The sequence below is a fragment of the Varanus komodoensis genome, unplaced genomic scaffold (genome assembly GCF_004798865.1).
Source record: "Varanus komodoensis strain SLA01 unplaced genomic scaffold, ASM479886v1 scaffold25, whole genome shotgun sequence".
Lineage (NCBI taxonomy): Eukaryota > Metazoa > Chordata > Lepidosauria > Squamata > Varanidae > Varanus > Varanus komodoensis.
The window spans coordinates 13,056,281-13,200,459 of record NW_025335661.1 but is presented as its reverse complement, the minus strand read 5'-3'; the positions used below and the strand labels follow the sequence as shown (position 1 = coordinate 13,200,459).

The following is a 144,179-nucleotide window of genomic DNA, read 5'->3' as shown; positions in this document are numbered from 1 at the left end:
GAAGTTGCCCTGGCCAGATCATATATTAGAATTATGTTCCAAGCTGAATCATTCTTATTTCCATTTTACAGTTGAATACTTGAGGCTGGGAGAAAGTGAATGCCTGAACTGAAAAGCTCTCAGCGAGTTCAAGGCTAAAGTGCAGCTAAAGTGAGTTCTAATTAAACAATTCACTCATTAGAACACATCAGTGCCCTTCCATTTGTTTCCTCAATCTTTGACTTCTCTGCATTTTTATATACTATCTGTATTTGTCTGTCTGTCTAAGAAAAGCTAACATTAGGAAACGCAGAGGAAGAGCAAGTTAATCACTCAGATTTGGTCCACCTGTTCCCATCAAGTGGTGAGAAATCCCTGCACATCAGCTCTCCTTACAAAAATGACAAAGGGAAACTTTGCAGCAGAATTGCCTGAATATACAGCCTTCAATGTTACTGTTGGTCTTGATGAATCACGAGCCAAGTCTCCTGGGTTTGAGTGAATGACAGAAAATATCCAAGCCTAATTAATCATGGCAAAGACATGCTGCTTTCTAGACAGCATCTGCTTATTTGTTCCTACTATGTGATTTGTTACTAGTAAGTAATAATAAACCAGTGGTTAGAAGTATCTATTGATAAGCATAGCGAGTGGACCAAATCCTAAGACTAGCTCCAAAGATTAAACAGGGAGACATATTTACGCTATACTCATTCAGGTTCCAACACTTGGAACTAAGCTGGCTGCTTTGGAGTCGCCAAAAAAACAGGACATGTGTCACCAGAAAAGAAGGCTAAACTGGAGAGCAATTTCCATATAATTTGCATATGCCAATTGTTAGGAAATGATCCAGATTTTGAAATTATAATTTAAATAGAAATACAGAACATCTCACTATAGTGTGTAAGCATTTGGCCAAGTGATCGGTGTGCCTCCTAAGTCCAGGAAGATAAGCATCGTCAGGGTCAATTCTGCCCTCCGATGGTTGTATATCTTTGTATTGGACTTGACCTAGAAAGGCCTTCAAACAGAGGATCTTGTCAACACAGAGGACAGTCCTCTGGCAGCCTCTCAAACAAGATCTGTAAAAGAGGACACATGGCCACCCACCCTTGGAACTATTATTGAGTTAAATAGGCTTTGAACCAGCAGAGGGCGATAGTGACCCAATTCATAATCAGGCAAACTGGTCACGAGTGTTAAAAGAGAAAACAACTGGCATTAGCTTTTCAGACTCCAAAAGTTTATTTCCTAACAGTTACAATACTTGGCCCACAGTGGTATTCAGCTTATATCTGACCTTGGCAAAACACCCTCCAATAGTAGTGTTGTGAGCAAGAAATTATGTTTTTTAAGATGATTTGGAAACCTCGGCTCAGATTTGGTGTAGAACCTGGCTTCTTGAATCCTTCTTGCACCTTAGACAGCTGGACTGCATTACACCATTTCTGACCCAGCTGCCCAAGTTGGCAGTGCATTTCTGGGCCCATTTCAGAGTTCTGGTTTAGACCTTTAAATTCAGAAATTGTTTCAACCTGGGATATTTAAAGGAACAAGTATATACTTAGGGGCCTGTCTATATGTTCAGATTATCATTGGCCCATGGACTGGACTGCCATTAAGATCGGTAAGGGTGGCAGGTACTTGAGACTTCCCCTTCTTAGTGGTGGCCCCTGCCTATGGGATTCCATCCCAAGAGCTATTTCCCTGGTTCCATATGTTCTCACTTTTAACAAGGTTTTAAAATATTTATTCATTTTCTCTGCCTTTGAACTTAAAGTCTTTATTATATATCCTTTTTGTTAAGTAAACTTTGGATATGGCATGTTTTAAATGGTTGGTTCTTTAATTTGTTTATAACTGATCTATAGTTTATGAACATAAATATGGAATTGTATGTTTTGTACTGTAAGCCAAATTGGTAAGACTGCTACCTTGAAAGCTGGTTAGTAAGTATATTAAACACATGAATAAATACAATAATTATACCTTTGCTACAAGGTCTGCTATAGCTGAGTTAGATTTTATCTATGACTTCCTGCTGATACTCTAGATCTATTTTTATAAACTGTAAATGACTTCAGGTTATACACTTGCACAACTGGAAGAGATAATTCACAGCAAAGGAGACACCCTGTTATGGCACATGATTTATTCATTTGAACCTACCTGAACACCTTGCTCATCATTAAAGGTTCTTCTCCCAGTGCCTTCTCCAGCAATGGATAGGCCTTCTTGGTGGTGGCCCACAATGGACTCTCCTGCAAGGGGAATTCATTGGAGTTCATCAGCCACCAACATTATTTTTACCACACCCAGTCAAGATTTTAAGCTTTTAATCAGTTCATGAACATATATATATGTATATAGGTGTTTGCTGCCCATTTGTATGTTTTTAGCTAAGCTATTTTTATATCATGCTCAATTTTGTAAAAGGTTTTTAATCGTTGTAAACCATCCAGGGAGCATTGGTTAATGGCCTGTATAGAAATATAATAAATAAATGAATTTATTTATTTAACCTTGTCAGAGACTATGGAAAGGCTGCTCTGGGTGGGGAGCAACAGATGCAAAATGCTGGGGAAACGAGGATTGCCATCAGAACAGTCTTCCAAATTTGTTGGACTGTTGCTCCCATCATAGGCAGCTGGTGGAAGCTGGATCAGAGAGGGTAAATCAGGAATTCATCTTACCTCTTGACCTCTGAAAGTCAATCCCAGACTCTACTGGCTGGTTTCAGTTTCTCTCTCTCTCTCTCCTTCCTTCAAGAACAAGGACTAGAAGCTTGGATCAAACTCAGAGTTGCTTGTGTGATTATAAGGTGCCAATCACAAGTACAAAAGGCAGGTAAACCAATTAAAAGAAGATGGCTTTCAGTCTCCCAAGAAGAGCATCCAGGTGAGGTGATGGTGGGCCTGGCCCCATCCATCAGCTAGGGAAGAAGCAGCTGTAGGAATTTTGCTTTCCCTTTCTGCCCCTGCTTCAGAAATGCTGAGCTCCAACTCTCACTTGCTTTGGGAGTGCAGACCTGAGCAAAAACACACTGGGGAATCATCCACCAGGTAGGAGTCTGCAGGCTTGGGTCAGTTCCAAGGTGCAGTCAGGTGAATGTAGGCTATGGACTTCGTGACCTTAGAGGGATCCCTTTAACACACTGGTCTGCAGTACTGCAGCTGTGAAACAACCAACCCTTTTCTACTTCCTGATATGCTGAAATATCAACAGCATATCAAATTGTCCACCAACCCTAAAGTTAAACAAACAAACAAACAAACAAAAAAGGACACTGTGCAGGTTTACATTGTAAACTCACTTAAATCACAAAGCCATTAGGGATAAAATGGGGTTTCCTTCTGCTGCTTGCATCCTCTACAGCTCTCTGGCTGGTGATCGGTGGTCCCTATGGGCAGCAGACCCTGAGCGTTGGTCTGTCTGGAAGCCTCAGTGGCAGCCGCAACAAGGATAACCAGGTTCAGTCAGGAAAGACCCCTTTCTCCTTGAACCTCAGCAGTTTTATTGAAAGATCACCCAGGACCCCTGCAGTGACTTAGGACAGCAGGCTACCCAGTAGTGGTTCTCACCGCCAACTACAAAACTGCCGCCCATCTACAGACACTTTTATAACCTGTTAGTCACATACACCAATACAGAGTGTTAAGTTTCCAGATATTTTAGTACAATAGCATCCTGATGTCTTTAGGCATGACATAATATTCTAAACCGATCAGAAATACTGGCAACAATAGTACGGAAAACATTACTGGTTGCTTCATTGACCTGTCAATTGAGTAAAACTCTTTGCAGTTTGGATCCTGCTTAAACATGCAAATGTGTCTGATTGAGGAACCATTCAGGAAATCTGGTTTGACAACTACACTGTGTAGGAGCTCGCCTCTGTGGGACTAGATGCTTAAGTGGGTGCATTCAGAAACAAATGGACACCATTGTTTCAGGTTTTTCTGCAGCTGATGAGAACACAGGTATTTCCTCACTAATAGTGTTAGCCTACAGCAGCTTCTCTGTCCAGTTAAGAATTCCATCTTCTTAAAGTAACAGTAGCACTGGACTGGCTTGGAAGTCTGGTGCCTTCTGAGAAAGAGGTGCAGGTTTGATTTTATAACACAAAGGCACATAAAAACCCTTTTCTGCCAGGATTTATGTGAATTTTCTCAACAGGTCCCAAGGTGCAGTCCTCCTCTGTGGATTTGGGCAGTATTTGTTTAGATGATTTAGGCTACTTGGAAGGTCTAAACAGTGGCCTAAAAATTCCTCTACAAGTAAATAAATTTAGGGCACAGCTCTCAGATGTCTGTGCAATTGCATGCATTATAGGCATCTGTTGCAAGCCATGCAGAGGATCATTCGGGCAAAAGGCAGAATATATACCATTTCTGTTGAATAGATAAGAGCCATTCACATATGTATTCAGAATCAGAAAGAGATTTGCATTTGATTTGTTGTATGTGGGTGTCTATGCTGTTGAGATCAGAGATTGGTCTGTCTTGCCCCGGATCCAAAGCTGGGTGGGGCAGAGTACTTAGGTGAGGGTCTTGGGTTTGGGTGGTACCTGCCAGACTTTCTATGCAACTCTCCACTCCTCAGTTGAAACAAAGAGTGCAGTCAGTTGACCTTCACCATAGAACAACAACCCTGAGTTAATGTTATTGTTGCTGCGATGATGATGATGATGATGATGATGATGATGATGATGATTACATGAATCAGTTCCCATTTCAAACAACACTGTTGGTGACTGAGATTTGATCTACATGTGCAAATTTGCATACTATATGAAGGTAAAATTTGGGCATGCATGGGAGGTGGTGGGTGGCCCATTAGTGAGGGTGTTCAAGGAAAGATTGGACAACCACATGTTATGTATTACATGAATGGAGCTTACCAGAGCAGAGGGTCAGACTAGATGGCCCAGGAGATCCCTTCTTACTTGCTATGTTTGTTTTTTCTGTACATCAACATTGTTGAATGGGCCATACATGCAATTAAAAATGATACTCAAAATGTAAAGAAACAGGAGGAGCATCAAAGCTATCCCTTGTTGGGGGCAGCATTTTCAGCCAATTAGCTAGTCATTTAATGACTAGCAGCTACATCCTTTAAAAAATGTTCTAGATTAGGTACAACAATTCAGGGAAAGATGGGCCGGTGGTCTGCTTCAGCATCAGACGGCTTCTAAAGTCCCTACAAAAGTTCATAGCTCACTAAGATCAGTGCGAGCACCAACCACAAACTGTGGCCTGCCTGATGAGATCACCCATTTGCACCCAACTTTTCACCATCCTGGGGGGTAGAAAGCTGAAGTGTGGTCGTGCATCGAGTTGGCAGCCATACATGGGCTGTGTTTGGCGCCAGCCACAGAGTATTGTGAATGAACTGATTATGCAAAGATGACGTCAGCTTTGATTTCTGGTGCAACGGTTTCACTCCATTTCCAGCATTCATCTGTCACTGCCAGTGCCTACGCGGCCAAGTCAGTGCCAAACACCTGCACACCGTCAGCACTCTGCCCTGCAACATTTTGTGAAGGTTCTGCTTGTACCTACATAGATTCCTAGGTCCTCCTGCTGTTTATACTTCTAAGCCACTGCAGCACAGTGGTAGATTATGGGCTTTGTGCAGAGAAAGTCTCCAGTTCCACCACCTGCTTTTTCAGGTAAGGTTAGGAATGGATCCCACCTGAAGCCCTGGACAGTGGCTGCCAATCAGTGTTGACCATACTGAACTAGAGAGACCAATGGTCTGACTCCATACAGAGCAGTTTCTGATGTTCCCTTTATTTTTAGATAATCATAGCTAGTCAGCAGTATCAATTCCTAAGTACCATTTCAGCTTGTGGCCCAGCTGAGTTAATTTTTGCAAGGAAATTCTGCAGCTCAAATGGTTTGAAATGACAACTGTCTTCTTATTAAGTGCTACCTTGGCAAACTGGTCTCCAGCTCCATAGAAGCCATGGAGTAATGGAAGCCAACACAACTTCGGCCAATTAGGAAAGATGTGCTTGTCCAAACGCCTTGCTAGACATCTGAAGGGTGTTATTCATCTGCATTATTGCCCAAGGCTTTCACTTCTAATAGCTTCAGTAAATTAGAACAGCTCAGACAATCTGCATCCAACAAAGTGGGTTGTAGCAGGGCAACCATTGCTAGCGCAGTGCGGGGAGAAATAGAAAGTAATTTAGCATCAGAGATTGTGTCTATCTAATTCATTAAGGATCAATTTTCATAAAATTAAGTGCTTCACTAGCACAAGACAATTGGGAAGCATAACATGGCTAATTAATATAATATAAATTCACAGGGGGTGGACCCAGTTCCTTGTTCCTGACACATGTGGAAAGGGCTATTGGGAAAGCGTCTTACCACTTCAGTTTCCCATCAATATATGGAGAGGCATGGCAAGTTTCAAAGATATGCTGTGATTTTTCTTTCAACCTAGCAATGAGTGGTAGGGCTGGGTAACAGAGGATGCATACCAATTCATGTTTAAACATGAAAAAGTCCTACAACTTCCAATTCCCATGTTGGCTGGGGAATGCTGGGAGCTGTAGGACTTTTTTTGTCTAAACATGCGTAGGACTGCACCCTGGGCTGAAGGCTGTTCTCAAGTATTTATGTACAATATTTGTATACTGCTCTGTATCAAAGCATATTCTGGCATAAACAGTACACATATTTAAACAAGGCAACTTTAATATTCCCTCAACAACAATGCTTTCAGCTGGCACGAAAGACAGCACAATGAGAGTGTTCTCCACCCCTCCAGAGGCGGGGAGCCCCATAGAAAGGGGGCTGCACACTGAAGGCACTTCTCGTGGTCCACTCCAGCTAGGCCATGGGTCCATCTGAAACCACCAGGAGAACATCTTCCAATGACCTCATCTGGTAAAGGTTAAGGTGCCCTCTCAGGTGTCCTGGTCCCAAGTTGATCAGGCTTTGTACTCTAATACTGAAACATTAAATACACCCCAGTAGCAAACAGTCAGCCAGTGCAGTCCCTTTAGTAATGGAGCTGCACCTCTGGACAATAAATAACCAAGCTTCTGCATCCTGTGCGTGCTCCACCTTCCAGACCTTGAGGGCAGCCCCACACAGAGCGCATCGCAGTAATCCAGTAGAGAGGTTACTAGTGCCTGTACCACTGCCAGCAGTTTATCCCTGTCCAGGAGAGGCCATAAGTGGCAACGGCAGCCCTAGCCACCATCGTCACTTGGTCCTCCAGTCACGTCAATGGGTCTGGGAACGCGAATCAGACCTTTCAAAGGGAGTGAAAGCCCATCCCGAACAGGAAATGAACTTGTCTCCTGGACTCAGGTACCGCTCACCTGTCAGGCTTCCACTTGCCCAGATGCAGCTTCAGTTTATTGGACTTCACTAACTTCCGACACTGATCCAGGACTTGCACGGCCTCTCCTGATTCAGTTGTCGCAGAGAAGTGTTATCAGCATGCTGATGGCTCTTGGTTCCAGATTCCCTAAGGACTGCTTCTAGCAGCATCCTTCATATGTTAAGCAACACTGGTGGCACCATCATACTCCATAACTCAGTTGGTAGGGGTTCAAGGAATATTCACAAAATGTTAATTAGGTATCCCCACCGATATACACAAAGCCCAGGAACCACTGCGCATAAATTAATTCTAGCTCAGAGTCCTTGTAATCCAAATACAAGGAATTTTACTTATTCACTTACTTAGGGGACAATCCAATGGGGATGCCCATAAGTAGGGATGTGCAAGGGGTGGGAATTCATTGGATTCTCTGTGCTTGGCTCTTTGGCAGAAGGTTTGAGTCCAAGTTCCTGGCAACTGCACCTGGCTCACCAGGAATCAAGCCACACACCCAACGGCAAAGAGGGCTGGTCATGAGGGGTTCCCCAGGAAAGGAGCCCCACACAACCATTAGCAGCATCTCTCTCTTGCACCAAGCTCAGCCACCATTTGGGTGGGTGGGTGTACCTGATGCTGAGAAGATTGCCAGTTTGAGGACTTTCTCTCAGCTGGACTTGCTTTGGAAGACTGGGCTAAGCACAAGTGGGGGGGGGGGGCAGGAATGCTTGGAGGGAGGGATTCCAATAGGGTCCATCCCATCCTTGGGGTGGAGAGAACAGGAGGCGGGAGCACCAGCAGGATGCATGTAACCTCTTCCCCCGCTTCCTCCTCCCCTCCTTCCTCACAGAAACTCTCCTGCACCCTTTCTCTGAGGGTATCCTCATGATCTTGGTACACAGACAGCATGGTGCTTTCCATGGAGGCTACAAGGAGGAGAGCGGATTTGTACAGGACTCCCCAGCTCCAAGACCAGACCTTTTTTCCGACCTTAAACCTGCGGATCCCAATGAATCTTTGGCTGTCCGGATGCTGTTTAGGGGCCACTGGATCCCTCGCTTGCATGCATGTGATGCACACATGTGCACACACACTTACACTTTCTTATTTCCCACATTTCTATATTGCCCTGTAGCCAAAGTTTTCTGGGTAGTTCACAGCAGTTTTTAAAAAATGTTAAAGCAAAACTTAGCAGAATAAAAAAGAGCACAAGCTAGTGGCAAACTATTTTAGAAATATAACAACACATTTGAAAAGAAAACCGAAGGACTTAAAAAGCCTGGAAAATAAAAAGGCCATCACCTCGCTCTGGGCTTTGTAGGACACAACATGGGCAGCCATTCATGCTTGAATGAAACCTGGTGCTCAGACAGGCAGAGAAAACCAGAAAAGGACATGTGAAGGATTATAGTCTTAATTTTTTAAAAAACCAAGCGCAGGTTAGTGCCAGCTGGCATGGGGCATGGAAGGGATCAGGAAATTTTCCATTGAGAGCCAGCAAAGGAAAAACATGCCCTGAATGCACAGCAGAACAATATTCGAAGAACTACCAATGTAGCAAGGGAGTGAGGGATCAAAGGATGCCAAATTTGCTGCAGTGAGTAGGTCAGAAGATGAGGTTTGAAACAAACCATGACAAACTACAGGGAGGCTGATCATCTGTCGGACCAAAGGGATATTGTAAAGTTGAAAAAAATTGCAGACAAGGACAAGTGAAATTGTTAAAAGGCTGGAGCAACCTATGAGGAACAAGAAGATCTGGAACTATTTAGCTTAGAAGCAAGGAGACATGATAGAGGTGTACAAAATTATGCACAGGGAGGAGAAAATATGGAGGGAGAAATTTTACTCCTTTTCTTATAATACTGAATCCTGGGGTCCTCCTTTGACATTGCTTGGTGAAAGATTCAGAACAGATAAAAGGAAGTACAGTTAATGCTGGAATTTGCTTTTACAACATGTAGTATTTGGATGGCTTTAAAAGGTGATTGGACTAATTCATGGAGAACACTATCAGTGGCTGTTAGACCTGACGACACCAGCCTGAAAGGGCTGTGGAGCCCTTTCATCAACAGAAGGCAGATCTTAAATCCATCCTCGAACTTTCTTCAATATAAAGTCTAGTTTTCCCAAAGCCACCAGTACTGGAAGCTGGAGCAAATCGGAAACCTGGCAACCTGAAAGGCTGGGACACTCTGTCACAGGCAGAAGCTTTTGTTAAATTAAGTATTGACACTGTTAATACTACAGTATATAATTTAGGATTCAATGATCTCATCTTTCTAAGTATTTCATCCTGTATCTTGGCCTGCAGAATACCTAAGATATGATTTGGCAGTACAGGGCTTAGAAAGCTTTTATAATTAAAGTTTAGAAAGCACCTACCCAAGAGCTTGGAAATGAAGTGGAGGGAAGATTTATACTAGTTCTAGTTGAAAAGCTAGAAGGATAAATATCCATTTCCATCTTGCCCAAGCACTGCTTCTGATTTTTCTTTTTCTTTATTTTTAAGATTCCCTAATAGAAAAGCTACCTTTCATTACATTCTTCCAACCTAGAATATGTCACACCCTTTTGCCAAATCAGTGGGTTGCTCTGAATGAGGGTTTTAATCAGCTGCTTCACAGAGGTTTCTTCTTCTTTTTCCAATTTATGTCAACCCTATGAATGAATGCCTTCCAAAATGTCCTGTCCTTGACCCTTGTTAACTTAAGGCTGTGGTTTCCTTTATGGAATCCATCCACCACATGTGCATGGACTTCCTCTCTTTCTGCCTTCAACTATCCTTTGTCACTGTCCTCTCCGGTGAGCCTTGTCTTATCAGGATGTGCCAAAAGTATCCAGGACTCGCATGTTCATCTTTCATTCAGCCTAGGGTATCTGTAAAGCTTTCCTCCAGCACCATGTTTCAAATGAATCCATTTACCTCCTGGTAGATGTCTTCCCTTTTCAGCTTCCACACCTGTACAATAATATTAATGAGCCTGACCTTGGTCTCCACTGATAAGTCCTTACACTTGATTATTTTTTCTACATTCTTCATTGCTGTCCTTCCAAGTCTCAGTCTTGGAATTAATTTTTTGGCTACAGACTCCATTTGTATTGATGACTGAGCCAAGGTATGAAAAATATTTTGCAATTTCAATTTCTTCATTGTTGACATTTAAGTATTTATTTATTTATTTATTTAAACAACTTATATGCCGCCCCATTGCATGAGCCTCAGGGTGGCTTACAATCATTAAAATCCCATATAAAATACAAAAAATTCATCAAATAAATAAAATACAAAAAAATAAAATAAAATAAAATAAAATAGTGGATCCAGCCTGGTTAATTTAAACAAACAAATAAACCATTAACAGTTAAAATAGCATTTAAATAAAAAGGTCTTTGCCTGGCACCGAAAAACAAATAATTCTGTTGTTATAATTTTTGTTTTCTTAATATTCAGTTGCAATCCTGTTTTTGAAATTCCTTCTTTCACAATAATCAGAAATTGTTTTAATTCATTGCTGTTCTCTGTTTCTAATATGGTTTCATCTGCATATCTTACTTTATTGATGAGCCTTCCAACAATTTTCAGCCCTCCTCCTTTATTGCAGGGGGAAAAATACATCTCTTACAAGAAATTTTCTCCTGGGGTTAGGCTAGTATTTCTCCTCCTGTCTATATATTCTATTAACTAAGCACAAGATGGCTCTGAGGTATAAATGAAAGCAAGCAGATTTGGGTCTTTTCATGAAGTTTTTGTTCCAGATTGTTGCGATTTGAATTTTAACAGCTGCCTTTCCTTGCTCTGAAAATAATCCGTGAAAAGCATGGAAGAGGCCCTGGAGGATGTGTCAAAGTCCCACAGCCCTCCATGAGTGAGGCTCATGAACACACAATTAATACCCCACATAGAAAAGCCCAAAGTATTCCATAGGTCTTGTACTGCAAGAAAGTGAGTTCAAAGCATTGTCAGCAGAATTGTAAATGTACCTCTCCAGAAGTCAGCCCCATTGTGGTTAGTGGTGCTTACTCTCAGGTAGACAGACATGCAGAGATTGCAGCCTAAGAAGCACTACACAGGAGCTAGCAGTGTAATTGTGTAAGTGGTAACAAAGATACCAGAGACAACATCAGGAATAAACACATGGCCAGAAGTGTAATAGATCCAGGGCTCTCAGGCTTAAAGCTCAGGGGTTTTGGTGATAGCAGGAATGACGATGGAGGCTCTCAGAACAGTTGCCTGCACTTCAAAATTTACCATTGCATATGACCTAAGGATTATTTTGGTGGATCAGCAAAAACCCCATCCAATACCGCACTTGTCTTCATTTGCACATGACTAGCTTACATGTAGGATGTGGTAGTAAAAACCCCTTCCTGATTTTTTACCTGTACCTTGAAATCAGAAGCAAGATGTTTCAGAACATGGAATTTCCTGTCCTAGTCATTGACAAGGAAGGCATACAACAAAAAAACTGCAATGACTCTTAGTGACTGACTCTTAGTCACTGCATTCGTATCTTCCACTTTCCCATTCTTTATTCAGCTGTTTTAGAATTTTCCCTCACCTTAGGACTATATTTTTAATGTACATCTGGAGGTCTTGAAGGTCCCCCAGACCTGCTGATAACTCCCTCCTCTGTTGGTAGCCTTGTCTTCAAGGTCATATCTGTGTTCACCCCAATGCAAGAGAGAGCACCTTCTTACAAGGCAGTCTGCTAAACAATCAGGCAGCTTAAACTGTCAGGAAGTCCCCTGTAATGACCCATCAAAATACCCTTTGTTGTGATTGGAATCAGCTGCTTTTCATAGAACAGTGAGCAACCAGGTGGATTTCCATAGCTGTCCTTAAGATGTGCAAAGAAGGGAACTGGGAAACCTCTGATGGAAACTCATTTCAGAGGTGTAGAACCATTACCAAAAGGCCCTCTTTCTTGTATTCTCCAGTCTAACCTTCTTGAAGGGCCTCTGTTCATGACTTCAGAGGGCAGGCAGTCCTTTAAGTAACTTGGTCCAGAATCATTGAAGGTAAAAAAAGAAATGTAACTGAATATTCCTTTGGAAAAGTTGATGGTGCCAGTTTAAAGGGACAACACCTCCACTCCAGCCTTTAATTAGTAAAATCTTTCCCTGAAACCTTAAAAACAAGGCAAGGGAAGTGGGTAGGAGAGATAATAAGCATTGGTTCTGTAGTTCTTGTGGTATGCCATTGAGCGTAACAGTACAGATGATTTTTTTTCTTTGAAAGTACAAACCCAAAGAGGGAGGCAACTGAAGGGGGATGAGTCATGGTTGATTCAACAGCAATATTGCTACCCTAAAGCTAGAAGTTATAATAGAGCAGAAAAGGGCCATGCCCAGGGAAGGTCAGGGGCAGCTGCCTAAGTACAAACAAATACATAAGGTAGGTTACAATCTACTGTCTGATAGATGACTGGGTGATTTGCAGTAGATTAGCAAGGACCTTTAACTTCCAACTATTTAACAAAAGGAACATCTAGAAGTCTTCTGGTTTTTCTGTCTCCAGTTGCTTGAAGTCAGAAAAATAATGGAAGATGCATCAGTTATATGCATGATGGGAGAGACCAACAGGAGTTTCTGTGCATGTGTGGGGGGCTGAAAGCTCAGTCGTGCCCTTGAAAGCACTTTCCTGGGCTGAGCACATGCTCAGAGGTATCCTTTTGCTTTCAAACTTGTATGTCTGCCCTACTGAGCCATGATGCCAACACTTGGCTCAAGTTGGAAGAGTTCAGGAAACTAGAAAGAAAACTAAATAGATCCCACAAGCCTGTGTTGGGAAAATTTGGATAAATCCTGTCTGAAAAGCATTACTCCTGTGTGCCTTTGCATTGTGGGATCAAATCCTGTCTTCCTTCTCAAAACCAAGCTGTCACTGTTTAAAATGGCATTCCCCGCTCCTTTCTCTCACCTTTAGCTGTAAGCTACAGTAGACAGGACATTTTAGCCCAAATATACATTGTAAATAGTCATTGTTGGAATTCAGTTTACAATAATCATTTGATAGCCCAGAGGGCTTCATGTGGCCTGATCATGCAGAAAGTTTAGAGTCTAGATAAGGGTCTGAGCTTATCATGAATAGTTTCTAGTAGCTTGAATTTGCATGTCTGAGCAGACCCGGAGATGGGTTCAAGTTATTCAACTAAAGTGTCAATACAGGCAATTAGAAATATTGTAATCTCATTGTTACAGTGTGATTGACTGACATTTCTTTACCTGTTCTGTATGTGATGACCTCAGAATCTTATTGTAATCTCTGCATTCTGTCATCAATTGCCCTGTACCTGTGTACCTATAAATGCCCTGTAATGGTATTGAAGCTTTGCAGCAGAGTTCATCTCTGCCTGCATTACCGTGAGTGTACCGCGGGAACCTTGGGGTAAATACAATAAAGCCTCAGATGGTCTGGCCGCTTGGTCTTTCCCACGAAGAGTTTTATTCCCTCTTCTCAAATTGAGATTCCGGGATTCTGACACCTGAAATCTGCCCAATCCCCTCCCCTGCTCAGTAAAAGAAACCTAGAGCTAGTGCTTCTTCAGCAGACTGCAGCCCAGCTTCTTCTTGAGGACCTCCCACAAGTAACCTCCTCTAGATAATGGTAGTGCAGAGTCTGGGGGTGATTCTGGATCCAGAGTTGTCCCTGGAGTTCCAGGCAGCATCTGTGACCAGGAGCACCTTTCAACAAGTTCAGTTGATCTACCAATTCCACCCTTATCTGGACAGGCATAACCTAGCAATGGTAATGCACACTCTGGTAACCTCCTGTCTAGACTATTGTAAGACAGTACAATAGTCTACATGGGGCTGCCCTTGAAAACGGTCTGGAAAATTCTGCTGGTACAAAACAGGGCAGCCTGTCTGGTGACAGGGATGGGCAGGTACGAACATATCAGTCCTGTGCTCTGTCGGCTACATTGTCTACCCACTGAAGTCTTGGCCTGCGTCAAGGTGCTCACACTGATGTATAAAGCCCTAAATGGTTTAGAGCTTGGACATCTAAAGGAAAAGAACATCTCCTCCTGTATACACCTACACAGACCCCAAGATCATCTACAGAGGTCTTTTTCCAAGAGCCACCTTTGAAAGAAGTAAAGAAGGTGGCCACAAGGAGAAGGGCCTGCTCAGCCCCCTAGGGATATACAGTTGCTGCCACCAACTTTATATATGTTTCACCACCAGATTAAAATATTTTTATTTTCTCACCGTTTTAATTGTTGATGATCGTCTGGTTTTATATTGACTTTTATTACATTGATATTGGTACTTGTAGATTGTTTATTGTTGGTATTGTTTTGTTTTTTGATATTGTTTACATTGATTGTATTTCATTGATCATACAGATGCTTTATGGCTGGTATTATGGATTTTAAATTGATTGTTATACCATTTTATGAAGTTTTGATTACAGACCAGGTCTAAGAGTCCTGGGCTATTGAACAGGATATTAACAAAACTTAAATAATAAATAAATAGGTTCCATTTCAGAAGTGACAAAAAATTCAATCCTCATTTGTTTAATCTAATAGGCAAAAGGTTATCACCAAAGGCTCATTTAGACCATTCCAATGTGAGAATTTAAATAATTCCACTATTGATAGCATAGTTGGGTAAACTTGAAATGCAATGATGGATGCATGATTTATTCCTGAAAGAGCTGAATGAGTCATGCTTTCTCCTTGGTACAGAAAAGGTGATGCTGTTTTAAGTGTCAGGACAAACTGAGCAAAAGCTCTGCCATAATATGGCTGCTAAAAGTCTGACACTGTAAGAATGGTTTTAGACTTAAGATGAGATTCCTGATTCTGATTGGGAATCCATGTTACAAGTTTTGCTCCCCACACACCTTAGAAATGCTAATGTCCCTGACTGGAAAAGTTTGTCCTGCTCAGGTACACTCTTAGATATACAAATAGTTTACCTGCCCTGAAGGTTCTTCCAGTATTGTGTTGTCCTAACCCCATTCAACCCTTTTGTTTTATTCTCACGTGCCTTTAGCAAACTGCCTAAGCAAGCAATCCCCCACCCTTCCTCCAAACTGTGTCTGTAACTGTTAGGTTATAAAAGCTACTTGTACAGATTCCATCTTGTTCAGAGGCTGCCTACATGCCGCATGTATTTCCTGTATGTCTGAATAAACTGTAAATATTCTTTTGATTGTACACCCCCAGTGGACTCTCGAAAGGTGTTCTCTTTTTCCAGTCCTGTCATAGGCAAAGTTACAACATGTTTTCTGACTTGGTGCACCTCAGTAAATTATTTACATGCTCTAGGATGTGGTTAATACTATAGGATGAGACAGTTCACACAGAATATGAGTAATGATCACAAGCCACAAAGATACTGAGTTTTGGGATGCGGGGGGGGGGGGGAGGCTAGAAAATCCCCAGCTTTCTTCATTAAGATGATGAGGTGGGGGAAGCAGATTCTCATCTACACCATATAGAGAAAAGTTACATACCTTAGTGATAGACGTTTGGGAGAAATGGACATGCTCAGGTAATTAGATTTTATTTCCTATTTGTGCCCTGGTTGCTTCGGTTCCTTCGGACCAACGCAATTACTGGGAAATAAGCATGCAGACCAGGACCTGCTAGTTACATTGTTAATCGTTTCCATTTGACATCCCCAAGGAAATGGTTAAAAACAAACAAAATAGAAATAGGCCTCCCTCCTGGCACTCCAACATTTATTAGAACCAATTTAAAATGAATAAAGACGCTCCAGAATTCTTGACGCTTGAATGCTTCAGGGTCTGTTGAAGCGATGATTCAGCCTTTTTTAGTTCTGTTTAACTGTGTGTGTGAGAGCTGAGAAACGTGTTTGAAAAGTCTGAACTATAGTTGCCTCCACCCAGACAAAGAAGAAAGCTTTTCTCCTTGCCTTCCAAGTCCCTACTTGAAGGATCTTTTCTGAGCTGACGACAATGGTTCTTTTAGCCCAGTATTCTGCCTTCAGCAAAAGCTTGCCAATTTCTTGATGCAAGGGGAGCTTCTTTTTTCTGCTCCAGAACCGTGTGGGTGGGGAGAAACTTCAGTGCATGTTGCTCTGTGCAGTGGGCACTCTTTAAATCCATTAGAGAAGCAGCTCCCAGTGTAAAAGAACAGGGAGCTCAGTTCTCCATTGAAAAGAATGGAGAAACTCCTGCATTTATATGAACACTTAAGCTTCTCTGCCTGAAAAATTCTTCTGGATTCATATCTTCAGTATGAAGAAAGTTGGAAGCAGGTGTTTCCAGTCTTGCTTTTGCCACTGCAAATTATTTGCTGTTGTCAACAAACCTGGCAACTACTCACTCCTAGCTAGATCATCTATGAAGAAGTTAAAAAGTCCTGTTTCCAATACAGAGCCTTGGGGGAACCAATTTCTTACAGTCTTCCCTTGTGAAAACTATCCATTCATGTCTACTCTCAGCTTCCTGTTCTTTAACCACCTGCTGATCTATAAAAGGACCTGTCTACCTTGAGCATATCAATGTAATTTGGAGTGTGAATATTTTAAATAAAGCATTTTATTTTAAACAAACAAAGTATTTTACCACTGTAAAAGATACAGTGGTATGATAGAGAAATGGATTAGCATGATGGAAATTTATGTTGCTCCAAAAAAGGGCACCAATTTACTTGCACACAATTTACATTTACTTTAGGAATAATCAGTAAAACTGAAATAGAAATATGGTACATCTCAGCATCACATGGAAGACTGGGACAAGATAACCTATGTGCCTTTCTCAGGCTACTATCCAGGTGCAGCTTCAAAGCCCAGCATTCAGATGGTTCTCTACAATTATACCGGACCTGGACTGGAGATGTACAAATTGACGATGCCTTCAAAATAGGACACAGTCTTACGTATGGCATCCCTGCAAACAGAGGACTACCTTTTCTAAAAGAGAATCAACAGAACTTTTCTACATGAAGTATTTATTGTGCATTCATAATTTCTTTCTCAGAGTTGTTTACAGGTTCTTTACACAACACTGAGATCCTCCGGTTTCTTTTATATTTTTTCAGAGTACTTCCCCAGTGACTTTTAGAATGGGAAACCATGGGGTGTTCTGTTTGGACAGGGAAACCAGTGCTGTTTCTCTTTGTATTTGAGCTATTCTGCTATAGCACAGTGTTCCCTAGATGCTATGGAACAGGAAAGGAACAGCTTTGTGTAAGAGCTCAAATCTCATTGCTGTGACAAACCTGAAAGCAGATGCTGCCATTAACTGCCCCTTATAGAAAAGCCCATGGGCACCCTTAATGGGCATGACAGTTGGATGAATGTGGACACTCACTGGCAATAATGCCTTTCAATAGTGCTTCTTTCTCCTCTCTGGAAAGAAAAGTCTCCAAACCCAAATGGCCCTCTTCACAAGTTAACCTCCCCACAGGTGTACATTTAGCAGTCATCTGCCGAAGGGTGTCTGCAACTGTTTGCACGTAAGTGCTCTTTGCAGTTGGAAATGAGCATAGAACTGTGCACAACTGTTGGAGACTTATAGGTATGCGAGGGGGTGTCATGTGAAGGTGGGTAGAGACCTGTTTTCCCCTGCAGAGGAGGGCAGGACACATTCCAGTGGAGCAAAGCTCAGGGAACCAAGGTTCAATTTGGATGTCAGGAAGTAGTTCCTGACAGTTAGGACCCCAAGGGAATGGAATGGGCTTCCACGGGAGGTGGTTGAAGCCCCATCGCTGAGGGTGTTCAAGGATAGGTTGGACATGCACATGGTAGGCATGTCATGAGCAGAGCCGGCTGGAGCCAGGGGTCAGACTTGATGGCCTGGGAGACCCTTTCTGACTCACTCTGTTTCTGTTTCTATACCCATTTGCAGTAATGTTATTTAATGCTCAGGTAAGCAGCCCAGTCTCAGGGCTTGGACAACAGGTGTAACACACCCTCCATATACATATGGAGGATAAACAGTGAAGATGACTTTGGATTCCAAGGTTCAGGAGCTACTATACCCATACATATGCTGACCTCTCATAACTGGAATTCTTTGACTCTTCCTAGAGAGCACACCCTCTTCCAAGTCAGGAATAGAAACTCAAAAGCCCTCAATTCCTGTTTTCTTCTGTAATCCATTCTACAATTTATATGTCACGATTTTAAGAAGCAACAGTGAACGGTTGCTCCTAACAAAGTGAACCTGCCACTAATTTCTTTCACTTCAAGTTTAGACTGTTTTAGCTCAATTAACCTCAGTAGGGTTCCCCTTGACTTGTACTGGAGTAGGAGGAAAAATCAACCACAGCGTGAGGCTTGCCAGAGAACCAAATAAGTAGTGTTCAAACAGGGTTGAAACAAAGGGAAGAAAGGGTCCAAAAAGAAAATATTCCCCTCAGATAGAAGCAACATCTCTTCTCAAGCAATGAACCATTTTAAATAATAAGTATCCTAGTGTTATTTGAATCAAGAGAAAGTTCTACCTATTAAGCAAAAGAGCTCAGAATCTATTCTCTATAATTTTCTTTTTTACTAAGGAACAAAAGGTTTGGACAGAGTCCATTTCAGACTAAACTTTACAAGAGCATTTGTATAGCGTGTTCACTGGGAAGATCAGCAGCAAAGCCAGAAAAACTCTACAAAGCATAATAAAAGACAATTACAAACAAGAAAAAAACACTCCACCTTGGTATCTCTGATATATGAGAATGAGAGTGTGTTTCCAAGTTGTTAGAATTAAAGTTCAACAGGTATAGCTTTTCTTGCATTGATAGCTACATATTTACTTATTGAATTTCCACTTATGGTGAAGCAGTTAAGAACATGGGAGCTGAGGAAGGAGAAAACATGAAAGAAATTGGCTAAGATGCCAACTTGTTTTTTTCGGGATATCTATCAGACTATCTCTATCATGTGTTGGCAACATGGTGCCTTCCAGACATTCTGGACTCCAACCCCTATCAAAACCATCTAGCATGTCCAATGGGTTATGGGAGTTGTGATCCAAAATTAATGTAAGGTACAATGTTACCTGTCCCTGTCCTATATCACTGTTGGGCTTTTGGCAGGATTTCCTTTCTTAAGATTCTATTCTTCAAATCCTTAAACATTTTACATTCACCCACATGACCTTCCAGCTGCAGCATGTTGGTCCTTCTGCTCTCTTTACATTACTGAGAAAAACGTAACTGTTCGTGGACAGGAAAGAACATGTTCACAGCAGGTTGGGAGGAGAAGGAAAGAGTATGACTTTCCACTAGTGAATCCTTTATGCTTTTAAAAAACTTGGCTCCCTGCTTAAGAATCATGGCAGTTAGGAGGAGGGAAGAGATATCCTAAATAAGTTTGATGAAAGCAATCTCAGTTGATGACCCTATGGCTTTTAAGGTATAGTCCTACACTGCCTGAGAATGTTCCAGGGACCATGAGATTTTGCTAATCTCTCTCTCCATGTGCAGAGAGGGGGTTTCTCCATTTACCTGGGAGTCAGCTCTATTGAACTTAACTGGCATGCTTCTGAACAGAAATGTATGGTACTGTATTACACTGTATGTCAATTAACTGAATAATTTATTGAGTGAATGAGCATACATTTGCATAGGAGAAAAAAGCTTTCTAAAAGGGAGAGGGACATACTTTTCTTTGACTTGGATCTTCTAAACTAAGTCATACTTTCATTTCATGAAATCAATGGGATCAAAATTAGTCATGTATGAACAACACATGAGCTGGTAGTGACATATTGGGAAATGGACTAGGAGTTCTGGTAAAGAGCATGATGCAAATGTCAACCCAATGTGCATTTCATGTGAAAAAGGCCAATTCCACTTGAGGGATTGTTAGGAAAAGAATTAAATGAAACTTGCACTATCACATACTTTCCTACAGATGCAACCACACTATGAACATTGTGTGCAGTTCTGACCCACAAGTTTCAGAAGGAATTCGGAGATGTGGAAAAGGGAACCAAAATGATTAAGGGGATGAAGCAACTCCCATCTGAAGAAAGTTTACAAACTTTGGGGCTTTTTAGTGTACAAAAAAGGCAAACACCTCAGCTATGACTGAGGTACTTAAGAGTATGCATGGGGTGGGAAAAAAAGAATGGAGTTTTCCTCCCTCTGTCATAATATTAGAATCCAGGGTTAGACTTTTCCATATAGTGCATAGTCAATGGAATGAGCTACTAAACCTGCAAATTTCTGGAGGATAAATGGCTACTAGTCATACTGACAATATATTACCTCTAATATTAGAGACAACATGCCTCTTACTTCCAGTTGCTGGGGGACATGAATGGGAAGGCACTATTACTCTCCTGCCCTGGTTATTGGGTGGCCTTTATGGGAACAGAATGCTGACATGGGCAGGCCCCTGGTGTGATCATGTTCAGCTATTCTTCTGTTCTTATGTTAGGTCCTTTTAGGTTCTTTTCCTTTCAGAATGCAAGCAACATTTATTTGTTTATTTAAAAGGAGGAGGAAAAAAATACTGGGTTGAATCCATATTGAGAGTGCAATCCTCTGTGTGTTAAGATGGTGGTGGGGAGCGGGGAGTCCTGCAATTGCTAGCCAGCATGCATAGGCTTGCATCCTGGCACTGTGTAGAGCCACAGAGAACATGTACACATTCAACAGAACTACAAATATTTTCTGGAAGTGCTTACCGGCTTTCTTAAAGGACAAGGCCTTTGTCCTTTCTGTGGCCCTTGGGCAGCAGAACAGGAGACGATATGGGAAAGCCAGGAAAACCAGCCTGGCTGGTTTCGGTTTGTTTGGGTCAGGTTGCATTGGATACCCTAGTGTTTTTCTCTGAACATAATTATTTGATCTAGAGTGCTATTGTATGAAAACAGCCAATCAAGCTACTGTCTTTAGGTTTTCCAGGTAATAATGAGTTAAGTAATATACTGCTGAAAAACTGGGGTCAGCAGGCATGAAAAGCTCCTTTGGTCAGCTAATGAATTGGCATGGATGCAAACTTGAGATTACTTCATAATCAAGATTACCACAAAAATGCAACTCAGTAAAAGGAATGTTTAATATCTATCACAAGTGCCCAGTCTACGTTTCAAAGACATATAAAAGACTTGGTCCATTTGCTAACCGTTTGTTTATTCTAGGTAGTTCAATTTAAAGACTAGGAGAACTGCTAAAGTTTGTGCTGACAGTAGAGCAGACATGGAGCATTTGTCCTAAAAACCTTTCTCAACGCAGACGCAGAATGGGGTTCTGAAAGGATTCCGTGTCCTTGTATGTATTGTTAGTTCATACCAGCCTTCTCCAACCTGGTGCCTTCCAGTTGTTTAGGACAGCATCCAGGATTCCTGACCATACCAACTAGAGCTGATAAGTTTTGAAATCCTAAACATGTGTAGGGAACCAGTTTGGGAGAGGCTGGTTTTTATCCTGCATGACCAGCCCCAACTGGTTCTTAAAAGCTGCACAACACTGAACTAAATGATCTCCAGGGTTTAGTCTCCTCTGATGCATTTGTTCTTCCCTTGATGGTTCTTTGTTCCAAATAGGTTTAGGAAATAAACAAGCCACTAATGCAATAGCTGAAATATAAATCCAATGCCCTTTCACCTCTCAGCCCACTCTTTCACAGTTAATAATAGGTTCACTGGAATGAAAAAACCAAATGCTCACACTTAAAAGTAAGAAAGCAAGGTGAGATGTTTAGTCACGTTTCTTTGTATCTGTGTTGCCATCATTACTTCTAGTTTGAACATGTGGCCAGACAAGCACCCCGGCCCCATTCAACTGTCCTGGGAATAATCTTGATGCTTTTTAAATGCATACTTCAGCCTTCTATCCCATCTAGGTATTGTGGGTCATTTTCCCTCTTACAGTATCTATGATGCTGGAATACTTTTCTTAGCCCAACCAAATTATCATCTCCCCAAAAAAACTTTGTAAGCTTTCAAGACCATATTTCTTCTTCAGACAGGATGTTATAAAAGGCAGGAGAATGAGAAGGGGAAAGTGAGTACATGGTCAAGTCACAAGTCCATACTCTGGATTGGGAAAAAAATAAATGAGTTAATAAATGGAACAGGGCTTGTTCACCATAAAAGTGTTTTTCTAATGAGGACTGAGAAAAAGTATGACCAGAAAGAGGGACATCATTACATGTTTCTCCAGAATGTCTGCATTGTAGCAAGTGTCTCTTTAATAAGCATACTCGCTTGAAAGCAAGAACTAATGAAGTCAGTAGGACATGTTTTGATGCAATTATGTTTGACTTCAGGCTATAAAAGACCGTTCAGATTTCACCAGCGATAAATGCAATAACCATCACTCAGGCTTTGCAGAAATATCAGTATATCAGAAGGTTGTCCACCATTGGGCAGTGGATATAGCTCTGGGTTTAACAAAACTAGCAGAAACCATCTGTCCCCTATAAGGAATGATCTCTTTGATTTTTCTTCTTGCAAGCTATACCAGGCAGTATTCACAGCTTGTGCTGTATCTTCTGATTGGAACTGAATTCTGGACCATGTTGCTCAGCCTTTTTAGACCTGTGGAACATTTGGAAATTTGAGGAACTGTTCAGGGCACCACCACAAAACAGCTCCTAAGGCGGATGTGGCTAGTCCCATAATGGGGGCCTGGCTAGTTAATACTAAGCTAAACAGGGGTATATGTGTGAGAGAGTGAGGCTAGGGATTATCGGAGCAGGAGAAGCAAGACAGAGGTGTAGAGGGGAGAGAAAGATTAAGGCTAGAGACTGGGAGGTGGGTAGAAATAGCAAGCTAAAGAGATGGGGAAAGCTGCAGGCAGGCAGGCAGGCTGACTGGCTGGAAGAAGGGACTCAGCAAGGCAAAGGGGCAGGGAAAAAACAATGGCAGCTTAAGAGACTGGGGAAAAATAGGATAACAGCTGGGAGGGAGGGTATAAGAGCATGGAAAAAGGATGGAGGGGAGACAAAGAGCAAGACAAGATGCCAGAAAGGGTGAGAAAGACTACCATCCTAACATTTTCCAAGAATCTTTTAAAAGTTGCAGGGAGCAGGGCTAGGATCGCCTGGTATCCTTGTCCTGGGACTCTTGAGTCCACTGGAATTGCTGAAGGTATTGCATAATTGTTATATTATTTATGTATGTTTTATGTATTCTTTGTGAGCCGCCCCGAGGCTTTGTTGCGATGGGGGTGGCATAGAAATGTTTTAAATAAATAAAATAAATAATAAGAGTTTTATGTGGTACGAATATTTTTGCATCTCCTTGCACTTCAGCAACCCCTTGATCAAACACATGAACTGTCTGAACTGACCTGCATATAAAATATTAGCACTTGGCAAATTGGTTAAAAGGCACTCGGCTGATTGTGGAGATATCTGGCAATAACTGTAATTTGTATATATGCTAATTCTCTTATAAAACTCAGGAGCAGTTTCTAATCTGCAATAAAATAACTGCACAAGAAGTGTATAGCAAAATATAATAATTTAGTAGATCAAGGGGGAACTGCAACAGAGCAGCACATCCTCACCTACAAATAGGAGTGCTCCTATTCAGGATTGTACCCAACCATGCCCTCCTCCAGGTACCACATGACTCTCAAGCAGAATATTCCACTTTCCCCACTTCTAGTTTTCTGTTTTCCCCTCTCAACTAACAGTCAATATTTTTATGGCTACTGAACAAGGACAGCCCTCAATGGGCTATGAAGAGGGGTTTTTTTGCGGGGGGGGGCATGATGGAGGAATGCCCTCCAGGCTTTTAAATATTTTCTGTACTTCTGCAAGCATTGGGGTTCCCCCACTCATGCTAATGCTCCCCTCTTCTCAGTGGTCGTTTTGGCTAAAATCTTGCTGGCGCTTGCTACTTGAGTGTGTTTTGAGAAGATTTAACAGTATGCTTTTTTAAAAAGTCCACCATCATTTTTCATTTACCTGTAGATAAGGCAGGAATAAATATTAGGTCTAGGGCTAGACCTAAAATATTTACTGTGACTCATTTTATGGCACCAGGCATGTTTTTAAAACTACCTGTGCCTCTGACCATAAACTCTTATCATTCATTGTAAAAGTAACTTTATTGACTTCAAGGTGATTGAAGCTAACTGGTTTGAGGGCTAGGGCCTTAGAATTCTCATTTCTCAAAAAGGAAAGCCAGCTGTGATGTTCTAAATGCAAAAGAAAAAAAACACTACCTCAGGACTTTCTACAAAAACATTTCATTTTGTACTGCTACTGATGCATCTTTATCTGCAAATCTACTGGAAGCTTGAGTAGACACAGATGGCATTCAGACATGATTGGAGAGAATTGAAACCAACAAAATGTATAAAATACTGAAATCTCAGGCCAAGTTCTCATTGACCAGTCAATTAATTCACAGGGTTTTCAAAATGGAGAGTACAACTCTGAGAGTGCTGAAAAGTGGGAAATACCATAGTCCAAGACAACACGTTCCCATGACCCTGGAAATGGGGCATTTCTCTCTCACACACCTGGAACATCCCTGGATTCTAGCATACAATAAGCTAGAACTACGCCCCTTCTTTTCATCATGGACTGATCAAGAAGGGATATGTAGTACAGTTCTCAAACTGGTCATAGCTGTGGCTACAACTACACCATACTCGTGGTGGTCATTTTTGGAACCATGCTCCTCAAATACAAGTATCCCTGAATCTAATACCAGCTGATGAGGCCCTTCAGGTAGTATCCTATGTAGATGTCAGATTAGTGGCAACAAGACACAATATATTTTTGGTTGTAGCTCTGCAAGTTTGGTTCCTCTACTGGTGTCTTTCCTCAGGCAAGTGATGATACACGTCATTCTGCCATACTTTGGGATACATATTCCTGTTCTTTGATAGTTGTTGGAGTTCTTGTGGCTGCAGTTACTATTACTGGATCTGAGATTTTAACACTTTTTAAGATGTTGTTTTATGCATAATTTTTGACTGACCTATATGCTTGTCTTTGGAACCATGGCTGAAAATATTTCATAAATAAAGTAAAACAAATAAATATAACTGAATCTAGAAAATGTGTAGGGAAGTAAGGGACAACCAAATGTGCATCCCAGGGTGCATTATATGCTGCTGGCTACACACATTTAGTAGCCTGGGCCTAGTAACAGTGATGAAAATAGCAAGGAGGTTGGTGGCGACACTTGCAGGGCAGACTCTGGGGATAAGAGCAGGGTTAAGCAAAATCTTTTGCCTGTTTGTTCTGTCCTGCAAGTACTCCACCCACTATCAGTCTGATGACTGAAACACTGAATTTCCTTCATCATTCTTTCTCAGGTTCGAAATTCAGGCTCTGCACTCTAATCCTTATGGAGCCAAAAAGGCACTACAGATATGCAAAGAGGAGGATTCTGCAGGCATTGGCGGGGGGAGGGGGAGTACAAAAGATCTTTACAAAACTTTACAGAGAAACCCCCCTTTGAAAAATAGTGCAATCATAACTGAGCATGCTCAGTGCCCACAGAATATAGACTAACTTAGAGGGGCCCACTTGTTGCAGGCCCCACTTGGACCAGCTAGTTCCACCACGCCAAAGATGATGCTTTTGTTGTTTAACTCTCTTCCTTATTGCTCAGTCCTCTATCTTGCTAAACCAGCACGTATGCATAAGATGTGATAACCCAGAGCTATGCTCATGAAACAAGGTGGTATACTGTGGTCACAGGGATGATATGGTGGTGTCATAGGCAGATGCAGTGGCACGAAGCATAACCAATGAAAGAGTCACTTGAACTTCAATGAGTTTATTAGTCTAACAGGTGAGGAAATCAAGCCAGCTTTAAACTGAATGCGATTAAGCCTTTTCTTTATGAGTAAGATTTCTTGCAACAAAAGAAATATATCTAATGAATATGTGGATCATTTGTCAAATGCGTCTTGAATCTTTTCTTCCTCTACCAGGTTCTCAGTAAGAGGAAATTCTAAAAAAACAAAAAGCAAAAACAAAGGAGATTATATTATTTAATGGAACACATCAACATTTTCATCAAGTTTGCAAGACTATCAAAAAGGGGGTTGGGGGTGTAAATAAGCACATAGAAGATCTGGCTTCACATACATTAACTTACTTTTGAATAGACATGCAAAAGGAAGAAACAATGTATCCTAAATTATGAAAACACATTTAAGTAAGGTCACCACCATATTATAAAGAAATATTAACACAATCGGCAAAACACATACACATCATGATTAATGTCACAAACATGCTATAGACAAACAACTGCCATACTAAACTTACAGAAATTACAAAATCTAACGCTGAGAAATATTAAATCAAGCCACTGCTTGTCAGTTCCTACCACACAACTTAGCACTGAGCATTTTATATATATTGCTAATTTGTAAAGGGATGATCTCCTTACAACAATGAATACTTCTGAAGTATGCTTACCATTTAAAATTTCCCTAACTTCATCCACAACATGATATGACAAAAGAACTATAGAACTTCATATCACATAAGGCAATAAAGATGATCCAAATCGGAGTTTATCGACTATGCTGTACTGATTTATTGGGCTGACAACAGATGTTTGATATTAACTGCAACATACAGATATTTCTGAACAACTTCAGTCAGTTGAAAATGTAGAGTTTTTGTGCCTACTTTTCGTGCCTCTCTGTAATTTATTGAGTGGAACCATCCCATAACTTTTGCAATGAGATGCACAGCACTCCCCGCATGGGATTCACAATCAGGGGCTGAGGTGGAAAAAAGGAAATTTAAAGTGAAGTGCAGACAACAGGAAGCAACGCTCTTCTTTATACCAGTCTTTGATAACAAGCCAGATTATTTTTTGCAGATCTGAAACTTGGCATCTTGCCATTCAGCTTATTGATTTTCAACTCAAAATGGCTCAGCGTTATATCACAAGGCAGCATCTTCCACTGAAGGCAGTAAAAAGTGTGAACAGATTGCAATGCCCTATACCAAGTCATATGACTGATTCATACAGTCCATCAATATCAACTTTGAATAATAGTGACTGTACAGAGCCCCTGATGGAGTTTTCTCCATCTCCTACCACTGAACCTGGAAAATTCTACAAGCAAGGCTGAGCTATGACCTGTTCTGGAGCCAGACTGAGGACCATAACTGGGTGACAGCCGCCCATACTGCACACACACAGCACAAATGATCCACATACAGTACCATGGTGATCTACCAATAGAATTCCCACTAATTTTTTAACAGTGTGAATTGAGTGTAGGAATATTGTCATGTGCAAGAGTACACGAGAGGAATTAAGTGTGGGGAAGAAAAAGGAGTACAAGAGGAACTCTATCTCTGACGCTGATTTTGTCAAGGTGAACATTACAAAAACATGACCTGCTGTTCCCATAGGGCCTCTGTATCCCAGAGAGCATGGCTACTTATGCTTTAAGATATGGTGCCAAGAACAAAGAACTTTTTCAAAAACTGTGAGTGTGAAATATGTCTGCAGGAAAAATGGAAGTAGCCTTATACCAATTCAATCCATTGAAACATTTCTGTCAAGACTAACTGGCAGCTGTTCTCCAGGGTTCCAGACAGGATTTTCCTGAGTCCAACTTGGAGGTGCCAACAATTGCATTTGAAATCATCTGCATGCAAAACATGCCTACCGCCACTGAGCCAAAGCCCTCATGTTTTCCTAGGTGTATAAATAGCAAATTAAGATGTATCTTCCAGGACAAGCCACCACAGAAGAACTATTTGCTGGTACTAATTTAAATACAACCTGTGTTCTCCAGGATAAGGACAGAAGTGGCATCTCTAAAGGGACTGGTTATGGCACAGGGGTGAGCAGCTTGTGACACTGCAGTACCGTGGCCTAAAAATCCCATCAGCCTTAAGCAGTATAGCCAGTGATGAAGGACAAAGTGAGTGGCAAGCCAAAACATCTGAAAGGGCACAAGTTGCCCTTCCCGTTACAGATGAACAGAAATTAAAAACTATGCTGCCTTAAAAATACAAACAATGTCTTATCACCTATGTGATCAGGGTGGTGGTGGGATTACACTTATATTTTGCCTTTGTCCCTTCTTACAAGAACCCAAGGCAGCTTTCATGGTCTTCTTCCTCTTAATGCTATTGTCACAACAACCCTGTTAGGTAGGCTAGATCAAAAGCTTCTGGATCAGGTGGAGACTAGAAGCCAGATCTCCCCAGTTCCAGGCCACTACACTAGCTTTAGTGGCTTCTTCTACCTCCCCACCAAAACCAAAGTCTACCAAGAACAGGGTCAGTGGCAGAGTATTTTCCTGGCCACTTTCAAGTGTCATATTTATCTTTAACTGTTAATTTTTTAAAACCTTTCTAAACAAAGACATATCAAAGAGTTCATGTATGAGAGAATAAAGTTAACCAAAATGACCTGGAAGAGACCACACAGCAAATAGATGGAAATAAAATGGCTACTGGTTTGCAATGTGGGTTGGGGGGCAGGCCTTCCTAACAAATGGGAGACAAGGAACTAAATTCTCAAAGCATGATTTGCACAGAACCTTTCTTATAGTCAAAAGTGGAGATGCAGCCCTTATTCCAGTCACCATCTGAAGCAGTGCTGTGCGGGTATCTTCAGTCTGTGTTTAATTCATGCTTCAAACAACAAAGGAATACTTCCTCTTGCAAACACTTTTTGCTTCCTGGATTCTTTGGCTGGATCACATACTTAATTAGAATTTTCTCTGAAAGGTTCAAACATTTGCCATCTTTAAATACAAGGGACTCACAAAACACAGGCTAGTTACTCAGAAGAAACCTTATTATATTCAATGGGCATATTATTAAGTATGCATAGGATTCAGCCAAACTTGGGAATTTTACCCCACTGAACTTCCAAACAAACATGCACAGGATTGGTTTTAATATTGGTTATAAGAAGATAATGAATTCAGTAAGAACTGAAATAGTAACAGCAGAAAAGACCATGGGGATGTAAGGCAGGCTCTTCATTGTATTAAGTGTTTTATTCTGGCTGCATAAGAATATGCCTTGTGGTTTCTTCCAATTATGGATTTACTTACAGGCTAGATTTTTAACAATTTAATAAAGTGGAAAAGCAACAAGGAAGAAACAGAGCACCTTAGTAAGCAAAGCATTCAATTCCCCAGTGATTTGAACCATGACTACAGCTGGGCTAGCATTTCATCACTTGAAATAATGTGCAACAATATACCTCTGCTCACTTTACTAGCCTTTTCCACCTCTGCTGCATAAGACAGTCACTGATTGTGCATTACTCATCATCTGATTAGCCATAAAAATGTATAACTTCTGTTGTTCTTTAAGTTCAGTGGGAGTTGGAAATGTTGACTGACTGATTAGGAATGAATTGTTGGTTTCAGCAAGGCTGAGCAGAATTGCATTAGCTGGTAGATAAGCAGTAAAGCCAACTCTTATTTTGCGGGAGGGACACCTCAGTCTGAACTGCAAGCAGAATTCTGATTGGAATCTGACATTATCTTTGTTCAATAAAACTTAATTATATAGCCAAGGAAGAGCTCACAGTGTTTTTCATTCATTTAATATACAGCACACATCACTCAGGAGGAGACAAAACAGGGAGAGATACAAAGCTAAGAGTATGACAATAAGCCAAGTTAGTATAGCAAGGAAGGTACCCAGAAGTGGTTTAATTTCATAGTTATACCTATTGCTGGCAAAACCTAGCCAGCTGTGCAATAAAAAGTAAGGTGCCCCATTCACTTAGTTGCCCACATACTGCAAGCAAATATAAGATACTTCAAGCAACTCTGAACTGATGGTCATACTCGGGGTAGTAGCCAATCTTAGTTCTACTTACAATTACAAACTGAAGCACCATCAATTCAATGGGTCTATTCTAAGTACTACCTTAGGAACCCCCTGCTCATCCCCGTATAGAAAACATTTGATATCAGTGAAGATTGCATACTTCTACCCTTCCTCCATATAAACCCTCATCCCTTGACTCATAGTAAAGCATACTCCAGCCTATCCTAAACCTGATACAATTCCTCTCATCCTGAGACAGTGCAGCATGAGTCATAGGAAGACAGATCACTAGTACATCTAGCTCGGTATTCATCTATACTGAATAGCAGTGGCCCTCCAAGGTTTTAGAGAGGGGACTTTTCCAGCCCAAACTGGAGACACAGACAAGCTTTTGCATGGAAACAGAATTCTCTCATGTTGTCCCTGAGTATCTTGGGTATCTCTAGAACTAGCCCTATGCTTTATAGCCTTTAGTTCTTTTCTTTATTGGCTTCACAAAATAATGAGATTTACAAGTATAAACATAAAGGCTATTTATGACTTTTCTGGCCTACTGGTAATATATAGTATTCTGTGTATCTCAAGTAATAATGAGGCCTAAAAGCATATTTTTCTTTTAGAAAAGTAAGAGAGAGAAGGTGCAAGTGAGAATGTAGTTTTCTAGCAAAAAGTCCTCAGATCACAATAAAGTGTTTAGGGCAAAAGGAGAGCAACAGCACATGACCCATCACTTAATAAGGTGTTCTGAGTTATTGTGGCTCCTAAAAAAAGGATTGTTCAAGTAAACAGGAGAACTCCACTACTAATGTCTGTATAATAGTATTGTGAAATGAATGTTGACAAAGTCTTATTTGCAATACTTCTGCAGCTTTGATGACTCCAACAAGGTTGCTGGGAGAGAAACAAAAACAGAATATGACGCTAAGAAAACAGCTTCACTTGGATATCCACATTATCCAATTCAAGCGCCTCGCATTTAAACAGCATGCTATCAAAAATCTGTAAAGATTATTTATATGCCTGTTTTCTTCTTCCCAATCAAAGATCTTTAGCTCTACAATCACAAATGAAACATTTTGCAATTAAAATTGACTTTTTAATTAAACAGCTTTTACCATATGAAGTGTATGACACATATATCTTGCCGACAATAGCTAGTATGTATGTTAATGCATGTGCTCTGCTCAGTACCTTAATGGCATTCATAGTAAAGTATTTTTCTGAAATCTCACTATAGTATATTTCCAGTCATGGGTCAGTCCTGACCCTCTGGGATTCCTGAAAAGGCTCCACCCATTTCTTCTGACTCCTTTCCTTACCACTAATTGTTTGGTTGCTTCCCAGCTTTCTGTGTAATTTCTTTTTTGCCCATTACAAAAAAAAATCAGTGTGTCTCTGCTAAGGTTTAGTTCCTGGCAATAAGAGCTTTAAATATGTTGATACCTTGGGAGTTGCTTTTGGCCCTGTCCGCCACTGCAATACTACACCCAAGAGCTTATCTGAAATGAGATTTGTCCTTTGGATACAAAAAAGTTCTGCACCACTGCTATATACGCTTATTGCCAGCAACTGCCTGTACCAAATGGTGAACTGGCCCTCACCAATTAGCAACAAAAGCCAGATCTTTGGCGACACTATTGCCTTCATATACAGGGCTCATAACATAGTACAGTACCTGATTAAGTGTACTTGATAACTAGATTAATGTTGGCATTAACTTTCCTTTCAGTAGGAATTAAGCATTAATGAATATATGCAACATTTAATAAGTGACGTGCTTCAGTTGTGTTATTTTTTTCACCACCATGTGTACACATTGTTTGGGAGAGCAACTGGCAATCTACACCAACTATGACAAAATCTCCCAAGAAATTATAGTGAAACTTGGTCTGCACATTTCTAACAATTTGAAGACAGAATACATCCCAACAAGTTTTCAAGAAAACATTCCAAATACATTGGATTGTATATCGAGTCTAAATAAAGCAAAGCCTCCTGAACAGTGTAATTTAATATCTTTGCACTGAATAAAGTTTAGTCCAAGTCAGATAATTTCTTCTCCTAAGTTTCTCTTCCAGCCTTAATGTAACAGCCCTTTATTATATAATTAGACACACAGAATCATCTTCAAAGGCATTAAAGTACGGTACCATTCTTGCATAAGATTTCCAACTACTGTAAAGCAAAATCACTACAGCGAAAGTACCAACTTAAACAGTTGTTTAAATCTGCTTCAAATGTCACATTTTGAAAACCGCTTGTGGCAAATCATACATAGGAAACAGGAAACACAATGTGGTCTAGAAAGGAGTATCAAAAGCAATACCACAAACTAATAGGGGAAATAATGAAGGAAAACTGAAAGTATGTTGGCGTGAAGGCAGGGGTAGGAAACCTCAAGACCATGGGCCTCATCAGGTTTACCAAATGCCATGTGACCACTTCAATTATTCCTTTTTTAAATATTCCCACGCCATCGGTTGTATTCTAACCTATTTCTATGGGGAAAGTAATTCAAGGGTATAAGTTAAGAGGCAGGACCAAAAAACAGAATGTCAATTCATCAAAAAAAACCTGAGCTCACTTCTGGTGCAGGTTTATCACAATTCTTAAACTCTTCTGTTCTTTTACCCATTCAATTACTCTTCCTGTTAACTCTTTATACTGGTTCAGATGCAGTTCACAAACATGTTAGTGTCAATGTCTTATAATTGCAGTGTAATGCATAGAAAATGAATACAATGATAAATATTTAATGAAAGAAAATAGTTTCATTCCTTCCAACATGCTAGTTGGTGCACTGATACCACAATTTACAGAACAAGGTTTGATTTTTTTCCTGCCCTCTCAACAGGCAAATACAATCAAATACATTTTTATACTGATTTCCTTTACAGTAATTGGAAACACAATTTTAGCTTACTTTAGAGGTTGCTTTATCTCCCAGCACTAGACAACAGTGAGTATAAATATGATTAAATATTAACCATTATTAGAAAGTCATTAAATGTCTAAGAAGCTAAGAAAAGGAGCTGGAACATTAACAACTCTACCAACACAATGCCAACTTTTTAAGGAGACATCTCCCTAAAAGCACAGGAACAGCAACTGACTAGGAAAATCTGTGGGAAATAGGGATATAGTTGGAACATATAACACCATGGCAAATACCACACCTAGGAATAGAAGAACTTGTGTGGTATTCTATAAATGTTGACTTTTTGGTAGTAATAAATTCCTAATAAATCCCTTCCTACATCAAAGTGAAAATTTTGGATTTAAAAGTCAAAACTCTCAGCCCTTAGGAACAACCAACATCCACAGATACCTTCTTGCCTGGCTGCTTCCTATGATCTTTTTATCCAGCCAGGACTCCTATCACACCAGTGAATATGGTTAAGGATGAGGGATGCTGGGAATCATTAGGTTCAATACATCTGGGGGACATAAGGAAGAGATTTTGCATGAATTACTTAGAGCACTTATATTGAATTGGTTACCAATTCTTGTGTTTATGGGGTTTGCTTTCAGTTTAGCTTCAGTGTAGCTAAGGCACCCGAGCATCTCTGACACCCCCCTCCCCGAAATCAGTTTCTTGATTCTCACATTTATCAGTCTGGCTACAGAAGGTGAGCCAAGCGCTGCAGGGACACTCAGAAACTTCAAGGACTGGCTCTGTTTTCAGAATTAATTCCTCTAGTCCTCACATTATTACTCAGTGACTAATGGTGGAACCCTATGCATGTTTACACAGAGAAAAATCCAATTACTCCCAGCATTCCCCAGCAAGCCAGGTTGGAAACTGTTTTTTGTTTAAACATACAATGATTGTGTCCTAAATGCCATAGGATTTGTGCTGAGATTCCCTACTTCACGTGCATAATCGAGAAGGGATTTGTAGAACTTACCTGGGATAAGATTCCACTACAGATCAGTAACAAGGGAATAAGAAATGCAACTCATTTATGCTTCTGCAAGCTCCACAACTAAGAAAAGTGCAAAGTGGCTATAAGTCCTGAAGACATTTCAAGCAAAGCTGTCAAAAGGGAAAAGCTGCTACTGGCAATTAGGAAGGAAGGGAATGGCCCCGGCTTTTGCTTAACCAAAGTAGTGCTAGCAGAACGATTTTTAAACCATTATCTTGGGTATATTCTCATGGTGCAGAGTGGATATGCATGTGTGCATGGGAAAAGACTGTGGGGAAGCACTGAAACAAATATGTATATAGCCATTCTTGCGTATGTATACATGTGTGGAAAGAAGATAATATCTATGTATGTGTGAAACTGAGCAGAGATGTTTCTTCTTTTTGTAAAACTGATTAGCCAATTCAAAACTGGCCACAAACTCAAGTTTAAAATAGTTTCCCTACCCTAGGCTTAAAGGATTCATATCATTAAATGAAAAGCAGAAACCAAAACAATACTACAAGTGTAGAATTTCCTGAATTCCTTTGTGTTAATGTTTCTGATCAAAATGCTGGAATCAGTGATTCTCATTTAAATTTAAGCCTTAATGTTGGAAAAAAGAAAAAAAAAAGCGAGGTCAGCTTGAAAAACATGCCACAGCACCCTTTTAGACCCATATTTACAGGAAGCATAGCATATGTGAAATTCAAGTTAACAGAAAGGTGCATTGCCTGTGATTCAAGCTTGCTTTTAAACACTGGTGACATTTTCTAAATAGCCAATTGCACTATACTGTGTGCTTGCAATTATACGTCTTTTTTCATTCACTGAGTTTTGGCATCACTCCCAACTACTGCTTTCAGAGGAAGTGCTCATTTATGTATCTCTCTGGGTCTGCAGGCACTGACTTTGTTGCCCTCTCTTCCAGGCCATGCTTTCTTTCTCATGGAATTAGGTTACTTGAACAGCATCCCTTGTAAAAGCATGCTTTTCTAAAAGGCACCATGAATACTTTTTAAAGGCTTACATATATTGAACATGGTCAGGAATAAACAGAACACATCCAAAAGGAGTTTATTTGGCTTTTTAAAATGTATAATGCACAGCAAGTGTAGCTATACCTAACAGAAGTGTGGAATAACCTCAGATTTAAAAGCCTGCTCTTGAAGCATACATCTTCAAAGGCATAACTGAAATTATTCTGTCAAATTAGAAATAAGTCCAGAGAAACCAATTTTGTCTATCCCACAACTTTCTGCAGGTTGGGCTTGCACACTATCTTTTTTGTTGATGATCCCATTCTATTCCTTTTTTAACATCCCAAATCAAAACCTTTCTCCCTTCCATGGCTTCTTTTGCTTTCTCCTTTCCTGCAATTCTTGTCATTGAAAAGCAAGTGCCTTGCTGGGTAGGATTTTACATAAACTCATTCACATTTCTGTGTGTAATTCTGCGTCTCCTCTAATTCTGTTTCTAGGCAGATGTTCTGACAGTTCTGCAGGGAATAAGACTTTCTGCAATTTCTATGCCCCCCTCCAACAGGAAATGTGGTTGGCAGAAATGTTACTCAGTTACTCTACTCTGAAGAGAGAGAGAAAGCCCACTTCCAACTGGTCTGTTTTAACACATTTGAAATTTGATTTGATAAACATCTTAAATTTTATTGAAAAGAAAGGCAGGATTATAAACAAACAAGAGTTGAATCCAGTTGTCTGCACATACAGAGCCAAGAATTCCACAGTGTTCAATAGGAACAGTGGAACCTGTCTTATACCTCGTCGAATGATCAGTCCTTCTAGCTCACTACAGTTTAGCGGTGACACCCCTCCAAGCTTTCAGGCAGGTTTCTTGAACCTGGGGTCAGAAGGTTTGTTTCTAATGTTCCTCCATGCAGCAATGCCAGTGTACAGAAAAGAGTGGGAATGATCCAGCCCTCTGCTTATGTGCTGGACAAGTTACTCATAAACCCAGTTTGCGTGATCTGCAGCCTAAACCACAGTGGGTTGCACTCTGTGTCAGCAGCTATTTAAAATAGTTTGAGTATTCAAACTGCAGTGGGTGAAGCTTAGCTTTCCAACCACAGTACTGAAATAGCCCATGGTGAACTAACATGGTAAGCCATGGCAACCACCTGACACAGCCTGAATATTCAAAGTGGACATCCGGGTACATCACAACCCATCATGGTTGGCTGCAGCAATTGTGTGATCTAGTACTTAGCAGCAAGAGCAACTTGCATGGAACACTGCGGGAAGGCTATGGGGATAGAAGAGGGACTCAAGGGCTTTTAATATCTCATAATGCTCCTTTGCACTGCCTCTGTGCACAGTAGTGCAGTGGGACAGATCCCTCCCAAAGAAATATTAATTTACATTAAAGCATACAAGGTCCCAGCCTAAATTCCCAGCATCTCCAGGCAGGACTGAAAAACTGTTGAAGCTCTGTGAACTACCAGTTAGTCTCAACAACATTTGACTAGATGGACTAATAGTCTGACTCAGTGGGCTTCCCAGCATAGTTGCTGCAGCCCATCATGGCTTATTTAAGCCATCCTCACTGGATTCACATGTCATGAAAAGCCATGGTGACTGACAGTCAATGCTTAAATATTCAAAATGTTGCTGGAATATACCCCAGCCCACTGTGGTTAAAATAAACCATGGCAGGTTGTAGTGATCATATGAAACTGGTCATTATACAGCAACTTCTCATCTTCCTCCCTTCCTTCCTTCCAGTTTTGCTGTAGCAAACTCCATTACACAGGGGGCAAGGTGCTTTTAAACTGATTAACAGCTTGTCATTTTGGAAGAGGTAACAGCCAGAGAATAAAAACTACAAGCAAAACTCCAGCGATGTGGTTGTTTCTTGCATACTGATGTCCCCTTTTTTGTATTTGAGCCTTAAACCACAAATTAGAGAGGCCAGCATACCTGTACCAATTGGCTTAATCCCAGTGACTTCTTCTTGGAAATATATTAATTTGGCTACATTTATACTTGCTTGCCTCAGAGACACTCTGAGGCATTTCTAATATTTTCCTATCCTTCCTTATCATTGCCATTTACACGTAACCATGCTGCAACAGTACTAGCTTGAAGATGCAACTGAATGAAGTCCTTTAAACATTTTATGCAGATGAGCAGTCTTCTAAATACTAGTTACATGCATCTAGTTGGCCACTGTAGGAACATGATACTGGAACTTTTGGGATGATTCAGTGGCCCTCTTTATTCTCAAATAAGGCAATCATTAGCTGGCAGAGCACATCATGGGATTTCTGTCTCCTTTGTGCTTTTGCCCACCCACTTCGTTGTCTACCAGTTCCAGTTCAACAGGCTAGAATTGTTAAATCTTAAGAGATGAGCTGAAAGCTTTGACACAGTGAAAAGTTCTAACTAGTAATATTCTCACTGCTATGGAATTCTCAAAAGAACTCTGAGGTTCTGGAAACAACCACCAACATTGCAGCAAGTCCTTATATGACAGTATATTGGTTTAAATGGCTTATGGATCTCATTGTATGTATCACTTTGATAAAGATCTGAGGCTTGGAAATAAATCCTATTAATTTTAATGGAAATTACTGCTAAGTAATTACCAAAGCATTAAAACCACAGTTTGTTCCATCTGAAATAGTCTACCCAAGTATTACTGAAGGCTATGGCCTTCTCTTGGAATGACTGCTCTACAGCAGGGACACTGAACTTCTGGCTGGAAAAAAGTTTTGCATCTGGCACACTGAGTTTCTTTCAAGCCCCACTCCCTAGAAAAATCCTCATTGTTTAAAAAAAAAGGAAAAAAAAAAGAATCCTCATTGTTATGCTGAACATTTACATTAATTGTTTGTAGTGTTGCTCTAAGGAAAAGCAGCTGAGAAAGTGAGGACAATCTTTGGGGCAATTCAACTCAACAGATGCTCTTCTCCAAATGTGCGCCCAAAACACAATATACAATTTCAAGGTTCATAACATTGAGAATTCTGTGCTGGTTCTTACTCAGACTAGAAAGCTTGAGCTACAGCAAAACTAATAAAACTTTCCCTACCAAGTCAAGGCTGTACTTCCATCCAGGAGGTTTTATGAAGGAAACGTTCCACAAGTAAGCAAGCCTCATAACTCTTTGGAGCATGCTATATCTTCTTCTTTTGCTTCAAAGTTATAGAACACTCAAATAATCATCTGGAAATCCATGCCAAGAAGATGATAGAAGTTTCTATTTACAAACAACTTACTCTTGCAAGTCTCCTTGAAGACTCTCAGAAATGACTTCAGATTGTGTCTTAAGCAGCATCCCTACATGTTCTTACTTAGAAGGAAATTGTACTGAAATGAATTCTACTGAGTAAATATGTTCAGGACTTGACGTGAATGACAAAGATCCTGACCTAAAGCTCAACTTGCCATTAAAATTAGTTACTTCCAAGTCAACATCTTGTCGACAGAATCAGCCTGTCTTGCAAGCAACTCGTCTAAGGTTTGTTTCCCAATGCACACATATAGCAAAGCTAGGAAGAAGCATCTTCCAAACACAGCCCGATCCTCAGTAAGTGCTGTAGAGATTAAAAAACAAAAACAAAAACCGCTTATTCCTGCCTGCCATATGCTAAGCATAACTGTTATCAGGACTGTTAGCACGCCTTTTCCCACAGCTGTCGGGCAAACCTCATCTGCTTTAACAGCTGCACGACAGGCAGTAAAACCAACAGGTGAGGCGTCCTCCATCACTTGCATATCGCCCCACGGGGGAAAGCCGCTAGTCGCGCTGACTTTTGCCTTGCCGCGCAGCTGTGAAGGGACAGGGAAGCGCTTCCAAAACAACGCAAACAGAAGCAACGAGGAGGCAGGGCTTTCCATCACCATCGCAATCACAATAATGGCGGGGGTGGAAGTAGAAAATTATTTCGGAAAAGGTGGGAAGCCAGGTAAAGACTCACAGACTTGGGGAAAGGAGCCCTCCAATGTTCTCTCTCCCCATCTTCCACCGCAGGCACATACCCTTACTCAAGCAGCTGCCACGAGTCCTCACCCGCCCGAGCCCGCAAGCGCATCCACCGCGAAGAAGGCGCCAGCTGGTGTCCAGCAGTCCCCCTAAGCGCAGCAGCGGCAGCACCAGCACGTCCCCCTCCTCCCCTCGCGCCTGGCAGCTACACTGCGCGGACGCAACGTATCACTCCGCCCGGCGCCAGTAGCCGGTGGCGGAGGGATTCTTCTCAAAGAAGCCTCCGCGGCAAAGCGGAGAGCGAGGCGAACCGTGGAGGCGGTCCGCACTCTTTGCCTGCCCTCGTCCCCACCGCCTCTCCCCCTCCCCCTGCGGCTCGCGCGCGTTCTCTCCTCACGTTGCTCGCCGCTGCGGGGTCGGTTGGGCGCTGCCTAGCGGCCTCTACTCTGCCTGCGGGAAGCTGCTGTTAAAAAGCGGGCGGGCGGCCATCGCGGCAGTCGCCGCCGCAAGCGCCTCAGGTGGACCCACCCCCTCGGTCCCCTCCCCCGCCTGCCTGCCTGCCTGCCTGCCTTTTCGCTCGCTCCCTTCTTCGCTTCCTTTACGTCCGTCCGTGAGACAGAGAATCCGCTTGCCGCGGGGCTGTTCCCTCCTGCCTGCTCCTTCCCTTCCTCTCACCTCCTTCCCTTCCTTTCCTCTCTCTCCTGTCCTGCCTGCCCGGCCGCCCGCCCGGCCGCCTTGCCGTGCCCTGCCTGTCGAGTCCCGGCTTCCTCCCCTGTCCCCTCCAACCCACCAGGCGCAAGCCGAAGATGGCAGGCTGGCAAAGCTACGTGGATAACCTGATGTGCGATGGCTGCTGCCAGGAGGCCGCCATTGTCGGCTACTGTGACGCCAAGTACGTCTGGGCAGCGACGGCCGCGGGCATCTTTCAGAACATTACGGTAAGGGAAGGCGAGCGGGGCCCGGGAAGAAGAGGGAGGGGGTCGAGTGGGGGAGCCATTGGATTCCTAAGAGGAGGAGGGGATGAAGAATAGCTGCTGGCTTAAAGGGAGGGGGAGAACTGGGTGGGCGCATTATCTCCCTGGAAGAGAAGGCGGGCGGACTGGGCTTGAGATTTTGGGACGAAGGGGGTACTGGAGCTTCAGCTGTAGCAGAGCGGAGTTGCAGAGAGGCTCCTAATGCCATGAGGGATTGCAAGGGCAGCCCTTTCTCTCTCGCATGCACGCACCGTAGGTGGAGGGCGCTTCCCTCCCGCGGTAGGAGTTCAAAGGGCTGCCGCTGTCCTGTGCCCGCATTGCTCAGTCTCCCTCCTTCATCTCCATATCCGCACCCCCCCCTTAAAATAAATGCTTGAAAGACGGGTGGCAAGGCAAGAAATACCGGGAGGGGGCGGGGCGGGGCGGGGGCCGCTTACTGCCTGCGCTCTCCTTCCCCAACGACACGCGTTTGGCCGCGGCCATTGGCTCCGCCGAGCCGCTTTCGCGCACCCCACGAAAAGGGGGCGAGAAAAGGAAACGGCAGGGGAGGCCCAGCTGAGCGAAGGTGTGAACGGCAACGGGTGCTTCTCGCTGCTGTGGCTTCTCCGCTTTCTCCCCATCCACCCACCACCCTCCCGAACCAAGCGTGTGACGGCCGTAAAAGCGCTTTTAATGGGAAGGGGCCTCTGAACAGAAAGCCTGCGCTAATTAGGCCTGGGCTCCTCTGCAGGGTGGCTTCCCTCTCCTTATCCAGGGCTGCTTTTCCAAGTAACGATAGAGATAGAATGATGAAAAGCCCTTGATCTGGAAAGCTGAGAGAGGCAGAAGGAGAAAGGGAAGGCTCGGGTTTTAGTTTATTACTGCAGGACTTCCTTGGGGTTCCCTCCCCATCTTCATGTGCATACACGGATGTAGGACCAGGGAAGGATGGGAATATCCCAAGACTAAGGCAAGGCTTCCCGGAGAACTACTTTGTATGCTAGGCTACGGGACTGCTTAACTGCAGGCGTTGGGCTAAGCAATAGCTGGCAATACGGCGGAGGGAGGAGGAGGGAAAAGGCCGGGCACGGGGAAAAGGGGGGGGGGCATGGTTCTTGAAGAGGCTTTGCGTAGGATTCCCTCAACTATGGTCCGCGCTGCTGGGGAGGGATTTGCGAATCTAGCGTAGGAGGTTTTGTGAATCGCCACTGGCTATGTTTTTTCACTTCCAAGATGGCGCACTGCCGCTATTTTTTTAACCTCTCTTTTTCTTTCCACTCCCGAGATATTAATCACCCCCATTTCTGCACTGCAGTCTTCTCTTCTTTTTTTTCCTCCCATCCTTCTCCCCCACACCACCCTCCATATTTAGCCTTGTCATAAACTGTTACGGTAAATCGCAGATCTTATAAAAATGGATGAGGAAAAATCCCTGTAAAACGCTTCCATATTGTGTATTCCCTTGCTTGACCCAGCTATATAATATCTGCAGGCAAGAGTACTGAAATGTACATTGGAATTGCATAAGTGCTTACAAGGCCTCCCCCTTTCCTTGTCAGTGCATTTGGTATGCAATTTGGGCTTGCATTTTAGTTGGGGTGGTGACTGGCTGGACCATCTCTCCCCCCTCCCCGAAATACCTTTCTGGCTCTCTGACTGTTTGTCCATGCTGGTAAACCATATTGAAAAGCAAGCTCACTCCAACTGCAAAAGCACTCTTCTCCCCTTGTCTGCACTCCTTCAGAATGATTCAGAAGGTTATGCTGTGGGTACCACCAGTGTTAAAGCATGGCTTAGCAGTGACCTGTCTCCTAAATTGGCATAGGAGTGGGTTAAAAAGCAGTGCCCTTGGTAGCTACTGAGCTAGTCTCTCTCTGATTTTCAGATGTTGGGGGGTAGACTCCTGGCTTGGAGCCTGCTATGCTGGGGCCTGCTATGACTCTGCAATTCTATTGGAAGGAGATGCCACTTCCATCACACTCTGTTGTGGAACATGTTACCTTGTCAGGCTGTCTTTTCCCATTCCCAGTCCCTATATTATATGAACAAATAGGAACTCAGAGATGAGGGACTGATACATAGCTAAACTGCTTCCTGTGTCACCAAATGCCTCTACATGGTGAACTGTTTAATTTCCCCCATGTTTCTGTAGCATTGCACTTCCATACTGAGTTCCTGAGTTTCAGCAAAACTTCTGTATTTTCTGTGTGAATGGCCTCAGCCTTGAGATGTAAGCTTTATAATTTGCTTGGGAAAAAACCAGAAAAATGCATAGCAGTGTGAACAATAATCTTCAGTATGCTTTAACTATAGCTTACTGGTATTGCTGAAGCCTCCAGATACCCCTGTAGATAGAAGTAGAGATCTGTAGAGATGATTCTGCATTGTGTGTCCATGTGGCATATAAATCATAAGCCAGCTGTGCCTTCTGCCTTAAAGTTGTAGTTATGTGGAACTTAATAGGAAGTGTCCTATAGACATTATGAAGCCTTAGTATAACTTCATTAATCTTCTCTCCTTCAGTGCATGTCCAAAATTGTTCATTCAAAGTTGATGCCTGCCCATGTTTTTCATACTTAATAAAAACCTATTTGGTGCTGACTCTTCAGGATTGTTTTAACTTGTCACTCAGTTATTTCCTTAATCTTATCCAGCAGCAGACTTCCAAGGATGATTCCTTGGATCCTGTTCAGTTCTTTATACTAGATTACCGTCCCTGTGTTTAAGCATTGTATATAGTTTCCTCAAAAACCAGATATGAGAGCTTGATTTAAAACTTTCTGGACTTTTCTTTTTGACAGCCTACAGAAATAGATATGATTGTAGGAAAAGACCGTGAGGGTTTCTTCACCAGCGGTCTAACTCTTGGTGCAAAGAAGTGCTCTGTGATCAGAGATAGCCTCTATGTGGATGGTGACTGTACAATGGACATCAGGACAAAGAGCCAAGGTGGCGAGCCAACGTATAATGTTGCTGTAGGCAGAGCCGCTCGAGGTAAGCTTGAACTTCTAATACTTGATGTGGTGTTTTTGTTATTTAAATAGTATCAAATATGCAGGCTTTAAATTACGTTGTTTGTGCTGCCCTATAATGTCTATGAAATTATCTAGTTTTAACTTTATGCAGAGTTGGTCTACATCAGCCTTGCCCAACCTTGTGCCTTTCAGACATGTTTGGACTACAATACCCAGAATTCCCAGTCAGTGACCCTGCTGGATGGGAATTCTGGAATTGCAGTCCAAATGCTTCTGAAGGACACCAGGTTGGAGAAGGCTGGTCTACAGGATGCAAAAGACCTAGCATTTGAAATGAATTCTTGCAAGTAAAATAAAATGCAAACAAGATCTTCTAATCCTGGAGCACATAGCAAACTTATGTGGAATTGGAGAAATATATACAGTTCAGCTGAATGGATTGTAGTTAACTTCTTCTCAGTTCTGCTAACTTCTATTGTTCTAATAACAACACAGGTCAGCTTCTAAAGAAGCAATGTTGCCTTTCAGACCCATACTTCAGGGTGGCAGTTAATGCGTGTGTTTTAAAAAGAGCTTCTTTGACAGCCATATCCTATACAGTTTTTGGAGGAACAGCCAATTGTTTCCAAGTTATGAGTTAATTCATAATTTTTTTCTTTGAACTATCCATTATCTTTGGCTTCAATTTTTAGATGAAAGGTTTGCCTTTTGGATTGGGTTAACTTTAATTACAAGTTGCTTTGAGGCAAATCTATTTTTAGGATTCAGCTCATAGAGAAGAGGTAGATGTATCTATAAATGGATACTAATATACTCTGAGAATATAAGATTGTCTTGAGTGCAGAATTAGTATATATTTCAGTGACACCTGCTGGCAAGCAACTGTATATGCAGGTGAATATATTGTGAAAGATCTTCTGGACTTTGCCATTTGGGATTTTTTTGTACTGAGAACAACCCTAAGTCTTGACTGACAGAGTATTGGACAGAGCGAAGATGATGTAATAAGTTCATTCATTCTACTTACTCTCAACTATAAATTGTATCATAACATGCTTTCATCTGTATTGTTGCCTTGCAGGAAGACATAGGCAGATGTTTCTGGCCCAAAACATGTTACATGATTCTTATTAGAAAGGAAGGATGTTCCTCTGTACTGCTTGTCTTGTCAAACATTTTTTCATACAATACTTTCTATTCTGAAAAAATATAATGTTCAATACAAGATGGTAATGCTAGGTAGATAACTGTTTTAATATGCAGTATTTGAATATGTTGAGCTGCTTTATTAAAATTTGGAATAATTCTTTTGCTAACACACTGCTTTGTAAAACTTTTCTTTTCTCTTTCAGTCTTGGTGTTTGTAATGGGCAAAGAAGGGGTCCATGGAGGCGGATTGAATAAGAAGGCATACTCAATGGCAAAATACTTGAGAGACTCTGGGTTCTAGTTGCTAGGCAGACTGTTAAGTATTAGGGAAAATTGCTATTAAACTTTCCTGGCAGAAAGCTACATTGTGGAAACTTTATTAGCAATGCAGGGTGATGGGGTATGAACCTGTGTCTCCTTTGTATCCCTCTGTTGGTGGGGAAAGGTGTTATTCTTTCTTTAATTCTGTTCATCCTTGTTTCCTTGTGTACTCCAGCATTGGTTATGGTCATGGGAATGGAAAGGTGTCCATGGAGGGACACTAAACAAGAAAGCTAATGAACTGGCTTTATACCTGAGGAGGTCTGATATCTAAGCAGCCTCTCCCCATCCACATAGCAACTGTCTTCTACATAACCCTCTTGTGTTCAGAGTACTACCAGCCTATAGATGGCGATTTATTTACACATCTTTTCCCATATGTCATGGCTCCAGTTACCCTTTTCGTTTGTATGTTAATCACTGTTGTACCCATTTTCTGTATCTGGCACCATCAATGGCAACACAAAGATGATATGCATGATACATTGAAGCCTTGAGAGGAGAATCATGCCACGTCCAGGCTTTGCTTTGTCTTAGCAATTATTGTGACATGAGAATTAAACAAATTTAAATTAAACAAAATAAGGTGCCGATTGTACAATCCAGATTGATCAATGCCTCTTCAGCACTTTGAGCATTTACACAGCTCATTAGTCTTCCTTTTGTAGAGCATGGTTGGGAGGGAAAAAGCGCATGCATATCTCTACTTTCCTCCCCCTTGTCCTCATCTTTCATTCACTCTTTTTTAAAGCTTCCATCTTCTATCTATATATACATTTTTTAAAATACAGTGCCTGGTTTGTTTAACCAATTTGCCGCTTGAAAGCTGTTACAAGTGTTGCTCTAGTTTTGTTGTTGCTCTTCTGTGTAGACTTGCAAAACTCTTCATGGTGTCTGAAGCACATCCTGCTTTTAAAAGGGTAACTGCAAAACTATGAAAAGGTGCCGATGCACTTCTCCCTTCACCTTACCATCACCATCTTGAATGAATCCCCAGGGACATTCCATCACCGCAATAGCTCAGGCACGTATATATTTTTTTGCCAGCTCCTGTTCTGTAGTTGAACTATAAAAAGGCTGCCATCATGGACTTTAGCTATCCCAGTGTAACCATCTGGAGTGTGTCCAGTTTCATTTTTTCATAGGACCAATTTTGATTTGCAGCTTGGGTTTTATATTAAACTGCAGTATCGCTGTCAGTAAATTACCACTTTCATCTATACAGGTAACATAGACTGGCATTGGTTTGTTAGATCATTAATTGGAAAATAAGACGTGTTGCTCTGATACCGGTGTATGTTTTGAAGGTTGGTAGTTATAAGATAAAGCAGTTCAAACAAATACCATTTTAAATCTAATCTTCATTTGGCCTGTCATGCCCTTGCTGCAGAAATTGTGGAGTAAACTGCCTTGTGCACTAGTCATCTGAAACATAATGTAACCAAATTGTCAGTTTGAGCACGGTACTAACTTGTATGTCCATTTAAAAGAGAGCTGCAGAACTCTGTATACAAAAGAGAAAATGGGAGAAGGTCTTGGTTGGAATAACTGAGTTGGCTGTCTTGTGATAAATTTTTAATATGTATTCTGTGCCATACTAATGTTTTAAAAAATGCAACTGTTGCTATTGTGAGATGGATTTTAACTGGCAAGAATGACTTCTTCTGAATGGCACTACTTTAGGGACACTCTAGTATTTTGCTTCTATTGTTCGGGCCTTGTGGATAATGTACAGACTTAAAACAAATTCTTGTTGCTGATTTGTCCATTTATTTCCCTGCACTTTGTTACATCTGGGATACAGTCTAACTCATCTGATTTAATATGCATTTCAAAAAATGCCATAACTATTAAACACCTTGTTTACAGACAGATGAAATAAATTTATTCCAACCAAATAAAGTATGAGTTAGTGTATTATGTGGTTCTGATTTTTTTTCTCCTTTCTGAAGATTTGTCCTATTATAGCATCTTGTGCTGACTTGACTTTGGTGGGTATGGGTATAACGCTATCCTACATTTTCCTGACTACATCATGCATTGTTTTAGAACAGCTCTTTGATTGTAATGGTGCAACTCTGGCATACAATTTTTAGTGTAGTTCTTTATAGGTTCAGGGCAATAAAGCTTATTATTTGGGCTATGTTACTACTTCATTTGCTTTCAGTAAACTTGAAACTTATACCAATATAGACTTAAGATCGACATATCAATGGGTGTACTCTGAAGCAAAATGAACACATCAGCTAACATATCTAAACAAGTTACACAAGGTTATTGTGTGAGAATTACCTAGGAAGGTGTATCTGCTGAATCCTTTATTCCCTTTAGCTGTGCCTGTTTAAAGTATCTTTGATGTCAAAATTGTGTGGCTTTCTTTCATTCTTCCATCCTTTCCTCCAAACTGAACTAAACCATTTTAGATGTTTTTTTCTGCTGTGTCAGGGACTCAGTTAAAATAACATTTAGCCTCTCTTCATTCCAAGGTTGTTATCAAATCTGCCTGGGGAGGTTTTTTTCTCCTTTGTTACCCAAATGCTCAGTTTAGCAGGAATGATGAGATTACTGCATGTAGTCATCATGGTGTAACCTTGAATTGATACAGAGCTGCATTATGGAGATGTGGCTTTAAACCAAGTGGTGGTAACTTACCAAAGGCAAATACTATATTATAAATCTTTGTGTCTGGCTCTCCTTTCTAGCACACCCTCCTATATAATTCTTGACTGAACTCAGATAGTCAGGGACTGACATTACATGTCCTCATGTCAGTCTTGTAGTTCATGGAAGACATGGAACTGCCACATAATGCATACGAAAGGTGGGCTGGGAAAATTGCCACTAATTGAATATTTTTGAAGCGGTCTTACACTTTGTTATAATAGGAGTGATTAAGAATTCTAATTGATTGTATGTATATAAAGTTGACTAAAACTAGGACTCAGTTCTGAACTAAAGCCTGCCAAACCCCACACCTTTCTGGTTACATGGGAGTGGTGTTACTTCAAGATAGAGAAGGGATGAGTGGATTTCTCAAGATAGTGCTTGTTTACTGCAGTTTTTATATGTATTTGTTTTATATGTATTCATGTGTGTTTAATCAGGCCAACCTTTTCAATCAGTAGATAACAGAGCAAACCTATGGTGGCCTTGGGAAAAGAAATTCTTAGCAAAGGAGCAGCCACTCCCTAAGTCCTTCTGGACATGCTTCCTAAACCAAGTGAGCACATTTTTATCTGTCCCTTCTTAGTTTTTGTCAATTTTCCTTTTAACTTTCCTTCTCATTTTTTCCTATAAGGGGAAAATAACTATGCCATCTTCAGGTGTGATACATTTTCCCCTTCTCATTGTGTGTGTGCATCTGGGGATCAAGGAGGTTTATGATTCACCCCTGTTATGCCTGCTTCTGCCCTTACTCCCCATTGGGCAGCTAGAGTAGTTGAGGTTCCTGCTGAGGCTCAAGGAAGGAGTCTCCAAAGTGGATCTCTTTTTCTGCCTGCTTTGGGAGATATTCTCAGGGTACAAGAGATTTCACCCAAATGTTGCCACCCAAATTCTAACCAAGTCACTTTTTAAGAAAATGAGAAGATGCAAAAATAGTTTAGAAAAAAACCCGAGGGAGGGCATTTATAAAACTGGTCAGGAAGATAATTATTCTATGTTGACAATATTGATATTTCATAAATAAGTGATCTGTCCTTTTCAAGAATAAGAATGAGACCTTGTTTGAAATCTTTCTTATCAAGAGATGTGGGGTTATACCAGTGATCTATTAGTTTAGCATGTCTTTGCAACACCTTACAAATAGAAAAGGCATTGACTCTGTATTTCACAGGGCAGGTCTGTTTGGTCCATGACTGTCTCTGAATATTAAAATGAGATTTATTTCAGGTTGGGCTGAAGACTTGCCCTTGTGAGGGACAGAAATCAAAATCTCTAATACACATTTGTATCAAGCAAAATTGTAAATATTAATCTCAACCATGACTGGTGTGTGGTCCTTTTCAGCTAAGTATTTTTTTCAGTAAGAGGCATATCCTACCAAGGCAATTTACATATAATATGGCTTATCGTGATAATATTTTCAACATAAAAATCTTTTAACTAATAGCTTCCCCCAGTACAATTTCAAATTTCCATTTTCTCAAGAATGGAAATCCACAATCCAGGGATTGCCTGTATATGTCATTGATAGCCATCCTCCAGGAATTTAATTCTCCTTAACTTTTTCCCTAATCTGTAAAAGCACAAATGTTGCAACCTTTCTTCATAGGGGACCTTTTTTAGCCCCTTCATCAGTTTGGATGAGCTTTGCTGAACCTTTTCCAGCTGTACAGTATCTTTTCTGATGTGTGACCAGACCTGTACATGGTATTCCAAGTGAATGGATACATCCTAAGTGTCTATAAAGATATAAGGGCATGGCAATTTCATTTTTAGATTCCTTTCCTGGTGGCGGTGGTATATGCTGTCAAGTTGTTGCCAACTTATGACAACCCTGTGAATGAAAGTCCTCCAAAATGTCCTATCCATGACAGCCCTACTCAACTCTTGTAAATTCTATGCTGTGGCTTCCTTTATGAAATAATTTCATGGTCTTTCCTTCTGCCTTTGACTTTTCCCAGTATCTTCTCCAGAGAGTTTTGTCTTCGCCTGATGTGCTCAAAGTATGACAACCTCAGTTTTGTCATTTTTGTTTCTAGGAAAAGCTCTGGCTTGATTTGATCTATGACCCACTTTCCCAATGATTCCCAATTTCAATTGTGCCTTGTCACAGTAGTTATACACTTGATTGACATTTTTATTGAGCAATCTACTGCAACTCTAGGGTACTCTTCCTGGTTGATCACCAGCAACTAATGCTTTGGCCAACATTGTTTTGGCTTATGTTGGAAGGTCATAAGTTTACATGGCCTCTCTCTTGCTATAGTGTCAAATATTGCATGCTTTTGCATGCTTGAACTTTTTATCATCTTCCCTCCCCCAACATCATTTGTGCATCATTTTTCTGTCATTCTTCAAGTAAAGTGCTGTAAAAAATGATTTTTCTAGTCCCTGGAAGTGTGAGATGTAGGGGCTGGAAGAGGACCAGGGGTAAGAATGCTACTGTCTTAAATTCCTTCACATTTCTGGCTAATGCTTCATTACCTTATATTAACTCTACAATATATTGCTATGGAATGATTTTGTCTTCATTTGAAGCAAATGATAATCTAACACAGTATCCCACTACTAATGTATTTCTTTACTCATTTTGAAAAGTTCAGTGAATCTCCATTTGAAAGGGACCATGTTGCCACTTGTTCTTCCAAAATACTTGTTAGGAATACTGTGCAAGTATAAAAATTGAGTAGCTAGGTTCATGCCATGTGTGTGAACTCCAGAACTGTTGCTGCTCTCACAAAAGCGGGTGTTTGTGGCTTAGTATTTTTGTGTATTGGAACCATAAGTTTACATTGCAGACTTTACAATCAGGCTTCCACTTTAAAGCCAATATGCACTTCTTAGCTACTGTATGGAAAACCATTGTGAATTGTGGTGGGGGTGACCCAAATGGCAGTCAGGGATAAACAGTTGAAGTGGCAATTTGCTTTCAGTTCATGCCTGACTTGAGTAGGAGAGAAAAGAGCCCACAACAAAACAAAATTCGTATAACAATCCTCCAGTGTAGCAGCTAGCCTTGAAAATTCATTCAAATAATAAAACTTGTTTCTTAAGGATATTTGTAAGTCTTCAAACTTGAAAGAGTAACTTCCAGTGGAGGATGGAATGAGTGTGAACACACTCCTCCAGCCCTCTAAAATTTAATTGGCTGTGTTTTGTGTTTAGAAGAGAAGGGTGAAGTGCCATCGGGAACGCCTCGTGCCTCCCTTTCCTGGAACCAAGGTTGTCTGCGACTGGCAATTACATTACCTATATGGAAAAAACTGGTGGCTGCACTGAGAGGGAGGGCACGCTGAGGTTAGAGTTCAGACTCCAGCCTCTATATGTTTCAAGGTCAGGGCTTGATCTCCGACTTCTAGGCAGCATCTAGTGGTTTAAAAGTAGCATGTTTGGCCATCACAGTATCTAAATTCCTTAGTGAGGAATATGTTCCCTACTTACTGAATTTAGGTAGAAGACTGCTCACTTTTCCTTGTGTTCTGGTAAGTGAAAATGTTAGACTCTACTCTTTAAACATGCACACACAACCACTGCCACCACTACACACAAGCTGAAAGAGGCCTATAAGGAGGCTATATCCACGATTCCAAATCTTGACATGCAAAATCTAATTGGGTAGTAACTACACAAGCCTATAGTCAATATGGAAGAGATGCAGTAGGGCTGATTTTTGAATATTTGTAAAATTATATTTTACATGTTGGCCTGCAGTCTTGTGTGACTGCCGTATTTACTGTACATGTAAAGGATAGTAAAAGGCCTGGAATTTGGGGAGATAATACCAAGAATATGTTCAGTGGGGAACCATTAAGATCTATATATATAATCTTTTCTACCAGATATAAAATTTAGGTTTTGCAACTGTCTCTGCTGTTTTCCAGATCTCAAGGGATAAAGCAGAAGCCATCACAGATAGTGTTATGTCATTTTTCTCATTTTAAAGTTATTGCTTTCTTCTTCATTATCCAGTTCCTAATATAAATCAGCAATTATACTCGAAATCGGTCTTTACCTTATTGGTTTGGTAGTCTTTGTTTTGTGCTCATTTTCCATCCCACGTTTTGTCTGATTAAGCATTATTTTAGTAACATCACAACTAATGAGCTATCTAGTCAGCAGGATACCCTACAGTGCCTTGCAGATGTATTCAGCCCAACCTCAATCTAAGAAAGGACCTGTGACAAGTCTTGAAAATTCCTGTGCACCAGTGGTCCCCAACCAACCTGATAGAACTGGAACAGTTTTGCCAGAAAAAAGGGGCAAACATTGCAGGGTACAGATGTGCACAATTGATTCCCAAGAAGACTCCCAGCTGCAATTGAGACAAAATGGGTTTCTACCAACTATTGACTTAGGTGGGAGAATACTTATGCAATGAACAAGTGCCAAATTGCTTTTATTAACTCTCGAACCATATTAAAAATACTTTGTGCTTTCACAGTTGGCAAGTTCATATAACAAGCCACAGTGAAAACTGCCCAGACATGGCTTGTCATTATGTATGAACACAGCATCTTAGCAGCCATAGTAAAACATGGAGTGTTTTCATTTCCATGAAACCACACTGAGAAACAATGGATTGTCCTATGGTCTCTGCACTTCACCATGGCCTGTTTTGCAGCCTGAACCTAGTTACAAGGTTTCCATGCAGTTTCCCCACTTCCAACATAGAGGCTGGCAGCAAGACAAGCTCCAGACTGCATTTTCCTCTATCCGGTTCTGCCTAGACACTACTGTGTTGGAGCTGGCTATGCTCTAATTGGTTGCTCCATGCTCCCCCCCCCCCCCCGTCCATGTGCTTCCTTCCTGATGCCCAGCTGCAGCTTTGGAATCATGGTGGCAGTAAAGCATGCTGCTGCACTCCCTCCAGCAACAGCAACCTTGGAGATGGGCATTCCCCTGGTTGGTTGTGAAGTTTGCTTGAGTCGTGTTTTCAAACTGCTGCAGTGCCTCTGTTCTATTCTTAGAACCAGTGGTTTCCTTGTGAAAGTTGCCTTGCACACAAGAAACATGGGCTGCATGCAGCATCGCTATCAGGGCAATTGCCCTGAGTAGCCCTTGTTTTCCACTCTTCCTCCGATTCTCCAACTTGTATCATGTTCCCAACATTTCTTGAGACTTAATGACCAGCCCCACTGTCCGTCCCCCCCCCGCCATAGCTCTGAAACACACACTTTCCTAGGACCCATTCAATTCTTTTCCCAAACAGATACCCGCATATGTTCGTGTGGGATATGCTTTCCAGCAGAGCATGCTGCCTCTGTCCCTGGCACTGGTGCCTTCTGTGCCTGGCTCCAGAGAAGAGGTAGCTGCTGGCAGCATAAGCACTGCAGTGCAGTGAGGCGTGGTTGTACATTGACACAGAGCCATGAGGAAGAGGTAACTAATACAGACAGGAGTGGTATACTCTCGGATTGATTTTCAGCCACAGGGGATGATAGGCTACGTGCTACCATTTGGTGGGAACATCAAGAATCATGGAACCATGCCATTGGCTGAAACCCAGGCGCCTAGATAAGATTCTATGTTGAGAAGTTAACCTTGTGACATGGCTTAGCATTATGTGTGAATAATGCAGGCAGTATAGAGTATCTTGTGTTCATCAAGTAATATCAATGCCAATTAAATCCATTAAGTATTGTTGCTTAAATATCAAATACTAGTGGTGGTCCTCTCCATTTCATTTCACCTTCTTTTGCACACCCTCCCAAAATATTGCTGAAAAAGTGGGATGCATTTTGCAGGTTGGGGAGGGTGGGCATGGTTCACATTTTGGTCCAGTCCTAGTTAGTAATTCCTTAATATTTCAACTAAACTGTTCTTGCACATTTACTAAAAAGCCATTAAAGTGGAAAACCATATTTATTATCCTCCGTTCTAACTTCCCTGGACAAGGCCATATTAAAAAAACAAAACCTGCAGTTTAGTTATACAGAACTGTGGCTAATTTCTATATAGTTACAATTTTACATAATTTAGCTTTTTCATGATATACTGTAAATAGATATTTATAAGCATTAATTTTCAAATCCAATACTTAGTTTGATTTCTCTATGTGCATAGTTTTAGCAGACTAATGCATCTTCAAATGCTCTGTAGTAAGAGGTATAGCTCATTTGTGAATCAATAGCACACACAATAGTCAGTGCTCTTCTATGTGACATGGCTTGATTTTGCTTTTCTGCATTGGTCCCCATACCTGTCTTAAAGAAATGAACTGAACAGCTGTGAGCAAGGTGTGCCAATGAATACATTCTCCTAACATTTTCATCAAGAGCTGTTTAAGCCAAAGTGAAGTGAAACTTTCTTCACCACTTTACCTGCTCATGTAAGCACAGTAGGATAATAGAAAAGGCAGCCAAATAGCTTTGCTAAAGCACTCAAAGCTCATGTTCCCCTCCACTGCTGGTAATGCTCTTGGTTGATGAATACTAAACAGGTCTACCTTGTTTTTTCAATGGTGCTGGCTGTTCTAGGAAACCCCTCACAGATACACACCTATATACTTTTTGGCCGGCTTTGTAGGGTAGTACTACCATATGTGTAAATAAATAACCATCTCTATATAACCTATGCTCTACCTGTAACCAGGAAAAATGTTTACTTTCTTGGCAAGACTTCCTTTTACCAAGATGCTGAAGTAGCATCTCTGTTTCTATGTGCATTATCTCTAGTGATGGGGGGTGTTATAATTCTGAAGTCCAGTTAAAATGCCTGTCTTCAAAAGACAAATACAAACAACCAAAAAGAAACTTGTAATGAGATTAAACAATATAGAACATATAGAACACTATTATGAACAGCTGCTTCTAACGAAGCATCAGGAGGGTCACAATGTGCTTCCCCTATGTACATGTACATAAGAGTAGAGCTCTCTGGCCAAAGCAGTTCATATAATACCACTTGTTTCAGACTGTATTTGCCACTCTGTAATCCTGTTCTTCATTGGGTTGTAGTTGGACTACTACACACTCTTCAGTCATTTCATTATCTGCATCACTACTGTCAATTTCTTCATTGTCATCATCTTCATCCTCATAATCTGAAGATTCTGTCATGTTTGGATGAGAGTAAGACTCTGACAATGCCCCAAAGGATTGGGTGCTAACTGAAGCAAGAGGTCGAAGCAATGGTGTGTTCTCGGAGACTTCATTTTCTTCCTGACTACTGTCTGTTTCAGAATCTGAATCTTCCTGGGAAGGAACCACTTTCTGTTTACAGACAGGGCATGTTTTCTTGGTCTTAGTCAGCCAAGGATCCACACATTTGCAGTGGTATGCTGCTCAAAAACAGGAAAAATGCATTTAACTTGAAGCAAATTTAAGCTGCTTTAACTTTAAGCAGCTATAAGCAGTTATGGATTTTAATTTCTATTTTATCATAATATAAAACAATTAAAATACAAAGTGTTGTACTAAAAGTGAAAAGGGCATTTGCCTGCAGGCTTAAATAGATATACTGCACTCCATCTTGATATGGAGTTGGGCCAAGTGTAATGGCAAGCTGAATAAGGGCTATACTTGAGAAAAGCCATTCTGGATTACAGAAGGTAAACAATATACTGCCTGCCTATCAGGTAGCAGAAGTCAATCCTAGTGAGTAAGCTAACAAAACACTGATGTATACAACATTATACATGATTTTGAGCTGACCTACACATTTAAACAAAGCAAAGGGCATAGGTCTCGGACCACAATTTTGGAAAAGCTCCTGAAAGCTGTATTCTAGCAGTTGGTTGGGAAAAAATACCAGCTTAAATGTCTCGCTGCTAGTCTTAGAAGAGGTATTTCAATGTTTTAGAATGGGGGAAAAACTGCCCAAAAGACTCTATCCAGAGGAGAAGGAATTGCAGCCATTTAGAAAACCCTGAGGGGCTTGATTAGGCCTTAATTTGGCCCTGACATACTATGTCGCAGTCATAGAGGAAGCCTAACAAATCAGACTAGTGTCAGTCAAACCATTCTTTTTCCATTAGTAGTATCTATCTCACTGAAGTTCATAAGCAACTGCATGAGGATCATGGCTTCCTAATTTGTAAACAGTACCCAGGAGCAAGTATACTCCTGTTGGTGAGCTCTATTTATCTATTGCTGATGGCCAGTACTACACCTATAGTTCATGAATTCATTGCATGCTTCCCTGACAGGTTTTTTTTTTTTACAAAGATGAGAAATTTTAACATGCCAGTGGACTCAAAAGCACCTGCAAGACCTTGATCCTGCATTCAGTAGTAGTACAAGCCCTAGGGGAAGAGTACCACCTGCTGCTTTGGAAAGTGTAGATTACTATTAGCATTAAGCTGCCTGAAAAAGCGGTCATTCCATCTGTACTGCTGTGTATGTAAATCTGAAGTTAGCTGAACAAGTACTACTGTTATTAATGTCAGTGTCTCATGCTTAAATTGGTCATTTCTTTAAGACCAAATGTGAACATCCAACCTAAAGGCAATTAGCATTAACTGTCAATCCTCAATACCTGCATAAAATAGCAAGGAGAGGTTTGTCTTCAGTTTTATTGTATTCTGTTATTCTAGAAGTCACAATGATACATGTCTTATTATTGTCTTAACAGACCAATTAAAAGATTAATAACAGAAATACAGTCTTTTAAATCCTTGCATTTTTTAAATCCTTACAAACTGCAATTACTTACCATGAGAACAAGGGAGGATTCTGAGTTTGTCTCCATCCTCATATTCATCCAGACAAATGGCACAAACATCATACTCATCTCCTACAGTAGAAAATGTGTTGAATAAAACTTGCATTACAAAAATAAACATCAAACTACCAATGTTGGATAAAAGTTCTACAAGGATTTACTCCAGAATTTCTGTAGGCTGCTGTTTTGCAGGCCATGACAAAAAACTATGGTAACATCTCTCATTTTTTTCTTTTACTGTGACTCATCTGTTGTTTCTTACCTTAAAAGTTAATTGTTGGTATTTTCTCAAAACATTTTACATGGTCTTTAATTTAAGAAAAGAAACATTTTAAATGGTGCTAACTGTAAGGACCTTTTTTCACAGTAAGACTGATAACCCTGAACCTTGCTTTCTATTTGTGCAGAAGAGCATATTCTTTACATGGAAAAGGTCCCAGCTTCAATTCTTGGTACTGAGAAAAAAATTATAACTGGAATTACGGGGAACTGATGCCAGTCAGTTTTGATCAAAGGCAAAGGCATGTTGGGAGGCCTCATACCAGGCATGGGTATAGTTACACCCTCTCTCTTACATGCCCCCATTAATACACAGAAGCATGCAACTCATTCATCCACTCACACTCTAACACACAAAATCTATACCCCTCCACAAGGGATGTATGAGAAATTTGTTTGGGGATGGGAATCTGTTGGATTCCCTGGGCCCAACTCTCCAGATCCCGATCTGCTTTGCACTGGCCCTTACTCCCACGTTCCTGGCAAGCACGCCCAGAATTCTCAGGACCCTCACCAGGAACTGAGCATCACATGCTGCACAAGCAGCATCCCTCTGCTGTGTCAGGTGCGGCCACCATATGGGAAGCTGCATCTGATGCTGAAAGAAGGCTGGTTGCCAGAAAGGAGCCCCACATGACTGCTAACAATGCCCCCCTCCTGCATCAAGTGCCGATGCCAAAGGCAGCTGGTTGTGAGGGGGCTGCCAGGAAAGGAGCCCCATGTGATCAACATCAGCATTCCTCTCTTGCTTTGTGCTCAAAGTTAGCAATTTGAGACACTGTCCTGGGAAGGGTGGAAAAGGCAAAATAACCTGCCCCAACGACTGAATACAAAGCAGCAGTTGAGTCTGAGCCCCAACACACTAAAACACTTCTTGCAAACCAGTTTTCGGCACCAACACAGCAATCCCAGCTGACAGTAAGAAAAGGTATTAAAATAGGAGTATTAGGATACCTTGATGGCTATAAAAAATGTGAGCAAGGGTGTACTGGTGCCCACAAGAACCATGTCACTTACACCTGAACTACAAATGGCTCAAAGTGGCTCACAAAAAAAAGTAAATCAAAGCATGAAATCAACACAGCATAATAAAAGAATCACTTAATTCAAAATTAAAAGGGGATGTGTATCCTACAAATTAAAAGTGAACTTATCTGATTTCAGCCAGGAAGACTCATAACAAAAGAAAGCTATCCTTTAGATGATTGGGGACTTCAAAGCAGATAACTAGCAGCTTGCCTTGCACCTATTAAAGTACTGGTAACCTCTGCAATTGGAGCCACAAAGGTATAACACATTCTAAAACAGTGCAGAACTTCTTTCAGCCAAGGGATAAATGGCACATCTCAAAGCTTGTACTCCCAGACAGCATTTAAAACCCTTAGAAGGGAAAAACTGTACAAATTCCAGGAAACTACCAAACAACGTTTGAGGGGAAAGGGGCCAGGGCCAAAAATAGGCAGACATCACCTTCTGAGAACTCCTGAAGGGATTGTGTGGGATCCCTGGCCTGAGCTATACCCCTGATGCAAAGTTCAAGTCCCAGGTAGTGTCTGAGCTGTAGTACTGAGCACTAGCTGAGTATTCCAGGAGAGTTTCCAGGGCACGTGCATTTGATGCAGCAGATTACAGCAGTCAAGTCTTGATGCCTGGTTCCCTTTTCTCACTAATGTGGCACAGGTGTACAGACATTTTTCCCAGTACAGAAACTCCTTATGCCAAATGCAGGCTGTCTGTGTAACCATGTACAGCCAAAAACCTGTTGGTTCGAATTAAAGCAAACATTCATTTTGGGGATAGCAGGGTCTTTCACTCTCTCTCTTAAAAACACAATGAAATTCAGATGTAATTAGTTTCATTTGAATGCAAAGAATGATACCAAGCTTTTAAGCAATTAGAATAGGTTGCAGTTGAAAGAAAACTGAGGAATGCCTAATACCAAGATTACAATCCTCTGGAGCTCCCATCTAAATGCATACAGTAAAGCCCTAAAAGGTTAATCCTTTAGTATCAAGAGGGTTGAAGCTGCTGTTATGGGTGATAATGGATTTTGCATTACTGCCCTGGGAAATCTGATCTTACAACTAGGGCCATCAATCAAGCCATTTTGATTCCTTTCTTGCCAAAACTGACAAACAGCTAATTCTGAGCTAGAGTTATCCATGCAAGTTTTGCCATGCAAGCAACTTCAGGGATATCTCAAGCTTGCTGTGTCTAGACACCAGTACACTCATGGCAATCCTTTTGTTTAAAGGAGCTTTGACGAATTATTAGGCTGAAATCTTACTCTGCCCTATTCCCCCCCCCACATGGGTTCAGGGGTTTCTTTTTATTCTAGGAAGTTATCACACACACAGTTTTGCATGAAATTTAACTGGCATCTGACCATTAACAACTCAGCTGTCAATGGAATATTACTTTCTATCCTGATGCTTTTGAACTAAAGTAGCTTGGGAAAAAATGGCTGATTTCCAAAATAAGCAGAATCCTGCAAACTTCATAAAATAGTAAGAAATATTGCCAGCTCTTCATATGAAAAGCTTTTACTTTCTTACTAAAACTTGGGTTATATGGTTCACCTATCTCAGTATGGGCACTAGTTTCATAACCATTCAACAACAATACATGGGCCAGATTTGCATACTGGGAGAGGCCATGATGATTTCTTGCTCTTGTTGGTTTGTCATGTAGTCCAGACCCAGTCATGGTGTTTCGGCATGGTACCAAAGAATTGAGCAGCTAATTTCAATCAACTGCCCTAGTTGGGTTCCAGAGTTGTGGTTTGTGCCTCTTGAACAACAGACACTCCCTCCACAAAGTACTTGAAGCGGCATCTTTTCTGCACTTTCAAATCAGGCAGACTGGAGAGGTACACAATATGTACCCATGGCTTAAGCTATGGTTGCCATATTGTTGTAATACTACAGACTGATTACAGGAAATCTGACAAATTAGAAATCACTTTGAAATCAGACAAGTTTTAAGCAGAGACTTGAACATGGGTCTTGCCAGTCAATCTGGAATTCCAACAACAGTGTGAAGACTGCTGGCACTTGCTACATCCAGCTGATAAATTTAAGAATATTGATATACTGGGCTGCACACTCCTCATAGGACCTGGTAATGCAACATCATTTCCAACACAGATAAACTTACCTCTTACTAGCAGCAGAATTAAGCACAATCTAGGAAAGCTTGATCATGACTAAGACACATTCAAAGCAATGGACTACATAAAGCAACTCACCATCCTACGTGTTGGTCCTGTGAAATGATTTTCTCCATTTTACATACAAGAAATTGTGTCTCAAGAGAAACTGAATATAAAGCCATACAATGTATTGGTGGGTCCAATCTAAACCTATTACTGAGTCAGTTCTGATGTTGCTTATTGGATGGCCCTAAGCAGCTTGTCTTCTCAGCCTAATCTGTGTCACAGGATTGGTGTGAGAAAATGCTACTCTCAGATCTGATAAGGGAGGCTGTTATTCAAAGGTACCAATGAACAAAATAGGTATAATGACAGGTGAGTCCTACACTGTTGGAGTAGAGATATGGTCATGTGAAGGAGGTATATTTTATCAGACCAATAATTGAGACTGGTGTGGGGTGTCAACCTGCAGCTTTAGTGTTGGACATGCCCGGGCCCTTATAAGAAGCAAAGCAATGCCTATTTTTCCCCCAGCAGGCAGGAAATGCTGGGCAAGAAAGAAGCAGGAGAAAGAAAAAGGGGTAGCACAGAGAAGAAAGCAGTGACCCTTCTCATTTTTGGCTCTGACTCAGCCACAACTAGCATGCAACCCTGGCAGATTACTCCTAATGCAAAGTAATCTTCCAGAAAAAAGGTTCCCTGTCTCTAGTCTAAGAGGAGCCCTGATCTAGTCTTTTCATGCTCTTCTACTCATGTCACCTTGCATGTTGACATCCCAAATAAGCAAGATCTTTGTGGTGTTCTAGCATTTTCTATGATGGGAAAAACTAAGCAACATCCATTTTAAATATTCACATTCTTCTCCAAACCTCTGAAAGACTGATAGGATGGGCCTAGTTCTAGTTCTGATTCTGTTTATAATGAAATATATGGATTGAGAGCTCTGTCCTGTAGTCTCTATGAATAATGGATTCAACACAGAACCTACTTTGTTGCTTTAGCAAGTGTCCCTTGATCAAATATTTATCACTTTTCCAGTGGTGTGTACATCTAAACAATGATTTTGTAGTAGAGTAAGTACAAATGGACTGGAGTATAAATTCCACCCACTGGACAGTTCCTGTGTAATTGGTATTAGTCATTATAGTAGTATTACAATTAAAAATTAATTAAAAGTTATTTACAACTCTCCAAGAAAAGATAAAGAATGGAAAACAATGGAAAGGCTTAACAAATTCCATTAAAAATAGTTTTGGGCTGTTGTTGCCTCTAAAGATTACAAAATGTTTAAGCACAATAAAATCTATCCATTGTCTTGATTCACTGGGATCGAGATTTTGTAGTATTTTGGAAGATGTTCGGTTTAAAAACACCAAGTGAAGTATAAAGCTTTTACACAAAGGGAAAATAAACAGCCTGTGCCTGGGACTTTCAGCTCATGTACTGCTTATAAGCCTGTGGCTATGTCTATGTGAACAGCTAATACAGCAGCTTATATATGACTGAAAGGAGCACACTATCAAGAATGGCCTCAAGTCCAGCCCAGTAAGCAGTCGCAAGCCTGCCACTGTGAAAAGAGCATTGTTCTCGTCAGTGATTAGGTTCTACCCTTCACATCTCCTTGCAGTTGCCTTGGCTCTTCAGAATCAAACTAGATGTGACATTGGGAAATCAGGGATCTCCTGCTGCTTTGTTTTTCTCTTAACTTTAAAGGCAGCTTCTGAGCAGGACTTCAGCATGGGACACAGGAGTTTACCATGGGGAGTGTACTCTATGGCTCAATCCTTCTGCACACTGGTGGTGTTCTGTAAGTGCAAAACATACGCTATGCTGCAGGAAAAGGGGAACACTTCATCTACATGCCTCTTAAGTTTTATAAAATCTGGAATAGTGTCACGACATTTGTATACTTCCTGAGGCAAGTCATTAAGAGCGGTGAACTACAACCAGGGAGACAGAGAATTCAAATCCCCATTAAACCATGAAATTCACTGGGTAACCTTGGGCCAGTAACTCTCAGCTTAAACTCCCATCACAAGGTTATTGTTACATATATTCAATAGGGAGAGCCATGTACACCACCTTGAATTCCTCGGAAGAAAGGGAGGACAGAAATGTATTATTTCACCCTTCTTTTCCAAACTGCAATAAAAGTTATAATCTGCATCAGAATTAGGCTGGAATTACCATTTATATTACAGCTAACATATGAAGGTTACTTGCACAATGTGACAGCTGTTTTCAGATACAAAGCTGTTGAGAGTTGCTTCCATGTGCTTGTAATAGTTTTCTTCTATCAGTGCAAGTCTGTCTTTCTGCCACTTCAGCTACTATGAAGAAACCGCCCAGCCAGATAGTATGCAGCTGCACAGTGCTGCTATCTGGGGTACTACCATAGAAATTAACATGTTCATCCACATGGCAGCTGTAACTTGCAAACTGCCCAAAGCTGTGACATGGCCACTATAAATAGTGGCCTATAATAGTGGCCTTTCTTGAGTGATCAAGAAAAGGCTGGAATAAGGTAACTTAAAACTTTGAGCACATGGAGCTCTCTACTAGCCACCTATGTCAGCACGCACTCCCCCGCCCCCACGGTCAGCACAAGTCTCCATTCCTATTTATTTCCACCCTGCCCAAGTGTATGAAGGGAAGACAGCCACATTTCTTATTAGATGATGGCAATGGTGGCACACCTCTGTGCAATACCAGGCAGCTGGCATGCTAATTGCATACAACACCCCACAGTGGCAGAGCAACACTGCATGACATTGTGGGTAACTGTTACAACAGGCCAGCTGGCAGTCACTGGAGCTCTTGAAAAAAGAGGGTCTGTGGCAGCAGTGTCAGAAGCGTGTGTTCTCAACTACAGCCAGAGGAAGCCACCTGCCAATGCCAGTTCTAGGTTTGGTAACATGCTTGATCATGATAACATGATCTGCTTGATCCCTTCTGATTCCATCCTTCTATGAAACAATGGAAAACTTTGATTACTCTAAAAATGTATAAATTAATATAGCATCCATGTACCACAGCAAGGAATATATGCAAACTCAAAAGCCATGCTTAAGCAAACATGCATATATATTTCCACACAAGAACAAAAAATAATATTCTTTATATATTTCTCCTCCTAATTTATATCAAAAATCCATTAACGAGGATTTCCGTTAACTGATGCAAAATCACTCCTTTATAGTTAATTCAAAGCCCCAGTGAAACAGAAATATTCAGCAAAGATCATTCAGCCTTGCAGAGGTAAAGCCTCATTAATTTTTTTATGAGAAACTAAGTTTGCATATGACACAGTGTGCACTTTTCAGCTGAACATCTGCTTTGCAGGTAGTTTGACTAGCAATAGCATCAATAATGCAAGACTTGTTATCAAGGGCAAACAACGCATTGGGTACAGCTCTGCCCCTGAATCTATGCCGATTATCTGTAAGCCTTGTGTATTCCTCATGCTGATAATGGCACTGATGTTACATTAACTGTTTATGTAACTGAGAGCAACTGTTTATGTAACTGAGAGCATCCATTATAGTATACAAAAATTGTGAAGGAAAAACACTGGCAAAAGATTCATTTTTCCTGCTGAAAACTGCTCTAAGGGTTACAGATTGTGTTTGACTGCTTATCTGCTTCAAGCACAATCTAAAGGAAACACCTCTTCAGTTCTGGTATAACAATTAATTTCTAACATACAGCATATATATAGCGAACATGTTTTCTCTTTTTAAAGGAGTTCAGTGTTCTGAGCCCTTCAGTTCCTTAGACTCCAGTCTTCATGTGAAAGACAAAGGAGCTGCTTTATTTTTACAGTGTTTATATATTACTGCAGCTGGCAAGCTCACAAGCAACTGCTTATACAAGTTGTGCATGCAAGCAGTGCAAGGTGGGAGCATGCGACTCACAGAAGAAGATGGCTATGCTGCTCTAATTAATAGATTCATAGAATAAATCCCACTGCTTTGTAGAAGTCTTGGCCTAGGTTTCAGTGTTGGTATGCATTGCCTATCTTCCATGAGACAACTCAACTAGTAGTAACTGAAGGATCTGAACCAACTCTGATAATATGTCAACTGGTTCTCTGGCGAATTGTAATGAACTCATTCTCAGACTAACAACAGATCTTCAACTCAGCTACACAGAGTTTTCCCCAGGCTATTAGAGTTATAGCCTGGGGAAAACTTTTACAGAGTTATAACAGTGCCTTAACTAGAGAGGCTGAGGACTGAATAAAGGAAATCATACTTTCCCCAATCTGGGAAAAGCCTCTTCCATTCACGGAAGGGACTGGAATGCAGTGGAGACTCTTGCTGGAGGAACAGCAACTTTGCCACTTTCCGGCTCCTTCTATGTCACCTCCCATGTTGTTCTGCAGTGCCCCTGATTGTGCAAGAACTACTAGGGGGGCATGGGAAGCTGCAGGGGGGATTGCTTCTTCATCCTCCCACCTATGTTCAGCAAGAACATCCCATCAGCTCTAATCAGAGGTAGCCTAGATCTCAGTCAGGATTTTGTTTTGTTTTTGCATATTAACCATGCATTCTGTATCAAAACTGTCCAGGCTTGAAAGCTCTGGAGAGTTTTTCCAGTGTTTTTGAAACAGTACCCTATGCCCTCTGTGGTTCTAAGCATTTAAGGCCATCTTGCATAGATTGTTTAATCAATTCTAAAAAGTCACACTTACCTTTCTTGAACTTATGTACTGGAAGCTTCTTAAGCTGATCTTTCTGAAGCCTATTCCTTCTTGCTCTGTGCCTGTCCTGGACAAATTTTGTGATCTTGAAAGATAGGGACATAAATAGAAAATAGAAAGTTAATACTAAAAAAAAGGTAGAGAATAACTATATTTCCTTTTGTTCTGAATTCTAAAGAGGAAAAGCATAATAAGCAAATAGAGTACATGTCCAGGGGTAAAAGTAGGAACACCTACTATTGTACATCCCCAAAGAGCTGAGAAATGTTTGAAAACTTATTGACAGTCTGCAAAAGGTTCACCGTGTTGGGGAAGATGGATCACAGAAGAGTTCAGCACCTTGCACAGCTATATGGGTAGCAAGATGCTAAGGTAAAGAGTATCTTCTGGAATGTGAAGCCAATAACAGCAGTGAAGGTGTGAGGAAGTAGGCTATCGTTCAGCAATATTCAGTTCCAATAGCATAGCACGGCCAAGGGTTGTGTTTACTTAGGGCCATGCAAATATTTGAAACTTTCTACTGTAACTGAAGCAGAGGGGCAATTTATTCTGTTGCACAACATCCCTATTAAGTTTTGATCTTGCAACTGTTTGTGAAGAGCTAGAACATGTCTTTCCTGGCGAGTGATGGTTTGGTAGAGAAGTAGGGATATAAATATTACAAATAAATAAATGTCATGCCAACAAGGGAAGGGTAGTGTTAAAGCCTCCCACAGAAATGGCAGGATGGCAAATTTTAGAGAAGAAAGCCTGCAACAGTCCCCTCACCACCACCTAAATCTCTTATTTTGGGTGAATTCTCAAACAATAACAGAGATGCAAAATTTAAAAAATAAAATTGTGGTAACAAGTATGGAATGAAATCTTTTTGTTCTGTTGCAAAAGTTTGGTAAGGTAAAAACCGTACAACTGTTAGAAGGTGCTGCTGAGGTTCAGTTTAGTTGATGACTTCCCTCAGTGATTTAATTTAGTTGCTCAAAAGTATGAAGAATAACGGAATCTTGGGGCATCCCAAATGTCAGTGGTCATGGAGTAGAACAAAAGCTCCCAGTGCAATCCTGTGTTCAACTCGCCAGGAAGATCTGGAGCCATTGCGACACTGGATCCTCAAGTCCCATCACAGACAGATGCTGGGCAACCGTAGTGAAAGCCTCTAAGAGATTCTGGAGAACCAATAAATTCACATACTCCTTATTCATTCCACAGCATAAGTCATCCATTGGGGCAACCAGCACAGTTTCTGTCTCAAAGTCTTTTTAGAAATCAGAATGGAGCTAAATAATTGTTGTCTTCTAGTATAGTCTGGAGTTGGCATTCAATAATTGTTCTAAAACTCTGATCAGATATGATAAACTTGAAACTGGGTGATAATTCTCCATAGCCAAGCGATCAAGATCTGGATTCTTCAACAGTGGTTTTATTCCTTCAGGATAACTAGAAATATTCCACCCATTAATGAAGTATTATCTACTTCTAATATCTATAGTATATGCCCAGTCCTAGCCAAAGGGGACAAAAATCTAAAAAGCTAGTGGTGGACCTCTTTTATCAACAACCACAAACTGCACAGGCTGAAAATCATCTGTAACAGGACCAGCTGGTGCCATGGCTACATCCGTTTCTGATTCTGTCAAAACTGAAAATGATTGTCCATTGACACAGAAGCTCTTCTTGAACTACTGCATACATGGGGAACTTGAGGAGGGAGACAGTAAAAAAGCAAGCAAACAAACAAAATCCCTTTCTCTATTTCTCAGAGTATGCCTTTACAGTGTTAAAGTGCAATTTATATAATTCCACAAAAATATCTTATTCCTTTCATTATTTAAAGTAACATCCTAAACAAGCAACTTAGTCCAAATTTATCTCAGCAATACAACAGTATTGCATTGCTTATAAAGAAAATAAAAAAAGTTTGATGTAGGAATACGAGTAAGAGAGATACCTACCATAAAAATAACTATAAGGATAAGGCAGATTCCCACAATAATTAGGAATGGGATTAGATAGTACTCCAAAGGAAGGTTGAATTCTGGGATTAACAAAATATGGCCTCTGTGAAAGAAAGAAAAAGGAAGGCAACTGATTTTAAAATGGTTTAAACTGTGACAAACCAATTTTCAGAGATACAATATTAAGACTGAAGTCAGAATGTCTGGCTGTACAAAGTGAAGTAATACATGACTCACTATACTATTAAAATATATTCAACCGTATCTTTATTCACTGATGCACAGACAGTATAATAGTGACAACAGGGTTAATTGTATGCTCACTTTAATTCCACAGCAGGATCCTGTAAATAGCAAGTAGTACAGAGAATGTTGTAATGTGCATATATTTCTGTACCAAATAACTACAAATCTGGCACAGGCAGACAATCCCATTCTGTGACATTAGTTCAGCATACAGATATGGGATTACTCATGAATAAGTACACAAATAAAGGTTACAGTTGTGGCACTACAACAAGGCCACAAGAATTCTCACCATAATGCAAAGAACAATCCTTATAAGTTCCAAACGATGAAAAAGGAAAAAACCAGTAACAATGTACTTTTCCATTTATTGATTGATAATACACTAAAGATATTTGGGCTGCCTTTTTCCTGTGAAGTTGTTAAAAAGCAACAGATAGAAATGTTACTCATCATCTGATACCACTGGCACACACCATATGGCAGTGCTATTATTTCAAGATTGCATGGGTGGAAGCAGTTCTCTACCCTACATACTCAGTTATGGAAAGATTTTTCCTGAGAAACCTATTTGCCAAAGTTGTTATTGTTTGGCTACCAATAAAATAACAACTTTGAAGATTAATCTACTCTTTAAAGGAAAATTGTAACAGTAAACAATATGACTGTATCAAGAGTAATGAACCCATTAAGGGCCAAAATCTGCATGCATTTTCAAAGCAAACTATTTATCAGATGGTTTGCGTATTATCTTTTAGCCACCCTTTGGGAATATTCTCCCAAAAGACATTCATAAAGAGAAGCAATTTAACATAAAATCTTAAGTACATGTACTGGTAGTTATATTATTCATTTGCTGCATCAAGCCAAAGAGTACAGCAGGTTACAATACCCTTTGCAAAACTCAGACAAGTGTGCATTTTGATGGAGCTCCAGTTCACATACTCATGTAAAAGTGCAAAATTAGGCAAGTCTGCATCCAAATGCAATTACTTTCTGCCCTACCCCTTGTGCTGGTCACAAGAATTCTCCAAATGGCTTAGTCAGGACCAATCACAGAAGTCATGACTGCATAATACATAATAAAAAGCATACCTGTGCTGTTGACAATTAATTTTAAGGACTTGCACTATACATGTTAGGGTAGCTGAATACAAAGCAACTCGCCTATGGATTTCCTATATCCACATTCTTCACCAGAAGTGTTGTGCAGAATGTTTTCAACAAGTCATTGAAAAAAATTTCCCCACCAAAGGCTAACTAAAGTTTTTAAAAAATGCATACCCTTTCTCGTAGGTGAATTCTTCTTTAAGAGACTTAGCGGAAGATTCACCAATAAAGACAGATGGAATATCAATCTTCTTTAAAATACCAACTGAGTGAAGAAAGAGAAAATATGACTAGCAACAATATAATGAATTTATGGATATAGTACTTTTCATAATTGCTGAATATAAGAAAATCACCTTTAACACAGATTTCTCAGCATGAGTGAGCCACTTGGTTAGTGCAGCAAAAGCGTCTTCCTACTCCTGCTGAGCTTACCTGGGCTACTACCAGTGATAGCTACTCTACCAGTGCCCAAGTTTCTTTTAAAGCAGCTCTTCTGACATGGCTAAGCAGGCATTTTTGGAGGCAGTTATATGCAGTTTCCATGACTGAGTGTGTCCCTGTCAAAAAAACGGTTGTAAAAAAATCCCCTAACTTTTGACATCTGTCATGTATTAGCACTCCCATAAATGGGGTGGGCTGCACTTTTCCTCTTTCTGATGCTCATAAAGGCTCAAGAGAGGGTGTAAAAGCTGGAGGATACTGAGCAGTATCAGGTCCAACCTCAAAACCTAAAGGCTCACGCTATAAAGGAAGTGATCTATTCACCACTCTCTTTTGCAAAGACCTTTTTGCAGCCTAGGTATCTGCTTGGCAGCTTGCCATTTGCCAGATCAAATGAATGCAAGGGCAATGCCCATGGATGGTGCCAGGGCACTGACCAGGCAAGGCTTGGTGTTTTGGGAAGCCAGACTTGTAAGCTACCAACAAGAAATTTGTACATACAAATTAACGAAACTTTGTGCACATCTCTAGCAACAAAAAAGGAGCAAACCTGTGGCAGTTTTTCCAATGAGCCACTTAGGCACTTTGGAAAGACTATTACTATCCTTTCAGAAACTGTGACGCATGATCTCTGGGAAAACCATGATCTCTGGGAAAACCGTGTGGAGGGAGGGGAAATGCTGCAGTGACTGCAAAAGAAGCTACGATTGAAGCAAGCAAAGTAGGCAAGGCAGCAGCCAATTCCTGAGATACCAGTGGTAAGACCAAGGAGAAAGGAGAGGGAAAACCCACATTAAGCTTAAACAACTATCAGGTGCACTTTGGGCTGTTTCACAAACAATTGATACTGTGCAGCTTATTTGCAGGGTGTGTTGTGGTGCCAAGTGATCGTGACTACTGGTTTCTCAGCATGCAGTGTGTTTTAGCAGATAAACTCCAGCTGAAAAATATTTTATTATTAATGTAGTTTCAGGAGGTATCCATGTGCAAGCAGATGTATAGACCCCCTCCCACAAAGAGAGAGAATGTGATGGATTCTTTGTTATCCACAATAACACAAAATAGTTCCCTGAATCTTGCCTATGTCCACTGAGCAACTATATGAAAATCTAAAGGTAATACCAAATTCTATTCTCTAAGTACAGTCACTGTTCTCCTCTTTTCCTCACAATAGTTCCTCTATATTCCCCAGCTCCACTCAAATAACTGCTTTATTTCCACCTTTGATAAAGGGGTCATGGGAGTACTTTTTTTTTTTAACTGATGTCTGATTTGTATTTGCTCGCTCAATTCTGGAAGCAACTGACAAGGCTGGGAGAGAGAACAGGACGTGTAAGACACAGGGTTTCCTACTCCTCCTGAATCTGAACCATGACCAAAACTATTTTCAGAGCACATAAATTTTATTTTTTTATACTACCCTTCCCCCAGCAAAGTGGGTTCCAGAGCTCTGTACAAAGATAAAAACGTCAACCATACAATAAAATGGCAGTCTAAATATGAGATAAAATGAGTCATCAACTAGTTAGTCATGCCAAAATCTTAAAAACCAATTAAAATGCTCAGGCAAACAAAATGTGATTTTTAAAAATTACGGCCCAGTGGAACAGCATTAAACCTCTGTCTATAGCAGTATGGCATTGGTAGCTGAGTATTTTGACTTCAGAGAAGGACAATATAAATCCTAGTTGCAACAACACATCTTTGAAAATGTGGTTGCCTTATGTTTACTAAACAAAATAGGGCTGACATACCAGGCCTGAAAGGTCTACTAGTGTCTTATTCTGGGGCCAGTACAATATATCTGCAGTGGTATTGTTCTGGTTATGCAATATGCTTGGTATTTGGATCTAATAAGTTATACTCCCTGAAGTGGAATTCTTACTGCATACAGTAAAATTTTCATTAAGTTGAATAGATTCTGAAGTTGTTATTCCATAACTCCAGAGATACAGAATAGTTCTCAAACAGGAGAGAAGTAATACCTGTACTTACAATACCTGTACTTACTGTCTTGAGATCCCATGCTAATGAGCTCATCAGAATCAACATTGTGAACTATGGCTGCCTTATAGCCAGCTCTTTGTGCATTCAAAACCTGCAAGCCAGACAAAAAGCTTGTTGATAAACAATTGCTTAGAATTTGAGAATAACACCTCCCTCTCCAGAATACTTGCTGCATGCATTACCAACATTGACAAATAAATCTGCTTTCATTTGTGCAGTATTCTGATTATTATGTAAAATAGCCACAGCTATGATGTGTATATATGCATATGCACCTCAACACACTGCTTTCATTCCCCTTTTACTTCATACCCTTGTCTACATTTCATAGAAGCCTCTGAGAATCAAGCTCCATTTGGCTGCATTGCCACCCTGAGCCCACTTCTTGATCACATTGAAGTGTGACCAACTCTTGAAAGCAGGCTTTTGTAAACCAGATTTTAAGAAGCCTGTTAATACAAAGGGCTGAACTGCAGACTCAGCTAACAATGCAGGCCCCATTAAAAATCAATGGGACATGTTAATCATGATTTGACTCAAGTTCCATCCATTTCAACAAGAATCAGATTCAACTTAGTCTGGATCCAATGTTTATGCTTGTTATCCACATCAAACATGCAACTGTCTGTTTCCATTTTTCAGGTGAGAAGCTGAGGCTGAGAGGTTTGCCCAAGCTTACCAGTTATGTCCATAGCTAAACTACGGCTATGGCAAGGGGCGGCATAGAAATGTTTTAATAAATAAATAAATAAATAAATAAATAAATAAATAAATAAAATAAACAATGAAAGGTGTAAGTCAAGCCAGCCACATGCAAAATCATCCTGTGACTAAAATACAAAGAGGAGCATAATTAGCTCTTCCTGTTCCTGCTTTAAAGAGGTTTGCTCTTTAAATTCTCTCACTGCTAAACATGAGTTTTAAAACTCCTTTTAAAAAATGCAGGCTCTCAAGACATCAACTTGAAAAATAAGTTTCACTGTCTTCAGTGGGAGTGACTCCCAGGTAAGTGTGCTTAGGCTTGCAACCTTAATTAATCTAGGTGTTGCTGAAGCAACACCCTAAGCAAAAGCTTAAGTAGTTTAAAATGGGTGAGAAATGTGTAGCCATCCAGATGCTGTTCAATTTCAACTCCCATCAGCCCCCACCTTGTGCTAGCTACTATTCTATAACAAAAAGCATGCGCCTTAATTGCATTCACACAATTACTATCATGTTTAATGTGGTCCACAGTTAAGCAAAATCAGGGGACTGAAAACAACTAGGAGCAAGAACAAGGGAATGCCATATATAAAAATATTGCCACTGAGTGTTTAAAAACACAATCAGATGAAATTGTGATCATTTCCCTCTGACTTCTCCTTGCAACAGTCCTCCCATCCCCTCATTCTTAATGGGCAATCTTCCTCTCTGCTTTTTTTTCTAAAGCCTCTGTACTTTGTACATGCTCAGATGTTCCTAGACTCATTCCTTGCGCTGAAGAAAGGTTTTTCAGCTGAAGAGCTGAACATCTAGCTGTAATTAATCTCTTAGGAAAGAGAGAAAGGATAAGGGAATCTTAATCTTTGCTGGTTGTGAATGATCTTGTTGAAAAAAAATGTACATAACTGTCTGTTCCTGTAAAGAATTACTTATTTGATACCCTCTCAGGGCAAAACGAAGGACCACATTTTTTCCTGTTTTGGTTGTGTGTTAAAGTAGTCCTGTAATTCCAGAACAGTTAGGTCTTTCACCCATGATTTTAAGAACTGAAAGAAACAGTAGTGCTGGGATTGTTATGTGTGAGTTGAGCCATGCAGGGCTATACAAGCTCTTATCACTTCAAGGGCCATTTCATTCTGTAGGATTTTTTGCAAGGCTAGTATAACTATAACAGACCAATGCACAAAGCTGTCCTCCTTCGTTCAGCTTGGTGAGTCACCAATCAGCCATGCATGCTCCATAACCTGTTGCCCAGGTCCCTACACACATCCTGTCTTCCAGACTTTATTAGACTAAGATGTTTTGGTTTCCTACTCACTCTAAAATATGATTGTAAAACTGTTCTATTGGATTAATTTACTCCATCTAACAAAGGCTTTCAAAGCTCTTGTCATCAATCCATATATTATTTATTCTTTAGTGAATAATAGAGATTTATTCTAAGACTACTCCATCTTCAACGTGGTTCACTTTTGAAAACAAAGAATATTGGAAGTAGAAACATAATAAGTAATGAACAGCATTCCATGCCATTAATACTATTCAGCTGCAAAAGGGTAGGAGTACAAAGTTTAAAAGTTTCCTGAAAGTAATGTCTATCATTAAAGTAACTTTCCATAAATTGGGACCATTTATTCAAGTTTGAAATTCTGATTGAAATTTGACCTTAAAAATTACACCACTTACTCAGCAACTAAGTAAGTGGATTTACTTCTATTATTTAAATGTCTAGATGCTAATATTTCAATTTTGAATCCACAGCTTCAAAGCTGGTTAGATGAGGAGTAAGCAACATGTACATCAGGGATACAAAACCAAAACTGGACAGGGTGGGATGATCCTCCACCAAGTCCCTCTACAAGCTGTCTATCGGATGGATGTGTCCACACGCACTGCCAGCAGGGGACATTTCTACATCAACCCAACACCATTTGCTCCTTCGCCAAGTGCTGGATGGATCTTCTGTGACTAAAAATAATGGTGATTTCTCTCACTGCCTCTTCTGAGCTCCTAGTAGGGAAAGGGCTTATGGAAAGGAAATAGCACTGCCAAGGAGATAGAGCCCACACAAGTGGGACGAGACTCTGGGGGCCACATTAGGCCTGTGGGCTTGAGCTTTTGCACTCCTGGTCTACAGGGACGTACCCAGGAAATGGTCATGAACCCACCAAACATTGTTAATCATACTGGATATTAACTGATGTGAGATGCAGCAAGATAAATAGAAAAAAGACACCCATGGAATTATTTGGAACTTTTTACAAAACGTCCACTGTAAGGGACATAACACAAACCTCTGTATATGACTACAGGTGCCATAAGATGCTAAAGGAACAATGATTTGATGAACAGGTTAAATTAGCAATCATTAAATGTACGAAGTATTGTTTCAAAACTGGCCATATCAAATAGTCCTCTATAAATCTTGGTTCTTAAAAAGCCTTGCTTTCAGACATTTTGAATAGGGGTACAGAAAGTTTAGAAATCTCACAAGTAAATTTAGATGCTTTCACTGTCATTAACAGAACCCTATTCTGAATCATCCAATGGCTCACACCCTTTTCCTGGTATTCTTAAGCTGATGAACAACTGTCCCATAGAATCCATACCACACTATTGCTCCAAATTTAGATGATGGATTGATTTAGCAGCCAGAGACAACGGATAGCATGACTGTAAAACCACAATTACACCATTGAACCTGGAAGAGCAGAGTCACCAGCCACCTCATACTGGTCCCACAAGCCTGTGTGAGGGGACCTGTCTCACTACTTGGCTGCAAGATCACTCAGCTGAGCAACACTGGCGTTGAGCAGTAAGGAAGTGCCATCCCTTCACCTGGCAAGCTGCTACCTAAGACGAGGGTGGGTGGGCACTTCTCTATGTCAATGGCACACACAGGTGCAGAGAGAAGAGCCCCTCCCCAGCTCATATCCTGCCCTCACCTGTTGCAGCGGCAGCAGGTGGTGGAACAACTAAGACAATATTTGGCTGGGTCTCCACCCACCCACAGACTTTACCAAGGGTTAGTATTTCATTTTGGTTCAGATGACACACTAGGCCATGCTGGTTTCCCTTGACTCATCTACAAGCCATGCCTGGTAAGGCCGGTTAACAAATCTCAGGAAGGAGGATGGTTCAGTCACTAACCCCCATCCCTGTGGCTTAGTGTGTTATGTGAACTAGCCAGCAGCAACCTTGAAATCCTGTGAAATGAGCCCATATGCTTAGAGACTTGATAAATTACTTACCTTTACATCAAAGTTGCAATCAAGTCTTCTGATTAATACAATGAATTCATGGGAGGAATTGTCCCTCAATGGTGGAGGGGTTATCGGTTCACATGCATTCTCAGGTTTTGAATTTATCAGAAAACCCTAGGGGGAAAAAACCATTAAATATAGCATCAGCTTTTAAGCAATAATGGCAGAATCAGTCAAAGCTTTTTATTTCTGAGTTCAAAAACATGACATGAAAATTAAGCAGTAAATATAATTTGCATATTGTTCAAATTGGCAGCTGGGCAGACCTATACACGTAGCAATTTTGTCAGGTTGCTGGTGAGAGATTCACAGTTTTGAATGTTTCTACAGTTTAAACTCCTCAAATTAAAAATTAGCATGCAGGATAAAGGATGAGTTAAAATCTCTTCCTGTTATGTACTCATTTCTTACTTGTGCTGGGGGCTGTTAGCAAAAGACAGCATTCAAAACTGAACTGTACATTTTTGAAACCTTTGTATGATGCTTTGCAGAACTTTGGATTTATGAAGAGGAATTTACAAAAAGTGGCAGCCATATTCGAACATTGTTTTCAGGCATCAAGTTAAACAAGCCATTCTATTATACCAGGTTTCTACCACCAAGTTCTCCTGGCAAGTATAGTGAAAGTATTAGTCACCTTCATGAACCTCTTTTTTAGATAATTGGTAGAAAATTAAGTTCATCATTCTTCACCAACTTTTTTCTGGAACAGAAAGCTAGGCAATCAGTATAAGAATAAAAACCATCAATGGAGAAGCACTCAGGAGGATATCCATTCAGCAAGTTTAGATCTGAGGCTTACAAGCAGCAAACAGGGTGTTTAGAGTTTATTGGACCATCTTCAGGCAATACAGGGAAAAACTCATTTAGTAATACACTCTGTTGGAAGACTTAAGACACTTAACATTACATCCCTGGCAAGACCAGTGTCCATTCTCTATATAGCATTGGATGTGGGAATCTGAAGGCAATCTCTGTACTCAACTATAACTAACAAAGTCTTCCACAAATTAACAAATTCTCAAAGATCTCTTCAGTGTGTATGAAATACGTATGAAGGCTTTGGCCTAGAGATCTGAATGCTGTTGTTACATGGATCAGTATTTTGCCTAATAGTACAATTATCACCTTATATAACTTCAGTTTTTTATTATCTCAAATTGTACCCCTCCCCAGTTTTCCCTTTCATTTGCCATTTTATTTTTCATGTCCAAGGGGCTGCTAAAGAGTTAGGAAATCTGGTAGGAGCCCTTCAGGTTCTACCTGGCAGTCCTTACTCTGCAAGTTCCCTTTGCACATCACCAAAAACATGCAAATACACTATCAACACTTGTTTTAATGGCCTATTTTCATAAAGTGTCTTCAGGACCTACATTCCACATTTATTCTCTCCTACCAGAATATTTTTAAAGCATTCTCCAAATGGCAACTCCCTTACCCAAATCTGAGAGAGACTGAAAAACTAATTAAACAGTTATTCTGCTGTGTTTGGAATCTACAGAATCTCAGGCTTGCTAAAGGAATCTGTGGGTGTATAAAGCAGCTGGCCAAACATGTTGCTTCATGCAAAATTTCTATACTGGTTTTGTTTTAGAGGAGTTCTTACAGTGCCCTCTAGTGGACAACACTAGAGTTAGTGTATACCCAATACTTAGGTATTTAGTACCAGACTGAAAAGAGAAAGGGTCTTTGTTCAGTATTTCATGGATTTTTACTCTGCTCATTTGGGTAAAAAAAAACTAATCTCTTGCTGGTCCGACACTTCTTGGGGAAGGCAGAAAGGTGGGCAACGCTAACACCATGATTGTGGAGGTGCCATCTGCCAACTGCTGATATGTACTTATGGTACTTATGTATGTGCTGGAAAGAAATGCTAGAATTCCCTTTCTTCTCAAATGACAGCTATATTCCTGAAGCCATCACTGCTAAGATAGTCTGCTTCTGACCAGGTTGGTTTAACTTGGAGTCCTGCACTTGAGCAAGGGGTTGGATCTGATGGCCCTCCGACCCCTTCTAATTCTACTATTATGATTCCAAGATTAATCCAAGACTGCATATAACTCACAGAAATGCCCTAGCAATACCAATCAAGTTCTGGAATCATTCGTGAAGTATGGTATCAGTTGCTGGGATGAGAGATTCTTCCTCAAGATTCTTATTATTTTTCTATGGGAAATCAGCTACACAATGGAAAAGAAAGAGCATTCTGGTTTTTTTCATGGGACACATCAAGATGTTAGGATAGAAGTCACAATATTTTTAACGCACAACATGGAAGTTGGAAAGATATTATCATAAGGGTTTGTTCAAAAAATGGTCCCAGTCCAAGTAGCTGCAGAACTACTCTTATTAGTCCATTGTGAATCAAGCAGTCTTACACTTTTGATCATCAGCTACTTAAATGTTTATCAGTTAGGATATACAGGCTTTGGAAAGAGTTGCCAGTCAACTCCACCATATTTATTCTACAAAGGTGGACATTATTTGTTCATTCATTTAATAATGAAATAATTTCCACATGATGTATAATTAGAATCACAAAAACTAACACTTATTTCGTATGCATTTTCATTGCACCTGTTTAAATTATTTTACTTTTGCTTTCCTTAACTATCTTTCAAGACTGATGTTGTACCTATACGATTAAAGAGTGATGGAAGTTTTATCTAAAAAGGGGTCACCTATGAAAGTCATCTAAGCAGAAAAGTATATTTTGCATCGTATCAGTCTCTGACACAAGAAAAGAAACCACAATTCAAATAATTCTCTCACATCCCAAACTAAATACCAAAGTACAATGTAGCTTATAAATGACAAGTTCTCAAGTATATCTGAACTACATTTCCAGCTATACTTCACTTGGGCATTAATCCAGCAAAGCAATTAAGAGTGCACTTGGTTTTAAACATAGATACAGTCTTATGAAGCTAAAGCTTCAAGTTAAATATATCTTGAGGATGTCATTCAATGTGGCTGTTTAAAGCCCTCTGAACCCAGAAGATTATGGGCATCCAATGAAGGGCAAAAGGCATATGAAGGTGAGGATTGCCTCTGTACTTTCTTTGCCCCCTTGCAGACAGTTACTTTTGACCATCTAAGTGTTTTACATCAGCTCACAAGGATAGGAGCTGCAGGCAATACCATGTTTCTTCAAAGGATGGTGGTAGTACTCTATTCCCCCCCAGCCCCTGGAATGCCCCCTCTAGTATTGTAACTTCAGAGCCACAGCCAAGACACAAAGATCTGGGCTGGATGCAAGGTGGGCAGATGGCAATCTAAAGCAAGAATCTCAATTCTGAGGTCAGAACTGGGACTCCAAATTATCCTGTAGTTGTCCAGGCAGCATTTAGCAGTCATAGGACTGCATCCCAAAGTGCTTTATTCTATTGAACCTTCCCATTTTTACAGCATTTTAAAAGCAGAATTCCACTAAACATAAAATTCAGGTGCTTTTGTTGGCAACATGACTGTAGAGGTTGCCATTAATTTTAAACATGGCAGGTATATTGAGCAACATTCATTTCATTCTTGTACTTTGTATATAACCTTGTCTATGCAAGTCTTTAAAATCTGCATTTATTTCTCAGATTACTTAAGATTTTGTCTCTCTAAGGATTTTTTGCTCCTCTACACTATTGATAGGAATGTGATTAAATATTCAAGAATGATCAAGGTCACTCAACACAGATGAGACTGTTTTTCTGTTGCAAATGTTTTAAGCTGGTCATTTTAAGAACTATTTAACTTTAAAAAATGGTTCCTGGGTTTGCTTTTTTTCCTCTTTCCCCCTCATCCATTTTTCATTTTGCATCATGCCTTTTAGATTGTATGCAGGCTGTTCTGTGTGATGTTTCAGCTGAAGAGCAACATTACTATGCATTTAATAAATTAGAGTTATTTCTCAAAACAAGTGCTTTCAATATTATCAGCATACATGGGGAATCAAAAAGGTTGTGTTTCCTCTACTCCATGCATGTGTCTGCACAGAATGAGGAAACTGTCTATTAGTGATTTGAGGGAGGGTGACTATTGTGGATTAGCATATCCATATGCAGAATAGTGAATGTAGTCTCAGAAATAAATGCTAAGTTAGTCATGTAATTACTTGTATTTGCTAATCCTCTTCAACTACCTTTCATTGTGCAGTAGTTTTGAAGGAATATAACCAAGTCTGGCTCTAAGATCATACAACTGTTTGCATGATAGAGGCTCCTACCCCAATCCAGGGCTTGCATGGATCTCCCCCATGACTCAATTTCCATATTCACTGCAATAAAGTGAAAAGGTTTTATATCTACATGGCTATTTCTTTTCAAATAGTTCCTTACTTTGATAGCAGGGCATGCACATGGAACTGAGATTTCTGTGTCACCTCTCTGAACTGCAAAGCTGCATAATGCCTGGTTTTAAAGGATATTATATAATTACATAAACATGGTACAAGCCAGTAACATTTGGCAGACAGTAATTCTCATTTTCCCAGTCCTGGGAAATAGGTGGAAAGCAGATAAATATAATATTATTAATATTAGTTTTTAAAATTCAAATCGGATGTCCTTCCTGGCCTCATGAAGCAAGAGGGCACTCCTCTTCACACTACTGGCACGTACCTCCTTGCAATTTTTAGTCAATACATTAAGTTACTCTACTTTCTACCTCCTCCTTGACCATCACCCACTGGATACTGCTCCTATTGGCTACTGCATTTCCATTTTTCTCAGCTTAGCCCTCAATTCTGAAACAGTTGCTTTAAAAAAAAAATCACACACATATATTAGAAAAGCGCTGTACAAAATTCTCAGCTTCTGAGGCTTGAAGAACATTACCAAGATTAATATTTATCATTCACATTATGGCAGTAATAGCAGCATGAGCTGGTATCTGCAAGTAGCATGTGTTAAACATTTAACCTTGAGACACTGAATGGTGCAGTTTGCTGCAATTACATTAGAAGGCATGTAACTGCAGCCAATATACAGAGAAACCAGGAATTTCTCAGAATATATTTCACTAGCAATACATGTCCCACATATACTAAAACTTGCTTGTGCCCTTCATTATTGCACATCACCTGCAGTGGAACAGATATTATACATATCAAGTTCTGGAAGTTTTTGCATTACATTTTGTAGCAGTACAGCTGCTGCAGACATCCAAGGCAAATCAATGAGTAGCCTCTGTATAGTTCCAAACCATTTATTCTCAACACAAGCAATACTGTTTTTGATGGCATTTACAAAGTAGGTTCAGTGCTGAAGTCTGTATCGTTGCCTATTGTTCTCTGCCCTAGTCATGAGAACCATGAATCACATTTCTCTGGGCTGTGAGTGGAGTGATGCAGCCATTTTTTCCCTACCGCAAAGGAGCTTGATAGTTTCCCTGTCCAACCTACTGCTGGATTAGGAAACATGTGAAAATGGGTAAAGAGATTCCCAATAGTTCCAGATATAAAAGATTTGATGATGGCATGAGAATTATAGCAAAGTTGAAACAATATGGGGGTTTAGCGAACTGGGGATTCATTTTAAGAAGTAGCATCCCTGAAGTACAAGCATGGTAAGAACTGTAATCGTGCATTAACAAATAGTCTGTTATAACATGGTTTATTTATTTATTTATTTTCCGATTTATATCCTGCCTTTTTCCTACAAAGGGCTCAAGGCAGCTTTCCTCTCCTCCTCCATCTTATCCCCACAACAACAACCCTGTGAGGTAGGTTGGGCTGAGAGTCTGTGACTGGCCCAAAGTCACCCAGTTGGCTTCATGGCCAAGCGGGAACTAGAACCCAGATCGTCTGAGTCCCAGTCCCATGCTCTTAACTACTACACCACACTGGCTCTCTATTTAAGGTTTTTTTCAGAGAGAATTTTCAATTATTCATAGAACAGTAGATTTGGAAGAGGCCAGTGCAGGATTCCAAGTTAAACCATCCTTCCCAAATGGTGGTCCAATTGCATCTTGAATGCCTCTAAGTGTAGGAGAGCCCACAACAGCCCTAGGACATTAGCCCCATTGTTGTACTGCTCTAACTCTCGGGATTTTTTTCCTGTGATCTAGCCAGAATCTGGCTTCCTGTAACTTAAGCTCATTATTTCAAGTCCTGCACTCTGGGATGAAAGAAAAGAGATCCTGACATTCCTCTTTGTGATAGCAGAATGTAAGTACTTGAAAGGCTATCATCTCTCCCCTCAGTCTTTTCTTCTCCAGGCTACGCATGTCCGGTTCTTTCAATCTCTCCTCATAGGGTTTTGTTTCCAGTCCCTGGATCATTCTTGCTGCCTTCCTATAAACCCTTTCCAACTTGTCTCCATCTTTATTAAACTGTGGTGTGCAGAACTGGACACAGGACGCCAGATGAGACCCAACTAGTGCTGAGTAAAGGGGAACTAATACTTCAAGTATCACTAATGCAGCCTAAAATAGCATTTGCCCTTTTTGCAGCCATTTTGTTCGTTTATTGCATTTGTATGCCACCCAATACCCAGAGGCTATCACATTGTTGACTTGTAATCTACAACAATTCCAAGATCCTTTTTACTTGTGGTAATGTTGAGCCAAGTATTCTACATCTTGCAATGATGCATTTTGTAGGTGCAAACTTGGCATTTGTCCTTATTGAATTTCATTCTGTTGTTTTCAGCCCAGCACTCCAACATATCAAGATCACCTGTCTTCCAGGGTATTAGCTATCCCACCCATTCGTGTGTCATCTGCAAATTTTGTTATTCATTCTCTGAACTTCCTCATCCAAATCATTAAAATGTTTTCTTTTCCAAATTTTATTATTTTCTCTACAAATCTAAAACTAAAACAACAATTATTTCGAAGACATTGGACATATTGGGTTGACATCTTATTCTTTTTTACAATCAATAACCATATTCAATTCTACATATAGTCCCATTTCTCTAACCAATAACAGAGTTCCAAGTTTGATAGGGGTATGTATCTTCCTTCTCCTTCAAAGACAGTCAATCTGTCCATTTCTGCGCAATCCAAAAACTTTTTTAAAATCAGCTCTTCGGTAGGTGGCTCTTCATTCCTCCAGTGTTGGGCAAATACAATCCTCGCTGCAGTAAGTACATGTAAGATCAAACAAATCATTAAAATGTTGAAGAGAACTGGGCCCAGGATTGAACTTGTCACCTCTTTCCAGTTTGAGAAGTTCCATTGATGAGCACTCTTGGAGCCTGATTCTGTAGTCAAGTGAGGATCCGCCTGATAGTTGATCTATCTAGCCCACTTTTAGCTAGTTGGCTAATCAGGAGATCATGCAGCACTTTGTCAAAAGCTTTGCTGAAGTCAAGATAGAATATGTCCACACCATTCCCATAGGCCATCAGGAAGGTTACCCAATTTTCAAAAACGAAATCAAGATTCATCTGGCAGGATTTGTTCTTGAGAGATCCATGTTGGCTTCTAATAATCACTGCATTATTTTCAAGGTGTCTGCAGACTAATTGCTTTAGTATCTGCTCCAGAATTTTCCCAGGGATTAATATCAGACTGACTGGTCTACAGTTCCCAGGTTCTTTCTTTTTTATGGTTTTAAAGTTCTTGCTGCAGTAGTAAATTAAATCTTATCCAGGCTTAATTAACAGGGGAATAGTTACATATCAGATGTATTATGAGAAGAAATAAAGGTAGAGCAGTCACTTAGTTACATGCCAATCCCATCCAAGTTTCCTCAGCATTCAAAATGGACTAGATTCAGTGAAGCTTGCTGCTAAGCAAGTGTGAATAGGATGGCAGGATTGCAGGATTAGCCTGTGAAGTTAAGGAGTGGAACTCAATTAGGTATAGCTTAAGTATGGTCAGATCCTTCCTCAGAGACCTACTGTTTGCCACTGTTAACCCATTGTATTTGGACAGCTCTTCGTATGTCTATGTTGTAGAAAAACATGGGGGAGAACACAAACAAATGGGGAAGGCCCACAGCTCTGCAGCTGAGCAGAAGTTTCATCTCAGGTTCAGTCCCAAACACCCCAGGTTAAAAGGAAACAGAACTGGGACAGACCCATATAAAAGGTGGTGAGGTGTTCTCGACAGCCATACTTGGCAGACAAATCAATGGTCAAACACAGCATGACAACTTCTTATAGGTGTCCAATATGATTCAATATCAGTCAGTACAGTTTCCTTCATTAAAGCCTTGAATTTTATTTTTCTTGGTAAAAAGGTGGGGGTACAAATAAAATTAAAATCAATAAATATGTGAAGTGATACCGATCCTTGTTTAAGTGATCATAGTCTTTCCAACATACCCTTGCAACTGAAAATACTTGACATAATTCTAATCTGAAGATCTCTTAGAAATTGCTTATACATACAAGCTAGGACAGTTCTATACAAACTTAGCAAGATCAATCAGATCTATGATGTCACTTTGACTGGAATACTATTGCAAGGAAACCTACAAGGATATAAGAGGAATGAGAAATGCTTACGCATGTGTGTGTGTGCACGCGTGTGCGCGTCTATGTGTGCGAGGACACAAACATCAATCACACCAATCAACACACTACTTCCTTGACTAACAGGCAACACAATAGTGGAAGGTGCTTCAATTTATATGTCCTTGAAGAAGGAAGAGAATATGTATGTTCAAGAACCAAGAATGGAAGCATATACAAAGGGAACTGGGCATGTAAAGGTAGATAGGTAATAGACAGACAAACAGACATTGTTACAGGCTGTTGAGGAACCTGACTCAAGACGACCCTATGAATGACTGCCCCCCAAAATGTCCTGTCCTTATCAGCCTCTTGGTGGCATTGCTCTTCATTTCTCTGACACTCTCAAATGCCCTAACCATATTAAGGTGTGCATCCAAGATTGGGCAAGGGGTGGGGGGAAGAGACAAAGAGAATTGTTTGGGTTGTTTTCTAAATCAGAGACAAACTGGAAGTAGTGAATCACTGGAAGGGAATGTGCTTGCTCCAACAGAGACTGAACAACCCACAGGTTGTTACCTGTGACATGAACCTATGTATCCCTGTCTTGATTCTTTGCATTATATCAGACAATTACTCTGTTATAATCCCCTTGTCAAATAGTGAACTCTGCATCATAATCAGCCTTGGAACTTATTGCTGTTCAGAAGAAAACACACAGCACAGCAGTTCTAGACATGTACACTGATAAATGCAAGGGGGAAATAATTTATTTCCTTTAATAACTGTATAGGGGTAAATGATCTGTGGGTTCATTTTCCTGCCTCACCGAAATTATAACTGCTGTGGAAAACCAGTCCATCTGGGAGATGGATTCAAGCCTAAACCTGTTGGTGTAGCATTCTCTCCACTCCTAATTTCCTGCATAGAGAAACCTTTAAAATGAGATTTTCCAACTTCAGTCTGAAGTATGACAGTCTAGACAAGTGCTGTACCATCTGCTTCTCTGAATATATCTGCTGTCACTATATTAGCTGAGTGATGGGAAATATTCCTTCCAACCTTGCTTCTTCTTTCTTTTTTTGCACTCCAGGCCTCCTGTTATCCTCATTCCTTTGCTACACTTGCAAACAACTGAATGCAAACCTATCTCCAACACCTGAAATATTTCTCAGGAAGGATGCTTCTGTTTTCTTCACAGTAAGGATATAGAAAACGTCAATAAGCAATATTGATCAAATACCTTCATATGCCAGACTACCAAAAGCTTTCATTCTGAAGGCATGTCTTAGTTTAAATATTCCTAGAATCTTAGAATAGTAGAGTTGGAAGAGGCCATGAAGGCCACTGGGTCCAACCCCCTGCTGTTCCAGGACCCTGGTTTACACCATCCCACTCAGATGGCCGCCCAGTTTCATTGTGGGTTCCAGCACAGGCTTAACAGTTCCCTGACAACATCCTTAAAGATAGGCAAGTGATTATCAGCAGTCCTTTTCTTCAGGTTTACTGAAGTTTTATTTCCCAACATTTCATCTGTTAGAGAAGAACATCTTCCTGAAATCTCCTATACTATAAAGAAAAGCCTCTGTATTATCTTCTGTTGCTCTGGGCAACTGTTGATAGAAAGTGGTTCATTCCTTCTTGTTACTGGGTACAGCTGTGCTTCATACATCAAATCCCTTGTTGCAGTTAAAATTTTAAAATACATCCTATACCCTACCCATCCCAGGTGGAAGATTTCAACCTAAGAAAATCATATACATTTTTTTAAAAAACTGCATTAATGAAGTTTCTTAATAAACACAGCTTTCCAGCATGCTATGCATACTGCTTAGCAAATACGTGATTGTGTTGCCTGCAAGGATTCAGACTTCTTTAGGTAAGAATATGTTCTAGACCTCAGGGTTGTAACACATCCTCAGATTCAGAAAATAACATGCAGAAGCTGAAAAAGTTGGCATGTATTAAGTTGAATCTGAACTTCTGAAGCAAAAGGCTCTTAAGCATGTTCATGCAGCAACCATCTAGAATAATACACACTTTTGAAGCAGAGACTGCAATGTCTACATGTACCAAAATACTAACCAATTTCCATGCCCCATTTCTGAAAAGGTACCTTGGCTCATGAACTTAATCCATTCCAGGACTCTGGTCATGACCCAAATTGGTCATGAGCCAAGTTAAATTTCCCCATAAGGTTTAATGTAAATAAGGCTAATCTGTTCTGTAACCATTTTTTAAATCAGAAAAATGTGAAGCAAAGTGACAACAACAAACATCGCGGCCATCTCCCCCCCCCCCCCCCCCCCCACACCCCAAAAACCCCCCCACACCCCCCAAAACCCCCCCCCCCCCCCCCCCCCCCCCCCCCCCCGCAAGCACAACCGAGATTACACCTGTCATCCCTGCATGCACCCGTCATTCCTGCACACACCTGTCATCCCGGCGTGCTGGGGAGAGATGGGTGTGATCGCGGGCACGCTGGGGGAGGGAGAGATGGGCGCAAACAGTGCGCTGGGGGTGGGGAGATGGCCGTGATTGCAGTTCCGTTCGTGCAGGGAAGGCATGCCTGATCAGAGGCGGGCTCCTGCAGGAAAGACAGGTGGAATCTCGGCCATCTCCCCTGTGGCTCTGCTTTGCTGCTCCCGTCTTTCTTGCAGCAGGACTATGTCCCATATAGAAATTCTGTCTCCGTAGCTTTTCCCAACCACAGCAATGACAGGATTTCTTTCAATCTGAATCAGCTCTATAGAATTATCATTCCATGAAAGACATAGATATACATTAAGTACATTACATACAAAGTGCCAAGTTAAAATAATATTGATTCTTATTGTCACTTGTTCCAAGCTGTTGCTTCTTACCTTCAAGCCTTCTGCTGGCAGTCTGTAGCCAAATCTTGCTGGCAGGTCATCAAAGGTTTGTGTTGCATTTTCAAAATTAAACTAAATATAAAAGAAATGTGGAACCATATATGTGATAATTGACAATGAATATTAAAATCATTAGCGTACAACTGAGAAATAACAGTACACTCTGGAATTCACCAAGATTCAATTGTTCAAAGTTGAGCTTTAGAGTATTGTATGGCCCACCTCACCAGGAAGATGAGGCCTGGGTCTTTGTGTTCCATTATGCACCCACTGATTCAGTTTCAGTTTCAACACAGCTCAACTATATTTAAATGCTCAAGATTTTTGCCCTTCAGCCATGTTTGCAATCAGCCAAATTTTTTATTTATCAATTAGTTGTATTTATAGCTAGTTTTTTGTTTTGTTTTGTTTTTTTTAGCAAGGGAGGCTTATGTTAAGCCTGCAAGGGAGGCTTATGTCTTCTTCCTCTCCATATTATCCACTCAACAACTTTATGAAGCAAGTTAGGCTGAGAATCAGCGACTGGCCCAGAATTATCCAGTAAATTTCACAGACAAGTGAGAACTAGAACTCCTAAGTCCAACGCTCTACTATGACACACTGGCTCTAACTATTAGAAAGTGCTTTAATTCCAGTACATTTTCCCTAAAAAGCTTGCTTCTACTGGGAGGAGAAAAGCAAGTCAAGGTAAGGGGAAAAGATCCGTTATACTTTAAAGATGAGTCCACAAAAGCTTATGCCATAATAACTTTGCATTTTTAAGGAGCTGTAAGTTCTAAAGGCACAATCTCTCTGGTGCGTGCAAAGGAACAGAGGAGGAACCAAATGAGCAGCACCGCTCCTTTCTGCAGTACTGTCCAGCAGATTCTCACCCTGCCACTGGCTCAAAGTACAAGAAGCATCACTCCAGAATATAAAAAGGAGCAGTTGAAGGAAGCGGCTCCCAACCAGACACCACCACCTAGCTGTTTCTCACCTTACTTCTCAAATAAGAGGGGAATGGACTGCAGCACACGGACCCCAAACAGGCACTGCTGTCCCGAGCAGTCTCTGCATTTCTACTTATGCAGGAGCAGCAGCAGGGGAATCAATTAAGCAGTGCTGTTCCTTTCCCAGCATTGACCAGGTCATCTGTTCCTGCCCCAAAGAAGATCTTTAGGGCAGGAGGTGGGAGTAGCGAGGACAACTGGTTCCTCTTCCACCCCTTTGCATGTGCCAGAGAGAAGTGCCTTGCCTGACACTTCTGACAGTTGTGCCAAATTAAAGTCCTTCACCAAGGGCTTTGCTACTGCAGAAAGAAAAATAGCTGTTAACACCTCCCACTCATTAATTTATTCAGACAGCAAAATTCTATTTTGACACTGGGGTCTTTCTAAACTGCAGAATATAATGGCCTCAAAAACCTAGCCAAATTTTGGGACTTTTCTGTTTCTTCCCCTGTTCACTACTTTTCATATAACCTTGCTTGATGAAGAGCTTTAAAGAACTCAGAAGCTTGTGGATTGGGGGGGGGGAGGGTGATAGAATGAACACTCCCCCTCCCCAGCAAGATCTGGTAGTTTCTACTGGCATATTATCATTTAATTATGGCCCCACCCAATATTATTTCCTGCTCTGGTCAGCTGCCGAAAATCCAGCTAAGACTTTTCAAAGAACTATTAGTGCATGCAGGTAATTTTAAAGAGTTAAGTGCCAGTTCAACAATTTCCAGAGAGATTGCCAGATTAATCTGCAGCAACAAAAACAACAAAAAGATGAATTTCATGACGCAGAAAGCATCCATGAAAGCTTATTCCAGAATAAATAAATGTGCTGTGCCATTATTTCCCTCACTGTGCACTGCTTCTCATGTTGTCCAAACCTACCATGTTGGGATAGTTAACAAACCACACAGAAGCAATAGTCTGTTGTAGGATAATGGGATACTTTGCTAACCAACCCAACAAGCTGCCCTCAGCAAGTTCAAACGACATAAGAAGCTGGGGGAAGGGCACAAAGCAGCAATACAGAGGTACCTTATTCCACAAAGGCTTCAGTTAGCCTCAGTGGGGTGCAGTGATCATGTGCTGAATTCACTTTGACAATCCCACTTTTAAGGAATATTTTATATATGGAATTATTCTTCTACACAGATACAGTCTTTTTACAATACTTACTGCTAAGATGTCTGCTTCCACAGGCAACAGATTTAAGAAAGCAAACAGCTGAACTGTGAGAATGGTGTAAATCTGAGTGGCAGAAAGCATTAACATTCCTATTGATAGCAGCATTTTAATTAAGTTCCTGCAAGACAAAAACAAAAGGACGTTAGGACATGCAGCTAGCATTTGCACCCTAATTCAACAGATAAATATAGTCACTATAATGCATAAAGTGGCCTAAGCTTAGCTAGTTACAAAAAAATCCAATCTATTTTCTATTTCAGTGTACATCAAGTTTTACATAAATTTTTTGTCTGTTTGTCCTATACTTTTAATGAGACATCACCTCTACTACCTTTCACCCCTGCTGCTACCTCTGTGACTGCAGACAGCATCATGGATGACAGGCGGAAGGGACTTGCCCATACTCAGAGAAGAGCAGCTGCTTTGCTCTACAAGTGGAAAAGCACTAACTCCTGCCACAGATTAGAGATTATCAGTGGGTTTCCTCCAGGCAGTGGGGCCTAAGCTCCGCACCCTGAAGCACTGTCGGGCTTGGGTGGCATGGGTCAGACTGGGGGGCCCTGGTAGCCCTACAGGCCAGAGGTCTGTACCCTTGCTAAAGCTTAGACCCCATTATTGAGATATTTAAGAACTGGATGCTGGCAGAAGAAATGTAGGGATAGGAAAAGCCAGTACTTTTCCTACAATGTTATTAATGGGGTCGAAAGGACCACCAATCCTTTCCATGTGTGCACTGCAATGGGATTGTACAAATGGAATCTTTCACACCTGGTAGCTCTGCAATAAGCTTACGAATATAAGCAGCTTTCCACCATAGTCTTATTAAATAGAAACAGCATCTGATGAAAGGCAAACAAGGAAAAAATTATCCTGCTGCCAAATTGTTATTTAAAGTCCTGCTGCCGCAACATATTTACTACACTATTTACCACAACATAATTACAAGCACAGAGATTAGTGTTGACAAAATGCACAGAGAGCATGAGCTGCACTTAGTCTTGCCACATTCCACATCCTCTGTGCCTCCCATTCCACCTGCTATTTGACCTTTGGCTCCATGTGGTATTGCTATACTATATGATGATTGGGTACAAGGATGGTGGTGTGACGGGTGGCTGCCAGACAAGCAGCTTTTCCTGTAGTGGCCTCCTGTCTCCCTCACTTCCAAGAAAGGTCAACCGGGCATCTTCACTGTGCAAATTAATCCTCATTTTGAGTGCTTCCAGGGTATTTTGCTATTTGTATGATCTGCACATTTGATAAGCATTACTGGCACCTTTTCATCCAAATAATTAATAAAAATTTTGAAGTGTACTGGGCTCAGGACTGAATCCTGTGGTATTCATTACCTCTTTTTAGTTTGAGAAGGCAGCACTGATAAACACTCTTTCAGTCTGATTCTGTAGCCAACTGTTGATATACCTGATAGTTGTTTCATCTAGTACACTTTTGGTTTGCTAATCAGGATATCATGGAGCACTTTATCAAAAGCTTTGGGGAAGTCAAGGTATATTATGTCCACAGCATTCCCACAGTCTGCAAGGCAGACTACTCAACCAAAATATGAGATTAGTCTGGCAGGATTTATTTGTTTTTGACAAATCAGTGCAGTAATTACTGGATTGTTTTCAAAGTACTTGTTGTCTGGCAGCTTTATAATTTGCTCCAGAGTAGATTTTGACCACCATGTTCCTTTTATTCTTTGCTCCATTTATTTTAATCCAGATGCTCCCAATGCAGCTATTAAACTCATCTTCCTGTATATCTTTGCATGGATATGTATCTTCAACATATAGTGTAGCTCCACTTTGCATTCTGTCCCCTTTGTTCTTCTTGAACAAGTTACATCCTTCAATTGCTGAATTCCAGCCATGACAGTCATCCCACCAAGTTTCAGTTACAATATCCAGTCATATTTGCCTTTCTGTATTAAGAGTTCACACTCATGCTATTTGTTTTCCATTCTCTGGGCATATAAACATCAAAGACCACATACTTTATAGTCCAGCTTTCTTCCTACATCTTTTGGAAGACATTTTGTGGGTGCTGTTACAGCTGCTCTTTCCATTGTGGTGCAAAAGCCTTTGTTCGTTGTTCACCTCCAAGTTTGTTTCTTCCTTTCCTGCAGGATTCCATATAAAGCCCTTCCAATTAATTTCTTCATGCTGCAACCAAACATATTTTTCCCATTCCTTGATATGAGTCCATCTTCCAGGAAGAATATCCTGCAGTCCCAGAATCCAAATGTCTTGTGATGGTACCACCTTTGTAGACATTCACCTAGAATATTTCTCTTTCCCCTTCTAAGCACTGGAAGGATGGAGAGCAAGTCTACTTGTGTCACAAAGTTCTTTAGGTTCATTCCCAAAGTTTCAAAGTCTGCTGTCATTTCTTCAAAGCTCTGCTTGACAGTAACATTTGTTCTCACACAGATGAAAAGGAAGGGATACGTATCAGTGGACTTTCTCTTTTGCACATTTTTTATTAAGATTTTAAACTAAAAACTAAAAAAATAATCAATCGTCAAATACATCGGACGTACTGGGTCAGCCCCCTATAACTTATCTTTTAAACATTCTATAATCATATTCAAATCGATTTATAAAAATTTAAAGACATCTTTAAATCTAAGCCAAGTCCCGTTTCTCCAGTCACTCGTAAAAAAGGTCCCAAGTTTGATAGAAGTCAGTATCTTCTTTCTCCTTCAATAATAGAGTCAGTCTGTCCATTTCTGCACAGTCCAGAATCTTTTTTAAAATCAGTTCCTCAGTGGGTAGTAGTTCTTCACTCTTCCAGCTGCTGTGATTAAATGTAGTATCAAATACATTTCTTGTTTGCTAATATTTTCCGGTACAATACCTAACAAGAAAATTTCAGGTTTAAAAGCTAAGGGTTTTTGTAGCATTTCCTCAAGCCATTTATGTATTTTAATCCAATACTTTTTCACATATTCCCAAGTCCACCACACATGGTAAAATGTACCCACATCATGTTTACATTTCCAACATCTGTTTGACATATTTGGCAACATTTTAGCTAACTGATTTGGCAACAAATACCATCTATAAAACATTTTATATAAATTTTCTTTATACAAAGTTGCTAAAGTTACCTTAATATTTCTCTCCCATAACTTTTGCCACTTTTCTAATTCAATATTATATCCAAAATTTTGTGCCCATGTTATCATAGTTTCCTTAACCTGTTCCCCTTCCATTTTCCTGTCAAGTAGGAACTCATAAATTCTTTTAATCATTTTCTCATCTGTTTTTAACATCACTTGATCAAAGGCTGTTAGGTCTTTATAAAACCCCCATATTTTACAATCTTTAGCATATCTTGATTGCATCTGCACCTTATACCACCACGAGATATTGAGTCCCTGTTCTTGTATTTCTTGATCTATTTTCAGGCCTCCATCCTTATCCAAAATATCATCATATCTTATGATCCCTTCAAAATTCAATACAATTGGATACACAAAAGCTTCCATAGGTGAAAGCCATCTTGGTAACTTATTATACAATTTTGACTTTAACTTTTCCCACACTGGCATTAATGATCTTCTAATAAAGTGACTTAAAAAGTCCCATGAGACTTAACCTTCTCATACCACATATAAGCATGCCAACCCATTTGCAAATCATGTCCTTCAAGATAAAAAATTCTCTTATTTCGCAAGGTTATCCATTCTTTTAGCCAAGTTAAAATAGACGCTTGATAGTACAACATCCAATCTGGTAAACCAAAACCCCCATTCTTTTTGGTTTCCTGAAGCATTTTCAGTTTAATCATGTCAGTGGACTTTCTGATAAGCTACTGCAGTATGGCAGTTTGAGTGCTAGACTGGGACAAGGGAAATCCAGGTTCTGGTTCACACATGACCATGAAGCTCACTGGATGTCTTTGGGCCAGTCATGGATTCTCAGCCAAAGCTTCCTCACAGGGTTGTTGTAAAATGGAGCTATGTAAGCTACCTTGGATTACAATGGAGGAAGGGGGAAGCAGAGGCAGAGGAGGAAGAGGAACTAAGATCAGGTGATTAACTAAGAAAGAGATCTTGGGGTTCTGATGGACATCTCAATGGAATGTTGACTCAGTATGCAGGTGCTGTGAAAAAGGCAAACTTCATGTTCCATAATTTAAAATGTTTATCTTAATAAACATATCTTAACTGTCTATAAACCATAAAATTACCAATTCTTTCAAAGTCAATCAGTCCTCGTCTCAATAATGAGTAACTTTTCCAATAATTGCTAGAGAGGCACCCAGCAACTACAATGGGCAAAACAGTGGAGTTAGGGATAGACTATAAAATAGTGTTTTGTTTACATGACATTATCAACATGTATAGACGTTTACAGAGTAGGAGTTAGTATCTCTTATGCAGGGCTGAAATACCTCTTTTACATGCAGTCCTTGAAAGCTCCTCTGAAATGGGGCAAGGGCCAAATTCCATTTCAGAAAAGTTTTCAAGGACTCCATTTTAATGGTGGGTGCTGGCAAAGGGGCTAAAAATATTTGTATATTTTAGCTTAGAACTCTTATGGCCAGTAACTATTCCTTAGGAAAGACATTGGAACCTTTCAGGAGGGAACAGTGAATGCACAGAAGTCAGGAAACCACCACAAAATTGGTAGCTGGGGGAAAGGGCAACACTATCTGTGGAACTTGAGAGGGTCAGAAGCCTGAGTTCTCCATCTTTGCTCTAAGCAAGGACAGTCTCCAAAAATGGTGCACGGGGCAGACATTTCACTTTTTAGCCTATTAATCTCAATAATAAATGTTAAGTCAAGAAGGGTTGGGACACGGGTGGACACCTACAGAGAGCCTCAAGAATAATCTTGGGTACCTTGGATCTAAAGTTTAAAGTTTAGACTAAGAAACATGAATTGTTCTCTCTCAATTATATCCCAGACTGAAAATGAATTGCTTTTTCCAACAGAATAGAAACAGAGCCAAGTCCCTGTCCTTGTCCCACTCCATATGCATAGGTATTTCTCTGTACCACTCTAGTCCTGCTGCAATGGATAGTGAATTAATATTGAATTCCAGTGCCCCAGATCTTTGCCCTTTGGGCCTGACAGATATATTTTACCTGCAAGGAAACTGCAGTCAGTGTGACTGACACAAGGTTCTTCCCACAAAAAGGAAGTTCATATTTGGGCCACTGGAAGGAACTCTGTACAGTGTTCGTGAAAATACAGGCATTGTGTCTCGTAGCTTCCTCATACAAGTACACAACAACTTGTAACTTCTCAATATAGTATGTTTCCCTAAGGCACATCAAAGAACCCAACTATAGCATTTGCACCCCATAGAGGAGGCCAGGCAGCTCCATGATACCCACTGGTCAAGCAGAAACTAGAGCAAACCAAGCATGTAAAGTGCAAATTAGGTTAGGAAATACTCAAGGTAACTGGAAGAACAAGCTGCAGCTTACTCTAATCAGATGAATGAATTTGGTCTCAAAGATGCTTGCTAAGCACCTAGTAAAAAGGCAATTTGCAGAGATCTCTAATGCAGTTTAATCTACTTCACTTTCCATAAGAAAAGATGACCATCCATAACTTATTGCCATTCCTTGAGCAGTTTCAAGAGTTTTTCCACATATTAAATAGTGGCAAACCCAAGTTCACCTTTGAAAATTACACTGACTGACTTCTAATCAAACTTGGGACTTTTTTTATTATTGGTTAGAGAAATGGAGCTTTGCATAGATTTAAGTATGTTTATAATTTAACATAAAAAGAAAAAAATGTGGGGGGCTGACCCAGTAGGTCCGATGTTTCCGATGATGATTGATGTTGTTTTTAGGTTGTTGGGTTTTGTTTTGTTTTTTGTGTATGTTAGGTTTATTTAGAATAAAATTTATTTAAAAAAAAAAGAAAATTACACTGACGGGAAGTCACAAGAGCCTGGCTTCCTAACAAACAAATGGACCAGTTTACATGACACAGCAGCTTGTTGTGGATTGATTAATTAATTAAACCATGATTAGTCCCAATGCGTGCAGTACCTGTTTTTAATAGAGAACTTCCCATCCAGGTGACTGTTACAGCATGCTGTGTGAAAGCTGCCATCATAATTAATCCAGGGTTAAACCATCACTACCTAACACAGAAGTAGTTGGGTTAACTCTCAATTAACCCATGATGGCTTGGTTTGCACAACATGCCATAACCCTGGAACTTAACTAGAGATTGCATATTCAAAACAGTGGTCACATGACCATCACATGTACTGTGACTAGGTGGGAGTCAATTAACCCATAATCAGCTGTGTCATGTGAACAGCAAACATTTACTGTGTGTAATATTTTCCAAGTGTATGGGTTGAAATTCTAAGCATACATATAAAAAGTCCCATTCAACACAACAGAATTTTACTTTTGAGTAAATCAGCCTAGAACAATGTTGCCAGACTATTTTCTGTTGCTCCTGGACAGAAAAACATTCTTGATGCCAATGTTATTTTTTTAACAGAAATGAAATTATATGTCTCCATGTCCAATTTAAATTTTAAAAAATTGATTAAGATTCATATGTATACTGCTTCCTCCAGCTTTATTCTCTTCACTCAAATGAGCAAACAAGTCAGGAAGCCACAGTTAACCACAGTTGCTTGCTAATTGAAACCAGGGAACTGTAGTCAACCTCTTCCAAACCAACTAATTTTAAACCAAAGCTTCATATCCTAGTTTGTTCAAAAGTCATAATTTGTAGTTTAGACTTAATGGAAACCTATGGTTAACTCTGAGTTGCTGGCTTGCTTTCCAGCACATGAAGCAGAGGCAATGGGGCTGAAGCAGGCATACAATGCATATACCTATCCAGACTTGAGCCAGAATTTGATCATCTGAACTTGGTGACTGAAAATAATGCTGTGGAGTGCTATGGCTTTTGTATGTCTCCATATAACCCCACAATGAGTGTAAAACCCAGGCAGGCACCTAGCAGGAGGACGATAAGTAGCAATAGCTAGAAAGTGATGAGGGCAAAAGAGGAAGCGGTAACATAGGCAAGAACAGAGAAAGAACAGCTACTTTGTGAAAAGTGATTTGCAGTGCTGAACTATAAGGATCTTACCAGAAAGACAAAAGACAACAAATTTAAAGAATGTTGTCAGATCTGGTAGCCCACAGAGATATATTGTACTAGCTAGCAGGATAGTAACTAAGCTCCTAGCTTGTCTTTTACTAAGCATAAATTCACTGGGTGGCCTTCAATAATTCCGTATCCTTTAGTCGTATCTTAAATTTGGGATAATGCTAACCTTTCCTGCAATATTTTGAATTGCACAGGCAGATTATGCATGCAAAAGCACTACACAGATGCTACACATTGGTTTTAGCAAAAAATCATTGCTCTTGTACACAAAGGAGTACAAGTCTTCAGGTTGCTGGGAAGTCAGAAATGAGAGATCTATACTCAAGAGCCAAGGGCTGCCAAACCTCTGATAACATAGATACTCCTGCAGGGGACCTACCTCTAGCTACTTCCTAGTTGGTGACCTTATAGCAATTAAAAATCCCACCCCGGTACCACACCCTTCTGATTTAACCTAAGCTGCTTCATGTTGCTTAGAAAGCAGAAAACAATGCAGTAATGCTTGTGAGAGGGAAGTGTCATATGGAGTCCTACTTGTCTTGAGTCACTTCTCTGGGCTACATGTCCCAATTCCCTGCTTCACAATAGTAACTGTCCCAAGGGCAGAAGTTCTATCTGGCATCCAGATATCTTATGGCAGAACAACTACTTTACCTTGTTTAAAATCTTATTAAACTGCCACTAATTGGAATGTGTGTCTGAGAAGGAGAAAAGATTGCATGATCTACTCACTCAGTTCTGTTGAATGCATGAATCTTTTTTGGTTGTCTACTACCAAATGTTCAAATTCAAGCTAGTCATGATAAGAACTATTTTAACTTTAAGAACTGGTAGCTGGGCAGTTTTTCCCCTTCTCATCCATGTTTCTTTTTGTGTTGGGTATATTACTGTAAGGCTGAGGATTCAGGTCTTGTTTTTAAAAGGTGCACAATATTTAGTAAATACCATACACCTTATTAATCAAATATAAAAATCCATTCCTACAAAAAGCCACTCAAGCAAACAACATCTTTAGCATGTGGCACACTGTTGCCCTAATATAAAAGAAGCACATTTCTAGTCGTAGAGAGAAATCTACTGTACAGGAGTATCTAGCATGTCATGAAAAGGGGACTGCAGATAGCTCTTTCAGTGGTCAAGTGATCACCGGAAGGCCCTGGTAGTTTTATTGTTAATTGTTTCTAACTCACTTTTAAGCTGCTTGCAAATATTACACTTTAAAAGCTTTGTATTATGTTTCATCATGCTGTGAACCACCAATGGAGTTCTGGGTTTGGGGTGGTATAAAAGTATATAATGAATAAATATATTACGCCCGAAGATATGGACTAATTAGCTGGAAGCACTGCAATACAGTACTGCATTACCTGAGGATGAGGAGATCCAAGGGTTCCAAAGTCCATTATCACCACCAGATTAAGCAGTAGTTAGTATCTTACTATAACATCTCTGCTAGTAATATGACAGTATAGGTAGATACAAGAAGCTACTTTCTTTTACAGAGTCATGGGCCTCTAATTAAATTATAAGGCACAATTATTATTTATGCATTTTCTACTTCTGAGTTCAGTGGGTCTTAAACTCAGAAGTAGAAAAACATAAAACCTTCAATATCACAACCTAAAATAGCTAAGCCCCATCTCACAGGCTCAAGCTAAATGAAAGAACTGGAGACAAATTACCACAGTATAGCTAAGCACATAAAAAGAAAAGTAAACCCTCAATGTATTCTATTTAACTATAATCCTATCCACTCAAGTCAGCCTGAAAAGCTTGGAACACTCAGTTAAGATACACAGGCTCAGGTTTTACCAAATTTCCAAGGATGGAAATATCATAGTTACTGAACAGTTACCTAAAAATACTTCTCCATATATCCTTCTTGTCCAAACACTACACATTAAGAAAGCATTCTTGATTACTCTCAAAAATAGTATTTAGAAGAAAGCAGTTCCTAATAGGTGCCCAAGCTTTTTGTGCAAGTATAGGTCAAAAACAGTGCTTGATCCATGCCTGATAGACAAGAGGATGTCAGTGCAAACACTATGTCACTGGCCATTATAGCTAGGAAGTATGGAAGGTAAAGTTCAATACATCTGGAGGGCACCAGGATGCAGAAGAGTGCACTACAGTACCATTTCATGCCCTGTTAGGATGGAGACATATTGCACTGCAGGCCTATTATCATGCAATCCACATGAGCTCACACAGACCACTTTGTGCACCCAAAGTCTTTATGCAGGTGATTTTCCTACATTCCTGCCAACAATGCTGAAATCAAATGTACTTTACAGGTGAAAAGCAATGTAGGCTGGGAAGAAAGGAGGAGCCACAGATAAGCTACATTACAGCTAAAATCAAACCTAAATCCTACTTAGATCCCATTCACTTAAGTGGATCTATTCTAAATGAAGTTCTATTCATTTCAACAGAAGTACCCGAAGTAACAACCGAGTTGGACTGACAGGGCGGAAGCCCAAGCAAGGAACCAGGCAGCCAACAGGCCTGCACAACTATGCATCCTCCTGGCAGCTGTGAATCTCATTTACAGTATGTATAAAGAGCATGCACACACCTAACATCTTGTTCTTGCTAAGCCCAAAAGTAAAGGGCCTGAAAGCAAATCATGTCATCACAAGCATTCACTACATCATAAAACCAGACAACAACACACCATCAACGGTGTGTGCGCAGTTTTTTAGCCTATTAACAACAACAACAAGAGTCCACCCTGGCGTCAGGAAAGCTCGGCCATCCAGAGGAAGTGATTTAAGGGGTTGCGCAGCAAAGGCTCTTCCGAAATAATACTGCGTGCAGCAACGTCCTGAAACTCGGACTCGAGCTCATGATCGAAAGCGACAGAGAAAAAGTGAAAAGGAAGTTGCCAACTCCTCTCGATTCCTGGATGACAACACAGACCCACCCCCTCACCCTATTCAGACGTGCGCACAGCCTCAGTCTCGCTGCGAGCCCCGCTTCCCCTCTCTTCGGATGGCTCGACGAGGAAAGGGGGTAGACCAACGCGGGTGGCGGGGAGGAAGAGGCAGCAAGGTCACGCCGTTGAAGGCAGCCCATCCGTTGGCTCCCCGAACGACGGACCCAGGCGGCACCCGCGCAGCACCCAGCCCTGGAGAGGAGCTCTGCGGAGGCCCGCATCCGCCGGTGCCCGGCCACAACACGGTAGGCCGGGAGGTTCGCTGCCCCTTACCTGGAATGGGGCCGGCGCCGGACGCGAAGACCAAACACCTCCTTAGACAGAATCCATAACCGAGACTCCTCCTCGCCCGTCAGCAGGCAAACGAGCCGAGGAGCTGCGGAATCCCACCCGCCCCCGTCACGTTCGCGGCGAGTCCGCGCATAGGTGGAGAGGACGAAACGGACGGCACGGATTGGCTCGTCTGACTGCCACTCACACAGGGTGGGTGCTGTTTGCGCACGGCTGAGCGCACGTGACGGCTATTGCGGAGGGGCGGAGCTGGAGAGAAGTAGCGGCTGCCCAAGAGGCAGAAGAGTCACCCAGGGGAGGGGGCAGCGATCTTGGCTGGCGGTTCTACTAGAACACTGAGTGCAGGATGGTGGATGGAGAAAAGCCTCTGTTCGATGCCGTAGGTTTATCTCTGGAACACAAGGATGCAGCTATTAAAATTTTATTATGCAGTGCCAGAATTACGTTCCTTTATGCAATATAATTGCAATATTGAGCATATGTAGTATTTTATTTTAGGTAAACCGATAATACTGATGATGATAATATCAGCAGCTATGGTAGCTTTGGGGGTATGTGCTGAGTGTTTTGTTAAGGGAATCGCTACCCTCTCAAGGTATAGGGGAGGCCTGCTTCTAAGTGAGAAACGGTGGCTACGAACATATCCTACAAGCTGGCTCAAACTTGATAAAAATTACTGATGTATGAGCAGAGGTGTAGGAAATGTTGATAAGAAGGAAGGCAGAGAATTGTGAGGAGTGGATGCTGGAAGAAATTTTGATGGGAGATGGAAATACTCGTGGGTAAGAATCCAGGAATTGCAGAGCGCAAGCATGCGCCTGTAGCTGTACAGCTTTTCTCAACCTGGTGCCTTCCAGATGTGATTGCCTACAGCTCCCATCACCGCAGCCCGCTAGCTCCAACCCGTCTGGAGGGCACCAGATTGACAAACGCTGCTGTACAGCAAGAGGGCAGGCATGGAGTCAGGCAGCTTCCCTCAGGTTGAGGCCTCAGAGGGAGACCCCAGATCCACAGTTTGGCCTCCAAATTCCGCTACAGATCCCTGAACTGTAGAGGGAGGCTTAAACCCCTCCTCATCCCATGGATACGGAGTAGTGTTACTGGGATGGGGGTGGGGGTAAATCCTTCTCCCCATCGCAGTGGTACTATTGAAGATCTCTGTGATGAGAAGGAAGGTTTCACTTTGTCATCATCTCGGCGATTCTCCAGTGAAAGGGGACTTGCAGCAGTAACTCCTGGCATGCCTGGCATCTTTCAGCACTGGTGCAAACAATAGTTTGGTGGGCTGGCAGGAGCCTTCATCCCTGGCCCCCCAAAATGCACAGGACTGTATCATCACACAACCATCTTCTCTGCAGTCTAAGGGTCCCATTTTAGCCAATTATTGAATTATTTGAAGGGTATAATACCCAATATGCTATTAAATTTAACAATTCAGCTGTATGAATGGATACTGGGAAACTTTGGAGAATGTGTTCTAATATTTAATTCAAAGTCAAAAGCCTCTTTCAGCTTCTGGGTCAAATTCAACTTTAGAGAAGTTTAGGGAGAGAGGTACTCCCCCAAGTGGACAGGACCAAAAGCAAAATGGGCTGGGCCAAATTATCAAAGATAGCAGTTGAGTTTAAAGTGCTTGCTGGTAGTAATTAAGGTTTAGGAAAGACATTTTAGCCTTTTAGAATGTGTGTGTGGGGGGGACAAAAGTAGGAATCATCTGGCCATGTGGGGATGGAGAGGAACCCTAGAGGGTGGGATGGGGATCCCAGGAGGGCCTGAGGCTCTACACCCCTCCTTTAATGTAAACAATTATACATAGGAAGCAGTAATTGATATTAATGGATTGGGCCAGAGTTTTTATTTTACAGGTGGTTCCATCCAGAATTTTCCCACAGGTGGAAAGTAGAGTCATTTTTTTTCCTTATTTCTACCTTCCCCTGCAGCAGCAGCACCATCCTCCTGCCCCTACACACACAGTGCCCTAGATGGTCCTCCAAATTTTCTGGGGAGATATTTAGTGGGATGTGGAGAACAGCAGGAAGAGAAGTGAAATTACTTCCTTTTCTGTGTGACAAAGAACTGTAGTACAGAAGTATAGCATATGCCACATATGCAAACATTAGGAGTTTCAGTCCTTGGCATTTCCAGTTAGATCTGGGAAAGTCCCATGTCTGAAACTCAGGAGAACCACTACTACCCTCCAAAAACCTTCTGGAAAGAGCCATCCTGTCTGCAGCTAGCTTAAATATAATACACTTTCTGAAGCTTCTGCTTCTACAGCACATAATATACACAATAAAGACAGATGGTCAGTCTTGGAGAAGAATACCCTATGTTAAGACACATTTATTACCACTCCACATCTACATAGATTCTGGAGTGGTGAACAGTAAACAACAAAAGAGGAAAAAACAATTAACAATACTGATAGAAACAGTGGCTGGGCAACCGAGGAAGGCTTCCTGAAATAAAGATGTTTTCAAGAGATACCACAATGTTAGTGACTTTCAGAGGTAGGGAGTTTAATAAAAATGGAGCCACCACATTGAAGGTTTTTCTCGACATGGTCTTCAGTTCAGCCTTAAGTCCATGCAGAACTGCCAGAAGCATGCCATCCGATGACCTCAGTGATTAGGCAGGATGATATGGGAGGAGGCGCTGGCACAAATATCTTGGTCCAAAGTTGTTTAGGCATTTATATGCTAGTACCAAAAATCTAAATCTGGGCTGGCAGAAAATAGGCAACCCTCAGCAAAGGAGTTGCATACTGAGAAGAGGCAGCTCCTGACAACAGTGGAGCAGTTACATGCTGCACTTGTCATGAGGTACGGCCCTCTTCCCAACTAAACATGCTGCTCCAGAGTTCCTTTTCACAAAAGTTTATGTTGCATGTCCCTATTGTTGCACATCTCTGAGTTCACCCAGAGGGAAGTGTTGAGGCCTAACACCTCTCAGTCTTTATGCTGCTTATAGCCCTTTCTCCTGTGCCAACTCAGAGGCAGGGCACTGTGATACCTCACCTGGCAGCACTCCCTCAACTGAACCTCCCAGCTGTGTTGTCTCCTAGTAACCTGCATCACCTCCTCTGTATCTGACAGACTTCTCAATGCCTGGTGCACAGCTTGGCCAGATCCCAAGTTCTCCCCGTTCTCCCATTGGCAAATGGGGCTCTCATCAGCCTCAGCTGCCAACTCCACCTCCTGCTGTGTTATCTCCCCATTCCCATTGGATGGCTGTCCATTCCCTCCACCCACCTGGAGTAACCCTCCTTGGGCCTCAGACATTTCCTGGCCTTGATCTGATACTGTAGTTTGCTGACACTCCAGAATTCCTTCATCTTTGCTGCCTGAACTCTCATTCCTATCAAAACTATAAACTGATTGCGTGTCTTCTGGCACCTTTTCCCTGTGAGCACACACAACAGCACTAGCTCCAGCTTTCAGATGACCATTAAGGGCAGCCCCATACGGAGTACAAACCTAGACTTACTAGCACCTGTACCGCTGTGTGCAAGTTATCTCTGCCCAAGAAAGGCCATAGGTAGCAAACCAGTCAAAGCTTGGAACTTCAGTGGCAATGATGGATCCAGGAGTACCCCCAAATTATGAACCTCACATTTCAAGTGGAGTGCAATCCCATCCAGAACAGTCAATGAGCCTGTCTCCCAGTTTAGCTACTGCTCCCCAAGAAAGTTTCCATCTTACCAGGGTTCAGTTTCAGTTTATAGGGCCTCTTCTGGCCAATCACTGAGAATGATGCAGTTGCCTCAAGTAGCAGAATTTGAGTGTCATGAAAGGACAGCACATTGCTGCTGATTTGCTTTGGGTTTATTGTATTTCTATTGCTGAGTGGAGGTGGGTGCTTATGGGATTTTCTGTCTCACGTACCAAAATAACTTGGGTGCTATCTCCCTTAATGTGAGTGGGTGGGTTGGTGAAGTGTGATTTGTTGCTCTATCTCAGGCAGCGAAATGTTGCGGACTGGCCCTCATGGGGAGACCTGCCTTGGGTGAAAAGAAGTGCTTTCTTATCAGAGAAAGCATTTCTGAATGCAAGTCCTGGTGTTTGACATGATCTGACTAGAAGATTCTGTTATTCTGTATCAGTTCTGACCCTCTCATGCACAGTAATCACTTCATTGTAATCATCAAGTGATAAATGTGTATGTGTGAACTAGACCATGGAATTACATTTGATGTTGCAATCATCAAGTGATAAAACAAACATGTTTGAACTGCTCACAACAAACATTTGAAAGGCCAGCAGTCAGCAACTGATAGGGCCTTAGAGCCCAATTCTTGTACCTTCAGAGATCACTGAAGGAGTCCAAGAACTGAGAGGTCTTTACAATAAATCCAGCTTTTACAACCATGTAATTTCTGCAAGGCTGGGGACAGAGTAGTACAGAGAAGCTTGTTCTGCTACTGTTTAGTAGTTACATGGGTTTTGTGTATAAGTATAGGCATATCACTACAACTATGAAATTTTCTGTTTCAGCTCTGAGAGACAAAATCTGTATAAACGGAATTGGTTTTGACCCAACAGAATACTGTGTTTGAATGTATAAAAGTTTCATCCAGTTACATAAACAGCAAACCACAGCAGTTGTTGAGGGGGAAGCAATATTTTCTCATGTTTCCCATCAGTACAAATAAAAATAGCAATAGATTTCCTCATGTGGTTGCATGTGGAATTCTTATATATGTTAAATAATTGTGTGAGTGTGGAGGAAGTTAGTTAATTTGAAAGGTTAGTTTTCCCAGTATTTTCAGTGTGGTATTACTAATAATGCTCTTTATTCCAGTAGACCCCAGAATCACAACAAATACATACACAATTAGGGTGGTTGCTTTTAAATAGAATAAAACCACTAATTTAATTTAATTAATACTATAAACTACATTATGTTCATCTTTCTGTTGATAGACAGTTTATTTGTCTTAATCTTGATATACCACCCCATTCCCATAGACTCTGGGCTTCACATTTATTTACATTATTTATATGTGCAAGCTTACAGCACAATCCTGTTCATATTTGTGTTTACTGGTGCTTAACCCTAGGAGTTTAGGATGGCAGCTTCAGTCTGTTTCTAATTTCTTATGATTGCACTTTCATTCTCTTATGCCTTTGTGTCTTTCCATTATGCTTTTTATTTTATGTTATACTGAATGAGAGCGGAATAGGCAAAATACCTGTGTCACTACAATGTGAAAGCTGGATTTTAACAAACAACTGACAGCAATATCAGGAAATTCACTCTAGAGGTTCTAACTAGCTTCTTGGGCAGTAATTTTAATCAGTAAGGATATTTAAAGATAAAGACCAGAGGTTTTGCTGGGTTTGCTTTGTTGTATCAAAATCACTATCTATGGCACCTTAAAGAGTGCAAGATTTATTGTTCTGTTGTTGTTACATGCTATCAAGTTGCCTCCAATTTATCAACTATATGAATTAAAAATGCCCTATCTTTACAGCCCTGCTCAGCTCCTGTAAGCTCAAGGCTGTGGCTTCCTTTATGGAATTGAGTCACCTCATACTTGGTCTTCCTCTTCTTTTGCATTTGACTTTCCCAGCATGATTAGCTTCTTTAGCAAGTCTCAACTTCCCATGATGTGCCTGAAGCATGGCAGCTTCAGCTTTTTCATTTTTGTTTCCAGGGAAAGTTCTGGCTTGATTTCATCTAGGATCCACTTGTTCATTTTTCTGTTGGTCCAGGGTATTATCAAAGTTCTCTTCCAGTAGCATGTTACAAACACATAATTTTTTTTCCTGTCAGCCTTCTTCACTGTCTAGCATTCACAGCTAGACATAGTGACTGAGAATGCAGTAGTGCAGATGATCTAGGGCCTAGGCCTTGGTCTCCAGTAAAACATCCTTATACTTGACTGTCTTTCCTAGTTCTTCCATTGCTGCCCTTCCAAATCTTAGTTGTCTTCTAATTTCTTGGCTGCAGTCTCTCTTTGAATTGATGGTTGAGCCAAGATATACAAAATCTTTCACAATTTCAATTTCTTCATTCTTGACATTAAAATTCTTGGCATTGTAATTCTTTTGCAATCATGATGTTTGTTTTCTTAAGGTTCATTTGCAGCCTTGCTTTTGCACTTTCTTCTTCCCCTTTCAGCAGGAGTTGTTTCAGTTCATTACTGCTTTCTGCCAGTAATCTATTATCTCCATATCTTAAATTATCATGTATCTTTCCCTGATTTTTACTCCTTCCTCTAATTCTGATCCAGGTTCCCTTATGATATGTTCTATATACAGACTGATGCGAAGATTAAACACAGCCTTGTCTGACACCTTTGGCTGTAGGAAATAATTCTGTTTTTCCATATTCTGTCCTAACTGTATCTTCTTGTTCATGATAGTTTATGCATTAAGATGACCAAGTGCTGAGGCACACCCATTTCTTTTGGAGCCATCCATAGTTTCTTATGATCCACACAGTCAATGGCTTTGTTGTACTATACAAAGCACAGAGTGACTACTTCTGAAATTCTTTTTTATACTCCAATAGCCAGGCATACGTATTTGCAATGTGATCTCAACTGCCTTTTCCTTTTTGGAATTCAGTTTGAACACCAAGCATTTCACACTTCATGTAGGCTAACATTCTTTGTTGCAACACCTTAAGAATTGCTTGGCTTACATGGGAAATTACTACAATAGCCCTGTATTTGTCACACTCCTTTGCTCCTCCTTTCTTTGGGACTGGAATATACATTCACCTTCCCTTTATTTTGTCCTGTCACATAGTATGTTCCCCTGATGGTTTTTCAGCATTCCTAAAGCAGATTTCCCTTTCATTTCTTGGCTCTTCTGTCTTCTATTTCCAATTACAGAGGCTATTTGATTTTCTGTACTGGCTGTTTGGTTATCTGCATGTGTACAGCTATCTATTCAGTCACCTGAAGTATGTATTTGCAATACTCAGATTGTTGGCTTCACAGATTTCTATGAGTCATTGTCCTGCTTCATTTCTGACCTAAGGCCTAATTTTCCCACAATGTTAGATTGTACTTTGATTCCTACTTTTGCATTCCAGTAGTCTATGATTATCGGCATATCTTGTTTTGGTGTGTCCTCTCTCATATTTCCTAAAAGTTTTTAATGTATTATTTTTTCAGTATCGGTTGTTGGAATAAGGACAACCAGAGAAACTATCATGAAGTGTGGAAACCATAAGGAAAGTCACTGTTTCTTATCATGGTTTCCAAAAGCTGAATGTATTATGCTGAGATACCATGACAGGGTTCAGACCACACAACAGAACATCCTGCACAAAAAACTACCATGGCTTGTCATGTCATGTAAACCTACCGTGTTTCCCGGATTAAAAATGTCCCATTCCACTTTCATTTCAGAAGTATGAGTTAATCATTGTGATGTTTAACCACTCTATTTCTTGTGTTATTTATGGATTCCAGTTTGCCTTGATTCATACTATTCAAGTTCATTGTTCCAGTTGTATATGTTATGCAGCACTGGACTTTCCTTTTGCTTCTGTACATATTGGCTAGTAAACCTCCTTTCAGTTTTGATCTAGTTGTGTCATTAGCAACAGTGCTATTTGAACTTTTTTCTTCTCCTATAGCTGTTTGAACACCTTCTGACCTGGGAGCCTCATCTTCTGCCTTTGTTCTGTTTTGGATTGTTTCATCATAGGGCTTTCAAGGTTAAAAATATTCAGAAGTGGTTTACCACTGCCTTCTTCTGAGCATTAATACCATAGTTAGCTTGAGCATCACTGCTGATATCCATGAAATCACCTCCTTCAGTGTCACCTTCAGCTATTGCTGGTGCCCAGCAGTTTCCCTTGCGGAGTTTGTCCATCTTTGTGACCATTAGAGATAACCATTCTCGTCCACTGATGTGACCACTATTCATTCTGAGGATTTAAGTGTCTTAGTCTGGTGTCTCAGTTTTGACCATTCTGCCTTGGGTGACCCTGCTGGAGACCAGCCTAGTAAGAGAGTTTGGCCTCCTGGTGGCATTGCTCGAGTTCTCTCTCAACCTCTCCTGCCACTTTAGGGTGTGCATCGAAGAAGAGCGCATTGATTGTCACATACATGGTTTATCAAGAATTTCAATTGTATATTGTATTCATTTAAGATTTACAGACAGTAGGCAGAGGTCGTGCCTAATTTTGCTTCACCACACACCCTCTTTGCTCATTCATATTCTCTCTCTCCCCCGCAGGGCATGTGTGTGCACACACCAACAGTTCACACATATGTGGTTTTTAGTCCATGGAAGCTTATGCCACAACAGTCTTAAAGGTGCCACTAGACTTTTTGGTTCAGGACACGGCAATACTGTATTTTTCCCAAGCGAAAAGAACTTATGAAACAAGGCAGGGATATGAAATGGTTACTGGGCATCTTTTATACCTGATTATCTAACTGGATTATCAATTCTCTCAAGCTGTTGACTTCTCTGCTTTATACAAAAAGCACAATCTGGCTTCCAATCTAAACTGGCAGCGCTGCCCCTTGTTAACAGGCTTATAAAGTTGTTATGGTAACGGGAGAGCTGAGATTAGATTTATTTACATGACGGTTAAAGACTGCCATAAGCAATAAAATAAACATCACCATCATTTTTGCCATAGTTCTCTGAGATTTATAAGTGCCTGTTGAACAAACACAACCAGCTTGGAACATGCATACACATGCTGAAAGCTTGTTCTCACTTGCCTTGATCAATACGTGGCTTGCTGGTTTAATTAAGTTTGTTAGTTTGAGAAGGGGACATTTTCCTATTCAACTCAGCCTGTGCAACAAATTCCTCTCATTGTTTCTTTAGCTCTCTGTCTGCTTCAGCCAGGATTTTCTAGGCTGCCCCTTTCTTTGGAAGAAGAATGTGTGCATAAGGATATTTTGGATATTTACAGTGTGCTCAGAATTGCTTTTCTTTGACCTCCGGTATGGATATACGATTTGCATACCATGTGGCTTGATAGAGTGGAAAGACATTTGAGAAGTTTTGAGCAGCATTTTTCAAAATGAGGATTTTTGTTGCCTTTGAAGGACTTTGCGAATCTTTTGACATTTCTTCAGAGAATACAGTGAAAGAGGTAAAGCTAATGATAAAGGTATGATTCTATCTGTAGCAAAATTGCTTTATTCTTGGTCATTTTGATTTTCAGAAATCTGAATTAGATAATATCTAATGTCAGAATTAGAGAAACACAAGGAAAATTTTTCGCATATGCTGGAGTTGTTTATATAGCAAGAAGCACAGTTTTAATTGAAACCAGAGCAATAAGTGCTCCAAAACAGAGCTATAAAAAAGAGCAGGGAGCCAGAATCTCCCTTTCCTAGAGCGGCTGGAGACTTAGAAAAGTGTTAAAAAGGTGGGGGACACTAAGTGTCAGTTCAACACTTAAAATTGAGAGGGGATGATATTGCCCCTTTGTTTGACACACCTACATTCAACCCATCCTGTGTAACTTTATTGCAAGTTAGTTTAGCGTATTATGTGAACACAGCCAATGAGTTTGTTTTGCTTGAGTAAGAGAAACTGAAGGGGAAAAACCCCAAATAACTCCAAGGCTCTGTTGGGTTTGAGGTTCAGCTGCCTTCTTTTACTTGCAGTATGCCAAAGAGAAAGCCCTTCTCCAATGTTCTAACCACTACATTGCCCTAGTTCTCTTTGGAGCAAACATGGATAGGATTAAGCTCTAGGGAAAGCTGGGATTTTTTACTGCATCGAACTACCTTTTTTATACACACCACCAAACTCAGAGTGCTTTCATCCAGGTTTTTAATGCACAATCATTTATTGCACATTCATGGATTTTTACCTGGGGTCCAAAAGATGTCATGCCCTGGTAACCCTCCTATGTTTTCCCAGCATGGAATAGCTTTAAAATACCATTTAATTATTAGCACTTTAATTGTTACCTTTTAATTGTTAGCCCACTGTTTAGAAACACCCTTCTAGCCAGAAATACTGAGAGAGGTGGGAAGCATAATGGAGGGCATTATAAAAGAATATGAAGGAGTAAAACCTACAGATCAATAGTACAAAATATTTTCCTCAGTTTCCAACAGCTTGATCCAATCTATGTCTATCACAAAGTAAATGTGCACACAAAGAAAACCAGTGTGGGGTAGCAGAATGCTAGACTGAGACTTGTGTTTCTACTACTGTTTCTAAAATAATATCTTTCCCCATAAGGATTATTTTCATGTTCCTCTTTCTGAAGACAAGCAAGGCAGGAGATATTTGGAGCTGATGTATGCAGGAGCAGTGTTGAAGGACAGCTGGGTACTTGCTGATGTTGGCATATCAGTTTCTTCCACAATTAAGTGTGTTGTTAAGGTACAGTATGATTTGTAAAAGCAAAACAAAGCTGAAGCTACCTAATTAGCACAATGATCCTCTATGCATGCTGTTTTCCTGACTAAATTATAGGTCTTTTACTGGTATCACTTAGCACTCATCAAAAACATTTCACTTTCAAATGGGATGTTATGTGGCCTTCAGATAATCACAGGAAAAAGGTATTAAGACAGTCTTCTCCAGCCTGGCATCTCCAGATGATTGGTCTACAATTCCCTTCACCCTTGGCTAGTAAGCCCAGTGGTAATTGGTAATGCTAGGTGAGGATAATGGGGGTTGTAGTCTGAACATATCTTTAGGGTATCCAGCTGGGGAAGGTGGGGTTAAAGCATTGAAAAACTGTGAGAAAAATTGCTATTGTGAGCCGCCCCGAGGCTTCGGCGAATGGGGAAGCATAGAAGCTTCCTAAATAAATAAATAAAAATAACTCCTTAGCCTTGCATTGATTTGGAACTTAATGAAGTTAGACATCTATTTCAAATGGTAAGGTTAAATATTTATTTCATAATATTCCACACAGCATATTATTCTTTACTTCTTAACTGCATAGAGCCTGTGAAAAGAAAGACCTGCACACATGTCAAGGACCGATGAAGTAGCAGCTTATCAGGATGTCCTTCAGGTCCTTGCCTGGTTGCAATGCCTGTGACACCTGCTCCACTTCCTGCCTTATCCTTCAGCCTTCCTCCCTACCTCTGCCACTGCCTGCTGTGGTTAATGAGCCGCTAATCGCGTTCCAGATCAGGCAGGGCAGAGGAAGGGGTAAGACAGCCATGGAAGAACAGGGCTGGCTTCTACTTTGAGAAGACCTTCAGCAAAGTTTGAAGGGGTGGGAGCAGTAGTGGTCCTCTGGATTAGTGCACAGCAGCACTAAAACGAGTCCTGCCGTTTTAGTTTCCCACAATGTCTAGAGCAGTGGGTGCTTCAGTGTCCCAGGACGGCTACTGTGCTGGGGCTCTGGCATTTGCCAGAGGATGCTGCATGTTGACCCTGGGCCTCCGCCTCTCCCCCTGGGCCTGCGTGGTCCCTCGGTCATGTTCTCAGCCAGCCACCGCTCCTTTTTGGCTTGCTGCTCTGCAGAGCCACCGTCTACCCATTAGAGCAGCAAGATGCCTCCTCTCAGAGGCCCAGTGTAAGGAAGGCAGCAGCGCAGGCTCCAGTGCCAGGGATGAAGGAGGGTGCCCTGCGAGGCATATTTTCCCAGGGATGCCTGACGGGGCTGGCCGGCCTTGCAGGAGCCCCCTGGACTGTTGGGGACAGGGAGGGAGTGGGCAGAGGGGTGGGAAGTCTGGCAGAGGCACAGGCCTCCTGAGGCGCTCACCATGCCGGCGAGGCCCCGTGCGCAGCCTGTGCATGGCTCCAGCACAGAGCTGCAGCCTCGGCTGACCCCGGTTCCCTCCCCTCCCTCCCCCATGCCGGGCCATCCTGTCTCCCCACCACCCCGCCCTGCCTCTTTATCCCGCCTCGCTGGGATGTCCACCAATGTGCCTGCCTCACAAGATGCTCTGCCTCGCTGAGGAGCCAGGAGCACCTTGCAAGGCCTGGCCGACATGCCTGCCCTGCAGGACATTCTGGCGTGCCTATTAATCAGGGAGGCCAGAAGGTTTGGCAAGATCAGTGAGCACCTGGGCCATGTGAGAGACACGGTGATGACAAAGCAGCGTGATGGCAAGGTAATGGAGCGACGGGGCGGGCAAGGCAATGGCATGGTGGCAGCAAGAGGGGATGGCCAGGCACCGGGGAGCCTGGACCAGGAGGGAGGCCAGGAGCATGGGGGCAGCCAATTGGCACCCTGCCTGCAGGCAACTCACTGTTGCTAGGCAAATGTAGTGGAAAACGGTGGCTGGAGTGGCCACAGCCTACATGACCACCTGTGCTGTCTGGAATGGGGAAACGAGCAGCAAATATTGTAAATGAATTCACACATCCTGACAAGCAATGGTGGAGCATGGAAACCTTAAAACAAGCCATTGGTTCTCTGTGGAGATGCACTGTAATCAAATGGACTACATTCATGCTTGCTGAATTCACACATAACAGCATGCCTTGTTGCACTGTGTGAACACAGCTACTGAGCATTATTCTCGCTTGGCCAGGGTGGAGAACCCCTTTCAGTCCAAGGTCTAAATTGCATTTCAGAGATCTTGTAAGCCACCACCTGCATGGTGGCTAGGGCTGCAGGCAAAGGGACTGGGGCAAAGTGGGCAGAGCCAAAAATAGAGGGAAAAACCAGGCTATTTGGTCTAAAGCTCTTGTTGTTGTTGTTAGTCACGAAGTCGTGTCCGACCCATCGCGACCCCATGGACCACATTCTTCCAGGCCTTCCTGTCCTCCACCATCCCCCGGAGTCCACTCAAGCTCTCACCAACTGCTTCAGTGACTCCATCTAGCCACCTCATCCTCTGCCGTCCCCTTCTTCTTTTGCCATCTATTGTTCCCAGCATTAGGCTCTTCTCCAGGGAGTGCTTCCTTCTCAATAGGTGGCCAAAGTATTTGAGTTTCATCTTCAGTATCTGGCCTTCTAAAGAGCAGTCAGGGTTGATCTCCTCTAGGACTGACTGGTTTGATCACCTTGCAGTCCAAGGGACTTGCAGGAGTCTCCTCCAGCAGCACAGTTCAAAGGCCTCAATCCTTTGGGGTTCAGCCTTCCTTATGGTCCAGCTTTCACAGCCATACATTGCAACTGGGAAAACCATAGCCTTGACTATACACACTTTTGTTGGCAGGGTGATGTCTCTGCTTTTTAGTATGCTGTCTAGATTTGCCATAGCTTTCCTCCCCAGGAGCAAGCGTCTCTTAATTTCTTGGCTGCAGTCCCCATCTGCAGTGATCTTGGAGCCCAGGAAAATAAAATCTGTCACTACCTCCATCTCTTCCCCATCTATTTGCCAGGAAGTGAGAGGACCGGATGCCATGATCTTAGTTTTCTTAATGTTGAGTTTCAAGCCAACTTTTGCGCTCTCCTCCTTCACCCACATCAAGCGGCTCTTTAGTTCCTCTTCACTTTCTGCCATTAGAGTGGTATCATCTGCATATCTGAGGTTGTTGATATTTCTCCCAGCAATCTTAATTCCAACTGGAGATTCATCTAGCCCTGCCTTTCTCATGATGTGCTCTGCATATAAGTTAAATAGGCAGGATGACAATATACAGCCTTGCCGAACTCCTTTCTCAATTTTGAACCAGTCAGTGGTTCCATGTCCAGTTCTCACTGTTGCTTCTTGACCCACATATAGGTTTCTCAAGGGACAAATAAGATGGTCTGGTACTCCCATCTCTTTAAGAACTTGCCACAATTTGTTGTGAGCCACACAATCAAAGGCTTTAGCATAGTCAATGAAGCAGAAGTAGATTTTTTCTGGAACTCCCTAGCTTTCTCCATGATCCAAGGTATGTTGGCAATTTGATCTCCAGTTTCTCTCCCTGCCTGTACTTCTGGTAGTTCTCGGTCCACATACTGCTGGAGCCTAGCTTGTAGGATTTTGAGCATAACTTTGCTAGCATGTGAAATGAGTGCAATGGTGCGGTAGTTTAAACATTCTTTGGCATTGCCCTTCTTTGGGATCGGAATGTAAACTGACCTTTTCCAATCCTGTGGCCACTGCTGAGTTTTCCAAATTTGCTGGCATATTGAGTGTAGCTCTTTTACTGCATCGTCTTTTAAGATTTTGAATAGCAAAGCTGGAATATTGTCACCTCCACTAGCTTTGTTGTTGCTCAGACTTCCTAAGGCCCATTTGACTTCACATTCCAGGATGTCTGGCTCGAGGTCAGTGACCACCCCATCGTGGTTATCAGGGACATTAAGGTCTTTCTTGTATAGTCCTTCTGTGTAATCTTGCCACCTCTTCTTAATCTCTTCTGCCTCTGTTAGGTCCCTGCCATTTTGGTCCTTTATCATGCGCATCTTTACATGAAATGAAACATTCCCTTCGTATCTCCAATTTTCTTGAAGAGATCTCTGGTCCTCCCTATTCTATTGTTTTCTTCTATTTCTTTGCACTGCTCATCTAAGAAGGCATTCTTATCTCTTCTACCTATTCTCTGGAATTCTGCATTCAATTGTTTGTATCTTTCTCTTTCTTCCTTGCCTTTCACTTCCCTTCTTTCCTCAGCTATTTGTAAAGCTTCCTCAGACAGCCATTTTGCTTTCTTGCATTTCTTTTTCTTTGGGATGGTTTTAGTTGCTGCCTCTTGTACAATGTTGCGAACCTCCGTCCATAGTTCTTCAGGCACTCTGTCTATCAGATCTAATTCCTTAAATCTATTTGTCACCTCTACTATATATTCATCAGTGATATGATTTAGGTCATACCTGAGTGGCCTAGTGCTTTTCCCTACTTTCTTCAATTTAAGCCTAAATTTTGCAACCAGAAGCTCATGATCTGAGCCACAGTCAGTTCCTGGTCTAATATTTACTGTCTGTATAGAGCTTCTCCATCTTTGGCTGCAGAGCACATAGTCAATCTGATTTCTGTGTTGACCGTCTGGTGATGTCCATGTGTACAGTCGTCTCTTGGGTTGTTGGAAAAGAGTGTTTGTTATGACCATCGTATTCTCTTGACAATATTCTACCAGTCTGTGCCCTGCTTCATTTTGTACTCCAAGGCCAAACTTGCCTGTTATTCCAGTTATCTTTTGACTTCCTGCTTTAGCATTCCAATCCCCCATGATGATAAGAACATCATTTTTTGGGGCTAATTCTAGAAGGTGTTGTAGGCCTTCCTAGAACTGGTCAACTTCAGCCTCTTCAGCACCAGTGGCTGGGGCATAGACTTGGATTATTGTGATGTTGAATGGTTTGCCTTGGATTCGAACTGAGATCATTCTGTCATTTTGGAGGTTGTATCCCAGTACTGCTTTTCGTACTCCTTTATTGACTATGAAGGCTACTCCATTTCTTCTGAGGGATTCTTGCCCACAGTAGTATACCTGATGGTCATCTGAATTAAACTCACCCATTCCTGTCCATCTTAGTTCACTGATTCCTAAGATGTCGATGTTCAGTCTTGTCACCTCATTTGACCACATCCAGCTTGCCTTGATTCATGGATCTTACATTCCAGGTTCCTATGGAGCATAGCTCTTTGCAGCATCGGACTCTCCTTTCACCATCAGATACATCTGCAACTGAGTGTCCTTTCAGCTTTGACCCAGTCGCTTTATTCTTTCTGGTGCTACTAGTACTAGTCCTCCGCTCTTCCCCAGTAGCATATTGGACACCTTCCGACCTGAGGGGCTCATCTTCCAGTGTCATATCTTTTTGCCTTTGGTACTGTCCATGGGGTTTTCATAGCAAAGATATTGGAGAGGGTTGCCATTTCCTTCTCCAGTGGATCAAGATTTGTCAGAGCTCTCTGCTATGACCTCTCCGTCTTGGGTGGCCCTGCATGGCATAGCTCATAGCTTCATTGAGCTACGCAAGTCCCTTCGCCACGACAAGGCAGTGATCCATGAAGAAGCTAAAGCTCTTACTACCAATAAATAAGGCTTAGCAGAGGCATGTCAAAAAAATTAAGATTGGAGTAAAAACTGAATTAAAGCAAGGACCCCACTGAAACATTGGTTTTTGGGGGGATAGGTTCAGAAACAGGGGACAGTGCTATAGTCCTTTGGGGAATCCCAGAGGGCCAGTTTTAACCCCTAGGCATGACATCCCCACCCCTATCCTAGGCTAGAGCCTGAGCTCCTGGAATGCATTCATTACATGGGCAATGGATGCCCACATATGAAACACCAGAATTCCACATCAATTGCATGAGTGCATTTTTTCACAGATACTACCACTGCTGTATCAATGTCATTGTTGGGCTGTTGTTATTTTTTCCCAGGAAGAAGACAAGCCAATCGTCTACATATACAATGCTGTCACTCATGAAAAAATGCCCATAATGGGAAGGATTTATCTGCTTGCATCAAAGGTTTCTCAGCTAAAAACCCTGGTAACCCTGAAGTGTGGCTTCCCAAACAATACTTATTGCCTCAGAACTCCAGAAGGCAGGGAGATGTATGACTGCAATACCTTGAGCGATTATCAGTTAGATATAGGTATAAGTCTGCTTGTGTACTTACTCTCATACGATAGGATAAGCCTCCAATCCTTTCCAGAAAAATCTGAATTTAAGGATCTAATCCTATATCCACCTGTGAGACAAGCCCCACTGAATGCAATGGTATTTACCTCCAAGTAGACTTGTATGAGATTGCACTGTAATAAATCATCACATTACATTTATGACTTCCCTGCTTGGATAGCCCTGTATATTTGTGTGTTATTTGACTGTTTTTACACTTAGCTCCTAACATCTGAATATTTCAGCACTTTAAAACAAATACAGCTGATAACAAGTAAGTAAAGATTAACTTGCTGAAGGATGATTTTAGCCAGATAATTCAGCTATTGTTCAGAGATACTGCTGATGCAATTTGCATTGCAAGAAGTCAATCCCACAGCTTTGTGGAAGGCAATCTAAAAGTAGCTTGGGAAGTGATTGAGACTCCTCATCCCTAAAAAGCATTCAGAGGTAAATATCTTTGATATACTCTGCTGTTGGAGTGTGTCCAATCCTTCTTGGAGAAACAAAAGTCAGCCAAGTTACCAATCAAGGGCTCATCCAGGCCAAATTCTTAAAGTGCTATCCGCTTGCTTTGTTAGTGGGATTCTTTGGACTGCCCACATGCCACCATTAATATCTAGTAGTTGTCCAATGTTCTCCTGTGCTCCCCAAACTTTCCTATATTTACTCATACCAGGAAAAATTTCTGGTATGGCAAGATCTCGAAAAAGCCATTAGTGTGGTCACCTGATTTGAAGAGCTCGCACTGTTTTGAGGTGGGGTGGCTGTATGACATGCAGAGTAATGTTGTTTGTTTGATATGTAAGGTGATGTATTTTCATGGCATCAGGATAGCTATAAAGGTGTTTATGTGTGTCACATACACTCAGAGACAACTAGTAATATTTATACAAATATTACTGGTCCTGCTGCTGCTGCTGTTTTCTCCAGAATTACACAATTCTGAAAGTCCAAAAAGTGCTGCACTTTTACTCCTACATAAGCACATGTGGGCCTGATTCAGATCAGGATCACAATATTCCAGGAGAAGAGAGTTAACCCCCTCCCCATCATCACTCCCAAAGGTTAAAGAAGAAAATTAATAGAATGAATACATATTTTTTAATCCCCCAGAGAAAAAACTAATGGGAGGTCAAATGGCTTAAGTCTCCACTCCTGGTACACCAGGGTCCAGGTCCAGATCTACGTGACATGCACTTACATGAGAGTAAAACTGCAGCCGTAAACCTTTTTGGACTTTCCAAATTGTATAATTCTGGAGAAGAAACAGATGAGCAAAGCCTGTCTTGGCACAGCAAACATGGTAAGAGGGAGCAGCAAAGGAAGGGAAGAGCTTTGGCTACATCTCTCTTTACTGGTGTGGAAAGATGGTTGTGGCCAGGGCATGAAGGAACTTTCCTTCGTGGCATGGGCAGTATATGGAGATTCTGCTTGTAGTGGGAAGTCCACTCACTGGTTGCACTAAAAACCCTCCATCTGAAACCGAATTCTAAGTTTGCACATTCAATTTTTCCTTCTGTATGGTGCTGTGAACAATATGCTTTTTAACTTCTTTGTATGGAGTAGCAAACCAAGCTAGGAATGAAGACAAATTACTGAACTCTCTGTTGGCAGGCACAACTCTTCATTTGGATGTTTGGGATGGATGGAAAGAATTCCTGACTGGCTGTCTCTTAGGAAATCAACGCAAGGTCCAACACTATCTGTCAAAGGAAGATCCAGTACTCAAGTACAGTCAATCATCATCTAACTTTAAAATTTGGGTTATTTTTCTTTTTTAACTGTGCCAAATATCTATCCTTAAAAAGAAAAATCTGCTTTTGTTTGACCTAAATTGTAACTGACTTTGACATCTTCATGAAAGGTGCTGCTGCCGCCTAAGGACAGGTTGCTTTTACTGTCATAAGCAATCTGCTCATTTGCTCTCTTAACAGAGCCAAATATGCCCACTGAACAGTAATTACATACCATTCCTCTGTTATGTTTGGCCAAGCCAGATGTTTGAAAGTGCTTTCAGAAGTCATACTTACATCTGACTTAATGTGGTGCTCCTAAAACATTTCACCACATGGAATTTTATCCCTTGGCATTCGTTCGGAAAAAATACATGCAAATTCAACTACTTTTCCTTCTATCATGCAGCAGAAAGTAAATTGGCAAAAGATTTTGTTTTGCTATGCTGCTCTGTTTCTATGTGTAATAACATCTTTGGTGGCTTCAAGCCCCTATAGTCCTGTTGCCAAACTCAAGATTAACCCAGGATGCAAGAGCTGCAAAAGCTCTGCACTGTGAGCTCCCTTCATTTTTTAGGACTGAGCCCACTGACAAAGCCCCTGGATGTTCCAAGTATGCCAGTCATTCACACTTTTGTTTTCCACCTTTCTTCTAAGGAGCTTGAAGAGACTGACATACATAGATAGTTCTCTTCTCCATCCATTTTCTTCTCCCTAACACACGCACTGTTTATCCTTAGCTTTGTGAGACTGAGAGTGACTGGTCCAAAGTAAGCATCTTGGCTGAGCAGTGTGAACCACTGCGTCACACTAGTTCTGTTAGCTAATGCCTTATCTAAATCAAGGGATCTGTGCTATTTCCAGATTTTTACTTTGGCTATGGGTGTTGTCGAGGCTACTGGGGGGAGGGACTTTCCTTTAAGCCCGCCTCCATTCATGTGGCAGTGCTGTGTGCTAGACTCTTCTGGGCATCTTCTGGGGCTGTCAGAGTCCAGGATGCAAGTAGCAGGAGTCAAGGCAGGTGCACCAGGATCCAGGCAACAGGAACCAAGCCAAGGCAGAGTCCCCAGTTCAAGAGTGAAGTGAGAGTCAGAGTCAAGAGACAGGCCAAGATCAGGAACCAGGGGTACACAGGGAAGCAAGGCAAGGATGTGGCCATGAACATGCCCAGGTCAATCACTGGAAGGACAACTAGCGCAAAAAGCATAAACTTAGGGCAGGATAGCCAGGCTGGATTCAGGAGCAGCAAGGCATGGGAAGCAGGGCACGGCAGGAGCTGCATCTGGCAAACAAAGCCAGACAGGATGTAGGCATTGGACCATGCAACCACAATCAGAAGACCTGTATTACTGAAGCAGCTTCTGGAGGGAAGAGCTTGCTTTTATATAGCTCTTCCTGCAGGGCTCCTAGCTAGTGCTCATCCAGTGCCTGAGAGCTCCAGCAGCACCTGGGACCAATCATGCAACTAGAACTGGTTGTTCTGATGCTTGTCCAGCAGAGGGAGCCCTGGAGCTGTCCAGGCACTGTCCGATGAAGGCCTCACTGGTTAATCACCAGATAGACAGATTCCAGCACACTTATTCTCATTCATGGTCTTTGAATTGGGAGGAATCTTTGTATTATTATTCCTGAGGATGCTGTGATCTACTCAGTGCTACACAATCTCCCAGTACAGGTCCATGTGCTTGCACTTTTGGCATTCACATTCAGCTTCCCCTCCACCACCTGCACAGTATATTGCTTTAGCTAGCTGATCCATTTCCTCTTGATCTCCTCCTCCACCACAGCTACTTTACAGCTGGTGTGGGGCAAACATCCTGATTCTGCACCCCAAAAGTCTCTTTAGAAGCCAAGATCATAGCAGCTGGCCCACTGCTAGAGCAGACAAAAGCTAGACAACTACTGAGAGTGAACAGCTACTGCAAACAAGAGAGTGGTCTCGTTCCCATGATCAATAGAACCCACTGTAACTTACTAGGCATGGTGGGTTGTCTTGCTGGCAGGCAGCAGGCTGACATCTCAAGTAGCTGCTGCAGTTTTTTTGTCATCCAGGCCCAGTGAAGGCGTCTTCCTGGGATGCTTAACAAAGGTGTCCTATAATAGGCCATGGGATCTCAGTGGTTTGAAAAATACTCTAACAATCCTCCCTTGCTGGGTTTAGATGACACGACCTCATAGCTGGTGAGAGGAATTATGTAAATCAGACAGAACATGACCAGCATGGGCAGGCTTCTTAACAAGCCGCTGTGGCACAGGGTTGCTAACAAACTGCACTGTGATCATGGAGAACCACATTTTGGGTGACTAGGAACAGCCACTTGGGCAACGCATCATCAGTGGCCATGCAGTTCCATAGAGCGAATCATATAGGGTTTATGGCAGTCCATACGTTTGCAAGTACTGGTTGTTTGCAACCTGGATGTTTGTAATCAGGGGATTACCTGCATGTCATCACCATATTCTGTCAAAATACAATTTTTATTTATGTGAGCTTCTGATTATCCAAATGGTTGGTCGCTTCCAGGGTCAACTGGATAGAGCTGTATTTGCACATGCAACCATGATTTTGCATTTCACCTTTTCTTTTCATGGGTGATTTATTTTGCACATTTTCTTTCAGATATCAAAAGAGGGTAGCTCTTTATATGGCAGCCTTTTTTGGGCACCTTCAGCTTTCAGCGTGGCTCCTAAAGCAGGGAGCGAGGCCCACTGAAGCAGTTGGTGTACATCCCTATCGTGAGTGGTGTCATAAAAACAACCATCCCGATGTCAAGAAATGCCCTGTCCATGCGGCAGCTGAAGCAGGCCAACTTATGATGCTGAAAGCCTTCATCAATTACAGTGTCCTGTGCCTCCAGTGCCCAAACGCTACAGGGCAAACTCCACTGAAGTTATGCATCCAACACAGACATAAGGACTGTGTGCTGTATTTAGTCACCAAGATATGGTCAGTGGTTTCTTACCCTAATTTCTCCCTTTCCATGAAAATCTACATTAAATTAAAGCTGTGGCTTCTGACGGCTCAAAATAACATCAATACGAAAAAGCGACGCAACCAGACAGCAGTCTTCAGAACACGAGTTGGGGATGTTGTCCTTGTGGATGGTTTCACAAAAGCAAAAATGACTTCCAAAAGTTTTTATTCAGCAACAGTGCAAGAGGCAGACAACAGAGGCTACAAACTGCCAAACTTAAATAATCATGGGCAGGGTGTGTGCCGCTTGACAGTTCCAGGGCGGTATCTCAAAGGGACGTGTGTAGAATTACCTCCAGTGCTGGATGCTAACAAAAGAGCTAACACAAAAAGATGTCATCAAAAGAAGAAAAGCAGAAAGAAAAATGTGCACTGTAGCAATGAAGAATATATGGATCAAAATATGTGTTTAACCAGAGTTCCTCTACCACCTAATTCTGTCCTCAAGCCAGCTTATTATTATTCCATACCCAATGCAAAGCTTCTGCTAAATCCTTCTCTACAGTCCTTTTCAGAACACAGTGGCAGAACGACAAGGGAGAATGCAATCTACTGTTTAGCCATAGCCAGGTATCTTCTCTTTTTGTTTTTGTTTTAACAAAGGTTGCCAGCTCTTTCAGAAACACATGCTAATCCAGAAGGTAGCAACTAACTGCTTATTGGAACAGTATCCTTCTCTTTAATTGTTGCATTCAAAAGTGAGCCCTCTCTCCTCTTAGGGATGCTGCTGCATTATGAAAGGAAAAATCAGAATCAATGACCTCCCTAATCTCTTAAAGATTTTAATTGTGTACAGAGCCCACAATGGAATACACTTCATTAACTGTATAGTTTGCCAGTTGTAACTAGCGTTTGAAATCTTATAAGTGGATGCTGGAAATATGTAGAACATCCTTCTCCAGCCTGGTCCCCTGCTGATGGTTTGGATGACAACTCCCAACATTCTTGGCTATTGGTCTGAGGTGGGGATAATGGGAGTTGATGTTCAAAGCATCTAGAGGGGTGCAGTTTGGAAAATGCCAATTAAAAAGCTGTCGACGAGTGGACACTGCCACCATGTGGCAGTATTTATTTTATTTATTTATTTAGACAGCTTATATGCCGCCCCCTTCGCATTTCAGTACATCAACCTCATTGTTTAAATCTGATACATGACTGAAGAAAAAAAGTATCTTAACACATTGATGTCTTAAAACTGTGGCAAACAGCAAAAAATCACTGAGTGAGCCAAAAGCTGCAAAAGTATAAAAGATTAAAGTAAGTTAAGAGTCTGGTAATAAGCAGAAGCAAGAGCATGTCTGTGTCACATGAATTAGTGGAGGGTGATTGAGAACAAACCGAGCAAGCCTCAGCTGCTTCTGTCACTTCAGAACAAACCAAAGTTCCTTGTTATGTCCAAAGTCTTGGAACTCTGGTTTGTTCTAACCAACATTAGTTAAAACCAGCCTAAACGGAACTGATTTTAGATCCTGAGTTGTTAACAAATTTACCGAAGCGCTACTCTTGTTCTTTCCAGTGGTGAGTTTTCCACACCAACCCAGGGATTCCCATTTTGTTGTCGCAGCATAAATGAGAGATTTCTACAACTCTATGCTCTTAGGTGTTTTTGGACTGGAAGCAAAACGTGTTTTTTTCCTGAAATGTACACAGAGCAGAAGTAAACTTTACGTTAGCTGTTGAAACATTAAAAATAGTATCTGTGCAATGATCAATCTTCACCAGACTATAATGCTTTGCTTGGTCTAGTTCAAGGCTGGGCAATTTATGGCCCTTCCGATGTTGCTGGACTGCAACTCCCATCATCCATCACCATTGTTTGTGTTGGCTAGGATTGATGGGAATTGCAGTTCAACAATGTCTCAAAAGCCATGAACTGCCCACATCTAGTCTAGATGAGCAGCTCATCTTATGGTAAAATTGTTCTTGGACTCCAAGTGTGGGATTGCAGAATTCTACACACAGGAAACCAGGATATCATAGCAACATAGAAACAAAGCCAGAAGGGGCCTCCCAGGCCATCCAATTTGGCTCCCGGCTCCAGCCGGCTCCGCTCACGACATGGTGAAGGTTATGCCCAAACTCTGTGTTCAGAACAGGATTATACAGAGGAACAAATATTTGTTCTTGTGTTCATGAAGTTTGTACAGGCAAGAAACTGTTTTATGTGATCAACTGGGGCCTTTTCCAGTATTCACCATGTGACTTGCCGTTAGTGTATTGGAAGCCTCTACGCCCGGTTGCTTAAAATGTGGTTCCACAGTGTAAACAGCCTGACACTTACAGCCTGCCTCTGCAGCAGTAACAGAATGATGCATATAAAACATAATAAGAATATGCACCATACTGAAAACTGTGCTTCCCTCCAGTTGTCCTCAAAGTTATTAAACTCCTTTGGTGGAATCAATGCACAGTTGCCACATAATTTGATGGACTGTCAAAATGGCAAGCATGGCTAATGACCTTAACAACTGGAGGTCTGAAGGTCAGTAATAACTCATAGTTTGGCAACCAGGCTAAAAATGTTTCCAGCCATATGAGGTACCAATCAGGGGACTCCAACGTTAAGACTCCAATGACAGAGTGGTGGGCAACATTTTCCACTGCACCTGCACTATAAGAACATAAATAAATAGGACTCTTAAAATACATGCTGTAAGAATTCGCATGTTAGGTCTTTTAACTTTGGGTGGAAACTGCTTGTAATCCTCTGAATCTAAGGGCTTTCCAGGATTTTACCCCCCTCAACTTTCTGTCCTCAAACTTCTGTCCATGATTTTCTTTCCAGACGCTGCCCATTCTGTGCTGCCTGCAGATTACAAGTCCTCTTAAAATGTTCTGACCATTTGCTGCCACTCCTGTCTAGAACTTCTACCTACCACATCTATGCTCTGCCAATAGACAAGCTCCAGTTTTTGTTGTTGTTGTTTTGTTAAGTTATACTTGCAAGTTTGACCCAACTTTCCTGAACCTGGTGCTCCCCAAATGGGTTGGACGGCAATGCTGACTGGGGATGATGGGAGCTGTAGTCAAATAGGCTCCTATTTTGGAGGGGGAAGCTGGTTTAGTTGCTAAATGCTTAATAAAGCCTAAATACAGGTGCAGGGGCTCCCATTAAACCCAACCCTTGTTACTCCTTCTCCTTTGTCCTCCTTTCCCTCTATCTCCCTCCTTGGTAAAATGCAGATTGCAACCTCCTCAGGGCAGATACCTGCCTTTTGCTTGTGTTACTTGGTAAAGATGTATGTAAACTGATGGTGCTATAGGAATACTAGCAGTAATATTGATAATCCAGGGGAAAAAGCTGATGTCACTCTTTCCTCTGCAGCCTCTGCTTTCCTCCCCAGTCTGCAACATATGTTCCCCAAATGCTCCATTGCAAATGTTGTGGGTGGAGGGGGGAATTGCTCCCTTCCAGTCCTGCTGATGGAAGCAGCCTCATGAGCAGAAATCCTTTACTAGGTTCTACAAAAGGTACATATTCCAACTATGCTATTATTACAAACTCAACCTCCTTTATTACAGCAGAGTTTGAGGGTGTGAGGTTTACATATATGCAAAACTATATACTCTTCTTGGCAGCACAAGTCACGAACATTGTGTTTCAATCTTCTGTTGCAGTGCATTTAAAGAGAAACCATGGCTCCAACAACTGGGCATTGCAAGAACCTTGGCTAAAAAAAGCATATGCCAGCCCCTGTACTGATCAGACCCAGGACACAGTCCATCTTAAAAGAAAAGATGCATTTGGATACTGTGCTACACACACACTTTAATTGTGAATCCTCAGCCTTATTTTCCTCATGCCAATTAGAAGATTAAGAAAGGCGTATTATGGGTGCAATCCTATGTATGGTGAGACTTTTTTCTGACTCAAGATGAACAGGACCATACCACAAACTATATTTATGTCAGACTGTCTAAGAAGGTATTATATGATCTGTGGGTGGGTATTTGGGGGCTCTTACAAGATCAGGCACTGTAGACTGCCCGATCTTGTAACCGGCCAGCAGGTTAATATAAATACAGCTTTATCTAAGATGAGGTAGCTTTTCAAATAGAAGTGATGGTTAGAAATGGCAGTGGAACTTTTCCCAATAGCTTTTTGGATCCTGAGGGATATTTCTACCTTATCCCATGTGTATAGAGATATTCTATGTGTGAATAAATAGAAGAGTTATCTTTGAGAACTAGACTCTACTCACCCATTTGATCATACTCAACTGTCTTCACCGCAGCAGAAAGGTTACCTCTTCCACTCCCCTACAGTCAGCTTCCAATCTTCTTTGGAGTGCTGGGGCACAGTCTTGGTTAGATTTGGGGTACGGGGGAGGGAGACTACCACTGCATGAGCAGAAGTTTGCTTGCGTAATAATGTTAAGTTAATACTGAATGGTGAAAGCTGGAGACTGTAAACTACATCATTCCTAACTCAGGCCAAGACATGGTTGTAGACTTAAGACCCAAAGACAACTTACAGACTTAATGATATCTGTTGCTTAAAGAGGAAAACAGACAGATATAAATGTAACAATAAATAAGTACCTTTGCTGTTTTTGTCTGGATTAATTTCCTTCCTCTTCATTGTACATTTATTGGGATGCCTTATTTGGATTTTCTGTGGAAACACCACTGTTGTCCACTATCAGGGGCCGTTCCAGTGGCAATGTCACTGCATCACACAGACATGCCCAGGGTCAATGAATTCTTGATGAGGGGGACATGCTCCTGAGACACCTCCCTGCACCACAGCATGCACAATGATGCCACATCACAGGACACACCCCCTTTGCCTGCTCTCCCTTGGCACAGGCAGTAACAACCTGCTACTGTCTGTGCCCCAGGTGTATTTCCAGGACAGTGGTTTGAATCCCATTATGCCACACACTACTTACAAGCATCACTCTGGAGCTCAACACACAAAGGGATGGAAGAACCCCCACAACACACCCCCTACATAGACCCTTTGGCAGAAGGCCTACAACTCAATTTTGGGATGAGAACCCATGAAGAGAGGAAAAAATGCTAACAAATAAGCAAAGAGTGGTCAAGGGACACACACAGCAACAGCCCCCAATGGCCCATGTGGTAAGGCTGGAAAACCAAGGCATAGAATTCTCATAATGAAACTGGAACATGATCCAGCCAAGCACTAGAAATGGTACTTACCTGAGTTGGTTCAAGCATCTCCCTATTTGCATCCACTCAGTTATGAGCGCTGTAACAGAACTACCCCAACTGTGCATACATTCCCAGACATGGGAGAATATCTACATGGGACATTAAACTGAGGGAAAGTTACAATTCCACTTTTTGCTGTGATTAAAAATAAATTTTATTTGATTTTAAATGAAACTTAAGGATGCATTTTTCACCAGGAGCACCCCAAGATATTTTGCTGCCCAAACTGGATGTTCTTCGCCAGCTCCCCCTTAAATAATTATGCAACAGAAAAACAAAACAAACTTGAACCAGTAGATAAAAAGAATAAATTTTAAAAGGTTTGTAACACGAGTTACACATATTATATATTGCTATGCATTAATATATTACAAAACATACTGTTATTAAAAATAAATACACAGCCCCAAAAGGCAGCCCAAACAGCCATATATTTATATCACACACCTAAAGGCCACCAGTTCAAAGGTAGAACATTTATTTAATCCTCTATCAACTATGCTATTGCAACTGGCCATTTAGCCTTTCAACGATGTAACTGTAGTTTTTAACTGTCAAAGGGGCATAGAAATACCCCAGCCCCTTTAATGAAGTGTTAGACAACACCAGTTTTACCTTAGATATGCCCATGCAGGATCCTGCACTCTCTACATGCACTGAGACAGCTTCTTCTTTATCATTACTATTTGATATCTCTGAATATACTCAACTCCTGATTTTAAAAACCGTTTGAAGAGTGCCATGAAAGGGATCTCTTCCAGCAGGGATGGACAGGCTTTCAGCCGGCAGGATCTATTTGGTTGTGTATTAGAGCCCTGAGATTCACCACCCAGAAACTGCTGCGAAGCAGAATCAAGGAATTCTGCGCCCAAAAATCTGAGAACCGATTGGAGCTCACAGTCCTGTCACACAAAAACCCACTCCTGGCTACCCTCGAATTGTAATAATCCACTATGCACCCCAGGCATATGTGCCCTCAGCCATATTTCCAGGACAGCGGTTTGAATACCCTTATATCATACACTGCTTGCAAGCATTACTGTGGAGCTCAACACATAAAGGGATGGGAAAAGAACCCACACAAGGCAGCCCCTGTATAGCTCTTTCGGCCAGGCAACAGGGCATCTGCTTTCAGAAAAAACTGAAGCAGAAAGGTTCAAACGAGTGGCAACAGGAGGTGCAGCACATGTGGGCGAGAGGCCAGCGAATGCAGAGGGGTCCGATGTGAGAAAGATCATTCGGGTCCTTGTACCTTTATTTCAGCGAGTCCCTGGAGAGCGGGGAGGTGGGCAGATGGCCTCCCGGAGACTCAGAGCCCCAGGCCTCGTGGGCCTTGCCTCCACCTTCTGCCCACCCTGCCGCTGCGAAAGCGCCCTAATCCTCGGGTGGGTTCATCGCGGCCTCCCACACGGCGACGCCGCGGACCCGCAACTCGTTCGGAGAAGCCCCAGAGACCGAGCGCCGCTAGAGAGCGAGCGAACTAGGCCCGGCAGTCCCACGCCAAGCGCCTCGTCTTCCGGGGGGAACGGTTCGGCGCGGGAACGTTCGGCGCGGGAGCGGCTTCTCCTCCGGGGCATTTGTGGCCGAACACCGCTCGACCGAGGTTCCGCCGGCTGCGTCGCGTCGTTTCTGGTCGACGGGGGCGGGGCGTGGAGGCAGGAAGATGCTGCTGGTGCTGTCGGAGGAGCATAAGGAGCACCTGGGCTTCCTTCCCCAGGTGGAAAGCTCAGGTACGAGCGACTGGCCTCGCTCATGGTGTCTCTCGCCCGAGGCGGGCCTGTGGAGGGAGCTTCAGCTGGCTCCGGGGCACGGCCCCTTCACACCGACGTCGTTGCTTGCCGCCCTCCGAGAGGGGATCACGGGGAGTGCCTCGAGCGTTACGCATACCTTGCTGCCCCCCGGGTCTTGTCTGGCCCTTATTACAGCGCAATCCTAACGCATGCTTTCTCGAAAGTAAGCCCCGCTGTTTTCAGTAAGGCTTCCTTTCCTCAGTGTTGCACACAGACTAGGTCGGAGCTGAACCACTGAAAACAATGGTCTACTGGGTCAGCTAAATAACCTAGCGTGCTTAGGATTGCAATCTACCAGCGCAATCCTATGCATGTCTCTGTTACTACATTTATATCCTGAGGTTCCCCCCCCCTTTCAGGGAACTCAGAATGGCTTAGAGGGCCATCCTATGTTCCCAATTTTTCTTCATAACAACCCTGTGAAGTATGTTATGCTGAGAGTCAGTGACTACACTGAACTAAATCCCATTTGTTTATTAATAATACTTATACTGAAATTTCCAAATCACATTGAGTTTTGTAGGATTTGCTTCCAGGTAAACATGTGCAGGATTGGAACATAATCATATCAACACTTAAGTGACCTGCAATGTAGAACAGGAGAAGCAACAGAAGCTTTTGTTTTGGTTTTTTGCTTCCCTACTCTTCTCAGCCTGCATTTTCATGAGACTTTATCCTGGGCTTTCCATTCTCTCCCTTCCCTGCAACCTCCTGCTTTCTTTAACTCCTCTCCAAGGTCTCTTTCCTGCCCCCAGAGAGCAGGTGGCATGGATATTTCCATACAGGTTGTATGGAAGTGGGGGATTAGAATTCCAATTCTCAGCTCAAATTTCAGAATACTATCTCCAGCCTCAGAGCTCGGAATCTGAACTAACCTGTGGATGCCCAGGCAATGTCATTTTGCAGGCAAGAATGTTTATGCCAAATTGATTCAATTTGTCCATTAGTTTCTCACAGTCCCATTATTAATAGACAGCACTAGTTTCTTAGTGAAATTGTTGTTCAATGTGATGTGGATTGTGGCCTGCCTAAGGCCAGACCGCCCTTGCTTTTGCAGCTCCTCTCCCCACCCCCTCACAGTTTCCCTGCTACAGATTGAGTTCATTAGTGTCCACTTGTGCCTGTGTGTTAATGCTGAATGTGAGAGCAGTATTGAGGAAACATGGAGGTGTAGGTCATTAGCAACCACATGTCTCCAGCAGTTTTGTGTAGTACCAATATAATGAAAATCTCTGTGATTCTGCTCTGGTTCATTTAACATACATTAATTTCTGGTTACCAGAAAACAGAACAGTAAAAATAATTTTCTCAATCCTTTTATTCACCTTTGAGATATGTGGGGAGTCTTAACACTTTCATCTTTTAGTAACTGAATACAGATCCAGCATTCTGGATTAATTCAAAAGGAGTACAAGACTGCAGACTGTATACAATATTTGAGAATGCTTTTCCCTGCTGCTTTGATTTTTCTGATTTTTTGAAAGGGAATGTTTTAATTTTCTGGAAAAAGGAATATAGCATCAATTTTAAACACATGCCCAATTTGTAAATATAACACAATTTTCTTCAGCTTATTTTGAGGTTTGCAACCTCTCCTCCTCTTTTAAGCCCCTAAAATTTCAAGGATTGTTATAATATTATAGTGTTCTTAGCTTTCTGATAGTCAGCTGGTAGAATTTTCCTACCAGAAATTCAGGAATGAAAAGTGTACACATTGCTGAAACTTTTAAAATTAGTATGAAATACCAAGCTTCACAGCAAATACCAATTAAATGTTATTCTGTTACCCTATCATGTTTTGCTGGTCCTTCTGATTTTCATCACTGTGACCTGGCTCACACATAATTAAAAACTGATCGTTGAATTGTGAATAGTCATTATCTGCAAACTCAGAACTAAGATTTATTAACCACAAAGAGATGGCTTGTTCTTGGGTTGTGAACTGTGGCTTATTTAAACTATGGCTGCTGTTATGAACAAACCCACAATCACCGAGTTGTTAATAGATTGTTCTGTCAGGCTATAGAGGTACTGAGTAAGAGCTGTCAAAAAAAAATCAAGCCTCTTTACATGCCAAAGCTTCAGTGTTGCAAAGTCAGTTGGAATAAAAGGAGGGACTAGGTGAAAGATTGGGGAGATAAACAACCCCAGGGATTGGAAAACAAACAATGGTTCATTCAGTTATCAGCCAAATTATAGGATTAGCATTACAACACAAAATTCACAACCCAACAAAAAACTTATGTATTTTTTTTTCTTATGGTGTTCATGGTAAAAAACCAGTTATTAAATCATAATGCAGGGTTCACACACAGAGACAATTCATGATTTAACAGCAAGCTGTAATCTGGGTTGCCATTACATGTGAACCGGACCATTGATTTGCAATCTATAGTGGACTTAGATATGCTTTATTATATTGGATTATTTCCAAGAGAGTTTGTTTTCTGTTACTAAATCATAATGTATTCACCAGGATCTGAAAATTATTCTTTTCTTTCCCCAGTTGTCAGTGAATTTGGTCGTATTGCTATGGAGTTTTTAAGGAAAGGCACAAATCCAAAAATCTATGAAGGCGCAGCAAGTAAGAAGACAATGACTGAAGGGCAATATTTCTTGGGAGCTTATAGCAGAAAGAGGAATGATCATATCAGCTGAATAATATGCTGCTGTAAGCATAGGCCTAGTTCAGATATAATTGTAATGTTTCAATAAACCATGGTTTATTGAACTAGGAATGAGATTTGTCTGTAGAACCAAAGTAGTTTCATATCCTAATGTGAAAACATGGGTTAAACCACAGTTTCCTGGGTTGAATAGCATGAAAGATTGCGTTTTAACAAACTAGGATACCAGTGCCAAAAGTTAGGGTTAGTAGAAAGGAGGAAAGGGAGGCTGTCAGAGGACAGCTCTTGCACAAGGTTAATTCTCAGCCTGAGAAACATAGTTCATCTGAATGAATAGGGTGTACTGCAGCCTTGCAATCAGCCCCTCCCCCAAATAAACAATTACTAGCCTGCAAAGATTATTACTAGAGTTGGAGGAGGGACAAAGACCTCCATTCTTATGCTGAGTATATGGAGGGATCTGGCTTCCTCCAACAGCCTGCTTGGTTTTTACACTGGATGCAGAGGAGTAATAAGCACTTCATCCCACCTCAGCCAGCCTGCTCATTTGTTTGCATGCATGTACTGGTTACCTATGGCTGCCTGATGAATGCTTAAATACAAGGTTGGCTATTGTTCTAATGTGTTCTCTCTCTCATAGATATCAAAACAAATTTTTCTTTGGAGCAAATGCAGTCTTGTAACTCATGAAAAGGACAGAGGTGGTTTAGATAGTTAATAGTTTTAATACGTGACTGCTTCAGAAGCAAAGGAAACTTTTCAAAGGCAAAACAAAACTGGATTAGGTTTGTGATCCTAAAATATTTCTAATTAATGAAGGGCAAGTTTCTCCTCTTAGCCTCTATTAATTAGTTCAAGTCAGCAACACAGCTGAAATAAACTCTTATGCAGTTGTCAAGCTGCTCCACTTGAGTCAGCTCAGTTGAAATAAACCAAGGATTCTAAGTTGGCAGTCCATGACTTCAGAAAAAGCACATGACCCAGTGCTGGCACTGTATCCCAACAGAATGAAGATGAGGAACAGTATTATATACTATTGCTTTCTGTCTGAGAGCTACTACTTCCTACTAAGTGGGCTTAGGTTTGTAAGCTGAGCCACTTTTCATTAGATATTAGCTTATGTATCACAATGGATTGGTCCTAAATAACAAATCTGTTTGTAGTATCTTTTTGGTTTTTCTTTTCCAGGAAAACTCAATGTTAGTAGTGAAACAATTCAGCATGGAGTTGAAGGATTAACATATCTTCTCACTGAGAGCTCAAAACTCCTGGTAAGTGTAACTCACAATACTCCAGATAATGAGATAACCCTTGAGACTTCTTTCTTTTAAAAGTTTAAAAAATGTGGTGTTTCAGATGGGAGCTTTTGGAATTTGGTTAAGAACAGTTTCCTTCAGTGGAACAGGAGATATTGATTCCCTCTCACCCTGCATGCCCCCAAAATCTACTCCAGAGGACTGTGGGACCCTCTGGAGCAGATTTTGAGGGGCTGGAAGGGTGAGGAAACAAGGAAAAATTCCTCTTGCATGAGTAGACTTTCACATGTTACTGTATTTCATTCAGAAAAACTAGCACAAAATCCTGTTCTGGTGCATCTGTCATGTAGAGTTATTTTAGTTTTTAAAACCAATGCTTTCTCCTTTGACTTTAATAGCAAATACACATGTTAACTTAAGTGCTGTGAAAAGTACCACCTTGTGATTTCTACAGATCAAGTATATTGGACTGTAGGATGTGTGATCTTAAAGCAATTACTACATAGTTTTGGAGCTAATAAAACAATAGGCTCAATCAAGAACTCAAGTTATTCTTGCTGTTACTCTTTTAGATATCTGAGATAGATTTCCAAGACTCTGTACTTGTACTAGGATTCTCCGAAGAATTGAATAGTTTATTACTTCAGCTGTATCTCGACAACAGGAAGGAGATTAGAAGTATTCTGAGTGAATTAGCACCAAAACTTCCTAGTTATCACAGTCTTGAATGGAGATTAGATGTGCAGGTAAGGGTGCAAATCTTTAGTTGATGTTCACATATTTGTTTTAGTTTTTGCAACACATAAATTGTCAAACTAATTATAAAGTGTTTTTAATTATAAGGAGCTGTAGTATTATTCTTTCTTTGTTTTGCATATGATTATTCACAATAGGATACTAGAAAGTGCTCAGTGAAGTTACTAATAATTTGCCAGTAAAGTTCAGCTTACTTAAGCTTCTGTGGACTTTGAAGCAGTAGTTTCATATTAAAGGAATCCTCTTATAAATTGCCCACCTCTGTATAAGTACTAGCTCAGCCAATACACCAATAGTCCATTTTGTTGCAGACAGATGTATTAACATTTTATTCAAATTATAATTTTTATGTTGCTGAAAGTTAAAATGAATCAGAACATTTAGTAAGCTGTTGAAATATAGTTTATTAAATTCAGAAAGAAACAAGGTTGTCTTTAACAACTTCAATGAAAGGTAAAATATGCAAGTGATAATAGATATCAGCAACTGAGCATGTACTCTATGCATGTTTAAACAGAAAATGATCTTACATTCTGGCTGGGTAAGTTTGGGAGTTGTAGGACTTGTTTCTATCTAGATGTACCTAGGACTGTGCCCTAAATTGTCTGGCAGGATAAATCACATATGAATGTGCATATCTACAGATACATGGATGTGCACCCACACACACACACACTGTTATCTTGAATGGGAAAAATATTGAGAGTCACAGCTTCCAAAGACTCAGGAAAGTTCATAGCTTCAATTTTTTTTTTCAAGAAACAGGTATAATTTACCACAAATGGGCTCTTTGCCTCTGTGTTCTTTGTACATTTTTCCTTCTACTTTCTGTAGTAGGCCACCATTATTATGGTGCTAATTTTGAAGCTACGGCTGGCCAGCCAGATGAAGGAAGAACCTTCCTTCCTTCCTTCCTGTATCACAGAGAGACTATTTGCAGCCTTCCCTGGGCTGAATGTACTGATAGGCCAACAATTAACAAATTATTATTGTTTCATTGTATTTATATCCTGCCTTTTTTCCTCTTGTGAGGAACCCAAGGCAGACTATGTAATGGTTCTTCACTCCATCTTCTCCTCAAAACAGCCCTGAGAAGTAGGCTAGGCTAAGAGTCTATGACTGGTCCAAAGTCACGGAGTGAGCTTCATGGCTGAGCAGGGACTAGGAACTAGATCTCCCAGGTCCCCAGAGCCACACTCTGCTTCCACACTACCTCTCAAACATATCAAATGGCAATAGTCTGTTTTTGTATCATTCTTTCTCATCTATTTTCTTTTTGCCATACCAAAATAGGCCCACCAAAGGGCATTTGCAGTTAATTAGTCAAACCTCAAAGTATAGCACCAAATATCTGGAAATTAAAATATATACCTGCAAAAAAGTACACTTGATTGGTAGTTTTGGTTTCCAAAAGCATTTTAACATGATTGTTTAATCTTTATATCTTATTGTTTGCTTCTTTGGAATTTGTTTAGATGTGCAGTGGTATATAAATATTAAGAGATGAAACAAATAGCGTTCTTTAACTACTGTTACATTATAAATGCAATGTTGCTATTTTTATAGCATTATTACTTTTTCCTACCTCACCATTTGTATAGCTTGCCAGCAGAAGTCTGAGACAACAAATTAAACCAGCTGTGATTCTGAAACTCCACCTTAACCAGAATGGAAATCAAACTACCAAAATATTACAAACTGACCCTGCTACATTGCTCCACCTGATTCAGCAACTCGAACAAGCTCTGGGAGAAATGAAAACAAATCACTGCAGACGAATAGTGCGCAACATCAAATAGTATTCTCTCAGTAAACGTATGGAATTATGAAAAACAATGTCAGAAAACAGAACATATGGACCAGTCAAAACACTTTCCTGGGGCAGAGTCATGAGACATTGTTTACAGGCTGAATTCCATTGGTGCTAAAATACTGCCAGATGGAAGGTAGAATTGTCAAATGCTAAGAAAGCATTAATTTGATCATGCAAGCTTTTCTGATCTTATGTACAACTGTCTTTTGCATAAAATAAAGCACTAATTATTGGTATGGTGACCAAACATTTATTTCCTATCTTTTTTCTGATATGTAAGAGTAAAGGAACACATGCAATACTATTTCTTCTGTCCCATTTCTTTCAATTACTATGTTAGTGTTGGTCAAGCTGCTATCAGAAATGTAGAAAAAAATCATCTCTAACTGTCCACTAATAATTACTGTATAAGAGGCAGCAGCAGCTTATCACAAAAATGGTTGTGTTAAAGTAAATAATAATTCTTGGCTCCCTAAAGATGGTACTTTCTATGTGTGAGTTGTCTTGAATCAGTGCCCTTGGATAGCTTACTGTTTACCAGCTCCCCATTTGAATACTGCTGTTACAGTGGCAGAAACTACTAGTTTTGTATGGTACAGATTAATTACTTGTAGAGTTGCATAGGCAAGAGAGTTTGATCTGCGTATATATAGAAGAAAATATGTGAATCAAGGAAGTTAATAAAATCATAGAAAACCATAGCTGTATGTGACATATTTTGGTGTAAAGCAGGTAGTTGCATGAATGGTATGTATATGTTAGCAGTAGAGAATGTTTGGCTTTGTTTTTGAACTTCCTTCCCCATTATCCCTAGCCATTATAGCCAGTGGTAAAGGATGATGGGGGTTGCAGTCCAACATCTGAAGGTAACATATTTAGCATGCAATCCTAATGTCATGTGCTCACCAACTCTGAAATGTCTGAGACACCGAAATTCTGCTGGGATGAACCTGCCAGAGCAGTGGCGGAAGCAGTCTTTGCCTCCTGTTAGGCAAAAGCACTTTAGAGGGGGAGGAAAGGAGGTATAAGAAATCATATCCTCTCCAATCTCCTCCTTTTCCCACCTTCAAGAATGTTTCTTTTCCTCTCTCCAAGGTCAGTTTTCTAACCTTGTAGAGGCAGCTAGTACAATTCTGTCCACATCAGGTACCAGGGATTGAATCTCCAACTCTCCCCTTCCAAATTGAAGTGCTGTGTCCAATTTCAAAAGGGGAATAAGAGTCTTCCTATGGTCCCTGGAGCAGTCACCCAAGGACTGTATTCTTAGCAAAGTATTCTCCAGCTAGCTTAGCTAGTTTCAATCTGATACACACATTTACAAGGTCCTAGGTTTTGTCTCCAACATCTCCAGCTGTGAGTAAAATACATTCAAACTCCCCCGAAGTTGCCCCTTTGGTTAGTTTGGGGACTGTAACATAGGAAGAACAATCTAAGCCTTTTCAAGAGTTTGATTTTAATACAAAGCATAGCTAAAATTACACCACGGGAAAAATTACAGGATTGGTGGTGTTCCTTTAGCGGCTCTGTAACAGCTAGTGCAAGCAACAATTCATCTAATGAAGCCAAAATGAGTTGTTCAATGGCTTGCAGTGGTACTTATGAGTGTAATAAAAGTTACTGGGTTTGACACTTGTGCAAGAATGAAAATGGGATTTCTTCAAGCTGCAAAAGCTAGCAGAATGACATTACGAGATATATTCCAGATTGGTTAAATTAGATAACCAAGCTTATGTCTGTTTACTTGGAAGTAAATTCTACTGGGTTCAATGGGGCTTATTCCCTAGAGAGTGTATTCCTAGAATTACAGCTTGATGAGGTGCAGTTGTGGGGTATGAATTGAGTTTAATTTCTGAGCTGAATATATAAAATCTAAGAATATTAACATATAAATATTTAGCTGGATAAAAGAACTCTATTTCTTAGTGAATTCACTATCTCTTTCTCTACAGCCAGCCACATGTATATATCAATAGATGTATAATGTGATATTTATTATGTCAGGCCTCTTCCTGCAGCTAGGACTCAAAGGGCATAGGAAGAAGTAATTTAATAGTGCCTCAAGTACAGAGGGGCATTTCTCCACAAATGAATAACTTAGATCACCTAACAAATTTTTTTAAAAAGTTTTGGTTAGATGCTGGCCCATTACTTTAAAAAGGTAGAACAGCTTTTAAACTGATCCCTGAGGAAAACTTGACAGCATCTGATTGGGTTAAATTATCCTTAGTGGATGAAGGGGTGGGGGGAGTTTCTGATTGCCCAACTCTAGGAAGGAAGAAAAGCCATGAGCATATGGTGAGACAAGATGATCAGATGGAGAGAACTAAATGCCAAAACATAAGTTGCATGTTTCTGGAAAAGGACACTGTGTTTAAGTGGTTCTGTGAAAATCCAAGAAGCCTCAAGTCCATACTAGGAGATTTGGAGTGCCTGGTTTTAAAGGTGTACTTTAAAAGGTTTTTAAGTACACCTTTAAAGGTATTAAAGGTGTACTTTTAAGGTTTTAAAACTGGACTTTATGAAAACCTGGTGGAATGAAGAAAACCAATGGATACAGTCAACTCTAGGTATTAACTGGCGGAAGAATGGAAGAGTGTACTGGAAGATTCGTTGCACTCTATTTTAATGTGGGCATAGTGTCCAGCAGGCTTGATTATCTAAAGTGTGCAGACTCCTCAACAGAAGCACTGTAGGTAACAATACCTGGCATCAGTACTAATTTAGTAATAGGAACATGCTATTGTCTTCCAGGTCAAAATTCTCAAGAGTGATCATCAGATGAAGAATAAGATCAGGGAAGCTTCAAACAGAGACACTAGTGTTATCATGGGTAATTTCAACTACCCACACATTGACTGGATATATATATATATGCTCCAGTTTTTTCAGATAAAAATTTCTTGATGTCCTAAATGACTGTGCCTTGGAACAGCTGATCATGGAACTGTCAGGACAAAATGAGCAAAAGCAATATTGCTGCCGAAAGCCTGACAGGTTAAGAACAGCTTTAGACTTAAGATGGGATTCTTGATCACATCAAAAGTCCATGTTGCAAGTCTTGGTGTCCACCTACACTTTAGATAAGCTAATGTATGCCTGTCCCACTTTGCTTGCTTGCTAGTTGCAAAGTCGAGTCCAACACATGGCGACCCCATGGACAACATTCCTCCAGGCCTTCCTATCCACCATCCCCTGGAGTCCACTTAAGCTCTCACCAACTGCTTCAGTGAATCCATCTATCCACCTCATCCTCTGCTGTCCCCTTCTTTTGCCGTCTATTGTTCCCAGCATTAGGCTCTTCTCCAGGGAGTCCTTCCTTCTCATTAGGTGGCCAAAGTATTTTTGTTTCATCTTCAGTATCTGACCTTCTGAAGAGCAGTCAGGGTTGATCTCCTCTAGGACTGACCGGTTTGATCACCTTGTGGTCCAAGGGACTCGCAGGAGTCTCCTCCAGCACCACAATTCAAAGGCCTCAATCCTTTGGGGTTCAGCCTTCCTTATGGTCCAGCTTTCACAGCCATACATTGCAACTGGGAAAACCATAGCCTTGTCTATAAGAACGTTATCTAAACTGTCCCACTTTAGATATGCTAATGTATACCTTTGCTGAGAGTTCTTCCTTTTGGGTTGTTTGCCTTAATCCATTCAATCCTTTCTGTTATACTTTCATGTGCCTCTAGCAAACTGCCTATCTGGTTGCCTACCTAATCCTCCACCCTCCCCTAAACTCTGTATGTATTCTTTTGATTGTACACCCCTAGCCTCCTCTCTCTGGTTTTTCTTGTCAGAACTAATTAGAGGGGAGACAATCTTGGATTTGGGGACTGCAGGACTGCAGGTGGCACAGTGGTTTAAAAAACTGCTGTGCTGCTAGGCTGGTTGATCAAAAGGTCACCAGTTCGAATCTGCACAATGGGATGAGTTCTGTCCCAGCTCCTGCCAACCTTGCAGTTCAAAAGCATGCAAATGCAAGTAGATAAAAAGGTACCACTTTGGTGGGCAGGTAACAGCAGGGCCACATGACCATGGAAACTGTGGACAAACACTGGCTCCCTCGGCTAGGAAACGGAGATGAGCACTGCCCCCTAGAGTCAGTCATGACTGGATGTAACGTCGAGGGGAAACCTTTACCTTTAACTTGACCTTTAATCTTGGATTTAATGCTAGGTGCGGTTGCCCAGGACATAGTATGGGATGTAACTGTTGCTGAACCAATTGGAAACAGTGACCACAATGCTAACAGATTTAATATGTAGTTAGATGAAAGTTTGCTAAAGAGATCCAACACATTTGTGTTTGACTTCAAAACAGGAAACTTCTCTAAAATGAGGGAATGGTAAAAAAAAAAAAGAATGTTACAGGGGAGAGTCAAGAGGATTAATGCTTCCCTTCAAATTGCTTGGAGACTACTCAAAAACACAATAAAAAGGCACAGATGGTACGCTTATAACAAGTCAGGAAATGTAGCAAGAAGTCCAAGAGGTCACCAGCATGGTTAACAAGTACAGCCATGGAAACTATTAGAGAGCTTCCTTCAAAAATTGGAAATGTTGCCTAGGTAAGGAAAACAAAAAGGAGCCCAAGCTTGCCTCAAGGGGGATGCAAGCAGACAATAAAAGAAACAAAAAAAAAACCCCCAAAAAACTTTGAGGTGCATATCACTAACCATACCAAGACCAACACTACAAAATTATTTAAATATATCAGAAGAAAGAAAAATCAATTGGAGAGGCAGTTGAATCATTGGATGAATTGGATAATGGAATTAAGTGAGCATGAAAGGAAGATAAAGAGATTGTGGAGAAACTGAATGCTTTTCAAAAAATACGGCTTAAGATGAGGATATAGAACAGATACCTGTTCCTGAATTTAGGTATTCAGGATTGAGGGTTTGTGGAATTAAGGTAGTAACAAAGGATGACATTCTCAATCTTGACAAAGTTAATAAATCACCAGGCCCAGATGATATCCATCCTAAAGTTCTTCAAGAGCTCAAATATGAAATTATTGACATTATTATTATTGAAAATATATACTATGCTCATCAGAACAGCTTTTGTATCAGGGATCTGGAGAATGGCCAATGTAACACCAATTTTCAAAAAGGGATCCAAGGGAGATCAGGGATTCCACCAGGCTGGGAGAATGGGCATCAAAATGGCAAATGCATTCTTTATCGTTGGTCTTGATGTTAGTGATATTGTCCTCCAACTGTTTCCTTGCTTCTCTGATTGTTTCCTTGTACCTCTCCTTTGTGCAAGCTTGTGGTCCCTTCTATTCTTTCCATTTGGCAAGACTTCCATTTCTTGAAGGAAGCTTATTTTTCTCCCTGATGACTTCCCTGACCTTGCTTGTTAACCATGTTGATACTTTCTGGATTTTGTGCTGCCTTTCTTCACTTGTGGTATGCATATTACCTGTGCCTCTGATATAGTATTTTGGAGTAATCCCCAAGTACTTCAAAGTTAATTTATCTCTTTGTTTCCCCTCTTCAGTTTCTGCTTAACCAGCTCCCTTAATTTTGAGAAGCTTCCTCTTCTGAAGTCAAAATACAACTATGTTCAAGCTCTTTGGTAGTCTTCAACCTAAATGTATATTAAATCATCAGATTTAATGATGATTAGCATGGTCACTAATGGCTGAACAATATCTACATATTCATGTATGATGTCTTGGTCAGCTCCACCCAGGACTAAATCTAGGATTGCATCTACTCTGGTTAGTTCCACTACCAGCTGCTCCAGGCCACAGTTGTTTAGGACATCAAAAAAATCAACCTCTCTGTCAGAACTGGAATATACATTCATCCAGTTGATGTGTGGGTGGTCGAGGTCTCCCATTATTGCAGTAGTGGCTTTGCTGGAGGCCTCCCCGATTTCATTTCCCACCTCAAAATCTCCCCGAGCATTCTGGTCTGGAGGACAATAGCAAACCCCCATTACTAAGTTTGTCTTGGAGCCAGGAATTTTTACTCATAGAGCAAATGAGTCTTCACACTTTGGATTTTCATGCCTGCTGGATTCTATGCCCACTTCAGCACAGAGGGCGTTATTTGCCCTATCCTGCCCTTTCTATCAGTTTATATCAAGAAATGGCCACATCCCATTGGCTATCTCCATTCCACCAGGTTTCTGGAATGTCCACTATATCTAGATTCTCCTTTTGCACCAGGCACTTCAGCTCTCCCATTTTGGCTACAAGGCTTCTAGTGTTTGCATAGAAACACCTAGGCACAATGTCCCCCTCCTTCTGCATGCACCTGTTATTCCGGCACTTGGTCCTCTCTAACTTATCCTGGATTTGTCATGACCTCCTTGCCAATATCCTCTCTGCTGTGCTTGGGCAATCTGGAACTTCCTCCCCTTCATCCTCTAAGGAGGAGTTGACCCAAACTGGATGCTTCCCGGCTCCTGTCAGCTTTACCCAGGGTTCAGTCTAAATGCTGCATCACTGCCTTTTTAATGTTATGCTCTAGCAGTCTAGTTCCATTCTGATTCAAGTTTAGCCCATCAGGTCCTGAACAGGTCCACTTTCACAAAGTGTTTCCCAGAGTCTAACAAAACCAAAACCCTCCTCTTTACACCACTCCTCATCTATGCATTGGAATGTCTCAGCTGTGTCTGTCTGCTGCCCCTACACATGAAACCAGGATCATTTCAGAGAAAGCCACCTTGGCTTTTAACCCAGCAGCCTACACTTGGCTTCTAAGAATCTCTGACTACAGTTGCCTACATTGGTGGTACCAATATGGACCAAGTCCACTGGCTCCACCCCTGCACTGTCTGGACAGCACATGATACCAGCAACCTTGGCTCCAAGCAGGCAACTCACCATGTGATTCTGGAATCTATTGCAAGCCCAGCTGTCTGGATTAATGATGGAGTCTCCTACCAAAAGAAGCTCCCCACCATACAGTAGCCCGACCTCAGAATGGGAGGAAGTGTGTTTACTTTCCAGAGGACAGGTCTCTTGGAGGGAATTGTTTCTCTGACAATTGTCATTCTTTTCCTCAGAATGACACTTCCTTTACCGAGTCTTTCTTTCTCTATGGTCATGCAAGAGCTGCTGCACAAGCACTGGGGCCACTTTCTTATGCAGTGGTGCCTTGTTCTTCCCCTGAATGCCCCCCACCTGGTATCTGCTGTGAAGGCAGCCTTTCCTCTTTGGAGCCGTGACTAGCACAGGTAAAAAAGTGGCTGGCTGAAAGGGCAAGGGGAGGGCTTTTTGAAGATAGAGGCCACACTGCTACCTGGGAAGGCTTTTAAGAGGTCGCAGTGGGAACTCAGACTTGTGTGAACAATAGATGCTGGCTGGCTGACCATAGGGCACTGTCTTTTATTGGTTAAAGTGTGTTAGGGCACAAGCCTATGCATGCATGCATGCACGCACACAAAAACTCCTGTGACTACTAGGATTCTCAGCATTCTACTAAAGAGATTACACCTTTAGCAGGTTAATTTAACTGACTAAAGGCACGATCCTATGCAGGTTTAGATTTAAAAAAGACTTCCCAGTCAGCAAGGTGACCATAGTTTTGCAATAGTGAGGACAAGAACATACTTATTGGCCAGTTTCCATTAACCCGATGCTTTCCAGCTGTTGCAGACTTCAACTTCTATCAGCCCAGGCCAGCATGGCCAATGGTCAGGAATACTGAGATCTCCTCCAAAACATCTGGAGAGCAACAAATTGGGAAAGGATAGACTAAACCCACCCAAGTCAGGTCTCCTCCTCTCATTGGCCAAGCTCCTGTGGGAATTTATATAGTAACTAATAGATCTGAGATTATGTATACTGAAAAGAAGGGGTGGTGATTTCCCAATCCCGATAACGAGGCATCTTCTTTCGCTCCCTTCCCTCACTGCCCTGTAGCACCCAGTGTACTTAAATACTTTTGCATTTGAAAGCCCCACTCTGAACCGCTAATAAATACTCGTTAAGTGGCCGATGAAGTCGGGACATGGCTTTAGGGGAGTATTTGCATGGGCACGTTCGGCTTGCCTGATAAAGGAGTCCCCACCCACTGAAACTGCAATCAGGAGAGAATATGGGATTTCTGCTGTAGGTTTCCATATTAGGGAGAGCCCCGAAGGGGGTGGTCAGAGGAAGTGGTGGTACGCTTGCTTTTTGCCTGATTTGTTAGTCATAACTGCTGGATTTCCGCCGAGATTCCCGTAAAACTCCTTAAACCCAGCCCCTGGAAGCTCTGCTTGCCTAGCTGAGAGGGGAAAAAAATCTAGCAGAGTCCGGCTCTTCAGTGAGCCGTGGGAGGAGAACGAAGAGCGCGTGGGTGTACCATGTAATCGGGCTGGTCCCAGACGCTGAGCTCATGAATAATGTAGCTGCCAAAACTTTCTGCACCGCCCAAACTCTGAGAGTTTGGGGTAACTTTGTTTGGGATACTCCGAGAGCCGCCACCATTGCCAGCACTGCGGTGGAAAGTACGCAGCGCTTCAAGATCAAGATAATGGGTATGTAAAGAGGAGGGGGGAACCCTCTCTCGCCCTCTCCCTTTCAAGCATCGCGTCTTGGTCCATCCTGTAAGAAAGGCTGACAGATCAAAAGCTTAGGAGCTTGGCCTCCTTCTGTGCAAGCGCCAGGGGAGGGAGGAAGCGTAGGTCAGGCCTGGAACGGAACGCTGCCGGACCTCCTGGAAGCTCCAGCGTTCTAAATCAGAACGTTCACCGGACTTTCAACGTTCGAAGTCGGAACGTTCACCTTCTCCCACCCTGCACGGCCGCCGCCGCCGCCCATCTCTCTCCCTACCCGGATACTTAATTCGAGTCTCAGGCCCCATTGGAATTCGGGGCAGCGAGACTGAGCTCTCCCTCCCGTGACAGCCGCGACTGCAGATCGTTCCTTTCGTCCTTTAAAGGAGCTGCTTGCTTAGGGTGAGTTGTAGCAAACTTTTGGAAGCTGTTGTAGGGGAAGAGAGAGAAAAGTTGCATAACTTTCCTTCGGGGCCTGAGTTAGACGTGCTTCATCTGTTCTTGGAGATCCAGTCGAGATAAAGATTCAGTTTTGGGAGGGAGGGGACAGCTGCCTTGGATTTTGCCGCTAAAGCCGCCGGGGCCTTTGGGGAAAAGGAAAAAAACCGCAAAACAAACGAGCTTACTACGGTTCCGAAAAATTTTGCTTGGGAACTACTTCGAAGAGTTTGTTTTTAGTTGCCCCGTCTCGGAGGAGGGCTGCCTTGTCTTTTATGACTCTTACTCAATAATTGTTTTGGGGGAGGGCGGTTGGAAGTCCGCAAGACACTTTTTAGAGGGTGAAATCCTGGCCTGCCTACTTTAATTCGCTCTTGATTCGTTACTCCCTTCCCACTTCCCGGCTCTGCGAGGGCTTCTTGCAAGGAAGTTTTTGCGGCGCGAGGTGCGACAATGAACCCTGCTTCCGTCCCTCCCCCGCCGGGGCAGCAAGTGATCCATGTCACCCAGGATCTGGACACCGATCTTGAGGCCCTCTTCAACTCTGTCATGAACCCCAAGCCCAGCTCGTGGAGGAAAAAGATCCTGCCCGAATCCTTCTTTAAGGAGCCCGACTCGGGCTCTCACTCCCGGCAGTCCAGCACCGACTCGGGCAGCCACCCGCCGAGGCTCAGCAATGCCGCCGTCGGGGTCCACCACGTCCGCTCGCACTCGTCTCCCGCATCCCTGCAGCTGGGCGCCGGGGCCGGAGCTACCCCGAGCCCGGCTCAGCAGCACGCCCACCTTCGCCAGCAATCCTACGACGTGACGGACGAGCTGCCGCTACCTCCGGGCTGGGAGATGGCGCTCACGCACACGGGCCAGAGATACTTCCTCAAGTAAGTGTGCGGAGCCGAAAGGCGAGGAGGGGGCCGAGGAGGGGTCATGTGCTTGTGGGAAACCATGGGGGCGCCCCGTGGGCTGTGAGCCGACTCAACGGCAGGCCTGGCTGGCATTGACGTTTCTCAGCGCCCGGCTGAGAAACTGCCTTGTTTGCAGGTCATGGCCTCGAACCTGGAAGCAAGCCCTCCCCTCCCTGTCAGCAGGCGGGGACTACTCAGGCTTGTTTCACACGGGACAAAACTGTCCTGGGGCGAAAGGTTCTTTCCCCCTCTCGCAAGGAAGGTAGGAAGAAGATCCCGCGTGTCGTTCAGCGCTGTTAGAGCTAGGTGCGTTCGCTGAGAATACAGAGAATAAAAAACGCGTGTGAATGCTTTTGTCACATGTAACAAACTCCGGGATTGATTCAAGAAGTTTCCTGTGTAGAACTTTTGGCTTATGTGAAGTGACCTCCTACGTGGTTTTCCTCCCTTAAGAACATTTTATCATTTGCTTATGACCTGTAGATTCTGCCTTTCTTTTAAGAAACTTAAGATGCTCTGTGCATTTCTGCCACGTCCAATTTTATCCAAACAGTAACCCTGTGAAGTGGGTAGGGCAAAGGACCAACCCCAAGTCAGCCAGCCAGGGAGTTTTGTGGCTGGGTAGGGATATGAATATGGATCTTCCCAGCTCTAGTTTTATCACGACACCACAGTGGTTTTCTGGAGCATTGTTGCAATGGTGGCATCGTGCCAGCAGGTACACCACAGCTGAACTGAAGTACTGCCAGTGTGAAGGCTTGGAAACCCATCCAAGGGGATTCTCCAATGATTCTTGGTTCTTATAGGATAGGAATACGATTGATACCACTACTAAAGAAAGCAGTTTAAAATGAACCAGAAATCTAAGATGTTCATTAACAGAAACAATTTACAAAAGTGAATAAAATGCAACTTTTTCAATAACAGTTTCAGGTTGCTTAAATATTTTTAAATTAAATATTCCTAAGTGAAGCCTTTCCTAGCTCAAGAACATTTCAGTTGCCTTTCTATTAGTCCTGACTTACTTAAGCTCCTCCCTATAAACAGGACCAGGTTTAGGAAGTTTCCTAAAATTCCTTACAAACAGCCACTGATGTTCTACGAGTCTTCCAATGCCTCCAGTTCTTCCTGCTGCTTCTGTCTTCTGAAGGTCTTTCAGGATACACCATTTGCTCAAAGTATGCCAGCTGCTTCTGCCTTCTGAAGTGGTCTTTCAAGGACCACTTGTTGAAGTCCCTCTGGTTAGACATAAAAAAAGGAGTTGAAACTGTTATGCATAGCTTGGCTTGCTCATGACATTAGTTGTGTTTGGTTATTACATCTAAAAGTATAGTTTATTCAGACAATTGCTTTTTAATTTTTAACTATAATAATGCCATGAGCAAACTAAGTTCTAGGAATATGAACCGTTTGAGATAAAGGTAGGTTCTAAATATGTCTTGTGAAAGGAACTAGAGAGCAGAAGTTACCCCATGAGTCACTGTATGGTGGGAAAATGAATGGAAGGGGCTTCACAAAGCTATGTGTATGAGTGGAAAAACCAGAATTTATAAAATGGACATTCTGTATTGACTTTGAGGCTTATAGCAGCCAGACGGTGGTTTATGTATTCGGATAAATATGGAATGAACCTGTTTACACAAAGCATCAGTACACTGTGTTGAGGTAAATGAGACTACAGGGCATTTGGACAAGACAGGAAAGGGACTTAACATGAATGGAGCATGTTGCTTAAAAGAATTTTCTATGACTGCATTCATATTTTATCCTGGTTGTGATGCCTTTCTGTTGCCAGTTGAATGGCTGATGGCCCCAGGAATAGAGAGTATGTGTTGATTCCCAGATGGAGACACTCCAGCAGCACAACACCTATACTTCTAGAGGTCTTCTGAAAGCTCCCAGTGCAGATGCTGCTGCTGTTAGAGTACAAGCAGTGGTACACAATTCCACAGCAGAATTGCCCCCTCCACCCAATGGTAAATTAGGGCTTGTGTGACTTAAGCTAGTGCTAAAGCCCTAGTCTAAAGCCTGCAAAGTTGTTAAACTGGTAAAAGACAGAGTAAGGCAATGAATACATCTGGACACAAGGGAGATGGCTTGTTAATGCAGGAAACATCTGGTTACTCTTAGCAGGCCAAAAAATAGGGATGCCCATTTCATGGTTGTTAATTTTTTCCCTTAAAAAGAAAAATGGATGGTTAGTGAGCAAATGAGACAGAACCGTGGAACAAGGAGCTTGTAGGGGGAAAGGAGGGAGGGTTGTCATCTTGGGCAGTTGAAAGGCAAGTTGTGAGTGTAGCTCTTTGTTTCTTTTGCATCTCATCTTTCTGCCAAAGAATGGTGCTTAAAAGAGCTACCTCTGAATTTAAGAGTAATCTTAACTAAAGCATAGTGTAAAAACAACTGTATTTTTGCTTTTATGCTATATGTGACATAGTGGTTTGAATGTTGGGCTGAAACTTTGGAGATCCTGAGTGTGTGTTCTTGATTGGCCATGAAGTTCACTTTCAGCCAAATATACACTGCAGGGTTGTTGTAAGGATAAAATGGAGAAGACCCCTTTAAGCTACTCTGGGTTCTTTGCAAATGGAAGAAAGATTTCATATACATGA

At 41.4% G+C, this 144,179-nt stretch overlaps 5 protein-coding genes and 1 long non-coding RNA gene across 14 annotated transcripts in view; 4 read left to right on the top strand and 2 right to left on the bottom strand.

Moving 5' to 3' along the window:
• Positions 1 to 25,983: 25,983 nt before the first annotated feature.
• LOC123024853 lies at positions 25,984 to 39,322 on the bottom strand. Its single transcript, XR_006414998.1, has 2 exons — positions 39,241 to 39,322; positions 25,984 to 26,176 (listed from the first exon to the last, which is right to left on the bottom strand). It is a non-coding gene; the product is annotated as an uncharacterized LOC123024853 (long non-coding RNA).
• Positions 39,158 to 97,668, top strand: PFN2 (profilin 2). 2 transcript variants are annotated; one of them, XM_044433036.1, is made up of 3 exons: positions 39,158 to 39,781; positions 42,598 to 42,790; positions 96,395 to 97,668. In XM_044433036.1, the coding sequence occupies exons 1-3, from the start codon at positions 39,650 to 39,652 to the stop codon at positions 96,424 to 96,426; spliced, it is 357 nt and encodes a 118-aa protein (XP_044288971.1). In that variant the 5' UTR covers positions 39,158 to 39,649; the 3' UTR covers positions 96,427 to 97,668. The 2 variants fall into 2 exon arrangements, with proteins under 2 accessions (XP_044288971.1, XP_044288970.1); XM_044433035.1 differs by lacking the exon at positions 96,395 to 97,668 and adding an exon at positions 44,124 to 46,139 and having other exon boundaries at positions 39,366 to 39,781.
• RNF13 (ring finger protein 13) lies at positions 52,749 to 97,289 on the bottom strand. 6 transcript variants are annotated; one of them, XM_044433030.1, is made up of 10 exons: positions 97,171 to 97,289; positions 86,845 to 86,971; positions 84,680 to 84,760; positions 73,411 to 73,536; positions 69,446 to 69,548; positions 67,181 to 67,271; positions 65,648 to 65,753; positions 63,690 to 63,783; positions 55,558 to 55,638; positions 52,749 to 54,184 (listed from the first exon to the last, which is right to left on the bottom strand). In XM_044433030.1, exons 2-10 carry the CDS (start codon positions 86,956 to 86,958, stop codon positions 53,814 to 53,816), a joined length of 1,167 nt encoding a protein of 388 aa, XP_044288965.1. In that variant the 5' UTR covers positions 86,959 to 86,971; positions 97,171 to 97,289; the 3' UTR covers positions 52,749 to 53,813. The 6 variants fall into 6 exon arrangements, with proteins under 6 accessions (XP_044288965.1, XP_044288968.1, XP_044288966.1 ...); XM_044433033.1 differs by lacking the exon at positions 97,171 to 97,289 and adding an exon at positions 89,189 to 89,400; XM_044433031.1 differs by lacking the exon at positions 97,171 to 97,289 and adding an exon at positions 88,850 to 89,167.
• Positions 97,669 to 104,822: 7,154 nt separating the features above from the next.
• Positions 104,823 to 122,870, top strand: ANKUB1 (ankyrin repeat and ubiquitin domain containing 1). Of its 2 annotated transcripts, none has more exons than XM_044432939.1 (6): positions 104,823 to 106,263; positions 107,370 to 107,513; positions 113,366 to 113,582; positions 115,226 to 115,340; positions 117,965 to 118,888; positions 121,937 to 122,870. In XM_044432939.1, exons 1-6 carry the CDS (start codon positions 106,192 to 106,194, stop codon positions 122,019 to 122,021), a joined length of 1,557 nt encoding a protein of 518 aa, XP_044288874.1. In that variant the 5' UTR covers positions 104,823 to 106,191; the 3' UTR covers positions 122,022 to 122,870. The 2 variants fall into 2 exon arrangements, with proteins under 2 accessions (XP_044288874.1, XP_044288873.1); XM_044432938.1 differs by having other exon boundaries at positions 121,104 to 122,038.
• Positions 122,871 to 125,121: 2,251 nt separating this feature from the next.
• Positions 125,122 to 132,437, top strand: COMMD2 (COMM domain containing 2). 2 transcript variants are annotated; one of them, XM_044432940.1, is made up of 5 exons: positions 125,122 to 125,226; positions 127,793 to 127,870; positions 129,102 to 129,184; positions 129,742 to 129,915; positions 131,527 to 132,437. In XM_044432940.1, exons 1-5 carry the CDS (start codon positions 125,160 to 125,162, stop codon positions 131,722 to 131,724), a joined length of 600 nt encoding a protein of 199 aa, XP_044288875.1. In that variant the 5' UTR covers positions 125,122 to 125,159; the 3' UTR covers positions 131,725 to 132,437. The 2 variants fall into 2 exon arrangements, with proteins under 2 accessions (XP_044288875.1, XP_044288876.1); XM_044432941.1 differs by lacking the exon at positions 125,122 to 125,226 and having other exon boundaries at positions 127,811 to 127,870; positions 129,077 to 129,184.
• A 7,580-nt stretch (positions 132,438 to 140,017) lies between these two features.
• The window catches only part of WWTR1 (WW domain containing transcription regulator 1), a 91,464-nt gene continuing 87,302 nt past the window's right edge, over positions 140,018 to 144,179 (top strand). The window contains exon 1 of the mRNA XM_044432722.1: positions 140,018 to 141,543. Within this exon, the coding sequence (XP_044288657.1) occupies positions 141,119 to 141,543 (425 nt within the window). The 5' untranslated portion in view covers positions 140,018 to 141,118. The remainder of the gene's footprint in view (positions 141,544 to 144,179) is intronic.

Coding starts and splice junctions, on each gene's coding strand:
- PFN2 (XM_044433035.1), top strand. CDS start 39,650: ATGGCAGGCTGGCAAAGCTACGTGGATAACCTGATGTGCGATGGCTGC. Junction 39,782..42,597: donor GCATCTTTCAGAACATTACG/GTAAGGGAAGGC, acceptor TCTTTTTGACAG/CCTACAGAAATAGATATGAT. Junction 42,791..44,123: donor TGTAGGCAGAGCCGCTCGAG/GTAAGCTTGAAC, acceptor TTTCTCTTTCAG/TCTTGGTGTTTGTAATGGGC.
- COMMD2 (XM_044432940.1), top strand. CDS start 125,160: ATGCTGCTGGTGCTGTCGGAGGAGCATAAGGAGCACCTGGGCTTCCTT. Junction 127,871..129,101: donor AATCTATGAAGGCGCAGCAA/GTAAGAAGACAA, acceptor TTTCTTTTCCAG/GAAAACTCAATGTTAGTAGT. Junction 129,916..131,526: donor AATGGAGATTAGATGTGCAG/GTAAGGGTGCAA, acceptor CCATTTGTATAG/CTTGCCAGCAGAAGTCTGAG.
- ANKUB1 (XM_044432938.1), top strand. CDS start 106,192: ATGAGGATTTTTGTTGCCTTTGAAGGACTTTGCGAATCTTTTGACATT. Junction 106,264..107,369: donor CAGAGAATACAGTGAAAGAG/GTAAAGCTAATG, acceptor TTTCCCCATAAG/GATTATTTTCATGTTCCTCT. Junction 107,514..113,365: donor CAATTAAGTGTGTTGTTAAG/GTACAGTATGAT, acceptor ATTTTTTCCCAG/GAAGAAGACAAGCCAATCGT.
- RNF13 (XM_044433028.1), bottom strand. CDS start 88,291: ATGAAACAACTATCAGGTATATCAACAGTTGGCTACAGAATCAGACTG. Junction 84,761..86,844: donor TGGAAGCAGACATCTTAGCA/GTAAGTATTGTA, acceptor TTTTATATTTAG/TTTAATTTTGAAAATGCAAC. Junction 73,537..84,679: donor TGCCAGCAGAAGGCTTGAAG/GTAAGAAGCAAC, acceptor TTTTCCCCCTAG/GGTTTTCTGATAAATTCAAA.